This window comes from Tachysurus fulvidraco, chromosome 17, assembly GCF_022655615.1.
Source record: "Tachysurus fulvidraco isolate hzauxx_2018 chromosome 17, HZAU_PFXX_2.0, whole genome shotgun sequence".
Lineage (NCBI taxonomy): Eukaryota > Metazoa > Chordata > Actinopteri > Siluriformes > Bagridae > Tachysurus > Tachysurus fulvidraco.
The window spans coordinates 22,640,150-22,784,328 of NC_062534.1; the positions used below are offsets into that span (position 1 = coordinate 22,640,150).

A 144,179-nucleotide genomic window follows, 5' to 3' on the forward strand; every position below is an offset into this window, starting at 1 on the left:
GTTCGGATAAGCGGTAGAAAATGAATGAATGAAAGTCAGCATTCTTGAACACGATCTTTATTATCATGTTTCCTTTTTTTTTTAAACATATCAAATGAGATTACTATCTGCTGCACGTATTGAACTGGGAGAAGTAGTTCTCGTCAGGGATGTTGTCGTCCTTCTTCCTCCTGTGATGAAGACAACAGAACACAGCTCCTAAACTCACAGCACAGCACAGAACTTCCTCACTATACTCCAGTTATATCCACACACACAAATTGTTTACCAAATACAACAAAGGGCTATTTGTGATTTGATAAATGAGACTCCTGAACTCTAATGCAGGTGGTGGAGCTTTCAGACTACGTGATTTATAGGACAATAGGAACTCCTCGTCCTGACACGTTGACATTTGATGATTCACATCATAAACATTGAGCGTATTATTTACCTCGAGATAAATTGACGATTAATTACAACTTATGTCTAAAGGCAGCAGAACTATAATTTAGGATGATGAGAACTTATGCAATCACTACTTATGTCATGTAGCATTTTATGTAGATTTGTGAGACATATATGTCCAATTAAATGTACTTTGTTTGTAGAATGTAATGCTCTGAAGTGTTAAATAGCTTAAGGCGGGTGAATATTTATTTAAGCCACTGTGAACCGCTTTCAATAAAACGCTGACGATGCTTATTATTCTGTGACAAAATCCTGGTCTACAGGTGTGTGTGTGTGTGTGTGTGTGTGTGTGTGTGTGTGTGTGTGTGTGTGTGTGTGTGTGTGTGTGTGTGTGTGTTTGTGTGTGTGTGGTACAGACTGTTCTTGCTGAGCCTGGGCCAGTCGTATGTTAGTCTCATCCAGAGCCCTGCGCAGCTCCTTGTTCTTTCTCGCCTTTTGTCTCTCCTCAATCGCTGCAGCCCGAAGCGCAGCCATGTGCAGGCGGTACTCCTGTAGCTGCACTCTCTTCTGCTCCATGCGAGCACGCTGCGCGCGCGCGCGCACAAACACACACACACACACACACACACACCCCATAAATACATAACACATGACTTTCCATCAAATAATATCAGATAAAATACATGTATAAACAGGTCCTGATTAGCTTTGCTAATTTCTATTACTCTCGGTGAACCAAATCTTTTGATATTGTTTATTACTTTTTAGCCCTTTCATAAGTCGCATCATTACAGCACTTAATACATGCATTTAAAACGGAAAAAAAGTTAAATGAAAGACCACTTTTTTCAGTCCATCATAGGTCATGGCTGACTTTTTCAAATTCTTAATCACGTTAAAGAGTACGGGTACGGTAACTTAGTGGTTAGCATATTCGCCTCACACCTCCAGGGTTGTTTGCCTCACGCCTCCACCTTGTGTGTGTGGAGTTTGCATGTTCTCCCCGTGCCTCTGGGGTCTCCTCCCCCGGTCCAAAGACATGCATGGTAGGTTGATTGGCATCTCTGGAAAAATTGTCTATAGTGTGTGATTGCCTGAGTGAATGAGTGTGTGTGTGTGTGCCCTGCGATGGGTTGGCACTCCGTCCAGGGTGTATCCTGCCTCGAAACTCGATGACGCCTGAGATGCCAATGCACAGGCTCCCCGTGACCCGAGGTAGTTTGTATAAGCGGTAGAAAATGAATGAATGAACGTTAAAGAATAAGTCTTGTGTTATACCTACCGTCCATTCACTCGTTTTCCGTCTGACTACCGTAACTCATTTGTGAAGACTAATTAATCATTTAGGAATAAAAGACAGTGCTCAGGTCTGTGTGTTGAGCTCACCCTTTTCTCTGCAGCTTGCTCCCGCTGACACGTTTTGTATTCGCGGTACTGCTCCTGTGTCATGCCCTTGTAGCAGTCCCTGCGTCCTCTGGTGTATGGCTCAGGCGTCTCGTCAAGCAGATCCCCCTGCAGTTGGTTCAGGATGTCAGTTTGGTTGTTCTCTTCTTCCTGATGTCGCTCTCTTTCTCTCCGCTCTTGCGATTCCTCTGCCTGTGTGAAGATCGAAACACTGTGAAGTGAAGCTACATTCAGGAAACACCACACGTAACACGATACAATGCTAAAAGCACACAATGTTTGACAATCCGTTAATGCTTTTATTTGGGAATCAATAGGCATCATAGTCCACCAAGCTTGACCTTTTAGCTTCTAGTCTAACTCACCAGAGCTCGATTAAAGTCCTTGATGGCGATGTTGATGCCTCTCTGGTGCTCTTCGTCCATCTTCTGCAGCTCGATGGCTTTGTTATCCATCGTTAGTTTACTTTGGTCGTACTGCTGAGCTATTTAACAGAACACACCCTCAGTTAACTGAAAAGATCTTTTGTTTAGTTCATAAGAGAAGTTACCTCTTTTGAACCTATAGCAAATTTTCCTTTCCTGGAGAATCTTCTCTGTTCTACACCATGATGACCATGAGGTCATTAAGATGAACTGATATTTAGAATACAGATGTATGACAAAATGAAAAACACATCAACTTTCAATGCTAGATCCATCGTTACTCTGAGCAATTAATTCATACGCCAATTTCTACCAAAGGGAGCCAATAATTCTGGAGGTCAGAATCATTGACGGAGACACGACCGACACACAAATCAGCTGCTACCTGAAATCTGGCAAACTGTAGTTACCTTGCAGCCTTTGCAACTCCTTCGCCTGGTCCAGCTCCTGCTGCTGCTGTAAGCTCCAGTCTCTCAGCTGCTCTCGCTGTCTCTGTGTCCTGTCTCCACTGTCTAGATCCTCGCCTGCCAGTCCAGGCAAAATGCGTGCCCCTTCCTGCTTCTTCAGCACTTCGGGGTCATTCAGATCAAACTCTCGCCTGCTGCTAGGCTGCTGGAACTGCTGGCGGAAGTTCACAATGGCCTCCGCTAGTTGACGTTCCTCTTCCTTCTGCCTGCTCTCCAGGAGTAATACTATACGGTCAGTGTGTATGAGGTCGTCAGCTGGGAGGTCGGAGAGAAAAGGAAGAAATTAGCCACATCTGTAACATAGCAGTCTTGCAGATTGTGGAGTTACACCAACGTTTGCACCAACGTCTCCATGTATCTCCATATATTTTATTATTTTGTTTACTTATTTTGGGATACAGTCACAAACTGCAATGTCCCTGCCTCCTACTACAAATCTACTGTAGTGAAGCATCAAACACGAGCCTGCTAATGCCAATGCACACAGAACAAAGTGTCATGGCTTTGGCATGAGTGCCGTACAAGGAGCAAAGCTATTAGAGCGAGTAAAGTATGTGGGAAGGAAATGAAACGCTGGATTGACTACAGGCTTAAGACACCTGCAAACACACACAGATAGGTTTGTTTAGTCTACTTTATTGTCAAAGGGATGTTTCCACTTATATTCAAATCAGCAAATATTAGCCTTTACCCTATTGCATGCACACACACACACACACACACACACACACACACACACACACACACACACACACACACACACACACACACACACACACACACACACACACACAGATACTCATGGTACCGGGTCTCAAAGTGGCCTCTTTTTTGCCACAGACACCCATTATAAAATTTAGAGCTTTATAACGTGCCAAGCCGTTGATCTATCTACACCAAACATGACCAGCTTCATTAGGGTACTCTGGACAAAGGTTTAAATTGGTGCACCGACCGGCCTTTCTGTTCTTTCGCAGCCCCGCCCCAATATATGCAAAATCAAAAAACTTTCCACATTATTAACATGTGACATAGCAAAACACTCAGAACAATGAGGAGAACTTCTTCACTGGGTATTCGGGTGATGTCACTTGACATCACGTGGAGCGCCGCCCCCGAAATAAAAAATGACCACATTATGGACATGTGATGTATCAAAACACTCGGGAATAAAATACCATAAAAACATTCTTTTACTTCAGAAGGAAAGTTAAAGTAGTCCATGTGATGGATTTTTCCTCTGGGAAGACATTCATTTAACATTTATGGAAGGAGTCTCCAGTGTCAGCAGGGCCAGGAACAATCAAAGGTATAACTCAGAACAACGAGGGGAACTTCCTCACGGGTATTCGGATGACGACTCGTCACGTCACGTGAAGCCCCCCCCCCCCCCAAATTAAAAATAAAATAAATAATGACCAAAACATTGACATGTGACATATCAAAACGCTCAGCAGAATGAAGTGATGTGTATTCGGGTGACGTCACGTGCTCGTATCCGCTCGCCTCCAAAAGTATTGGCACCCTAGCACACCGGCCTTGTGGCAGTGGTGTAGTCTACGTGATACGCAGGTATACGCCGTATACCCACTAGGAAAGGCCAAGGATTTCCGTATACCCACTTAAAAAGCGTGAGGATACGTAACAATATCGTTTTTTAACGATATTGTGACAGAACTTTCATTCATAAATTCACCCTGTGGTTGCGATTGCGAATCACTAACGTTTTTGGACCATTGGGGCTTCCGTGGCCTGTGACCTGATCTGACGTCACCTACCAAGGAGGAAAATGAGTTGCTTTGGCGGTGTTTTGTGGCGAAAATCTGAAATTAACTAACTAATGTAAAAGAAGATCTGAAACGAAAGCAGACCCAAACTACACTCTGAGTGTTTTGAGAAGCCTTCGCCTAAGCTTTGTAAACTACCAGTTCATTCAGTTCATAATATTCTGCAATGAAAGAGTGTTGGTGATAAAACTGAACAAATGTTTATTGTTCACTCTTAAATGTACATTGAAAATTGACAGCTGATAAAACCTGTGGTCCCATATTCATATAACATTTAAGGCTAAATGTAGCTCTTAAAGGTATAAAGTTCACACAAAAATGAAAACTGTGTTATTTCCTCACCCTCAATTTGTTCCAAAACTGTAGACACAAAAGATGATATTTTGAAAAATGTTGGTAATCAGACAGTTGGCAGCACCCACTGACTTTCATAGTCTATATTTTTTCCTACTGTAAGTCAATGGGTGCTGCCAACTGTCTGATTACATTTAGCCTTAAATGTTATATGTATATGGGACCTGGAGCACAGGTTTTATCAGATGACTTTCTTTTGTTGCTTATAATAAATTGGAATGTTGATAACACATAAGCAGTCTTTAATAATGCTCTCAATTACATGTAGATGCATATTTTGTACATTAGTGAGTGTGGTGGTGCCTATGGGGTGTCGCCCTAGGATGGGTGCGTATGAGGCTGGGGGGGGGGGGATCACAGTATACTCACTCACTACAAAAAACTAGACTACACCACTGCCTTGTGGAATACTTGAATACTTACTCCAGTTACAAATCCAGTTAAACTTTACAAATCTAGTTAAAGTTGATGTTTTAAACTCACCATATTCCTTCAGCTCTTTGGCCAGTGATTCTTGTTGCTGTTTCTTTTCCTGCACCTGATGCTGAAGCGCTTCTTGGTCAATCTACACAACAGGAGATGACACTTTAAGATGAATATGTCAGTGTGAACTATACGGAGGAGTTAAAACATGGTTTTAACATGGACTTACTCCTATAGTCCGGACTTTGGCGTTAAAAACGCGCTCTTGTCGCTGCAGCTCTCGGTTTCTCCTCTTGTCCAAACGAACGGCCTCGATACGGTCCGATAACAACTCCACTCGGTCCATTTCGGTCAGATGTCACTTACAGGTCCTTTAACCAACTTTGTACGCAGAACTAACGGTGTTGTTTTTTTGTGATTTGTTTATCTACCGCACAGCAAGCCTTCAGCCTGGAACTAGAGATGCAAACACACGCCGTTGCTAGGAAACGCGTAGGCGCGTGCGCAATCCATCGAATTCTGAATCAAGAATTCTAGAACATTCACTTGATGTTTGGGAATCGATTCAGTATCGTGTGTGTGTGTGTCTGTGTGTGTCTGTGTGTGTGTGTGTGTGTGTGTGTGTGTGTGTGTGTGTGTGTGTGTGTGTGTGTGTGTGTGTGTGTGTGTGTGTGTGTGTGTGTGTGTGTGTGTGTGTGTGTGTGTGTGTGTGTGTGTGTGTGTGTGTGTGTGCGTGCGTGCGCCTAGTTTATGTACATACAATAATAATTGTAGTTGTAGTGTAAAAAAAAAAGTAACGCGAAAGTAAAGTTTCACACAAATATCCAGGAAATATAACATCTATCTATCTATCTATCTATCTATCTATCTATCTATCTATCTATCTATCTATCTATCTATCTATCTATCTATCTATCTATCTGCTTGTTTATTAGTTTGTTTTGTTTTATTTATTTATTCATGTAATTTGTGTATCTGTTTGTTTGTTTTTGAATTGACAAGAAAATGAGATGTTATAAAACAAAAGAGTTTAATCTCATTGGATAGTTTTTTTTTTCTTATTTGTATTCTAATAATTAACGACATTATCCAATCACTCTTGAGCTTTGCTTGTTCTAAAAATGCTATCTAATCATTTCTAGAGTAAATGATTAACGGCTAGTTAACATAATCTCTGATAGAAACAGATTTACAAACATACTTTTACTACAGAAGGAAAATTGTCCATGTGATGGATTTTTCCTCTGGGAAGACATTCATTTAACATTTATGGAAGGAGTCTCCAGTGTCAGCAGGGTCAAGTAAAGCTATAACGTTATAGAGTCTGTGCTTAAAGATTGTATTTAACATTATTTTCTATATATCTTTTTCACTTTAAGAGAAAGAAAGGAAAAAAGACAGATGCTGGTGACAGAAGAACTATTTGTTTGTTTGTTTATTTGTTTTTTGTTGCTTGAGGAACTGTTTTACAACATTAAAAGAAATTATACAAGGTAAAAAGAAAAACACGAGATGTTGCTCTTTAATAGATTATGGCATGTAATCACTGGCAAGTTCAATCCTCAGATTACATCCTTATAATTCATTAATAAACAAGACATTTATATACTTCATTAATAAACAAGACATTTCTTGTTGTAAGAACATCTGATAAATCATTCAGAAAAACCGGAAAGAAGAATTATTCATATCCTCTGTTCAGGATTCTTGTATGTTTACATCCGCACATCATGAACACTGTAAAACTGACTGTAAAAGACAAGAGAACCATCAGAAGGGTTTGATGACATGTTTTATGCTCCATCGTTGTCCTGAGCAGTTCTGAATAACAAGAGTGTGATGGTGGATTTCCAAACATCTGTTTGTCTTTCGGTTGTGCAATTCACCACCCTGCAGACAACACAACCATGATGAGCACACGGTCTGAGAAGTCTCATCACAGGATTATTACATTGCAATATGATTTACAGCACCTGCTTAAAATCCCAGTAAATGCTCATGTTCCTCATCAAGGCCTCTTTGCATTTATACAAGCCAGGGACATTCCCTGTTCCAGGATCTGCCAGACAACTGCTTTCAGTGATTTTATTTGAATTGATCTCACCAATATAAAACTCGCCACTTTTTTTGTAAGCTGCGTGCTGTGAAAGCAACAAACAAACAACAAGATCAATGCATGTACAGTATGGCAGTGATATGTATGCAGAGTGACAGATGATGAATTAGAGCAGCTGTTGTTAAAGGTTACCTGAGGTTTGTAATTGTGGCATGTATACGCTATAGGAGTATGACCCGGGACAGGACCTTGATCCAAACACATCTGTGAATCTAAATTTTGTAGCTTTAAGGAGAAAAAGTTAAGATTAAAAAGTTCTTGGGTGAATTTCAACCACTTACACGCAACGTTGTTAAGCTTTGAATCTAAGTTTGAAAAGTTTTCTTAACCCTCCTGTTATGTGCTCATTGCAGCACTGACTTTAAAATGTGAAGTCATACAACCTCAAATATTTTAATATGTCATCAATTAATCATGTTCAATTGAGAAGAACAGAGAACTCAGAGAGCATGTCATGGGAGAAGGGCAAATATATAAAAGAGCATTCACACACACACACACACACACACACACACACACACACACACACACACACACACACACACACACACACACACACACACACACACAGACACTTGACACACCATTCAAGCTCTAAATCGGGAGTCATGGGAAAAGATTATTTAAAAAAAATCATATATATATATATATATATATATATATATATATATATATATATATATATATATATATATATATATATATATTCTTATTTACTATTTCAGGTTTGTGTTAGGTTTTTAAAATTAATTAATCTATTAAATTTGAAAATGCTGATTTTTTTTAATTCATGATAGTAAAAAAGTGTGCACTGTGTAAATAAATAAAAACATTTATTATTTAAAAGATAAGATTTTACTAGTTTAAGTTTTAAGATATGTGAAATACTGAAAAGAACAAAAATGGTCCGTCATTTAATAATAATTTTATACCCAAAAGTATAAATGATATTTACTGTAATAAATTGACGATATGATGAAAAAGCTTGAACAAGGAAAGGGAAATTGTTTGTGTATTGATTGAATTGTGATTGGATTTTATGTCTGTTTTCTCTAATTATTCAACTAGTTGCTGAATCACTGAGTCAACTTAGAGGAAGACTTAAAACTTACTTGTATTACACACGTCTATGTGACATTATCTACGTTTTTTTCCATTAAAGCTGAATCCTGAGGTTGTTTAAACTGTTAAAGCTGATATTATAATATTAGAACATTTTTAGAAAGAGAATACTCACTCCTCCGTAGCCCAAAATGTCGATCCAGAGGTCTAGACTAGGATAGACGTTCTCCATGTACCACTTGAATGGTTTACATCCAAGTTTCTTTCTGAGTTTTTTTCTTTCTGAAGTGTCCCCGATATCAATGCCATGATCCTGTAAGATGTATTATAACAGTATTATGTATAATCGACAATCTGACATGCTGAAAGTTTATTTTGTACAAGTGTTTCAAATTCTTCCCAAATTGTACCACCTACCAGTGACCACCATAAAACTGAGCAACAAACTAACTGCTTAATATTTTTTACAGTTAACTTTTTTATTTATTAATTGCATAACAGGAAAATAAATATATAGAGGATTACATTATATTCAACTGTTAACACTTACATTCATCACAACATCGAAAGAAAAAAACTATATAGGCTATAACTTACCAAACGTTTCCTATACATCCTTTTTTAAAAATTATTATTTCTTATTTTCTTTTAAGACCTCAATATAACGCTTAAGTTGATTTTTAAATGGTGTAATGTTAGATTTAATATTAGTCCAGTTTTGTTTATATTATATTTCTTATACAGACAAACTTTATATTTAACTTCTTTAATTTACATTTTAGCTAAACTCCAGACTTCTTTCAGTTTGAATATATAATGTATTCCAAAAAAGTTTGCTTTAAATAATAATTATAATAGTAGTTCTAACCTCGTGTCCTCTATCCAAGCCTAACCGTCCCACAGGATATGTCGCAGGTTTATCTGTTAATGTTCTCATTCTAAAACATTTATATCCAGTTTTATCCAGTGTCCAGTTTCAAACAAACAAATGTTTACAGCTGCTGTAGCGTAAGTGAGAACAGGAACTAACCTGTTTTTTTAGTGGATATTCTGCGACATGAAATGTAACAGTAAATGGACAAAAAGTATGATGTGTCAGCCTTTAATAAATTGAACAATTGTAAATTGTTGCGGTATAAGAGAAATAAAACTTTAAATTCTAATTTTTGGTGTTCACATTTACTCTGCTTTGGTATGCCACCTATTGATTATGTGCAGATTATTATTGATATTATTATTATTATTATAGAGTATCAATGACATATATATTACCAGTAATAACTATCCCAGTGTACTCACTTTTAAGGGAAGGTTCCAGGCTATATGAACATGATATTTGTACTCATCCATCCAGATGTCAGCCACACGCAGAGCATTTCTCATCATGTACTTGCTCAGATCGGGTGCGTACGGCTTGTGAGCTCTCTCTATGTGGGCAATCTTGGAGCACGGCACGACCTTGATGCTCCCACCACACGTCCACACCTGACCAGAGGTGGCAAAAGTACACACATCCTTTACTCAAGTAGAAGTACAGATACTCATTTTTTAAAAGACTCCAGTAAAAGTAGAAGTAGTGACTACACTATTACTCAAGTTAAAGTAAAGAAGTATGGGCTCTGACATGTACTTAAGTAAAAAGTCGCCGTTACTACTACCTGTTTAATGTCATGCTGGTAACTGGACGTCATGTTTATATATATATATATATATATATATATATATATATATATATGTGTGTGTGTGTGTGTGTGTGTATGTATATGTATATAGAATTTTGGAGTGTGCTGATGGATATTTGTGTTCATCAGCCACAAGATAGCTACGAAAGGCAGGCACTGATGTAGGTGAGGTAGGGTGGAGTCAGTGTTCACATTCATCCCAAAGGTGTTCAGTAGGGATGAGATCAGGAAACAACCACATATAGCAGGAAAGGTCAGGTTAGCCAATACTTTTGGAAATATAATGTATACCACGTGTATCACCAAGGCCATATACCAAACTGTAGGGAGATTCCAGCTGTCCTTGAAAACAACTCAAAATTATTGTGATGTTTTACAAATGACAAAATTAATGTTAATTAAATTAAGCACTTCGGGTTTTTTGGGTTGACACCAGGGGCGGTTCTAGGATTTCATCTGTAGGGGGGCTTAACCCTCAGTGAGAATTTAAAACAAGAAGAGTTCTATATTATATATTATATGACAACTCTGGTAATAAGAATAGTGAAATTTATTTCACTGCTTTTGGTTGCCATCTTTCCGCCGATTAACGTTATAGATAAACGCTAACTTACTGTACTTAAGTACATTTTTCTGGTATCAGTACTTTATTCCACTATTTATTTTTCGGACAACTTTTTACTTTTACTCATTACATTTTTACACAAATATCTGTACTTTTTACTTCTTACATTTTCAAAACGGACTCGTTACTTTTAGTATTATTTCTTCTCATTGAGCGCTGTTTCCAGCCTATCATCCTATCATTGTGTGGCTTTTTCCCCATGTGACTGGTGTACTGTATTATTTACTGGCTATCAGACATAGACTAAGGATAGCGGAGCTAACAATGAGCAGCACGCCTACAAAAGGAATGGCTAATGTTAATTCAGAGGGAGTCACCGATGTTAAAATAACTAACAACGAGGACATTCCTGATCACACATGGCCATATATGAGGGAGATGTTTGTGATAATCGGCGTCAAAAAGGATTCCTGGCGAATGCGTTGTGAATTGTGTCAACCAGGGGCGGTTCTAGCCCTTTTTTAGGGTGGCTTCAGCCCCCTGTCTGTAATCTCAGCCACCCTAAAACTATAAATATAATTTTTACTTTCATAAATAAACAATAAAAAATACGTTAAAATGTCGTCGATGGGAAAGAAAATTATTTATCAGTTTGATCCAAGAGCGATTTTTTTTTACTTTGCTTTTACACACGTGCGTTGTAGTCAATGGCGAAAGTTTGATTTTGACATTGTGTGGACATAATTTATTTGACATTGGTGGGGACAACGACATGTCCCTACCAATAGCCAGGGAACACTCAATTATCCCTAGCAATAATTCGACCAAGCCTATATATTTATACATAACCACTGATATCTGTCTGTGTCTTGTGCTTTTTTACTTATTTCATTTAACATTTATCCAGGAATCATTAAATAAGATGAAAATTCTGTAAAAAAAAATAGCGCAACTTGTGGAACACAAACGGTTAACAGATTTACCTCCTGCAATGAATCCCACCTCTGTAACTCACCTCTCTAAAAGGATTGGCCTTTGCCTTTTTTGAGTCCTGCCTCTCTAACCCACGTCGCTGTTTGATTGGCTTTGTTTTTCTCGCTAATGTGTTGAGGTCGGCTGCAGCTATATTCCGTTGTATGAAGCAATATGCAACGTGATTATGCAGGATACTGGTATGTGAGTAAGAATGTATTCTTATAACAACAATTTTATGCACAAAATACGGGGAATGTTGTCCCCACCAATGTCAAATAAATTATGTCCCCACCAATGTCAAATAAATTATTTCCCCACCAATGTCAAAATCAAACTTTCGCCATTGACAGTAATGAAGTATTTTTACTCCGTTACTTCCCAAGTCTGCACCTGACCATGAACCCAGATCAGCTGTTGCTTCACAGCTGAATTATGTACATACACATACAGACATAACAACAACAACAACAACAACAACAACAACAACAACAACAACAGATCTCACTCGAATACCAAGCTCTACGTTTTCTCCACCGTAAACCTCCATCCCTGCATCCAGGCTGCCGATTTCTCCCAGAAAAGCTCTGTCTGCAGCCAGAATTCCCATTACAGAAGGAGACCTGGATAAATGAAGAACATAACAATGCTGAAATCTCCATTTTGATTGGTGCATTATTTTCTGAATTATTGCAAGAGGAACACTGACAAAACACCTGACTGCAAACTTCATGCCGTACTTTTTAGTCGTCGTGTTTTTAGTTATCGTCGCTATAGCAACGGATGACATGGCAGGACCGTTTACATACTCATCTAAAAAAATACTGTGCTGTGTGGAAAAAATGTAATTGATGTCATGCTGAAATTTGCTTTGTAAAGAGACGTTTATATAATCTTTTTTAACTGTCGGGAAAAAATATATGTTGTATTTATATCGGCGTCTCAATGCCGTTTCAATCTACTCACTTTCCAGGAGTTGAGCCATCGTTGTGTTTGTACCATTCAGGGCTGAAAAACACGTACGTACACCACAGGGCCCAGTCAAAGCCATGAGCATAAGTTTGGTACAGAACTACTTCAAGGTTGTCATAACTGACTTTGTCAAACACAGGAGAGACGATGACCGTTCTGTCCGCCTTGATCTGTGCTAGCAGCGGCTCTGCCCTGGTGACATGGAAACAAAAATAAGAACACAGGCACGTGTTAAAAACAGATGCAATATTAATGCAATAATCAAAATAATATGGGCGGATGGTCAGATTCTGACTGTGTAAAAGTCAGAACTGAATTTTTATATGCTATGCACACTTTTCTACTTTCCAACAAAATTCTCACTGCTGCAGTAGAAGACAAATGGAACATAAGCACAAATAGAATCATGGCACGATGCTGCAAATATTATTCAATCTCTCTGAGTGAAGGTAAGTGATAAAATCTTCAATAGGGCCAGATTTTTTTCGTAATCATTTTCCCCCCTTTATTTACTTATCTATCTATCTATCTATCTATCTATCTATCTATCTATCTATCTATCTATCTATCTATCTATCTATCTATCTATCTATTTATCTATCTATCTTGCTTATTTATCTATCTATTTATTCATTTATTTATTTGCTTGTTTGATTGTTTGTTTGTTTGTTTGTTCTTGAATTCACAAGCTAAGAAAATTAGATGTTATAAAACAAAAGTTAAGTGATAAAATCTTGAATGACAGATTTCTTTTCATAATCATTTTTGTAATCTACTACATTAGCTTGATTTATGGTAATTGTTATGCACCAAAAAAATGAGATGAGCTGAAGACCTAAGTACTGAATGACCAGGTATTTCCATTAATGTATTTTTCTTCCCTGATAGCATGGGCATAATCCAAGATGACAATAACAGGATACATGAGGCTCAAATTGTGAAAGACTGGCTCTGGCAGCATGAGCTGTCCTTTACACACGTGGACTAGCCACCAGACTTTATCCCCAATGAGAAAATGTGGTCCAGTGAAATATTGTGTGACATTTTTTTTGGCCATGCAGTATGCGTCGCTTGAGATACTTCACTTGAGATACTCACCACATCACATTGACCTCTATATGCATGTCCAAAATAGCCACCACATCAGCACTAGCAGCAGCCCAACCAGAGACGCGAGCTTGGGCGAGACCCATCTGACGATCGTGTCTCACTCGGAGGATTTTCAGCTGAGGATGTTGCTTCTGCGTGGTGGCAACGTAGAAATCAAGACTTTCTCCTAGGTCCTCTGTTCAAAAAGAGCATATGTATTCCTTCTCACTTAATATCCGCATGCAGTCAAAGGACATAACAGTATTGATCTTGTGTCCAATGTTTTAAACATGCTATGGTGTGGCATCACAAGAGAATAGTCAACAGTGGGGTAGTGGGATGCAATGTGGTGACACTGTAATTTTTCACTCTACAGTGGTGGTTAATATGAATCTCATATTAGAGTAGACACTCATTGCTTTAAGAATTTATAGTTTTTCATGAGTGTTTTTGTCTTTTACATAGCTTACCGGGGCAGCATAATCCAAATCAAGCCAGAAAGTTTCTGTCTTGATATCTATGGGGTCAGAATTGTTTTGTTATTCTGAATATACGAGACCGGATAAACTGGATATCAAACCAGTTTGATTTTCTTATCTTCAACGACTAAAATTCTGTGTATGTTTATCCAAAAAAAAGTAAAACAAACGTCTCACACGTAAAGCAAACAGAGTCCTGACTCAATTTATATTGCAATCAGAACTAAGAATTCAGCTGACAGTTTTTGTGTCTTGTGCCATGTGCCTTTCTATTTGTTTTGGCTTTTATCCAAAAGCCTGGGATATTTGTTCCCTAAATAAAAGAATAGAATAGAATAGAATAGAATAGAATAGAATAGAACTGGGCACAGAAGCCTTTATTATCACCACATGTATTACAGCACAGTGGAATTCTTTACTTTACGTACCCCAACTGAGGAGGTTGGGGTCAGAGTGCAGGGGCAGCTATGATACAGTTGGGGTTGGGTTTACAGCTATGATACAGTTGGGTTTCCTTTGGGGCAGTTGTTTTATTGGGAGAAACAGTGCACATCTTCTAATGCAGCAGAGACACAGACAACACTAGTATTGCTTTATAGGCTTAAAAACACATTGCACAACACATCATCATACTGGAATTTTCTGTGTTCATTTTGGCTAAATTAAAACAAAAATCTAACTTTGATTTGAGTTTGAAAAATTGGGTGAGCAAAACTCACTACTGCCAAGATTCAGCTGCATTTAATTTGTTTTATCTCAATAGTTAATCATGAATAACAAAAGTAGAATAAGAACCGATAAACAGGTTGAGTTTTCTTAACGAACCGTTGGTGCTGTGATCATCCACCAGTATGAGTTCCTTGAGCAGGTGATCAGGTGTTCGGTGGATGATACTGTGTATGGCTCTCTTGACAACAGACAGAGCCTCGTTCAGGTAGATGAGAACCACGCTGAGCGACGGAAGCTGCTCAGGATACACCTTTGTAGCACACCTGAAAAATAAAATGAACAGAAACACAAAATAATAGAACTGCATTCACGGTTATTTAGAGCAAAGGTCACATGCACACACTCGCTGTTAATATACGCAATGGGAATTTAATATAATTGTTGTGAATTCTCTTCTTTTCGGCGCAGGTCGTGCATGCGCAGCATCTCGAGCGCGGCTTCTCAGACACGGGTGCACTGAGCGTAGGCATCGGTGCACAAATTGCGCAGTGGTACTCTCAATGCATTACAGGTGATGCCATGTTAGAGCGCAGGAAAAAGTTTGTGAAGCTGTAAGTGTGCTCCACTGTTCCTCTATAATCGTAGAGATTGTTAAAGAAGACTACAGGAAGTTAAATATATATATTCTGTATTTGAACTGTTTTGATGCACCTGTTATATAGCCGGGTTAGCCGCTAGCATAGCTGCTCATTAGCATGGCTGCTCGGGCTAAACATGCTACTAGTTTCTTTCCATCAGTAAAATTTGTACAATGGTGTTCAGTAACTACTGTGATGGTTTATTATTGATTGTATCAAGCATCTGTTTCTTAATAATTCAGTGCCCTATGCAGTATGTGGTCTCAGTTATTTATTGAGAGTTAAGACTAATGCTTCTGTACAGTGTCTGTTGTACCAGTTGGCTAATGTTTGTGCTAGACATGTCATATTATGGTTATTATGTGTTAAGCAGTTGTTTCTTTATTTCATTCCTAGAAACTACTTCGCACACATGACCCTGTGTGTAATGTTATTCTTGCACAATAAATGGTTAAACTCTATCTGATGACTCAAACTCCCTGACCAGAGTTCTGCGGCGGTCAATAACACAATCACCAGTAACAGCGGGCAATCCGCAATAATAATTGTACATATTGACAAACATATTGATTTCTGGAATAGAAATTTCCTAAATTTTAAAATGTTCATTATATATATTCTTAGATTTGGTGGAATAAACTGCATAGAAATTGATTAACAGCAAACAATTCAATTCATTCATTTTCTACTGCTTATCCGAACTTCTCGGGTCACGGGGAGCCTGTGCCTATCTCAGGTGTCATCGGGCATCAAGGCAGGATACACCCTGGACGGAGTGCCAACCCATCGCAGGACACATACACACACACACACACACTACGGAGAATTTTCCAGAGATGCCAATCAACCTACCATTCATGTCTTTGGACTGGGGGAGGAAACCGGAGTATGGGGCACGGGGAGAACCTGCAAACTCCACACACACAAGGCGGAGGCGGGAATCGACCCCCAACCCTGGAGGTGTGAGGCAAACGTGCTAACCACTAAGCCACCGTGCCCCCACAATTCAATTCAGTTCAGTTCAATTCAATTCAGTTTTTTATAGCTCTTTTAACAATTCCCATTGTCTCAAAGCAGCTTTACAGAAATATAGAAACAGTAGAGAGAGAGAGAGAAAAGAAAGAAATATAATAATAATAAAAATAATAATAATAATAATTATAATAATAATAGAAGAAAAAATAAGGATAAAAATAAATAAAGTAATATATACAATTAATGTTAAACACAAGAAACAAGTCTCAAATCCAACCAATAAATAATATACAAACATCATCGTTGCAGCATTTGAACCCTTTTTACCAGTACCCTGCAGAATCAGTATAAACAAATGAATTCACTGACATAAAATCAATGAGGACGTTGTTCACTTTAAGTGCGAGATGTTTTTAAACTCTTAAATTTGAGATGTTTATTAAAAGGCACCTGGAGCATCCCAGAGAGCATCCTGTTCCGTGCCTCCTCTCCAGTGTTTCCATAGAAAGATTTAGAAGGATAAAGTGTTTACCAAACATGAGTGTGTATACATTAAATGAATCACACACATCCTGTTCATATCTATATATATATGTGTTATATACATATTATAATCATATATATTCATAACTTCCTCGTGCCTCTTTAATCATTTAATCAGAGGTCTTATGAAGAAACCATGATGCAGGTTTCTTCCAGGTTTCTGAGTGAGTAAATTGCTAATGCTGTATGTAAGGAACTGAGCAAACAGATTTGATTTGCATGTTAGAAATCAAAAGCACAAAGTTACACAAGGAGAAAACAACACACGAAAGGCTCAATGCACCAACAAAAGGGTGTTCTATTTTTACAACCAGAACAAAGGAATATGAATGTTAAATATATAAACAAGCTTAAAGTACTCAACAAATCAGCCATAGATAAGTCAAAGGGTGTGTTGTAGCGGCACGAGGAAGTGAGTAGGGCATAGTTTTATTGATTCAGTTCAGCCGTGATGTTTACCATGGCACTGAGAAGGTCAGATCAATTAAGAAAGTGCACAAAGTGTTTATAGGTTTTCAATAGAACAGATACTTATAGAATAGAATAGATACTTTAAATGCTTTCTTCAGTATAGACTTTCTTTGATTTCAGTGTAAAAAAAATTACACATACAATAACACAGGTTGAAGGATGCCAGATTAATTAACTGAAGTAGTACGTAATTAACGTACGGAGATCATCATACGAACACACACACACACACACACACACACACACACACACACACACACACACACACACACACACACACACACACACACACACACCTGAAAGTAGCTTGGCCCTGTCTTGCTTCCTGCTCTGATTAGCAGGATGGTATTGCATACACTTGACCTGAAGTATGTGCACCCCTGACAATCACACCCATATGTTGTTCTTCCCCAAACTGTTGGCACATAGTTTGAAGCACATTCATATTTGTATGGAATGTATTGGTATACTGATGTTTTCCTTCATTGCCATGATCCAGCATGGTGTTTTAAGGTTGAAGTGAAAGAACTACTGCTACATCCTTCCACATTTTATTGTTTTATTTTCTTACTTTTTTTTAATTAAAAGAAATCTAGGTCACCTGGGATCCCGGGTGTCTGGTAGCTGTCTGTTAATTGGTAGTCGGTCGCTCAGATAGACGTTGTATCCATATTTGTTAAAGCCAGCCTGCGCTTCATGCTGCTCATCATGGGAAAGATTTTGACCCCAATTTTTAAACAGTGAAGATTCTGGGAAAAGCATGGACTGATGATCCCCTCTACTTTTCTTTTCTTCTCTGTTGTTTTGCATGTCCTCCAGCACCTTCTGTATTCGATTTTGTTTTCCTTCAAAGGACATCAACCTATCATCTGCAAATTAAGAACTTAGGTAAATATAATTGGATATACATATAACTGTATACTATTGAAAGAATACTATCATATTATATCAATTCATTTGTTTGCTTTTTTGGTATTATATGGATGCTAGAGAGAATTAAGGGGCGGGTTTCATTAACTTGACAGTTTTGAGCCCATATTTTTCTATGAGATCTTATCAGCTGATATGACAGCTGTCATTAGCGATAAGAAAATAGGTCAAAGTTTTTTTAATTATGATTTTTTTAAAATTATGATTATTTATTTATTTATTCATTCATTCATTCATTCGTTCATTCATTTATTTGAAATTAGTTATTTGAGTTAGCCAATGATGTTATCTACAACACCACACACACACACACACACACACACACACACACACACACACACACACACACACACACACACACACACACACACACACACACACCCATCCACCCCAGTTTTATTGCCCTGACAAGAAATAAGAAAAAGAGAAGAATAAAGAAAATGAATTAATAAATTAATGAAATGTCAAACCATTGATCTGACATATGTATGTCTTAGTTCTAAATGATAGGAGAGAAGTACTTATAACTCACATGTTTGATCCGGGTTTTGGTTTGTGGAGATCCCTCCCGCTACACCATCTTTCATATTGTTTAACACCAGTTTATTTATTTATTTATTTATTTATTTATTTATTTATTTATTTATTTATTTATTTATTTATTTGAAATTAGTTGTTGAAATTAATAAAAGGTTATAACATTGATCTGTCATATTGTAAAGGTTTATGTGTTACTGTGCCTTTAGGAGAGTTCTGCTGATGTATGCACTTAGACAGCTGAGTGCGCATGCGCCAGACAGAGCTAGCGCGAAGTTGAATGTATTCAGACGTGTTGTTATTCTGCCTTCTTAGTTGAGCAAACCAACGTTTTTCTTTTGTTTTGTGACGGGAACCGAGTGTTTTGTTTCTCCTTCGTTTTTACTCCGTTTATATGTGTGTATGCTGGATGTGATTGCTGAAGAGGATCAAATACAAAGGCTTTTTTGGGATAACTTGCTGTGTGCCTCGAGTGTTTATTCCCTTTTTAAGTCACCTTGTTTTTCTCCGGGTCAAACCTAACACTCCGACCACGTTACAATATGTATGACTTTATTCCTAAATGTGTTAGGAGAAGAACTTAAAACTCACCCTCCCTCAGAATGAACGTTCGCCAATGATGTTATCTACAACATCACGCGCGCACACACACACACACACACACACACACACACACACACACACACACACACACACACACACACACACACACACACACACACACACACACACACCCCTGAGCGGACACGTACCCCCACATGTAGGTAAAAAAAAAAAGGAGAATTTCCGAAAATTTGGTTATGTCTTCAAGTCTTTGGAAATCCAACATCAGAACAGAACTTCTATATCTCCTTCTAAACATTAAGAGAGCATTGCATTTTTATCAGGTAAGAGATTATTATGAACTTTATTGTAAATTTATAAGTATTAGAAATTCTTATCGTTTGATATTACAATATATGAGATTTTCAATATGAAATATTTAGAAGAGTGAATTATATAACTAGTTTTAGCTGAATTTATACGTAAAGTCTGTTTTAATTACAGAACAAGACCAGCATATCTGACACGATTGTCTATGAAAACGTATCAAACAAAACGAGGTCCTCCAGGGTAATTTCATTCTGACTCTTAGATCTGTATTTTTCATTTATCATATATTACATTATAAGCTAAATGTTATATTTAATTTATTTATTTTTATTATTAATTTTAGACAGTTGTATTGAGATTATTTACGACAGCAAGTATCCCGGAATGTACATGCGAACCTAAGAACGGTGGAACATCATGGATCAGATGTTTTGTGTAAGTCCTTTAGCATTCTCTTTTCAAACAACCCTTAAGACAAAAAAACAATAGTGTAAAACAATCCTCCACACATTTTCTGAAATCTGTATTCTATTTAGATGCTGGTGCTAACGTACTGTAGTTGGCTGTGGTGTCTCTAAAATATAAGATTTATTTCTAGAAAGAAGGAAAAATTATAAAAGCAGGCTATATTTTTGTTTTTATGATTAAAACAGTCTATATTATATTATATATTTATATATATATATATATATAATGTAATATATAAATTACACATTTTAATATATATATATATTATATTATATATAATATATTATTTAAAGAAAAATAGTGTTGGTTGTTACATATATATATATATGTAACAACCAACACTATTTTTCTTTAAATAATCATACAGATTTAGCAGCTAATCCATATTTAGGATACTCACATAGTTTTTCAACAGATGGTCTTTTGTCCTGTCCTCTGTCCAGTGTGCTGCGTTGGTCTGCATTGTTGTTATATAATTCTGTAAATCTCATCATGTAATTGATTATATAAAGAGTCACGGCAGCACACATGACAATTTTATACCATATCAACTTTATCCTCATCCTTAGAGCCTTGTGAGAACGTTCAGATGCCAAACTGCTGCCTATCACTAATGTGTGTTTCTCCTCTGATTAAATGCAGGTGATTGTATAGCTCACTATTTGAAGACGGTTCACTCTGAAAGTCAAACACTTGATAAAAAAAGAAATGTAAATATGCTTATTTATTTATTTAGATACAGCCTGCTGCCTATTGATACAGTGTTGTAATAATTATGTTGACTTTGTAGAAGCCAACATTCTGTTTTCCTTTTTTTTGGTCTATTTATTTATTTATTTATTTATTTATTTATACATTTTCAACAACACAAAGTTTCTTTTCTTTTTTTCATGTTTTCCTATTTAAGCTTAGACAAAAATATATCAAGAGTAACTCCTCCTAGGGCTTTCGAGCCCCATGCACATATTCCGATATGTTGTAGACGCTGGTCTGAAGTTTGTAGCTATTACTTTTCTAAGTGATCTTGAGTACCGGTACTTCCGGTACTGGATCTCAAAATGGCCTTTTTTCCCCCATAGACTCCCATTATAAACTTTGGAGGTTTATAACTCGGCAAGCTTTCGAACTATCTACACCAAACTCGACCAGCTCCTTTAGGGTGATACTCTGAACAAAGGTTTAAATTGGTGTACCGACTGGCCTTTCGGTTGTGCTGTAGCCCTGCCCCAAATATATGCAAAATCAAAAAACCTTTTACAACATGGATATGTAACATATCAAAACACTCAGATCAATGAGGGGAACTTCCTCACGTGTATTCTGATGACGTCACGTGATGTCACGTAAAAATAAAAAATTAGCACAACATGGACATGTGACATATCAAAACACTCAGCACAATGAGGGGAACTTCCTCAAGAGTATTTGGATGATGTCACATGCTTGTCTCCACTTACCTCCAAATGTTTTTGCACCCTATCTTTCTGTCCACTTGCCTCAAACTGTAACACTAACCCTAATGTCCACTCCCCTCCAAAAAGCACCATCCTTTGCGAATACTTGCACCATCAAAGCCAACATCAAAGTTTGTTGCAACGAACTTTACAAATCTAGTTTATTCTCTTCTAGTAAGGTAGGACCCTGACCTTTGTGTACTATCTGCTTATGTCAGTTGGATCAAGAGACATCTCATACAATGTTATATTGTACAGCAATTATTGTTTATTCTGTAATATTGCTTAGAGGTGACTGTTGGCTTATTCTAAATAGTTCTCTCAGGTAGGTAATTTAGAGTAGTTTCTGTTTTACTTAAAGTGTAAATTGTAAACACAGGGCTTTAAATATATATTTTCTTTATATAGTAAATTTTTTATACAGTATATATATTTAAAATCCTTGAACATGCTTTTTATAATCTAATATTTCTCTCTTACAGAACAACCTCCAAGATCCAAATCAATCAGCACATTCAGAGACTTTGACCAATAAATATATCAATACTTCACTTGGAGGCTGTGGTGGGACCACATTGAACCCATGAAGATCGTTTTGGACTGCAATTAAATTTCAATAAAAAAATAAAATGACTTCCCTAGTTACACAGTTGCACTTTTTTGCACCATATAGCCACATGACTCACCATCATTATTACCTCACCATCTCTTCCAACGAATGCTGTATGCTGACAACAGTGCCACCTGCTGACCACAAATAGGTACTGTTTGTCCAATAAAAATGCGTATAACGGAAAGAACGTGTAAAATACGCACTAAATGGATTTATTCTGCTGGAAATTCTTGTACTTTATTAGTGGAGTAAAATGCTTTCAGTCTTCAGAAGTCCAGAGGCTTTTGACAGTCCATGAGGGGTCTTGTGTCACCCAGATGAGGATGGGTTCCCTTTTGACTCATTAAGGATCACTTTTAAATGTAAATTTTATAATTTCTATCTGGAATTTATAAATTTCCAAAATTTCTATTAAATGAATAAATGACTTCTATATGGAACATTAAATAGTTCAACCACTTGCTTCATATATATATATGGAACCCCCCCAAAAATGGTTTATAATATAGAATTATATTATAATTCTAGACATCTCTTTATAGAGTAATTTAGGGTTTTCTTCTTCTTCTTCTTCTTCTTCTTCTTCTTCTTCTTCTTCTTCTTCTTCTTATTATTATTATTATTATTATTATTATTATTATTATTATTATTATTATACATTTAGACAAGTCAATGCAGCAAATTCAAACACAGTATAAATTTATTTCAAACAAAACGATAAATTATTCATCCAAACAGGACAAACGAGTGGAGGCCTATTAGTGGATATATTTTAAATGACTAATCAGGACACTTGCTTGTTATCATACACTGGTAAAAGTGATAATTCTATTTAATAATAGCATTATCAATTTCGGCCTTCCGATAAATATACTATAGATACAGTACGTCAAACAAACCTGTCTTCACTTGCTGAATAATTGTCTTGTTGTGTGGGTTATGCTAGAACTTCATTAAGATTTAATGTTGATTTCATTTCCTGTTTTGTTTGTTGATACTCAGTTCCTACACTGTAGCAGAGGGAAAGAGTGAGAGCGAAAAATTCAATGAAGATATATACCTCGAATTAGCAAGAGAAAATAAAAATAAAAAAGTATTCTTAAACTCAGAATATGTAATAAAATAAAATCAATAAAAAAGACTATGTAATAAAATATAATATATCAAATGAAATTTTATTCGATTTGATTTGTATGTACTCAGACAATAAGAACACAGGAATAACTCCCAACAGGAAAACGGTTTTAAAAGTAGATTCATTTTAAAATGAAGTTACTATTTATCTCTAACATTTATCACTGATAGGGGGGCACAGTGACTTAGTGGTTAGCACGTTTGCCTCACACCTCCAGGGTTGGGGGTTCGATTCCCGCCTCTGCCTTATGTGTGTGGAGTTTGCATGTTCTCCCCATGCCTCGGGAGTTTCCTCTGGGTACTCCGGTTTCCTCCCCCGGTCCAAAGACATGCATGGTAGGTTGATTGGCATCTCTGTAAAATTGTCCGTAGTGTGTGTGTGTGTGTGTGAGTGAATGAGAGTGTGTGCCCTGTGATGGGTTGGCACTCCGTCCAGGGTGTATGAATGAATGAATGATTTTATCACTAATGATCAAGCCTGAGGTGATGATGGTAAGGAATAACTCCCTGAGATGACATGATAAAGGACCCTTGAGAGGAACCAAACTCAGAAGTGAACCTCATCCTCATTTGGGTGACACTGGACAAGAAATAATGTCATATAGATAAATAATAAATAAATAAATAGACCAGCATAATTGTGTAACCAAGAGCTCCTGAGAAACTAACAGGTCAGAGTCATTTCTGCGTTCGTTACAGACTTAACACTAATTCCTTTCTGTCAAAGTCTTCAAATGATCACTGATGAAGACTCGAGCACAAATTTGACCGACACAAATTCGAGTCTCCATGCGGCTTCATCCACAGCAGTCCCATGAGTCACGGGCTGTCCATGCAGGTCAAATGTCTTCAAATGAAATTCTGCCACTTTGCTCAGGTCCTAAAGCTGGTGTCAGACCTCCGGAACCATCCCGCGGCCGTGCTGATGGCAGAGGGCCATCCCATGGTGATCAGCTCCGACGACCCGGCTCTGTTCGGAGCGTCCGGTCTCTCGTACGACTTCTACAAGGCTTTCATGGGCTTAGGAGGAATGAAATCGAATTTAGCTACACTGAAAGAGCTCGTGTTAAACTCTCTAAGGTAACGGATCACTCCGCAAGATTTGTGTGCGTCACAGATCCCAAAAATCCTTCACTTTTCAATGCTGCTTCTTTTTTTAATCATCACGAGTTTTCAATTATACAACACGATCCGTGTATCTTATCCAAACCTTTTATATACAGCTGTTATATTGTTTAAATTACGTTCCAACGCTGGCTTCGATGCTTAAAACCGTAAACCGTGCGTTATAAACTCTTTAGCTTCAGATGCATCTATAAGATGATCGGAATATGATTTTAGTTTTACGTGTAGGTTTCAGATCAGTTATGAAATGGAACCTGGATGTGATGGTTCCTCTTTATCTAACAATCTTAAGTAAAATTGGAAGATGGCTGAAGTGTTTTTGTCATTAACAAACGAATCTTGCACAAATTTACATTAAAATTCATACCAAGTCATAATTAAAGTAGATGTATTCCTATTTTCTCCTTCTTTCAGAAAAGCTTCACTGTCTACACGTGAATTTCAGCCTTTTCAAATAAAACACATCCCACAGTCTTAGAACATTCTTCACACAGGATGTTTGCTGATCTGATCTTTTGTTTGGTTTGGTTTCAGGTACAGCTCCTTGCCTCCCACTGTGAAGGAAAAAGCCATTTCAGCCTTGCTAAGGAAGTGGGACAAGTTTGTCTCAGAGAGTTTGCTGTGAACCTGCAGGAGGACCTGCTGGGGAACCTGTTGGAGAACCCGCTGGTGACCATAGAGACACTTTTTATAGGCTGCATTTTTATACATGCAAGAATGAAAAAAATTTACCTGGCTGTGTGTCAGAATTGAAAGGATTGTTTTACTGGCATGATTTAAGAAAAAAAACAAAAGTCTATTAAGTCACTTATCCACTGAATGATTAGATCGCCCTCTGCTGGACACATGCATCTATTACCTTCATTCTATGGGAGGTCTTTATATCGGGTGACTTTTTGATAGCCAGATGAAAATTAACTGACAATAAGAAAGGCTATACTTTTATTTAAGAACATAAAAACATTTTTTTTGTCCATTTATAGTTACATTTAGTGTCATGGAACATTCGTGAATTGAGATCGTTTCGGTTTGAAACAGACGTTTCTTTATCTTCTCTCTATTGAAAGAGAAATAAGACAAAGAACTTACTTCTTGTGACATAAATCAATGCCAAAGGGTCAATGAAAGCACCGACACTTGAGACTCCTTACAGAAACATTTACACATCTTTTAACAGAATGTAATGCACGTAAAATTTTGGAGTTACACCAACGTTTGCACCAATGTCTCCATGTATCTCCATATATTTTATTATTTTGTTTACTTATTTTGGGATACAGTCACAAACTGCAATGTCCCTGCCTCCTACTACAAATCTACTGTAGTGAAGCATCAAACACGAGCCTGCTAGTGCCAATGCACACAGAACAAAGTTTCATGGCTTTGGCATGAGCGCCGTACAAGGAGCAAAGCTATTAGAGCGAGTAAAGTATGTGGGAAGGAAATGAAACGCTGGATTGACTACAGGCTTAAGACACCTGCAAACACACACAGATAGGTTTGTTTAGTCTACTTTATTGTCAACGGGATGTTTCCGCTTATATTCGAATCAGCAAATATTAGCCTTTACCCTATTGCACGCACACACACACACACACACACACACACACACACACACACACACACACACACACACACACACACAGATACTCACGGTACCGGGTCTCAAAGTGGCCTTTTTTTGCCACAGACACCCATTATAAAATTTAGAGGTTTATAACGTGCCAGGCCGTCGATGTATCTACACCAAACATGACCAGCTTCATTAGGGTACTCTGGACAAAGGTTTAAATTGGTGCACCGACCGGCCTTTTGGTTCTTTCGCAGCCCTGCCCCAATATATGCAAAATCAAAAAACTTTCCACATTATTAACATGTGACATAGCAAAACACTCAGAACAATGAGGAGAACTTCTTCACGGGTATTCGGGTGATGTCACGTGACGTCATGTGCAGCACCGCCCCCGAAATAAAAAATGACCACAATATGGACATGTGATGTATCAAAACACTCGGGAATAAAATACCATTAAAAACATTCTTTTACTTCAGAAGGAAAGTTAAAGTTGTCCATGTGATGGATTTTTCCTCTGGGAAGACATTCATTTAACATTTATGGAAGGAGTCTCCAGTGTCAGCAGGGCCAGGAACAATCAAAGGTAAAGCTATAACGTTAGAGGGTCTGTGCTTAAAGATTGTATTTAACATTATTTTCTATATATCTTTTTCACTTTAAGAGAAAGAAAGGAAAAAAGACAGATGCTGGTGACAGAAGAACTATTTGTTTGTTTGTTTATTTGTTTTTTGTTGCTTGAGGAACTGTTTTACAACATTAAAAGAAATTATACAAGGTAAAAAGAAAAACACGAGATGTTGCTCTTTAATAAATTATGGCATGTAATCACTGGCAAGTTCAATCCTCAGATTACATCCTTATAATTCATTAATAAACAAGACATTTATATACTTCATTAATAAACAAGACATTTCTTGTTGTAAGAACATCTGATAAATCATTCAGAAAAACCGGAAAGAAGAATTATTCATATCCTCTGTTCAGGATTCTTGTATGTGTACATCCGCACATCATGAACACTGTAAAACTGACTGTAAAAGACAAGAGAACCATCAGAAGGGTTTGATGACATGTTTTATGCTCCATCGTTGTCCTGAGCAGTTCTGAATAACAAGAGTGTGATGGTGGATTTCCAAACATCTGTTTGTCTTTCGGTTGTGCAATTCACCACCCTGCAGACAACACAACCATGATGAGCACACGGTCTGAGAAGTCTCATCACAGGATTATTACATTGCAATATGATTTACAGCACCTGCTTAAAATCCCAGTAAATGCTCATGTTCCTCGTCAAGGCCTCTTTGCATTTATACAAGCCAGGGACATTCCCTGTTCCAGGATCTGCCAGACAACTGCTTTCAGTGATTTTATTTGCATTGATCTCACCAATATAAAACTCGCCGCTTTCTTTGTAAGTTGCGTGCTGTGAAAGCAACAAACAAACAACAAGATCAATGCATGAACAGTATAGGAGTGATTTGTATGCACAGTGACAGGTGATGAATTAGAGCAGCTGTTGTTAAAGGTTACCTGAGGTGTGTAATTGTGGCATGTATACGCTATAGGAGTATGACCCGGGACTGGACCTTGATCCAAACACATCTGTGAATCTAAATTTTGTAGCTTTAAGGAGAAAAAGTTAAGATATATTTTTTGGAATAGAGAAATTAAAAAGTTCTTGGGTGAATTTCAGCCACTCACACGCAACGTTGTTAAGCTTTGAATCTAAGTTTGAAAAGTTTTCAAACTCCTGTTATGTGCTCATTGCAGCACTGACTTTAAAATGGGAATTCATACAACCTCAAAGTGAAATTCTCCCAAAAGTATAAATGATATTTACTGTAATAAATTGACGATATGATGAAAAAGCTTGAACAAGGAAAGGGAAATTGTTTGTGTATTGATTGAATTGTGATTGGATTTTATACCTGTTTTTCTCCAATTATTCAACTAGTTGCTGAATCACTGAGTCAACTTAAAACCTTAAAACTTGTATTACACATGTCTATGTGACATTATCTACGTTTTTTCCATTAAAGCTGAATCCTGAGGTTGTTTAAACTGTTAAAGCTGATATTATAATATTAGAACATTTTTAGAAAGAGAATACTCACTCCTCCGTAGCCCAAAATGTCGATCCAGAGGTCTAGACTAGGATAGACGTTCTCCATGTACCACTTGAATGGTTTACATCCAAGTTTCTTTCTGAGTTTTTTTCTTTCTGAAGTGTCCCCGATATCAATGCCATGATCCTGTACGACGTATTATAACAGTATTATGTATAATCGACAATCTGACATGCTGAAAGTTTATTTTGTACAAGTGTTTCAAATTCTTCCCAAATTGTACCACCTACCAGTGACCACCATAAAACTGATCAACAAACTAACTGCTTAATATTTTTTACAGTTAACTTTATTTATTAATTGCATAACAGGAAAATAAATATATAGAGGATTACTGTAATGAGGCGTCAGGAGACGGAGGATCCATATGCACGCTTTATTAGGAGATCGTAGTACAACAGGCGGGGGTCAGAGCCGGCAAACACAACAATGTAGAGAGCAAATAATCAGAATCGGTGAACACGAAAAAAACAGGTCGGGGCAGGCAGCAAACAATCAGAGAATCAGAAAATCAAACAGAGTCAAAACCGGAAAACAGAATAACAAACAGGAAACGCTCAGAATGACAGTAAACACTAGTCGAGACTTCGCACTGGGGAAAGGTTCAAGCTCAGCTTTTCTAGCGTGGGAAATGGGAAACAGCTGGTGGTGTAATCATGACAGGAGTGGTGGATTGTGGGGGATGTAGTCAGGAAGTTGCTAAAACTCGGGTGAAGCTTCCCTCTGTTGGCAGTCGGGAGATGTGGCAGATGTTTCATTCATAACAGAGCCCCCCCTCTGCGAGCGGCTCCCGAAGCGAGTGTGCGTGTGCCGTCGGGGCCATCCACGAGGCTGAGGGGCTGATTTGTCCGGATGGGCCTGGTGATACTCCGCGGTCAGTGAGGGGTCCAGGATGTCGCATGCCTTCACCCAGGAGCGTTCCACCGGGCCATACCCCTCCCAGTCGATCAGATATTCGAGCTGGCCGCCCCGACACCTGGCATCCAGAATGCTGCGGACCTGGTACGCCTCCTCATCACCAATCAGCAGAAGTGGTGGTGCTGGTGGGTTGGCAGCCTCCTCCTGCTCCGTTCTCGGGACCCTTGGCAGGCTTGGGCAGCGAAACATGGAACATCGGAGAGATACGGTACATGGGTGGCAGCGCCAAGCGGTATGATACGGGGTTAATCTGTTTGATGATTTTAAACGGACCCACGAACTTGGGGCTGAGCTTCCTGCATGGGAGGCGGAGCCGAATGCCACGGGTGGATAGCCACACTCACTGTCCAGGTTGGTACTCGGGATGTGGTCTACGATGTCTGTCGGTGTGGCGCTTCTGCTGTCTGATGGCCCTTTGAAGTTGGTGGTGAGCTGCACTCCAGGTCTCCTCGCTTCGCCGGAACCAGTCATCCACCGCCGGCAGATCAGATGGCTCACCGGCCCACGGGAACAGGGGCGACTGATACCCGAGGACACACTGGAAAGGCATGAGGCCGGTGGCTGGTTTGGTGAGCGAATTCTGGGCGTATTCTGCCCACATCAGGTACTTGCTCCAGTCCGCTTGGTTGTTCTGGCAGTAAGATCGTAGGAAGCGGGTAAGCTCCTGATTCAAGCGTTCTGTTTGGCCATTGGATTGTGGATGATATCCCGAGGTGAGGCTGATATTGATGTTTAAGTGCTTGAAGAACGCCATCCATAGTCGGGAGGTAAACTGGAAGGCCATAGAAACGGAATATGTAATTACAGAGGGTTTCTGCAGTCTCAAATGCTGTGGGGAGCTTGGGTAACGCTATCAGGCGGCAGGCTTTGGAGAATCAGTCCGCGGCGGTGAGGATGACAGTGCTATTGTCAGACTTGGGTAGATCAGTGACGAAATCAATGGCGATGTGTGACCAAGGTCGCTGTGGCATAGGCAGTGGCTGCAACAAACCGGCTGGGAGCTGACGCGATGCTTTCGAGGTGTTGCACACGGTACACCTCCGAACGAAATCGCTGACGTCTTCGGACAGAGAGGGCCACCAGAACTTGTTTTGAGCCAAGCGGACGGTAGCCGTGACGCCGAGGTGACCGGAACTAGGCGAGGCGTGCAGCAACTGCAGCAGGGTCGAGCGTAGATTCTCCGGCACGTAGACCTTGGTGGGGGGACAGTCAGTGGGAGGCGGAGCAAGTGCATTAGCCTGAGCAATCTGGGTCATGATGTCCCATTGAATGGGGCCGATGATCTGGGTCTCGGGGATAATGGGCTCTGCTGGTGGGCTTATGTCAGGTTCACTGTCAAGGCGGGAGAGTGAGTCGGCCTTAGTGTTTTTCGATCCGGGTCTGTACGTCACTGTAAAATGGAAGCATGTGAAGAACATGGCCCACCGTGCTTGGCGAGGGTTCATCCGTTTAGCCGAGCGTAGGTATTCAAGATTTTTGTGATCCGTGAGGACCATGAACGGATGTTGAGCGCCCTCCAGCCAATGACGCCACTCCTCGAAGGCTGCCTTCATAGCCAGTAGCTCTCGATCCCCCACATCGTAATTGCGTTCAGCGGGAGACAATCAGTACATGGCCGGAGACCCCCGTCCTTCTTCTTTACGAAGAAAAAGCCGGATGAGGCTGGCGACACCGACTGCCGGATGAATCCTTTGTTTAGCTCCTCCTCGATGTATTTGTTCATGGCTTCAGTTTCTGGCTGTGATAACGGAAAGATTCTGCCCTTGGGCGGCGTGGTATTGGGAAGCAGTTCAATGCAGCAGTCGCTGGCGCGATGAGGAGGCAGCTTGGAGGCCTTGACCTTGCTGAACGCCTCCGCGAGATCGTGATATTCGGGCGGCAGTTCGGGGGGGACTGGAGTGCTGGAACTGGCGGTTGCGGCATATAGTGGTAGAGGCACTTCGGAAGGCTGACATCGCCGTGCGCACGTCTCGTCCCAGGTGATGATTCGTGGTTCTCTCTATGAGATGACCGGGTGTGGAGACTCAGCCACAGCAGACCGAGGATCATGGAGTGATGAGGAGAAGAAATGACATAAAACTGAATTTTCTCACTATGCCAGGGGCCCACTCGTAGTTTGAGTTTTTCAGTGACGAACCTTACTCGTCCATCTCCGAGGGGTCGACCGTCGATCGCCTCCACTGCTAAAGGGGAAACGCACTCAATGAGCGGGATGGCGTTCTCTCTGACGAACTCCTCCGAAACAAAATTCCCAGCGGCCCCGGAATCAATGAGAGTCTCCAGCTTGATGCTTTTCCCCCGCACCGTCAAGTGTACGTCGAACCGGGCACAGCTCTGAGTATTAGCGACGAGAATGGTCACACTCACCAGCGTGCTCTGCTTCCTGTGCGGCATGACAGGGCAGGATGACAGCCGGTGTCCGGGGTTGCCGCAATACAGGCAAAGCTGGTGATGTATACGGTGCGCTCTCTCCTCAGCGGTGAGACGAGTGGAGGCGCAGCATCTGGGGCCAGGCTTCTCAGATGGCGGCCAGCGCATGGGTGAACACCGCGATCTGAGCAGCTGATCTATTCGAATGGACAGATTCATAAATTCTGACAGGTCTCTCCCCTCGTCACGAAATTCCAACGCATACTCGCGCTGCATCTGCCCTGAGAAATACTCAGCAGGAGCTCTTCGGCTCTCTCTCCTCCGGCGGAATGTTCAAACACGCTACGGAATTGGGTGAGGAAATGATTGAAGGAGACGAACGCCATGCCGTCCTCCTTCCACACCGCGGTAGCCCACTTTAGAGCCCTTCCGGTGAGTAGCGTGCAAACAAGGGCTATGCGGCTGCCATCCGTGGGGTAGAGAACAGGATACTGTGTCAAGAACAGCGAGCCCTGCAGCAGGAAACCTCTACACCTTGCGGGGTTCTCCTCGAATTTCTCCGGGAAGGGGAGTCGTGAACCTGTGGCTTGAGCTGCGGAGAGATTCAGCAGATCTCGAAGGGCTGAAGCGAGTTCCCTTGTGAGCCTGGTGAGGAGCTCCATTGTACTCAACGGGACAGCAGCTGGATCACTTACTGGCGAAGTCTTCTGTAATGAGGCGTCAGGAGACGGAGGATCCATATGCACGCTTTATTAGGAGATCGTAGTACAACAGGCGGGGGTCAGAGCCGGCAAACACAACAATGTAGAGAGCAAATAATCAGAATCGGTGCAAACGAAAAAAACAGGTCGGGGCAGGCAGCAAACAATCAGAGAATCAGAAAATCAAACAGAGTCAAAACCGGAAAACAGAATAACAAACAGGAAATGCTCAGAATGACAGGAAACGCTCAGAATGACAGGAAACGCTCAGAATGACAGGAAATGCTCAGAATGACAGGAAATGCTCAGAATGACAGGAAACGCTCAGAATGACAGGAAACGCTAGTCGAGACTTCGCACTGGGGAAAGGTTCAAGCTCAGCTTTTATAGCGTGGGAAATTGGAAACAGCTGGTGGTGTAATCATGACAGAAGCGGTGGATTGTGGGGGATGTAGTCAGGAAGTCGCTAAAACTCGGGTGAAGGTTCCCTCTGGTGGCGGTCGGGAGATGTGGCAGATGTTTCATTCATAACAATTACATTATATTCAATTATTAACACTTACATTCATCACAACATCAAAAGAAAAAAACTATATAGGCTATAACTTACCAAACGTTTCCTATACATCCTTTTTTAAAAATTATTATTTCTTATTTTCTTTTAAGACCTCAATATAACGCTTAAGTTGATTTTTAAAAGGTGTAATGTTAGATTTAATATTAGTCCAGTTTTGTTTGTGTATACTGTATTTCTTATACATACAAACTTTATATTTAACTTCTTTAATTTAAATTTTAGCTAAACTCCAGACTTCTTTCAGTTTGAATATATAATGAATTCCAAAAAAGTTTGCTTTAAGTAATAATTATAATAATAGCTGTTCTAACCTCGTGTCCTCTATCCAAGCCTAACCGTCCCACAGGTGATGTCACAGCTTTATCTGTTAATGTTCTCATTCTAAAACATTTATGTGTCCAGTTTCAGTGCTTTGTAATATTCAATAAGTTTTCCTCCACAGTCAAAATCATTAACACGTTACCTGTTGCTTTGTTTCTTGCTAATCTAACAAACCGCATTTTTTCCTGTGTGTGTTTTAATCTCAATAAAAAATAAAACGAACAAATGTTTACAGCTGCTGTAGCGTAAGTGAGAACAGGAACGAACCTGTTTTTTAGTGGATATTCTATGACATGAAATGTAACAGTAAATGGACAAAAAGTCATAAAATAAAATAATTTAAATTAAAAAAATTGTAAATTGTTGCGGTATAAGAGAAATAAAACTTTGAAAATATTATTATTATTATTATTATTATTATTATAGAGTATGAATGACGTATATATTACCAGTAATAACTATCCCAGTGTACTCACTTTTAAGGGAAGGTTCCAGGCTATATGAACATGATATTTGTACTCATCCATCCAGATGTCAGCCACACGCAGAGCATTTCTCATCATGTACTTGCTCAGATCGGGTGCGTACGGCTTGTGAGCTCTCTCTATGTGGGCAATCTTGGAGCACGGCACGACCTTGATGCTCCCACCACACGTCCATACCTAACCATGAACCCAGATCAGCTGTTGCTTCACAGCTGAATTATGTACATACACATACAGACATAACAACAACAACAACAACAACAACAACAAAAGATCTCACTCGAATACCAAGCTCTACGTTTTCTCCACCGTAAACCTCCATCCCTGCATCCAGGCTGCCGATTTCTCCCAGAAAAGCTCTGTCTGCAGCCAGAATTCCCATTACAGAAGGTGACCTGGATAAATGAAGAACATAACAATGCTGAAATCTCCATTTTGTTTGGTCCATTATTTTCTGAATTATTTTTGCAAGAGGAACACTGACAAAACACCGCAACTGCAAACTTCATGCCGTCGTCTTTTTAGTTATCGTCGCTATAGCAACGGATAATACACGAAGACATGGCTTGACCGTTGACCGTGATGTCGCCCTGAAATTTTCTTTGTAAAGAGACGTTTATATAACCTTTTTTAACTGTCGGGAAAAAAATATGTTATATGTTGTATTTATATCGGCGTCTCAATGCCGTTTCAATCTACTCACTTTCCAGGAGTTGAGCCATCGTGGTGTTTGTACCATTCAGGGCTGAAAAATACGTACGTACACCACAGCTTCCAGTCAAAGCCATGAGCATAAGTTTGGTACAGAACTACTTCAAGGTCGTCATAACTGACTTTGTCAAACACAGGAGAGACGACGACCGTTCTGTCCGCCTTGATCTGTGCTAGCAGCGGCTCTGCCCTGGTGACATGGAAACAAAAATAAGAACACAGGCACTTGTTAAAAACAGATGACGTTAGCTTCCGTTATCATTAATGCAATAATCGAAATAATATGGGCGGATGGTCAGATTCTGACTGTGTAAAAGTCAGAACTGAATTTTTATATACTATGCACACTTTTCTACTTTCCAACGAAATTCTCACTGCTGCAGTCGAAGAAAAATGGAAAATAAGCACAAATAGAATCATGGCACGATGCTGCAAATATTATTCAATCTCTCTGAGTGAAGGTAAGTGATAAAATCTTCAATAGGGACAGATTTCCCCCCTCTATCTATCTATCTATCTATCTATCTATCTATCTATCTATCTATCTATCTATCTATCTATCTATCTATCTATCTATCTATCTATTTATTTTGCTTATTTATCTATCTATTTATTCATTTATTTATTTGCTTGTTTGATTGTTTGTTTGTTTGTTTGTTTGTTCTTGAATTCACAAGCTAAGAAAATGATATGTTATAAAACAAATGTTAAGTGATAAAATCTTGAATAAGGACAGATTTCTTTTCATAATCATTTTTTAAATCTACTACAATAGCTTGATTTATAGTAATTGTTATGCACCAAAAAAATGAGATGAGCTGAAGACCTAAATACTGAATGACCAGGTATTTCCATTAATGTATTTTTCTTCCCTGATAGCATGGGCATAATCCAAGATGACAATAACAGGATACATGAGGCTCAAATTGTGAAAGACTGGCTCTGGCAGCATGAGCTGTCTTTTACACACGTGGACTAGCCACCAGACTTTAACCCCAATGAGAAAATGTGGTCCAGTGAAATATTGTGTGACATTTTTTTTGGCCATGCAGTATGTTTCGCTTGAGATACTTCACTTGAGATACTCACCACATCACATTGACCTCTATATGTATGTCCAAAATAGCCACCACATCAGCACTAGCAGCAGCCCAACCAGAGACGCGAGCTTGGGCGAGACCCATCTGACGATCGTGTCTCACTCGGAGGATTTTCAGCTGAGGATGTTGCTTCTGCGTGGTGGCAACGTAGAAATCAAGACTTTCTCCTAGGTCCTCTGTTCAAAAAGAGCATACGGATTCCTTCTCAATTAATATCCGCACGCAGTCAAAGGACATAACAGTATTGATCTTGTGTCCAATGTTTTAAACATATGGGGTCAGAATTATGGGGTCAGAATTGTTTCGTTATTCTGAATAAATACACTATGATCCACAAATAAATATAAAGAGTTTCACAAATATTTTTACAAATTTCACAAAAAGAAATGAAATTCCCAAATAAATAAAATGGGATTTGCAAATAAAAAAAATATTTATAAATTGTATTTATTTGCGAATTGCTTCCTGCTCATTTGTGAATCGCGTTCTGTGCATTTGTGAATCACGGCACGCATTTATGGATTGCGTTCTGTGCATTTGTGGATTTTAAACATTTCTAACGTCAAGATGTGCACAAGAATCCACAAATAGGTGGACTCCGCCAACCGTCTACTCCAGCCAATCACGTTCTGATTTACTCGCTCTTCACACTACCCCTGGACCCATTGATGATGCTGAAATCGTTTCCAAAGAAAGCAGAATTGAACTAACCCTTAGTGCTGGCTACAATCCATACAGGGTTATCAGATTGGGCTCGAATCTGCGACAAATGTTTTTTATTTGTTTTTGTTTTTTTATCGTATTTTGCAGTACATATTACACTGTGATAGTGCGAGTAAATCAGAACGTGATTGGTTTGAGGTAGACCGTGCCACGATTGGTCAGCGCCACGAGACCGTTGTCCGATTGGCTAGAGTAGACGGTGGGCGGAGTCCACCTATTTGTGGATTCTTGTGCACATCTTGACGTTAGAAATGTTTCAAATCCACAAATGCACAGAACGCAATCCACAAATGCGTGCCGTGATTCACAATTGCACAGAACGCGATTCACAAATGAGCAGGAAGCCATTCACAAATAAATACAATTAAATATATATTTATAAATATTTTTTTATTTGCAAATCCCATTTTATTTATTTGTGAATTTCATTTCTTTTTGTGAAATTTGTAACATATATTTACGGTTTGCTTATTGTACATTTGTTGATTTAAAAAATATTTGTGAAACTCTTTATATTTATTTGTGGACCATAGTATATTTATTCAGAATAACGAAACAATTCTGACCCCATAGGATGTCAAACCAGTTTGATTTTCTTATCCTCAACCACTAAAATTCTGTGTATGTTTATCCAACAAAAAGTAAAACAAACGTCTCACACGTAAAGCAAACAGAGTCCTGACTCAATTTATATCGCAATCAGAACTAAGAATTCAGCTGACAGTTTTTGTGTCTTGTGTCATGTGCCTTTCTATTTGTTTTGGCTTTTATCCAAAAGCCTTGGATATTTGTTCCCTAAATAATAGAACAGAATAGAACAGAACTGGGCATAGAAGCCTTTATTATCACCACATATACATTACAGCACAGTGGAATTCTTTACTTTACATACCCCAATTGAGGAGGTTGGGGTCAGAGTGCAGGGGCAGCTATGATACAGTTGGGGTTGGGTTTATAGTTATGATACAGTTGGGTTTCCTTTGGGGCAGTTGTTTTATTGTGAGAAACAGTGCACATCATCTAATGCAGCAGAGACACAGACAGCACTAGTATTGCTTTATAGGCTTAAAAATGCATCGCACAACACATCATCATACTGGTATTTTTTGACTTTGATTTGAGTTTGAAAAATTGGGTGAGCAAAACTCAATACTGCCAAGATTCAGCTGCATTTCATTTGTTTTATCTCAATAGTTAATCATGAATAACAAAAGTAGAATAAGAACCGATAAACAGGTTGAGTTTTCTTAACGAACCGTTGGTGCTGTGATCGTCCACCAGTATGAGTTCCTTGAGCAGGTGATCAGGTGTTCGGTGGATGATACTGTGTATGGCTCTCTTGATAACAGACAGAGCCTCGTTCAGGTAGATGAGAACCACGCTGAGCGACGGTAGCTGCTCAGGATACACCTTTGTAGCACACCTGAAAAATAAAATGAACAGAAACACAAAATAATAGAACTGCATTCACAATTATTTAGAGCAAAGGTCACATGCACACACTCGCTGTTAATATACGCATTGGGAATTTAATATAATTGTACATATTGACAAACTAGAAATTGATTAACAGCAAACAATTCAATTCATTAATTTTCTACCGCTTATCCGAACCTCTCGCGTCACGGGGAGCCTGTTCTTATCTCAGGCGTCATCGGGCATCAAGGCAGGATACACCCTGGACGGAGTGCCAACCCATCGCAGGACACACACACACACTACGGACAATTTTCCAGAGATGCCAATCAACCTAGCATTCATGTCTTTGGACCGGGGGAGGAAACCGGAGTACGGGGCACGGGGAGAACCTGCAAACTCCACACACACAAGGCGGAGGAGGGAATCGACCCCCCAACCCTGGATGTGTGAGGCGAACGTGCTAACCACTATGCCACCCCCACAATTCAATTCATTTCAATTCATTTCAATTCAGTTCAATTCAATTCAATTTTTTTGTCTCAGTTCCCATTGTCTCAAAGCAGCTTTACAGAAATATAGAAACAGAAGAGAGAAAAAAGAAAAAAAATATAATAATAATAATAATAATAGAAGAAGAAATAAGGATAAAAATAAATAAATTAATATATACAATTAATGTTAAACACAAGAAACAAGTCTCAAATGCAACCAATAAATAATATACAATCGTTGCAGCATTTGAACCCTTTCTACCCTGCAGAATCAGTATAAACAAATGAATTATTTTATGGCGCACGTCTGACATAAAATCAATGAGGGCACTGTTCACTTTAAGTGTGAGACGTTTTTAAACTCTTAAATTTGAGATGTTTATGAACAGGCACTTGTTGCCTCCCAGAGAGCATCCTGTTCCGTGCCACCTCTCCAGTGTCTCCATAGAAAGATTTAGAAGGATAAAGTGTTTACCGAACATGAGTGAGTATACACTAAATAAAACTCATGTTCAATTTTGTGTTGCAGATATGGGTTTGAATACTTAAACATTTGCACACGCTACTGTAAATGTTTGCTGCTATCTCGAGCATCCTGTTCATATCCTGTCCGCACACAAAATCTAAACATTATTTCTGATTAGACATTATATAAGACTGATTAGACATTAAAATCGGTTAACACGCTGTTTTAAGGTTGAGGGCAGAGTCGGCTGAAAACGAAATAAGTCATTTTAATGAAATTAACCCCCAAAAATCCAAATAATTTCGGATCAGTGTCAAAATACGGCATTAGGCAAACGAAAAGAACACACTGGAGAAAAGACAGAACTCACAATGTGCTCTGTCCCTGTCCCTGCTGCTGTCCATGTTATACACACACACACACACACACACACACACACACACACACACACACACACACACACACACACACATATGTATATATATATATATATATATGTATATATATACATATACATATACATATATATATATACGTATATATATATATATATATATATATATATACGTATATATATATATATACATATACATATACATATATATATATATATATATATATACGTATATATATATACATATATATATATACGTATATATATATATATATATATATACGTATATATATATATATATATATGTGTGTGTGTGTGTGTGTGTGTGTGTGTGTGTGTGTGTGTGTGTGTGTGTGTGTGTGTGTGTAACCAGATGGTAATTTAGGACCTTTATTTCTATGATTCTCATTTCTTTGTAAATTACAGAAAAGAAAAAGAAAACGGGTCCCTTTAAGTGCGTGCGTTTGACGTCATCGCCTACGCGAGCGCGGTGCACGAGAAAGCACAAGGGAAAAGTTTGGCATGTGCTGCTGTACATGTGTGTTATGTTCCGTTTATCGCGTTTTTTGCGCTGGATTGCGTGTCTTATGCAATACGTGCCGATTTCGGTGAGTGAAGATCATCTTACAAAGAGGTTTCATTAACGTACCGTTTCATTAAAGACGGAGGATTCCTGGAGGGAAATCCCTGGGTAAAAGCGGTTTTATGAAGAGGAGTGTCGCCGAAGTCCTGTGAGAGCGCATTAGAGACTTTCAAGAGTCTTTGAGAACGGTGACCTCATATTAAAGGGACATTCGGACATCTATCCTTTGCAAAGCTGTGTAAAGATTTGTAAGGACTGAGTTTTCACAATGTCAGAACCAGATGATACTTCTTGTGGAATTGACTGGTCAGCACAAATTAAAGAACTGCAAAGCAAACATGATGAAACTATGGCAGCAATTACTGCACTAAATCAGAGAGCTGTTGTGTATGTCCCGAGAGAGAGACACACAGCGTTATTCTGCGGTGACATAGAAAAAGATGGAAGGTCAATGATTTTATAGAGGAAATGGAGAGGGTGCTGCGTGCTAGGCACCAGTCTGACCAAGATCAGTGTGATTTTGTTATCTCTCTGTTAAGAGGCACAGCTCTGGAGGAAGTGCGCTTGCGTGGTACTTATGATGACCAGGTTACAGATCTTTTTGAATACCTTCGAGAAGCATTTAGAGACAGACGTAGCACACCACAGCTCTTACACAGTTTTTTCAGTCGTAAACAGTTGGAGGGTGAAAATCTAAGAGTCTTTTCGCATGCCTTGGCTCAAGCCATTAGCTTGGTTACAAAATGTTCCCCTGATGCTGTTGCAGAAGAGAGGAAGGTGCTAAGGGAAAGTTCGTAGAGGAGGTTCTGGATGCCTATCTGAGGAGAGAGCTTTGCAAGTTTGCAAGAGTACAATGATAGATGTTCGAGAGGAGGCACAACTGTGGTCCTTAGAAGAGCCTCCAGCAGGTTTGAAGACCAGTAAATCTCGGTGTAGTGCTATTGTGGCACAGTGTTCAGCACTTAGGGTACCAGAAACTAAGGGTGTCACTCTTGAACATGTCCTAGAGGTTGTAGCTGAGCAAGGTAAAGCAATTAGTGAATTGACCCAAGCGGTAAAGAACCTGGCTGTGCAAAGCATTAACACCAGAGTAGAAACCTATAGGCCTAAAGTACCCCCAAAATTTACAGATGATGGACAACCAATATGTTTCCCTTGTCAGATTGCTGGGCATGTAGCAAAGAACTGCCCTCAGAAACGAATTGTTAGAGCAGCTAAGCAAATGCCCGCTGAAATTCAGGGAAACGGGAACCCCCGGTTGTTGTGAGTCGGGCAATTAGGGGGCGACATACAGACTCAAAAGACTTGCCAGCGTCCTGTGATAAGTGGTTGCAACATGTCCGATGGTTGAGCTTGTGATTGGCGGTGTCAATACACAGGCCTTACTGGACACAGGTAAGCACCATTTCTGAGCAGTTCTTTCGAGACTATTTATGTGGTAAAGATGATGACATGCTTTCTATGGCTGGTCTGTTAAAGCTTACAGCTGCTAACGGGCTTGACATACCCTACCTCAGATATATAGAGCTGGAGGTGGAGGCAATGGGTATTAAGATGATTGATTGTGGCTTTTTAGTGGTGAAAAATATTTCTAGCCCAGGGACTACTGTACCTTGTATTGTAGGTATGAACATTATTCATCAGTGTAAACAGCTGGTCCAAGCTGAATTTGACACCACTTTAGGGGGAAAGTTGGATTCTGACTGGAGACATGTTTTCCAGCAAGCACAGACTTGTGTTGTAGATAGAAAATCTGTTCTAAGGGTAGCTGGAAAATGGCCAGAACGAACATCTGCTGAGTCCGTGGTGACAATCACAGCCACAGGGTTCAACAGAGGTGATGGCGGCCCTAGGTTGCTGGAACCCCTCAGCACACCGCTGCCAGGTGACTTGGTAGTCGTACCCACACTTGTTGACCTAAACAGCCCTGGTATACCAATTAAAATCGTGAATCTTTCTCAGGAGTATGTGTGGCTGTCACCTAGGACCCAGCTGGGTATCCTGTCAAAGATAGATTGTGTAGACAGTGCGCAGCAGTGTCAGGTAAAATTTCAACGAATCTCAGCTGACATTGAACAAGTGACTCTGAATGTAAAAGATGAGCATAGTAGGAACAGAGTGTAGGCAGTCTTGGAAAAGATTGATGTGGGAGGCAATGAGTATGAGCAAGTTCAGTTCAGGTCGTTGTTAACCAAGTACATTGATATATTTGTGGAAGATGATGAAGACCTTGGTTATACGGACAGGGTCAAACACGAGATTCATGTAACTGATGAGTAGCCTGTTACACAGCCCTACCGTCGTATCCCGCCTAATCAGTACCGTGAAGTAAAAGAACACATCTCACAGCTGGTAAGGAAGGGTGCTATACAAGAGAGTAATAGCACTTATGCGTCGCCAATCGTACTGGTGCGTGAGGCAGACGGTAGCATCAGGCTATGTGTAGATTACCGCAAACTAAATCGGAAAACCAAGAGAGATGCGTTTCCTCTCCCGCGGATCGATGAAAGCTTTGATGCTTTGCGGGGAGCATGCTATTTCTCCACAATCGATCTAGCAAGTGGTTATCATCAGGTGGCAATGGCGGAAGGGGACAGGCATAAGACTGCCTTTTCAACCCCTTTTGGCCTATATGAATATTCACGTATGCCGTTTGGAGTCTGCAATGGACCCGCAACCTTCCAGAGGCTTATGCAAGCCACAATGAATGACCTAGTATTTCAGATTTTGCTAGTGTACCTGGATGATATCTTGGTGTATTCTTCCACTTTCCAGGAGCATATGACTAGGCTGGAGACTGTGCTCAGGAGATTGCAAGAGACGGGACTTAAAGTAAAGTTGGAGAAGTGCCATTTTCTTCAGTCAAGTGTTGTGTTCTTAGGGCATCAAATATCCAGGGAGGGCATAGGCACAGACCCTCAGAAAGTGGCAGTCGTTAGACAGTGGCAGGTTCCCTCCACTCTCAAGGAACTGAGATCATTCCTTGGTTTCTGTAGTTTATTATAGGTGATTTATTCAGGGCTTTTCTAAAATAGCTGGTCCCCTACACGATGTGGTGAATGCATGTTTGAACCAGGGAAGTCCTAGCAAAGCTAATGCCTTGTTGAGAAGCTTGTGGACTGAAGAATGTCAAACTGCATTTGACGGCCTTAAAGATAAGCAGACTTTACGAAACCTTTCATTGTAGAGACGGATGCAAGCAGGAATGGGTTAGGCGCTGTTTTGTATCAGCTACAGGGGGTGTAAAACGTGTGATTGGGGGCCGTTACTGAGAAGTTTCACGGTTATCTGTTGGGGTCATGGTTTACGGTAATCAATGACAATAATCCTTTGTGTCACTTGGAAACTGCCCGCTTGGGGGGCGATTGAGCAAAGGTGGATTTCCCAATTATCTGTCTTTGACTTTGATGTACAGTACCATCCGGGGCATCAGAATACAGCTGCTGACTCACTCTCTAGGCAGACTTTTGCAGGGGAGCCTGAGCCTGTATTGGAGGATGCACAATATGATGAATGTGTAGCCATTTGTCGTAAGATCAACCGTGGTACAGACCTGGACTTGGCACTTGTTACCGCGGGGTTGTGTAGTTGTAAAGTGCGGCAAATCCGGGCTCTGCAGTCCAATGCTGAGAGGTGTAATGACCTGAATCAGGAGAATACGCCTACCTTTCCGGGCTATTCAGTTGAGGAGTTGTGTAGTTTTCAACAGCAGGATCCAGTGCTCAGTGTATTTAAGCAGTCTGGGATCAAAAGAAGAGACCCAATGGTAAGACACTGAAAACTCTACCGAAACCAGTTAGGTTACTGCTGAGATACTGGGACAGTATCAAGGAGCGTAGGGGTCTACTATATTGGGTTAGTGAGGAAACCAGGCATGGAGAATGTTATCAGTTCCTTTTACCTTCCAGTTTAAAGAAGTCAGTCCTAGAATCTGTACACGATTCTATGGGCCATCAAGGTATTGAGCGTACCTTGCTGTTGTTGAGGCACAGATGTTTTTGGATAGGGATGCATAAGGATGTGGAGGCGTGGATCAAAAATTGCCAACTCGATGACTAAGTTACCACAGCCAAAGGTTCAGCCTCCTATGAAAGCGTTCCTGGCTTCTAGGCCACTGGAGGTAATTGCTGTTGACTTCACTATGTTAGAACCTGCGTCAGATGGTAGAGAGAACATTCTCATTGTTACAGACATCTTTACAAAGTTCACACAGGCATTTCCGACCCGAGACCAGAAAGCAGACACAACAGCTAAGGTGCTGCTCCGAGAGTGGTTTATGAAATACGGCGTACCTGAGAGTCTGCATTCAGATCAAGGTCGTAACTTTGAGAGTGAAGTGGTGGCTGAGCTCTTTAAACTCTACGGGGTGAAAAAGAGCCGCACCACTCCATACCACCCTAACGGAAACGCGCAGTGTGAGCGGTTCAACAGGACGCTCCACGACCTGCTTTGCACTTTGCCCACTGAAAAGAAGCGCCGATGGCCAGAATACTTACCCGAACTTGTTTATGCATATAATGCAACACCGCATGCGACGACTGGGTATTCTCCATATTATCTACTGTTTGGGGTAGAGCCTTACTTGCCAGTAGATGCCCTGTTAGGACAGGAACAGATTTCTGACAAGCATGATTGGTTGGTGGTTCATCAGAGTCGTCTGAATGATGCACATGCACGAGTTAGGGAATATGCTGAACAGAAGGTGGCAGAACGCATTGCCTTGCAGAAAGACAGAGTATTTTGCCCAGAGATTAAAGTTGGAGAGTTGGTGTACCTGAGAAACAGACCGTTAGGTCACCATAAAATCCAAGATGTTTGGAGTCCAACAGTGTATCGGGTAGTCGAGGTTGTTAACAGCACCTACACAGTGGAGCCATTAGAGGGTGGGCCTACCAAGAGAATTAACAGGGTGGACATTCAGCGTTGTGTAAGTTTGCCTACTCCTGCACCCAGGAGACTGAGGAAGGGTACAGGGGAAAGGTCTAAGCCTGTTGGAGAAGTTGGTTCTGAGGAGTTGAATGAGGGTGTATTTGTGATGATGGAGAAGTCTCCTACAGATACTGTGCAGGCTATAGTTTCTGAGTCTGTTGGTGCATCAGATATGGACTACAGTGCTAGGATGGAACCTAGTATAGAGATGGTAAATTCAGACCCTGGTAGTGCTGTCCTCGCATCCACTGAGTCAATGGAGGCTGAAGACATTCCAGTGGCAGCTGCTAGAGCATCAACCCTGCCGGTTGCTGCACCACGCAGACGTAGTATGAGGCCTAATGCTGGACAGCATTCCAATTTGTATCATGAACCTAGGTCTGTCAGTGGTACTTTAACTCCTGCAGCAGTTTCACAGATATTGGCTGAGTTGAGTTCTGTTTTGTTTCGTGAAGCTGTTGTGACGGCGGCACGGGCACCACCGCAAACACACCGAGGAAAAACCGCTCTTTGCCCACTGCAGCGGCAACCCGGAAGCGAGAGAGCGGAACAGGCGGTGGTTCAGCACCTTGGCCAGCGGCGCTAACCGCAAGCTCCAAATCTTCAGCACCATGGCCAGCACCGCGGCAAGTGAGAGCGGGGCGGAGCGGCAGGAAAACACGGACCAATCAGGAGCGCCGCTGGAGCATTCACCCTCCAGGAGGAAAGCACAACAGGAAGCAAGGCTCAGCGGCTGGAGAAGGAAAGGGGGGGTGTGGCCTAATCGAGACTAATGCTTGTCATTTTGTTTTAATCTCTTTCTACAGAGACATCCAGCTGACTCAGGACTCCCTACCGCCGACTGCGCCTGCACAACATTCCTGGAGAGATCTGCTCCGCCGCTACCCCGCCGCCCTCCTCCTGTTGTCTAGACAGAGAGCCTGGACCCTGGCCCAGCGACCCCAGGGAACTATTTTTGCTTTCACTGCCTTCCTAATTTTCCATTATGCTTCCAGTGTTGGACAAATTAAACTCACTCTTCTGCTAAAACCCTGATCCAGTCTTTCTGCCTCTTCTTCCGTGTCCTGTCTCTCTAAGAGCCCTACACTGTTAAAGAAGTTACGAATATTCTGAGCGTAACTGAGTAATCGAGGACGATTACCCTGGTGCAGAGGAGAATGTAACCAGATGGTAATTAAGGACCTTTATTTCTATGATTCTCATTTCTTTGTAAATTACAAAAAAGAAAATGGGTCCATTTAAGTGCGTGCGTGTGACGACATCGCCTGCGCGAGCGCCGTGCACATCGGACAGGAGAAAGCACGAGGGAAAAGTTTGGCATGTGCTGCTGTACATGTGTGTTATGTTCCCTTTATCGGGTTTTTTGCACTGGATTGCGTGTCTTGTGCAATACGTGCCGATTTCGGTGAGTGAAGATCATCTTACAAAGAGGTTTCATTAAAGTTATTTGGCCGTGTGTATCCGTGTGCGGATGCCTATGTGGACCGGTGCAGCAAATTAGCACGAAGCTAACTCCCCTGGTGTACCTGGGGCCTGTTGTTCTGGAAAGATCTGCTTGTGTGTTTCAAAATACTGCCACTATCGTATTACTTTGGGTATTACTTTGGATATTACTTTTATATTACTTCTGTGATTACTTTTTGTTATTACTTTTATGGGTTTTGGTTATTGATTTTATTTGTTTATTGGTAAATACATTAAGATTGATCACAGGTAGTTTGTATATCACGATTTGAACCGATAAAAAGCTGTTAATTTGGATAGTGAATTTTATTTCTGTTTTTTTTTTTTCAATTCTCAGTCTCAAACACACTTTCAGGGAAAAGAACCCCATTGTTTTTTGTTGGTCCTGTGCATCATCTTCAGCGGCTGTTACGTCCCGTATTGTTCTCTCTCTCTCTCTTTCCTCCTTTATTCACTGTCCCGCCTTGCAGGTCCTGTGATTGGACGATTCAGCCGCCAGTCATCATTCCATGAACCACTCCAGGAACCAATCCGGTGTTGTTGGCCAGGTATAAAGACCCGGATGTGACACGAGTGCGAGAGAGGGGCGTTGACTTACCTGGTTGTTTGCTCACCTGCGTTTGCTTATCTGTTTTGCCTTGGTTTATTTCTAATTCTGTGTTTAGTTATTGTGTGTTAAGTGGTTCGCTTTGTGAACTGTTCTATATAGTTATCGAGGTCTATGCTGTGACTCGACTTTCACTTTAACGGTGCCTATTCCATTCCTTCTCCGATACATAGTGATTGGGACCAGGTTAGTTTGTCACGTGACTTACATTTCATCACGCAGAGCGAAACTGTTTAGACACACTAGGTTATGAGCGGATGCCAATCCTTGTACTTCTGTTATTAGGCAGCGTAGTTAGTGGCGTTCTACGCTGAAGATGTTGCTTTCCTGTTTTCTTTTGTTAGTTAAGTATTCGTACCTGAGATTTAGCTGATGTGTTTTGTTTTATTGAGTTTTTTTCTTTAGCACCGCTCTTGTCCCTCACTTTGTTATTGTTATCTTTTTGTGTTTGTATATAGTTTGTAAATACACACGCTCAACCAGACTCAGCTTCGGTCTCTGCCTGTTTACTTGAACACACACCACAATTTACCAATTGAACGGAGGCTTTCTTAGGACCGCGTTTTTTTAAAAGTTTTTTTTTTTTTAATAACTAAGTTTTTTCACGTGTTACGTCCGCATATCCTCTAAACCCATAGCTGGACGTAACATAATTGGGGGCTCGTCCTAAACAGCCAATACGGTCGCCTTTGTTGGGGTTGAGGTGTGTGTTTCTGTTTTCGGGCAGAAATTTTGGGTGAATGTTAGGTCGAGCAATTTCTTCTTGTTTAACCTGCAGATTTTGTTGATAGTCTCTCCTTGGAGGTGATTGATAAATGCAGGAAGGATGAGTTGTTACTAATAGCTGATCACTTCCACATTGTGATTCCGAAGCAAACTTTAAAGAAGGATATAAAAGCTGAATTGATTGACTGCTTGGTTAGTTCAGGCGTTTTGGGTTTGCCTGATGTAGACGGAGGGGCGGATCTTGCTGGCGAGGAGCAAGCTGATGGGAAGGTTGGTGAAGGTGAGGGTGAGTTGGTCACAGCTGAGGCTGGGGATAAGGTCGGGGCAACTCTTCCACCTTTTGAGCCTTTTTCACCAAGCACTCCCAGGTCAACGGGGGACGCACAGTTGAAGGTGCGGATTGCACGGCTCCGGATGGAGGCTCAGGAGAGAGCACAAATCCGCCAGGCAGATTTAAATCTGCGTCTGCAGGTGCGCAAACTCGAAATTGAAGCCGATAAGGAAGTAAAGCTTCGACAGTTGGACATTGTACAGTACTGCAAGACTTGTCATGTTTGCCAGTATGCCGGGAAACCGAATCAGGTGATTCCACCAGCCCCATTAATCCCGATTCCTGTCATAGGTGAACCATTTGAGCATGTTATAGTAGATCGTGTTGGTCCTTTACCAAAGACCAAATCTGGTAACCACTTTCTATTGACGATTATGTGTGTAGCTACTAGATACCCAGAAGCAATTCCGCTCCGTAAAATTACGTCTAGAGCAGTGATTAAGGCTTTAACAAAGTTTTTTACCACCTTTGGTTTGCCGAGGGTTGTCCAGACGGATCAGGGGACTAATTTTTTATCCAAATTGTGTGCTCAGGTTTTTAAATCACTCCATATCACACACCATATATCCAGTGCTTATCACCCAGAGAGTCAGGGGTCATTGGAAAGATTCCATCAAACCTTGAAAGCGATGCTTAGATGATACTGCATTGAGACAGGGTCTGAGTGGGACGAAGGCGTTCCCTTGTTGTTGTTTGCAATCCGTGAAACTCTGCAGGAGTCCCTCAAATTCAGCCCCTCAGACCTGGTCTTTGGCCATACGGTGAGAGGACCATTGAAAGCTCTAAAAGAGAGAATGTTAGGCAGGGAGGACTCTAATGACATGGAGCTCACCATGTCTTTTAGTACAAAAGTCGGATGGTACCGTACGCTTTTGTACAGACTACCGTCGAGTCAATGCCGTAACTGTACCTGATTGTTTCCCAATGCCAAGGATCGATGACTGTGTCGACAGTGTTGGTTCAGCCAAATTTGTGAGTAAGCTAGATTTACTCGAAGGATATGGGCAAGTTCCATTAACCCCCAGAGCGACTGAAATCTCAGCCTTTGTAACTCCAGATTGTTTTCTCCAATACAAGGTTATGGCGTTTGGTCTGCGGAATGCTGCAGCCACTTTTCAGAGGATGGTTAATTTGGTTCTTGCCGATGTTCCAAACTGTAATGCTCACCTTGATGACATAGTGATTTATTCACAAAGTTGGTTCGAACATGTATCCCTACTAGAAACTGTGCTTAAGCGTTTGCAGAAAGCTTCATTGACTTTGAACCTCTCTAAATGTGAGATTGGTAAGGCTACGGTGACTTACCTAGGTAAGCAGGTGGGGTATGGTCAGGTTCGCCCGGTGATGGCTAAGGTTTCATCTATAAACGACTTTCCAGTACCTAAGACCCGACGAGAGTTGCGTCGATTTTTGGGCATGGCCGGTTACTATCGGTGCTTTTGTCGAAACTTCTCCTCTGTTGCTGCACCGTTAACTACGTTACTTAGTCCTTCAGAACCATTCATTTGGTCATCTGAATGCCAAACAGCCTTTGATAAAATTAAAGTATTGCTGTGTAGTGAGCCTGTTCTGACCGAAAATTTCCTTTTGCCATTTTAGCTGGACGTAACAGCGGCCATGTATATATATTTTATAATCATATATATTCATAACTTCCTCGTGCCTCTTTATTCATTTAATCAGAGGTCTTATGATGAAACCATGATGCAGGTTTCTTCCAGTTTTCTGAGTGAGTAAATTAGGAGCTAATGCTGTATGTAAGGAACTGATTTGCATGTTACAAATCAAAAGCACAAAGTTATACAAGGAGAAAACAATGCATAAAAGGCTCAATGCACCAACAAAAGGGTGTTTTACTTTTACAACCAGAACAATGGAATATGAGTGTTAAATATATAAACAAGCTTAAAGTACTCAAGAAATCAGCCAGAGATAAGTCAAAGGGTGTGTCGTAACGGCATGAGGAAGTGTGTAGGGCGTAGTTTTATTGATTCAGTTCAGCCGTGATGTTTACCATGGTACTGGGAAGGTCAGATCAGTTAAGAAAGTGCACAAAGTGTTTACAGGTTTTCAATAGAACATAAATACTTTAAATGCTTTCTTCAGTATAGAATTTCTTTGATTTCAGTGTAAAAAAAATACACATACAATAACACTCTGAAGGATGCCAGATTAATTAACTGAAGTAGTACATAATTAACGTACAGAGCTCATTATACGAGCACGCGCACACATGCGCACACACACACACACACACACACACGAAAGTAGATTGGCCCTGTCTTGCTTTCTGCTCTGATTAGCAGGATGGTATTGCATACACTTGACCTGAAGTACTGTATGTGCACCCCTGACAATCACACCCATATATTGTTCTTCCTCGAACTGTTGCCACATAGTTTGAAGACCATTCATATTTGTATGGAATATATTGGTATACTGATGTTTTCCTTCATTGCCATGATCCAGCATGGTGTTTTAAGGTTGGAGTGGAAGAACTACTGCTATATCCTTCCACATTTTATTGTTTTATTTTCTTACTTTATTTAATTAAAAGAAATCTAGGTCACCTGGGATCCCGGGTGTCTGGTAGCTGTCTGTTAATTGGTAGTCGGTCGCTCAGATAGACGTTGTATCCATATTTTTTAAAGCCAGCCTGCGCTTCACGCTGCTCATCATGCGAAAGATTTTGACCCCATTTTTTAAACAGTGAAGATTCTGGGAAAAGCATGGACTGATGATCCCCTCTACTTTTCTTTTCTTCTCTGTTGTTTTGCATGTCCTCCAGCACCTTCTGCATTTGATTTTGTTTTACTTCAAAGGACATCAACATATCATCTGCAAATTAAGAACTTAGGTAAACGAAAATAGGATATAAATATAATTGTATACTGTTGAAAGAATACTTTCATATTATATCAATTCATTTGTTTGCTTTTTTGGTATTATATGGATGCTATGATTAGGTTAGCTTGCTCGAGAACAAACAAAGGCTTAGCATTTAATAACATGCTTAAAACCTTTAACATTTGCTGTATGGTAACTTATTTTACTGCATGTAACATTAATTATTTATGTTTCCTAACAAGCAAGCTAACAAGTTTTAAAACAACAATGAACATTATTAGTCATATAGGCCACGATTGACATCAATAGCCACCTGATAATATCAGATACGACAGTTCAGTTTTTGGGTTTACGATATTCCAGAAACTAGAAAGAAAATGTTCTCTGGATCAGAATCTACTATAAAGCTAAGACACATAATTCCTTAAAAGAATGTTTGTATGATGCTCTGAGAACTTTTGCTTTAAATAATGAATCAGAAAGATCGTTCAAGGTGGATGAAAAACACACATTGTGAAGGTTTTACTATAAAAAAAGGTAATTTTTTGGTATAATTAGGTAATTTAGGGTACATTTTTTAGAGACCCTTCTGAGATTTGATGTCCTGCCTACACGACTTTGTAATCAAAAGCATATTTCTTTTGCAGTAAGGTTTTCTCTCGGAGCTCAATAAGAATCAGTTGAACCACACTTTCTGTTACGTTTATATTTTGTATGTTCATTTCAATAAAAAAGAAAGATAGACAAAAATGCATTTTATTAATTTTAAAAAATGAAAATATCCGTCATGTGTGCAAATGTATCTAGTATTTCCTGTAATAATATTAAAATAAAAAACAATATAAATATAAAATCATTAAATCTAAAATAAGATTTATTTCTAGAAAGGAAAAATTATAAAAGCAGGCTATATTTTTGTTTTTATGATAAAAAAACAGTCTATGTTATATATATATATATATATATATATATATATATATATATATATATATATATATATATATAAAAATAACCAACCAACACTATTTTTCTTTAAATAATCATACAGATTTAGCAGCTAATCCATATTTAGGATACTCACATAGTTTTTCAACAGATGGTCTTTTGTCCTGTCCTCTGTCCAGTGCGCTGCGTTGGTCTGCATTGTTGTTATATAATTCTGTAAATCTCATCATGTAATTGATTATATAAAGAGTCACGGCAGCACACATGACAATTTTATACCATATCAACTTTATCCTCATCCTTAGAGCCTTGTGAGAACGTTCAGATGCCAACCTGCTGCCTATCACTAATGTGTGTTTCTCCTCTGATTAAATGCAGGTGATTGTATAGCTCACTGTTTGAACACGGTTCACTCTGAAAGTCAAACAGCTTCTCTCATCAAATGATATAAAGGTGTGAATCCATGTGACAGACAACTTGATAAAAAAAAGAAATGTAAAGATATTTACATTATTTACAAATGTACATATATTTACAAATGTAAAAATATTTTTATTTATTTAGATATAGCCTGCTGTCCATTGATACATTGTTGTAATAATTATGTTGACTTAGTAGAAGCCAACATTGTTTTCCTATTTAAGCTTAGACAAAAATATCTCAAGAGTAACTCCTCCTAGGGCTTTCGAGCCACATGAACCAAATTCGGATATGTTGTAGACCCTGGTCTGAGGTTTGTTGCTATTACTTTTCTAAGCGATCTGAGTACCAGTACTGGATCTCAAAATGGCTTTTTTCCCCCGTAGACTCCCATTATAAATTTTGGAGGTTTATAACTCAGCAAGCTTTCGAACTATCTACACCAAACTCGACCAGCTCCTTTAGGGTGATACTCTGAACAAAGTTTTAAATTGGTGTACCGACTGGCCTTTCGGTTGTGCTGTAGCCCTGCCCCAAATATATGCAAAATCAAAAACCTTTTACAACATGGACGTGTGACATATCAAAACACTCAGATCAATGAGGGGAACCTCCTCACGTGTATTCTGATGACGTCACGTGATGTCACGTGAAAATCAAAAATTAGCACGACATGTGACATATCAAAACACTCAGCACAATGAGGGGAACTTCCTCAAGAGTATTCACATGCTTTGATGCTACCTCCAAATGTTTTGGCACCCTATCTTTCTGTCCACTTGCCTCCAAAAGTAACACTAACCCTAATGTCCACTCCCCTCCAAAAAGCACCGTCCTTTGCGAATACTTGCACCATCAAAGCCAACATCAAAGTTTGTTGTGACGAACTTTACAAATCTAGTTTATTCTCTTCTAGTAAGGTAGGACCCTGACCTTTGTGTACTATCTGCTTATGTCAGTTGGATCAAGAGTCATCTCATACAATGTTATATTGTATAGCAATTATTGTTGATTCTGTAATATTGCTTAGAGGTGACTGTTGGCTTATTCTAAATAGTTCTCTCAGGTAGGTAATTTAGAGTAGTTTCTGTTTTACTTAAAGTGTAAATTGTAAACACAGGGCTTTAAATATATATTTTCTTTGTATAGTAAATTTTTTATACAGTATATATATTTAAAATCCTTGAACATGCTTTTTATAATTTAATATTTCTCTCTTACAGAACAACCTCCAAGATCCAAATCAATCAGCACATTCAGAGACTTTGACCAATAAATATATCAATACTTCACTTGGAGGCTGTGGTGGGACCACATTGAAACCATGAAGATCGTTTTGGACTGCAATTAAATTTCAATAAAAAAATAAAATGACTTCCCTAGTTTCACAGTTGCATTTTTTTGCACCATATAGCCACATGACTCACCATCATTATTACCTCACCATCTCTTCCAACGAATGCTGTATGCTGACAACGGTGCCACCTGCTGACCACAAATAGGTACTGTTTGTCCAATAAAAATGCGTATAACGGAAAGAACGTGTAAAATACGCACTAAATGGATTTATTCTGCTGGAAATTCTTGTACTTTATTAGTGGAGTAAAATGCTTTCAGTCTTCAGAAGTCCAAAGGCTTTTGACAGTCTATGAGGGGTCTTGTGTCACCCAGATGAGGATGGGTTCCCTTTTGACTCATTAAGGATCACTTTTAAATGTAAATTTTATCATTTCTATCTGGAATTTATAAATTTCCAAAATTTCTATTAAATGAATAAATGACTTCTATATGGAACATTAATTGGTTCAACCACTTGCTTCATATATATGGAACCCCCCAAAAAATGGTTTATAATATAGAATTATATTATAATTCTAGACATCTCTTTATAGAGTAATTTAGGGTTTTCTTCTTCCTCTTCTTCTTCTTCTTCTTCTTCTTCTTCTTATTATTATTATTATTATTATTATTATTATTATTATTATTATTATTATTATTATTATACATTTAGACAAGACAATGCAGCAAATTCAAACACAGTATAAATTTATTTCAAACAAAACGATAACTTATTCATACAAACAGGACAAAAGAGTGGAGGCCTATTAGTGGATATATTTAAATGACTAATCAGGACACTTGCTTGTTATCATCCACTGATAAAAGTGATAAATCTATTTAATAATAGCACTATCAATTTCGGCCTTCCGATAAATATACTATAGATACAGTACGTCAAACAAACCTGTCTTCAGTTGCTGAATAATTGTCTTGTTGTGTGGGTTATGCTAGAACTTCATTAAGATTTAATGTTGATTTCATTTCCTGTTTTGTTTGTTGATACTCAGTTCCTACACTGTAGCAGAGGGAAAGAGTGAGAGCGAAAAATTCAATGAAGATATATACCTCGAATTAGCAAGAGAAAATAAAAATAAAAAAGTATTCTTAAACTCAGAATATGTAATAAAATAAAATCAATAAAAAAGACTATGTAATAAAATATAATATATCAAATGAAATTTGATTCGATTTGATTTGTATGTACTCAGACAATAAGAACACAGGAATAACTCCCAACAGGAAAACGGTTTTAAAAGTAGATTCATTTTAAAATGAAGTTACTATTTATCTCTAACATTTATCACTGATAGGGGGGCAAGGTGGCTTAGTGGTTAGCACGTTTGCCTCACACCTCCAGGGTTGGGGGTTCGATTCCCGCCTCTGCCTTGTGTGTGTGGAGTTTGCATGTTCTCCCCGTGCCTCGGGGGTTTCCTCTGGGTACTCCGGTTTCCTCCCCCGGTCCAAAGACATGCATGGTAGGTTGATTGGCATCTCTGGAAAATTGTCCGTAGTGTGTGTGCGTGTGTGTGCGTGTGCGTGTGCGTGTGTGTGTGTGTGTGTGTGTGTGTGTGTGTGTGTGTGTGTGTGTGTGTGTGCGCGCGAATGAGAGTGTGTGTGCGAATGAGAGTGTGTGCCCTGTGATGGGTTGGCACTCCGTCCAGGGTGTATCCTGCCTCGATGCCCGATGACGCCTGAGATAGGCACAGGCTCCCCGTGACCCGAGAAGTTCGGATAAGCGGTAGAAAATGAATGAATGAATGAATGAATGATTTTATCACTAATGATCAAGCCTGAGGTGATGATGGTAAGGAATAACTCCCTGAGATGACATGATAAAGGACCCTTGAGAGGAACCAAACTCAGAAGTGAACCTCATCCTCATTTGGGTGACACTGGACAAGAAATAATATCATATAGATAAATAATAAATAAATAAATAGTCCAGCATAATTGTGTAACCAAGAGCTCCTGAGAAACTAACAGGTCAGAGTCATTTCTGAGTTTGTTACAGACTTAACACTAATTCCTTTCTGTCAAAGTCTTCAAATGATCACTGATGAAGACTCGAGCACAAATTTAACCGACACAAATTCGAGTCTCTATGCGGCTTCATCCACAGCAGTCCCATGAGTCATGGGCTGTCCATGCAGGTCAAATGTCTTCAAATGAAATTCTGCCACTTTGACTTTCCTGCTCAGGTCCTAAAGCTGGTGTCAGACCTCCGGAACCATCCCGCGGCCGTGCTGATGGCAGAGGGCCATCCCATGGTGATCAGCTCCGACGACCCGGCTCTGTTCGGAGCGTCCGGTCTCTCGTACGACTTCTACAAGGCTTTCATGGGCTTAGGAGGAATGAAATCGAATTTAGCTACACTGAAAGAGCTCGTGTTAAACTCTCTAAGGTAACGGATCACTCCGCAAGATCTGTTTGCGTCACAGATCCCAAAAATCCTTCACTTTTCAGGGCTGCTTCTTTTTTTTAATCATCACGAGTTTTCAATTATACAACACGATCCGTGAATCTTATCCAAACCTTTTATATACAGCTGTTATATTGTTTAAATTACGTTCCAACGCTGGCTTCGATGCTTAAAACCGTAAACCGTGCGTTATAAACTCTTTAGCTTCAGATGCATCTATAAGATGATCGGAATATGATTTTAGTTTTACGTGTAGGTTTTAGATCAGTTATGAAATGGAACCTGGATGTGATGGTTCCTCTTTATCTAACAGGCTTAAGTAAAATTGGAAGATGGCTGAAGTGTTTTTGTCATTAACAAACGAATCTTGCACAAATTTACATTAAAATTCATACCAAGTCATAATTAAAGTAGATGTATTCCTATTTTATGCTTCCTTCAGAAAAGCTTCACTGTCTACATGTGAATTTCAGCCTTTTCAAATAAAACACATCCCACAGTCTTAGAACATTCTTCACACAGGATATTTGCTGATCTGATCTTTTGCATGGTTTGGTTTCAGGTACAGCTCCTTGCCTCCCACTGTGAAGGAAAAGGCCATTTCAGCCTTGCTAAGGAAGTGGGACAAGTTTGTCTCAGAGAGTTTGCTGTGAACCTGCAGGAGGACCTGCTGGGGAACCTGTTGGAGAACCTGCTGGTGACCATAGAGACACTTTTTATAGGCTGCATTTTTATACACGCAAGAATGAAAAAATTTTACCTGACTGTGTGTCAGAATTGAAAGGAATGTTTTACTGGCATGATTTAAGAAAAAAAACAAAAGTCTATTAAGTCACTTATCTTCTGAATGATTAGATCGCCCTCTGCTGGACACATGCATCTATTACCTTCATGCTATGGGAGGTCTTTATATCGGGTGACTTTTTGATAGCCAGATGAAAACTAACTGACAATAAGAAAGGCTATACTTTTATTTAAGAACATAAAAACATTTTTTTTTGTCCATTTAGTGTCATGGAACATTCGTGAATTGAGATCGTTTCGGTTTGAAACAGACGTTTCTTTATCTTCTCTCTATTGAAAGAGAAATAAGACAAAGAACTTACTTCTTGTGACATAAATCAATGCCAAAGGGTCAATGAAAGCACCGACACTTGAGACTCCTTACAGAAACATTTACACATCTTTTAACAGAATGTAATGCACTTAAAACAACAAAAAAATCCATTCGTAAGGATAAAATGATATCAACGTCTGCTGCACAAATCCATGTCATTTAACTGTTGCTATAGAAACCATGATATAGCAATATAGCGATAGTTTTAAAGCTGCACCACTGTCAGAGCTGCTGATCAACACCTTCTGACCAATCAGAATCAAGCATTCATCAGATGTATATTTGTATAGATGTACAGCTCACTATATGTGTGTGTGTGTGTGTGTGTGTGTGTGTGTGTGTGTGTGTGTGTGTGTGTGTGTGTGTGTGTGTTGCTTTTAATTAGTCATAACAGGTGAGAAATGTGTCATGCCCTTGTAGCAGTCCCTGCGTCCTCTGGTGTATGGCTCAGGCATCTCGTCAAGCAGATCCCCCTGCAGTTGGTTCAGGATGTCAGTTTGGTTGTTCTCTTCTTCCTGACGTCGCTCTCTTTCTCTCCGCTCTTGCGATTCCTCTGCCTGTGTGAAGATCGAAACACTGTGAAGTGAAGCTACATTCAGGAAACACCACACGTAACACGATACAATGCTAAAAGCACACAATGTTGGACAATCTGTTAATGCTTTTATTTGGGAATCAATAGGCATCATAGTCCACCAAGCTTGACCTTTTAGCTTCTAGTCTAACTCACCAGAGCTCAATTAAAGTCCTTGATGGCGATGTTGATGCCTCTCTGGTGCTCTTCGTCCATCTTCTGCAGCTCGATGGCTTTGTTATCCATCGTTAGTTTACTTTGGTCGTACTGCTGAGCTATTTAACCAGGAACACACCCTCAGTTAACTGAAAATTCTTTTGTTTAGTTCATTTGCTAAGAGAAGTTACCTCTTTTGAACCTATAGCAAATTTTCCTTTCCTGGAGAATCTTCTCTGTTCTACACCATGATGACCATGAGGTCATTAAGATGAACTGATATTTAGAATACAGATGTATGACAAAATGAAAAACGCATCAACTTTCAATGCGAGATCCGTCGTTACTCTGAGCAATTAATTCATACGCCAATTTCTACCAAAGGGAGCCAATAATTCTGGAGGTCAGAATCATTGACGGAGACACGACCGACACACAAATCAGCTGCTACCTGAAATCTGGCAAACTGTAGTTACCTTGCAGCCTTTGCAACTCCTTCGCCTGGTCCAGCTCCTGCTGCTGCTGTAAGCTCCAGTCTCTCAGCTGCTCTCGCTGTCTCTGTGTCCTGTCTCCACTGTCTAGATCCTCGCCTGCCAGCCCAGGCAAAATGCTCGCCCCTTCCTGCTTCTTCAGCACTTCGGGGTCATTCAGATCAAACTCTCGCCTGCTGCTAGGTTGCTGGAACTGCTGGCGGAAGTTCACAATGGCCTCCGCTAGTTGACGTTCCTCTTCCTTCTGCCTGCTATCCAGTAGTAATACTATACGGTCAGTGTGTATGAGGTCGTCAGCTGGGAGGTCGGAGAGAAAAGGAAGAAATTAGCCACATCTGTAACATAGCAGTCTTGCAGATTGTGGAGTTACATCAACCTTTGCACCAACTTCTCCATGTATCTCCTGTATATATCTTCTCCATATATTTTATTATTTTGTTTACTTATTTTGGGATACAGTCACAAACTGCAATGTCCCTGCCTCCTACTACAAATCTACTGCAGTGAAGCATCAAACACGAGCCTGCTAGTGCCAATGCACACAGAACAAAGTTTCATGGCTTTGGCATGAGTGCCGTACAAGGAGCAAAGCTATTAGAGCGAGTAAAGTATGTGGGAAGGAAATGAAACGCTGGATTGACTACAGGCTTAAGACACCTGCAAACACACACAGATAGGTTTGTTTAGTTCTATGTAAACCAAACATGACCAGCTTCATTAAGGTACTCTGGACAAAGGTTTAAATTGGTGCACCGACCGGCCTTTCTGTTCTTTTACAGCCCCGCCCCGCCCCAATATATGCAAAATCAAAAAACTTTCCACATTATTAACATGTGACATAGCAAAACACTCAGAACAATGAGAATTTCTTCACGGGTATTCAGATGATGTCGCGTGACGTCACGTGCTGCGCCGCCCCCGAAATAAAAAATGACCACAATATGGACATGTGATGTATCAAAACACTCGGGAATAAAATACCATAAAAACATTCTTTTACTTCAGAAGGAAAGTTAAAGTTGTCCATGTGATAGATTTTTCCTCTGGGAAGACATTCATTTAACATTTATGGAAGGAGTCTCCAGTGTCAGCAGGGTCAGGAACAATCAAAGGTAAAGCTATAACGTTAGAGGGTCCGTGCTTAAAGACTGTATTTAACATTATTTTAAACATCTTTTTCACTTTAAGAGAAAGAGAAGGAAAAAAGATGCTGGTGATGGAAGAACTATTTGTTTGTTTGTTTTTGTTTGTTGCTTGAAAATGACCAAATAAAAAATGACCACAAAATGGACATGTGACATATCAAAACACTCAAAACAATGAGAACTTCCTCATGGGTATTCGGATGACGTGTCCTGACGTGACATGCAGCCCCGCCCCAGAAATAAAAAATTAACACAAAATGGACATGTGACATATCAAAACACTCAGAACAACGAGGGGAACTTCCTCATGGGTATTCGGATGACGACTCGTGACGTCACGTGCAGCGCCCCCCCAAAACAAACAAACAAACAAACAAACAAACAAATAAATAAATAATGACCAAAACATTGACATGTGACACATCAAAACGCTCAGTAGAATGAAGTGATGTGTATTCGTGTGACGTCACATGCTCGTATCCACTCACCTCCAAAAGTATTGGCACCCTAGCACACCGGCCTTGTGGAACACTTACTCCAACAAGCCTTTACAAATCCAGTTAAACTTTACAAATCTAGTTAAAGTTGATTTTTTTTAAACTCACCATATTCCTTCAGCTCTTTGGCCAGTGATTAATGTGCTTGCTAAAGCACATTCTTATTCTCTTGCATACTTATTATTATTAATGTGCTTGCTAAAGCACATTCTTATTCTCTTGCATACTTATTATTAATGTGCTTGCAAAGCACATTATTATTCTCTTGCATACTTATTATTATTATTATTATTATTATTATTATTATTATTATTATTATTATTATTATTATTATTATTATTCTGCATCTTCTTCCGGACACTTTTTCGGCGCGTAACTTGTCCCACAGCTTTTGTCCTAGACCCATAAATGAGGTGTCAAATCAACCGGCTCATTAAGGAGAGGTGTGCTATCTATTTTGTAAGCGATCAGAATTCCAGAATTCCCAGTATGGAAGTTCAAAGGGTTGTTTTTTCCCCATAGACTTGAATGGGGAATCTCTCTGTAGATGTGCTAACATCCAAAAGAGGGCAGCAGACACCAGTGAATCTGTCAACGTTGGAAGAAAAAGGACGGAAGTACATTTTTCGGTCAGAAACGCGTTTTGGATTAAAGCGTTTTGGATTAAAAGGCTTACATATTCCAGTTCCATAGACTCTTGGGGATTTTTTTTACAAGCATTTGTTTTGGAAAATATTACCCCAGTGAAGAAAGGTAAGCGCCGCCTATTTCCGGTGACTATCAACTTGGATTAAATTAGTGTGATGGCTATAAATCATATTTATGTTTTGTGTGTGGGCTTAATAAAATCCAGAGAGTCTAAGCTTTCAAACAATATAACATTTAACCGTGTATTTAATGTTTAAAACGAGTTGGTGGCGTGCCTTGGACAGCACGGCGGTCACATATGTTGTTGTTTCTGCCATTTGTATAACGTTTTGTTGTGTAGTTTTTATAATTTTTTATTTCACTTTAAACTAATGTCCTTTAAAGAGCAGCAATGGCTCTCTTAAGGATCTCTGCCTACATGACTTACCCAACAAAAAGTGGTACAGCTCCCACATACTTTGACACACAGGGGTGACCCTGGTCTCATTTGAAAGAAGAGATTCTCTAATTTTTGTGAGAGAGATTCTCTAATTGATTCTAGGCCTTACTGGCACAAAGTTACAGGGGCTAGAATGGAAGGTTTTCATTTCCGCCTGGGTTGTTTACCTGATAAACTGATTAATCTTATTAGGGACAAAACAACAACTGAGAGACATAGCCACATGTCTTGGCTTTCACCAAAAAAAATTTCAAGTCAAAAGACCCAAAAATGGATTTTATATGAATATTTTTCTACGGCCATGGTCGTCGGGTGCAGCGTTTTTGTGTACTTGTTTACTATATAACTTTGAAATAAAAGGCTGCAGGCTCAGTCTGAAAGGCCTGTAAAACAAGCATAGGCTCTCTCTCTATCACTCTGGTGTGAAAACAGGCCTGTAACTTGACACCCTGAGCTGTGAGAGGGACAAAAGGTCAGGGATTACGCAAGAATTCTTCTGCGCATCCAGTTCACGCAGACACAGGCAAAGAACATACGGCATGGCGCATACCGTTGGAATCGTCTGCTTATTGGCTAAACGGCTGTATAGGTCCCAGCCCATTTCATTGCTATTGGAAGGAGTAATTGTCAGTCAAAGGCGGGTTCCCAAAAAATGAGGTCATGCCATCATTGGCTTCTCAGCCGTCTATCTCTGCCATACAAGCACCGATTGGCTCAAATGAGGGCTTATTTGATTCGTTAGGACCTGGGCTATAAATATGACGTAGAAATATGACGTAATTGAATATCCCAATTAGAAATTAGAGCGGCAAAACGAGATGATGGCGCACTTCTGTTTCCAGTTTTCAGAACACTAACGGAATATTTGCGTTTTGGATTAAAAGGCTTACAGATTTCAATGCCTTGGACCTGTGTGGATTTTTGTGGGTTATTTGTGTTGGAATATATTACCCCAGTGAAGAAAGAGACGCGTCTAAAGGTAAGGGAAAAACCGGTCTAGCGCCACCTAGGTCAGTTTTGTCCAAAATCTTTTTCTAATTGTATGAAGGCTGTGAATCATATTGTGCTTTGTGTGTGGGCTTAAAAAAATATTGAGAGTATAAACTTTAATGTGTAAATACGTTTTTTCGTGTTTTTGGAGGATTTGATGCTTTAAAGTTGAATTGAAGCTTCTTTCTGGGTCATCCCCTAGTGGTGACTTTGACTTCGCGACCCGAGCCACCCATTAATTAAAATTAAGCGCATTCTTTCTTTGTCTCCTCACATTACATAATTATTTTTTATACATATGACACTTATATCACAAAGAATGATAAGAATGACTTTAATATAATAAAGCGTGGATTGTTAGACGCGCCATTCTTCACATTAGTGATTTAATACATAAAACCGCAAAGGCGTTCTCGTGTTCCTGGATGGCTTAGTGGATAACGAATCCGTTTAGCATGCAGTGATTCGGGGTTCGAATCCACCCTTGGACAGTTTTTTTTTTCTAAAACTTGATAATAAAGGTTCATTAGTTGACATTAGTTACCACATTACTTAACATGAACTAATAATGAGCTGCACTTCTACAGCATCTATTCATTTTGTTCATGTTAATTTCAACAGTTACTAATACATTCTTAACACCGTGTTAACATTACTTAATATACTGTGAACTAACATGAACAAAGAATAAACTTTATTTTAACAAAGATTACTAAATACAATAATTTATTACTCATGGTCAGTAAATGTTATTTAATACATTACATTTGAACTAATGATCCTTATTGTAACGTGATTATATTTTTTCCCAGTAAAATCACTGATTGATGCTTTAGGTCAAGATCTTCATGGCGCTTGTTTCAGGAAAAGATAAATGGATTTTCAGGTGTGCGCTTTTGTTGCAGGTGAGAAACTAGTCTGCAAATATAACCATAGTAACTGTGCAGCCATACCCTAGCAACCATGTAGTGCACCTTACGAACCATATTGCAATATAAAGAAGCCATATCTCAGTTACACAACATAAAACACTCAGCACGATGAGGGGAACTGACGTCACGTGTAGCGCCGCCCCCAAAATAAGCGAAATCAAAAATTTAGCATAACATGGACATGTCATATATCAAAACACTCAGCACGATGAAGGGAACTGACGTCACGTGCAAGCACATTCACATTTTCTTTAGGAAATGTACCGTTCTAGTTCTTGTTGCTGTTTCTTTTCCTGTGTTGCTGTTTCTTTTCCTGCACCTGATGCTGAAGCGCTTCTTGATCAGTCTACACAACAGGAGATGACACTTTAAGATGAATATGTCAGTGTGAGCTTAACGGAGGAATTAAAACATGGCTTTAACATGGACTTACTCCTATAGTCCGGACCTTGGCGTTAAAAACGCGCTTTTGTCGCTGCAGCTCTCGGTTTCTCCTCTTGTCCAAACGAACGGCCTCGATACGGTCCGATAACAACTCCACTCGGTCCATTTCGGTCAGATGTCACTTACAGGTCCTTTAACCAACTTTGTACGCAGAACTAACGGTGTTGTTTTTTTTGTGATTTGTTTATCTACCGCACAGCAAGCCTTCAGCCTGGAACTAGAGATGCAAACACACGCCGTTGCTAGGAAACGCGTAGGCGCGTGCGCAATCCATCGAAATCTGAATCAAGAATTCTAGAACATTCACTTGATGTTTGGGAATCGATTCAGTATCGTGTGTGTGTGTGTGTGTGTGTGTGTGTGTGTGTGCGCGCGTGCTTAGTTTATGTACATACAATAATAATTGTAGTTGTAGTGTAAAAAAAAAAAAAGAGTGAAGTTTCACACAAATATCCGGGAAATATAACATTTATTTATATATTTGTTTGTTTGTTTGTTTATTTATTTTGTTTTTTCGTTTGTTTGTTTTTGAATTGACAAGAAAATGAGATGTTATAAAACAAAAGAGTTTAATCTCATTGGATAGTTTTTTTTTCTTATTTGTATTCTAATAATTAATGACTGATTAATTATCCAATCACTCTTGAGCTTTGCTTGTTCTAACACTTCTATCTAATCATTTCTAGAGTAAATGATTAACGGCTGGTTCACATAATCTCTGATAGAAACAGATTTACAAACATACTTTTACTACAGAAGGAAAATTGTCCATGTGATGGATTTTTCCTCTGGGAAGACATTCATTTAACATTTATGGAAGGAGTCTCCAGTGTCAGCAGGGTCAAGAACAATCAAAGGTAAAGCTATAATGTTAGAGGGTCTGTGCTTAAATGTATTTAACATTATTTTCTATATATCTTTTTCATTTAAGAGAAAGAAAGGAAAAAAGACAGATGCTGGTGACAGAAGAACTATTTGTTTGTTTTTTTATTTGTTTTTTGTTGCTTGAGGAACTGTTTTACAACATTAAAAGAAATTATACAAGGTAAAAAGAAAAACACGAGATGTTGCTCTTTAATAGATTATGGCATGTAATCACTGGCAAGTCAACTCCTCAGATTACATCCTTATAATTCATTAATAAACAAGACATTTATATACTTCATTAATAAACAAGACATTTCTTGTTGTAAGAACATCTGATAAATCATTCAGAAAAACCAGAAAGAAGAATTATTCATATCCTCTGTTCAGGATTCTTGTATGTTTACATCCGCACATCATGAACACTGTAAAACTGACTGTAAAAGACAAGAGAACCATCAGAAGGGTTTGATGACATGTTTTATGCTCCATCGTTGTCCTGAGCAGTTCTGAATAACAAGAGTGTGATGGTGGATTTCCAAACATCTGTTTGTCTTTCGGTTGTGCAATTCACCACCCTGCAGACAACACAACCATGATGAGCACACGGTCTGAAAAGTCTCATCACAGGATTATTACATTGCAATATGATTTACAGCACCTGCTTAAAATCCCAGTAAATGCTCATGTTCCTCATCAAGGCCTCTTTGCATTTATACAAGCCAGGGACATTCCCTGTTCCAGGATCTGCCAGACAACTGCTTTCAGTGATTTTATTTGATTTGATCTCACCAATATAAAACTCGCCGCTTTTTTTGTAAGCTGCGTGCTGTGAAAGCAACAAACAAACAACAACATCAATGCATGAACAGTATGGCAGTGATATGTATGCAGAGTGACAGATGATGAATTAGAGCAGCTGTTGTTAAAGGTTACCTGAGGTGTGTAATAGTGGCATGTATACGCTATAGGAGTATGACCCGGGACAGGACCTTGATCCAAACACATCTGTGAATCTAAATTTTGTAGCTTTAAGGAGAAAAAGTTAAGATTAAGAGAAATTAAAAAGTTCTTGGGTGAATTTCAACCACTCACACGCAACGTTGTTAAGCTTTGAATCTAAGTTTGAAAAGTTTTCTTAACCCTCCTGTTCTGTGCTCATTGCAGCACTGACTTTAAAATGTGAAGTCATACAACCTCAAATATTTGAATATGTCAACAATTAATCATGTTCAATTGAGAAGAACAGAGAACTCAGAGAGCATGTCATGGGAAAAGGGCAAATATATATAAAAGAGCATTCACACTCACACACACACACACACACACACACACACACACACACACACAGACGCTTGACACATCATTCAAGCTCTAATTCGGGAGTCATGGGAAAAGATTATTTAAAAAAATCCTATATATATATATATATTCTTATTTACTATTTCAGGTTTGTGTTAGGTTTTTTAAATTTTTAATCTATTAAATTTGAAAATGCTGATTTTTTTATTCATGGTAGTAAAAAAGTGTGCACTGTGTAAATAAATAAAAACATTTATTATTTAAAAGATAAGATTTTACTAGTTTAAGTTTTAAGATATGTGAAATACTGAAAAGAACAAAAATGGTCCGTCATTTAATAGTGAAATCCTCCCAAAAGTATAAATGATATTTACTGTAATAAATTGACGATATGATGAAAAAGCTTGAACAAGGAAAGGGAAATTGTTTGTGTATTGATTGAATTGTGATTGGATTTTATGTCTGTTTTTCTCTAATTATTCAACTAGTTGCTGAATCACTGAGTCAACTTAGAGGAAGACTTAAAACTTACTTGTATTACACACGTCTATGTGACATTATCTACGTTTTTTCCATTAAAGCTGAATCCTGAGGTTGTTTAAACTGTTAAAGCTGATATTATAATATTGGAACATTTTTAGAAAGAGAATACTCACTCCTCCGTAGCCCAAAATGTCGATCCAGAGGTCTAGACTAGGATAGATGTTCTCCATGTACCACTTGAACGGTTTACATCCAAGTTTCTTTCTGAGTTTTTTTCTTTCTGAAGTGTCCCCGATATCAATGCCATGATCCTGTAAGATGTATTATAACAGTATTATGTATAATCGACAATCTGACATGCTGAAAGTTTATTTTGTACAAGTGTTTCAAATTCTTCCCAAATTGTACCACCTACCAGTGACCACCATAAAAATGAGCAACAAACTAACTGCTTAATATTTTTTACAGTTAACTTTTTTATTTATTAATTGCATAACAGGAAAATAAATATATAGAGGATTACATTATATTCAACTATTAACACTTACATTCATCACAACATCGAAAGAAAAAAACTATATAGGCTATAACTTACCAAACGTTTCCTATACATCCTTTTTTAAAAATTATTATTTCTTATTTTCTTTTAAGACCTCAATATAACGCTTAAGTTGATTTTTAAATGGTGTAATGTTAGATTTAATATTAATCCAGTTTTGTTTATATTGTATTTCTTATACATACAAACTTTATATTTATCTTCTTTAATTTACATTTTAGCTAAACTCCAGACTTCTTTCAGTTTGAATATATAATGAATTCCAAAAAAGTTTGCTTTAAATAATAATTATAATAATAGTTCTAACCTCGTGTCCTCTATCCAAGTCTAACCGTCCCACAGGTTATGTCACAGCTTTATCTGTTAATGTTCTCATTCTAAAACATTTATGTGTCCAGTTTCAAACAAACAAATGTTTACAGCTGCTGTAGCATAAGTGAGAACAGCAACTAACCTGTTTTTTTTAGTGGATATTCTGCGACATGAAATGTAACAGTAAATGGACAAAAAGTATGATGTGTCAGCCTTTAATAAATTGAACAATTGTAAATCGTTGCGGTATAAGAGAAATAAAACTTTAAATTCTAATTTTTGGTGTTCACATTTACTCTGCTTTGGTATGCCACCTATTGATTATGTGCAGATTATTATTGATATTATTATTATTATTATAGAGTATCAATGACATATATATTACCAGTAATATCCCAAACTATCCCAGTGTACTCACTTTTAAGGGAAGGTTCCAGGCTATATGAACATGATATTTGTACTCATCCATCCAGATGTCAGCCACACGCAGAGCATTTCTCATCATGTACTTGCTCAGATCGGGTGCGTACGGCTTGTGAGCTCTCTCTATGTGGGCGATCTTGGAGCACGGCACGACCTTGATGCTCCCACCACACGTCCACACCTGACCAGAGGTGGCAAAAGTACACACATACTCATTTTTTAAAAGACTCCAGTAAAAGTAGAAGTAGTGACTACACTCTTACTCAAGTTAAAGTAAAGAAGTATGGACTTTGACATGTACTTAAGTAAAAAGTCGCCGCTACTACTACCTGTTTAGTGTCATGCTGGTAACTGGACGTCATGTTTATATATATATATATATATATATATATGTATGTGTGTGTGTGTGTGTGTATGTATATAGAATTTTGGAGTGTGCTGATGGATATTTGTGTTCATCAGCCACAAGATAGTTACGAAAGGCAGGCACTGATGTAGGTGAGGTAGGGTGGAGTCAGCGTTCACATTCATCCCAAAGGTGTTCAGTAGGGATGAGATCAGGAAACAACCACATATAGCAGGAAAGGTCAGGTTACCCACCCAATACTTTTGGAAATATAATGTATACCAAGTGTATCACCAAGGCCATATACCAAACTGTAGGGAGATTCCAGCTCTGTCCTTGAAAACAACTCAAAATTATTGTGATGTTTTACAAATGACAAAATTAATGTTAATTAAATTAAGCACTTCGTGTTTTTTGGGTTGACACCAGGGGCAGTTCTAGGATTTCATCTGTAGGGGGGCTTAACCCTCAGTGAGAATTTAAAACAAGAAGAGTTCTATATTATATATTATATGACAACTCTGGTAATAAGAATAGTGAAATTTCACTGCTTTTGGTTGCCGTCTTTCCGCCGATTAACGTTATAGATAAACGCTAACTTACTGTACTTAAGTACATTTTTCTGGTATCAGTACTTTACTCCACTATTTATTTTTCGGACAACTTTTTACTTTTACTCATTACATTTTTACACAAATATCTGTACTTTTTACTTCTTACATTTTCAAAACGGACTCGTTACTTTTAGTATTATTTCTTCTCATTGAGCGCTGTTTCCAGCCTATCATCCTATCATTGTGTGGCTTTTTCCCCATGTGACTGGTGTACTGTATTATTTACTGGCTATCAGACATAGACTAAGGATAGCGGAGCTAACAATGAGCAGCACGCCTACAAAAGGAATGGCTAATGTTAATTCAGAGGGAGTCACCGATGTTAAAATAACTAACAACGAGGACATTCCTGAACACACATGGCCATATATGAGGGAGATGTTTGTGATAATCGGCGTCAAAAAGGATTCCTGGCGAATGTGTTGTGAATTGTGTCAACCAGGGGTGGTTCTAGCCCTTTTTTTAGGGTGGCTTCAGCCCCCTGTCTGTAATCTCAGCCACCCTAAAACTATAAATATAATTTTTACTTTCATAAATAAACAATAAAAAATATGTTAAAATGCAGGACATGTCGTCGATGGGAAAGAAAATTATTTATCAGTTTGATCCAAGAGCGATTTTTTTTTTTTTTACTTTGCTTTTACACACGTGTGTTGTCAATGGCGAAAGTTTGATTTTGACATTGGTGGGGGCATAATTTATTTGACATTGGTGGGGGTATAATTTATTTGACATTGGTGGGGGCATAATTTATTTGACATTGGTGGGGAAATAATTTATTTGACATTGGTGGGGACATAATTTATTTGACATTGGTGGGGACATAATTTATTTGACATTGGTGGGGACATTATTTGACATTGGTGGGGACAACATTCCCCGTATTTTGTGCATAAAACCAATGGCGTCGATTTGGGTAGGGACAGTAGGGACATGTCCCTACCAATAGCCAGGGAACACTCAATTATCCCTAGCAATAATTCGACCAAGCCTATATATTTATACATAACCAGTGATATCTGTCTGTGTCTTGTGCTTTTTTACTTTCATTTAACATTTATCCAGGAATCATTAAATAAGATGAAAATTCTGTAAAAAAAAAAATAGCGCAACTTGTGGAACACAAACGGTTAACAGATTTACCCCCTGCAATGAATCCCACCTCTGTAACTCACCTCTCTAAAAGGATTGGCCTTTGCCTTTTTTGAGTCCTGCCTCTCTAACAAACGTCGCTGTTTGATTGGCTTTGTTTTTCTCGCTAATGTGTTGAGGTCGGCTGCAGCTATATTCTGTTGTAAGAAGCAATATGCAACGTGATTATGCAGGATACCGGTATGTGAGTAAGAATGTATTCTTATAACAACAATTTTATGCACAAAATACGGGGAATGTTGTCCCCACCAATGTCAAATAAATTATGTCCCCACAAATGTCAAATAAATTATTTCCCCACCAATGTCAAAATCAGACTTTCGCCATTGACAGTAATGAAGTATTTTTACTCCGTTACTTCCCAAGTCTGCACCTGACCATGAACCCAGATCAGCTGTTGCTTCACAGCTGAATTATGTACATACACATACAGACATAACAACAACAACAACAACAGATCTCACTCGAATACCAAGCTCTACGTTTTCTCCACCGTAAACCTCCATCCCTGCATCCAGGCTGCCGATCTCTCCCAGAAAAGCTCTGTCTGCAGCCAGAATTCCCATTACAGAAGGAGACCTGGATAAATGAAGAACATAACAATGCTGAAATCTCCATTTTGATTGGTGCATTATTTTCTGAATTATTGCAAGAGGAACACTGACAAAACACAGCAACTGCAAACTTTTTAGTCGTCTTTTTAGTTATTGTCGCTATAGCAACGGATAATATATGAAGACATGGCAGGACCGTTTACATACTCGCCTAAAAAAATACTGTGCTGTGTGGAAAAAAATGTAATTGATGTCATGCTGAAATTTGCTTTGTAAAGAGACGTTTATATAACCTTTTTTAACTGTCGGGAAAAAATATATGTTGTATTTATATCGGCGTCTCAATGCCGTTTCAATCTACTCACTTTCCAGGAGTTGAGTCATCGTTGTGTTTGTACCATTCAGGGCTGAAAAACATGTACGTACACCACAGGGCCCAGTCAAAGCCATGAGCATAAGGTTGGTACAGAACTACTTCAAGGTTGTCATAACTGACTTTGTCAAACACAGGAGAGACGATGACCGTTCTGTCCGCCTTGATCTGTGCTAGCAGCGGCTCTGCCCTGGTGACATGGAAACAAAAATAAGAACACAGGCATGTGTTAAAAACAGATGCAATATTAATGCAATAATCAAAATAATATGGGCGGATGGTCAGATTCTGACTGTGTAAAAGTCAGAACTGAATTTTTATATGCTATGCACACTTTTCTACTTTCCAACGAAATTCTCACTGCAGCAGTTCATTTATTTATTTATTTGCTTGTTTGATTGTTTGTTTGTTCTTGAATTCACAAGCTAAGAAAATTAGATGTTATAAAACAAAAGTTAAGTGATAAAATCTTGAATGACAGATTTCTTTTCATAATCATTTTTGTAATCTACTACATTAGCTTGATTTATGGTAATTGTTATGCACCAAAAAATGAGATGAGCTGAAGACCTAAATACTGAATGACCAGGTATTTCCATAAATGTATTTTTCTTCCCTGGTAGCATGGGCATAATCCAAGATGACAATAACAGGATACATGAGGCTCAAATTGTGAAAGACTGGCTCTGGCAGCATGAGCTGTCTTTTACACACGTGGACTAGCCACCAGACTTTATCCCCAATGAGAAAAGGTGGTCCAGTGAAATATTGTGTGACATTTTTTTGGCCATGCAGTATGCGTCGCTTGAGATACTTCACTTGAGATACTCACCACATCACATTGACCTCTATATGTATGTCCAAAATAGCCACCACATCAGCACTAGCAGCAGCCCAACCAGAGACGCGAGCTTGGGCGAGACCCATCTGACGATCGTGTCTCACTCGGAGGATTTTCAGCTGAGGATGTTGCTTCTGCGTGGTGGCAACGTAGAAATCAAGACTTTCTCCTAGGTCCTCTGTTCAAAAAGAGCATACGTATTCCTTCTCACTTAATATCCGCATGCAGTCAAATGACATAACAGTATTGATCTTGTGTCCAATGTTTTAAACATGCTATGGTGTGGCATCACAAGAGAATAGTCAACAGTGGGGTAGTGGGATGCAATGTGGTGACACTGTAATGTCTCGCTCTACAGTGGTGGTTAATATGAATCTCATATTACAGTAGACACTCAGTGCCTTAAGAATTTATAGTTTTTCGTGAGTGTTTTTGTCTTTTACATAGCTTACCGGGGCAGCATAATCCAAATCAAGCCAGAAAGTTTCTGTCTTGATATCTATTGGGTCAGAATTGTTTTGTTATTCTGAATATACGAGACCAGATAAACTGGATATCAAACCAGTTTGATTTTCTTATCTTCAACGACTAAAATTCTGTGTATGTTTATCCAACAAAAAGTAAAACAAACGTCTCACACGTAAAGCAAACAGAGTCCTGACTCAATTTATATCGCAATCAGAACTAAGAATTCAGCTGACAGTTTTTGTGTCTTGTGCCATGTGCCTTTCTATTTGTTTTGGCTTTTATCCAAAAGCCTGGGATATTTGTTCCCTAAATAATAGAATAGAATAGAATAGAATAGAATAGAACTGGGCACAGAAGCCTTTATTATCACCACATGTATTACAGCACAGTGGAATTCTTTACTTTACGTACCCCAACTGAGGAGGTTGGGGTCAGAGTGCAGGGGCAGCTATGATACAGTTGGGGTTGGGTTTATAGCTATGATACAGTTGGGTTTCCTTTGGGGCAGTTGTTTTATTGGGAGAAACAGTGCACATCTTCTAATGCAGCAGAGACATAGACAGCACTAGTATTGCTTTATAGGCTTAAAAACACATTGCACAACACATCATCATACTGGAATTTTCTGTGTTCATTTTGGCTAAATTAAAACAAAAATCTAACTTTGATTTGAGTTTGAAAAATTGGGTGAGCAAAACTCACTACTGCCAAGATTCAGCTGCATTTAATTTGTTTTATCTCAATAGTTAATCATGAATAACAAAAGTAGAATAAGAACCGATAAACAGGTTGAGTTTTCTTAACGAACCGTTGGTGCTGTGATCATCCACCAGTATGAGTTCCTTGAGCAGGTGATCAGGTGTTCGGTGGATGATACTGTGTATGGCTCTCTTGACAACAGACAGAGCCTCGTTCAGGTAGATGAGAACCACGCTGAGCGACGGAAGCTGCTCAGGATACACCTTTGTAGCACACCTGAAAAATAAAATGAACAGAAACACAAAATAATAGAACTGCATTCATGGTTATTTAGAGCAAAGGTCACATGCACACACTCGCTGTTAATATACGCAATGGGAATTTAATATAATTGTTGTGAATTCTCTTCTTTTCTGCGCGGCATCTCGAGCGCGGCTTCTCAGACACGGGCGCACTGAGCGTAGGCATCGACGCACAAATTACCCAGTCGAGGCGCAGTGGTACTCTCAATGCATTACAGGTGATGCCATGTTAGAGCGCAGAAAAAAGTTTGTGAAGCTGTAAGTGTGCTCCACTGTTCCTCTATAATCGTAGAGATTGTTAAAGAAGACTACAGGAAGAATATATCTAAATATATATATTCTGTATTTGAACTGTTTTGATGCACCTGTTATATAGCCGGGTTAGCCGCTAGCATAGCTGCTCATTAGTATGGCTGCTCGGGCTAAACATGCTACTAGTTTCTTTCCATCAGTAAAATTTGTACAATGGTGTTCAGTAACTACTGTGATGGTTTATTATTGATTGTATCAAGCATCTGTTTCTTAATAATTCAGTGCCCTATGCAGTATGTGGTCTCAGTTATTTATTGAGAGTTAAGACTAATGCTTCTGTACGGTGTCTGTTGTACCAGTTGGCTAATGTTTGTGCTAGACATGTCATATTATGGTTATTATGTGTTAAGCAGTTGTTTCTTTATTTCATTCCTAGAAACTACTTCGCACACATGACCCTGTGTGTAATGTTATTCTTGCGCAATAAATAAATCTGATGACTCAAACTCCCTGACCAGAGTTCTGCGGCGGTCAATAACACAATCACCAGTAACAGCGGGCAATCCGCAATAAATGGTCCTTCGAGCCAGATTAATTGAATACCGCAGTGATGTCATCAGAGGAGCAAGCAGCCTTGGTCTCTCATGCTGAAGCACTAAATAGGCCCTCCAGGCAGCGCTGCACACCCAAGCATCTTGAGGATTATCTTATGGACTGTAGCCACCGACGGGGCAGTTCCTCACAGCCTGCATTAGATGCGTCTGAGGATCAGCAAGGAGCTGCAGCAGCAGTGTGCATGGCTAGTCAAATGCAAACATATTTCAGAAAGGATGGGCATCCAAATACAGGCCCTACAGATTCAATGTCGATGAGTTCTCTGAGGGAATTACTTAAGTCTATGTCTGATAAGGAAAGGGATGAGGTCGCTGACATGGCTGCGCTGCAGAGACAGCATCGTTTCTGAGGAAAGAAGGTGATGTCACCTACCTGATCACCTCCAGAAATGTCACTATGCTCGCCCTTATCATCAAGGCATTCTTCTCTCCCACATTCACCACACAGTGAGCTGCATGCCAACCAAAATGCTTGTGCCACCCCAGTAGGGGCCAGAAAGCCCATGGTGGAGGACTCAAATCCTGACTTTGTACCTATACAGCCAGCCTGCACATTCCCCAGATATACACCGGTTTCATCAGGTAGTCTGCATTCTCTTTGGCCTGAACAGCAGCATGCTACTGTAGGAAGGACCGTACCGTTAATGCGTTCCGAGCTGCAGGATGTTTCTGGAGGTTGTTTTCAGCACCAAGTGCAGCAACCACTACAGGCTCCAATGCCAGCCTTTCAGACCCTCAACGTGCCTTACGTTCATTCACCAGCTGCACTCTCTTTACAAGGGCATGCCACAGTTCCAGTCCTGGCCACCCCTTGCATACAGCCTTTCAGCCAGACTCCGAAGCATCCATGATATTTGATGCCTCATCGCCCTTTGCATGCTGCACCCCAGCCAAAGATTCCAGACTTCGTTAACGACAGTGAGAAGGAGTTTGCTAACCTCAAACTAGCACTTGAGAACCTCCTTGAACCTTATGCAGAGCTGGACGAGAAGTATAAGCACCACATTTTGCTTGAATATCTCAAACTACCTGAAGCCCAGATGATTGGCCAATCCTGTCACCATCATCCGTATCCCTATTCAGCAGCTATGCAGGCTCTCCAACTGCAATACGGCCAGCCCCATCAGTTGGCACAAAGTGAGATCGCAGCAATCCTTACAGCACCAGAGGTGAAACCAAATGATGCAAATAGCTTTCAGGGTTTCGCGCTTCGTGTCCACCTCTTAGTGAGTATGCTGTTGTCATTGGAGGGTCCTAGAGGCATGGAGCTAAACTGCTGCTCACATGTGGATCGTCTGCTTAGTAAGCTGCCCAAGTTCTTAAGAGATGGCTTCATAGAGTACCTCCAGCTCCAAGGAAAGCTCAACTCCCCTAGCATAAATCCGTATAACCTACAAGACTTTGTGGGATGGCTTCAAGTCAAGGCCCAACAACAAAGACTCTCTAGTAAGTTAGTACAACGCTATCAGTATGAGAGATCTGTAAGCACTAAGGAGAAGAGTGGAGCAAAACATAAAGGCCAGAGTACAGCCTTGTATCATGGTGCAGCATCCCCGGAGGCCAAAGCCTCTTCCATTCCACAGGTACTACGTAAAGGGGCCACACCCAGGGTCAACTTCCTTTTCTGTGGTAGCAGAGAGCACTACATCACTCGATGCAGCAGTATTAAAGAGCAGTCAGGGGCGGACCTTAGTAAGTGGATTTCAGATGGCAAGCGATGCTGGAGATGTGCTCATTTACACAAGCCTGAGGCTTGCAACCTAAAGAAGCCCTGCAGTGACGGGATTCACCTCCAGGTACTTCATGGTGTGGCTCAAAGTCACACAACCAATACATCGTCAGTCACCTCTGAGAGCCGTGTCTACCTCTTACCTTCTATTTCATCAGGCAGAGTGCTTTTGAAAGTAGTACCAGTGCTGCTGCACCACAAATCAAAGACGATGGAGACTTATGCCATATTGGATGATGGAGCACAGCGCACCATGATTCTACCCACTGCTGTCCAGCAGCTTCAGCTGCATGGCGAACACGAGACTCTAGCCCTTCGCACTGTACGACCAGATACAACTTACCTTAGTGGCTCTAGAGTGACCTTTGAAATCTCTCCAAGAGGTAACCCAGAGAAACGATATAAGGTGTTGGGAGCATTCACAGCTTCTGGTCTCGATCTAGTGGAACAGTCATACCCGGTACAGACACTCCAGAGGAAGTATGCACATTTAAGAGGGGTCCCTCTACAGCCTTTTCGCAAGGTCCGTCCATCGGTGCTCATAGGTTCAGACCAAGTTCATCTCATCACTGCCAAAGCACCTGTTCGCCAAGGTACCAAAGGGGGACCAGTAGCCATTCGTACAGCTCTTGGTTGGGCTCTCCAGGGAGCAGAAATGGGTATCACAGACCATGCACAAGTTCAGCAGTGTTTCTTCACCTCTACTACACACCCAGATGATCTCCTCTACAGGAATGTGGAAAGATTGTGGCAGCTGGATGTGCTGCCATTCCGCAATGAGAAACTGGTTGTCCGTTCTAGGCAAGACAAGGAGGCAATGCAGCTGCTGGAGTCCCGAACTCAGCGAGTCACGGTAGATGGAGTACAACGTTATGCCACCCCTCTTCTATGGAAAGTGGGTGCACCGAAACCTGAAGGGTCTATGCACTTCGTGCTTGCAAATCTGAGAAGTCCTACCTGGTCCCACCCTTGGACCATCACTGTTAGGAGTACTTCTAAGGTTCAGACAACATCCGGTTGCAGTGAGTTCAGACATTAAAGGCATGTTTCATCAGGTCCATCTACTGCCTACAGATAGACCCTTTCTACGTTTCATTTGGAGAGACCTGCAAAGTGAAAACACTCCAGACATATATGAATGGCATGTTCTTCCATTCGGCACAACGAGCAGTCCATGCTGTGCGATCTTTGCACTGCAGCATCATGCATACAATTCCGAAGCCAAATATCCAGGTTTGCAACAGATAGTGCATCAAAGCTTTTACGTGGATAATTGCATGACCAGCTTCCCAACGGCCTCCACGGAAAAGCAGGCGGTGAATCAGTTATGCAGCATGTTAGCAGAGGGAGAATTCGACCTCAGACAGTGGGCCAGCAGTCATCCGGCAGTGGTCGCTCATCTTCCATCTGAAGCACGGTCTTCTGCCACAGAGCAGTGGTTGTTGCAAACCCACAATGACCCGCTGGAGCCTGCATTAGGCCTCAGGTGGAACTGTGCAGGTGATACTCTCGGCTACCATTATCGGCCTATTGATCACAAAGCACTGACCATGAGAGCCGCCTATCAGGTGCTGGGATCCCAGTATGATCCACTGGGGATTATCCTACCATTTACCACCAGAGCAAAGGTAATCATTCAGCAGTTATGGGCTAAAAAGAAAGATTGGGACGATCCAGACCTACCGCCAAACCTTCGGACCGCTTGGACTAACTGGGAGAGTGAACTCGTACATATCAGTAAGGTATCTATTCCTCACTGCTACTCACCGGCATCCCTAGCATCAGTGGTGCAGCCCAGTTCTCTCCATGTGTTCTGTGATGCTTCAGAAAGGGCATACGGGGCAGTGGCATATTTGGTGGTTAACCTGGAAGCTGACATCCATGTCTCCTTTATAATGGCCAGATCTCGAGTTGCTCCTAAGAGGCAGCAGTCCATACCACGCTTGGAGCTTTGTGCTGCTTTAGCTGGGGCTCAACTAGCCAAAGTGGTGAGGGAGGAGCTGACAATCTCCATCGGCCAGACAATCTTATGGACAGACTCGATGACTGTCTTGGAGTGGATCCAATCAGACTCCTGCCGGTATAAGGTGTTTGTGGGGACACGAGTCTCAGAGATACAGGAGCTAACAGACCACAGGTCATGGAGATACAGGATACAGGTCACACAGGATAACCCAGCAGATGACATAACAAGGGGTAAAACTCTCCAAGAACTGTCAGAACCCAGTCGATGGAGCCGAGGCCCTCCATTTCTGAAGCAGGACCCAGTACACTGGCTTAAGAGACCAGAAGTCACCCCTTCTAAAGTGGTGTCTGAACTGAAAGGCTAATCTTGTTTCTCAATAATGACTGTTGATGCTAACTCTAGTCTCCCAGATGCAACCCAATTCAGAACCTGGCAGGAACTGCTGAAGGCAACTCAACAGACCTGTCAGGGGCCGGCCACATCCAGTGATGTACCTATGACTAGCAGGGAAGCTGAAGTTTTTCTGCTGAGATCATGCCAAGCTCAGAGCTTTCCAGAAGAAGTAGCAGCTTTGGAAGCCCAGAAACCCGTTCCCAGGCACAGTCGTTTGGTAAAACTTGCACCTGAGTGGGACTCACTAACCAAGCTGATCAGGGTTGGGGGGAGACTACGGAGGCTGGCCGACTCAGAACCGGAACAAATTCACCCCATTGTGCTGGACCCTAAACAAACAATCACAAAGCTCCTTATTAAAGACTTTGATGAGCGGCTATTACATTCAGGTGCCGAGAGAGTCTTTGACGAGATACGAAGACAGTATTGGATTTTTAAGGGACGTCAGGCAATCAAGCATCATCAGCTTACCTGTCTGGCCTGCCAGCGATGGAGAGCCCAACCGAAGGTCCAACAAATGGCTGATCTGCCACCAGAACGCCTCCGACTGCTCTGTCCACCATTTTACTCAACAGGAATGGACTGCCTCGGCCCATACCTGACTAAGATAGGAAGGCGAAATGAGAAGTGCTGGGGCCTTATCTTTAAATGTCTCACAACAAGGGCAGTTCACATTGAGCTCCTGAATGCACTAGATGTGGATGCCTTCCTTCTTGCACTCCGTAGATTCATAGCCAGGAGGGGTCGTCCAAAGGAGATCCGTTCGGACTGTGGCACCAACTTCCGTGGAGCAGAACGAGAATTGCGGGAAGCCTTTTACAGTATGGAGCCAGAACTCCAGAACCGCCTTGCAGACTACCAAATCAGCTTCAGGTTCAACCCACCAGGTGCTCCACATTTTGGTGGCGTATGGGAATGGGAGGTCCGCTCTGTGAAGAGTGCTCTTCAGGTAGCCGTAGGTGGTCAAGCAGTGACCAAGGATGTTTTGTCCACAGTGCTAGTGGAAGTGGAAGGGATTCTCAATTCAAAATCATTAGGATATGCCTCCGCCGACGTAGCTGACATTGACCTAGTCACACCTAACCTTCTCCTTATGGGGCGGCGGGATGCATCACTTCCTCAAGTGGCTTATGCCCCAGGAGAAATGGGGCGGGGGAGGTGGCGTCATTGTCAGAACATTGTTGACCAATTCTGGATAAGTTTCACCAGAAACTACCTTCCAACTCTTCAAACTCGACAGAAGTGTATATATATATGTTATATACATATTATAATCATATATATTCAGAACTTCCTCGTGCCTCTTTAATCATTTAATCAGAGGTCTTATGATGAAACCATGATGCAGGTTTCTTCCAGGTTTCTGAGTGAGTAAATTGCTAATGCTGTATGTAAGGAACTGAGCAAACAGATTTGATTTGCATGTTAGAAATCAAAAGCACAAAGTTATACAAGGAGAAAACAAAGCACGAAAGGCTCAATGCATCAACAAAAGGGTGTTCTATTTTTACAACCAGAACAAAGGAATATGAGTGTTAAATATATAAACAAGCTTAAAGTACTCAAGAAATCAGCCGGAGATAAGTCAAAGGGTGTGTCGTAGCGGCACGAGGAAGTGAGTAGGGCATAGTTTTATTGATTCAGTTCAGCCGTGATGTTTACCATGGCACTGAGAAGGTCAGATCAATTAAGAAAGTGCACAAAGTGTTTATAGGTTTTCAATAGAACATAAATACTTTAAATGATTTCTTCAGTATAGACTTTCTTTGATTTCAGTGTAAAAGGTTGAAGGATGCCAGATTAATTAACTGAAGTAGTACGTAATTAACGTACGGAGATCATCATACGAACACACACACACACACACACACACACAAACACACACCTGAAAGTAGCTTGGCCCTGTCTTGCTTCCTGCTCTGATTAGCAGGATGGTATTGCATACACTTGACCTGAAGTATGTGCACCCCTGACAATCACACCCATATGTTGTTCTTCCCCAAACTGTTGGCACATAGTTTGAAGCACATTCATATTTGTATGGAATGTATTGGTATACTGATGTTTTCCTTCATTGCCATGATCCAGCATGGTGTTTTAAGGTTGGAGTGAAAGAACTACTGCTATATCCTTCCACATTTTATGGTTTTATTTTCTTACTTTTTTTAATTAAAAGAAATCTAGGTCACCTGGGATCCCGGGTGTCTGGTAGCTGTCTGTTAATTGGTAGTCGGTCGCTCAGATAGACGTTGTATCCATATTTGTTAAAGCCAGCCTGCGCTTCATGCTGCTCATCATGGGAAAGATTTTGACCCCATTTTTTAAACAGTGAAGATTCTGGGAAAAGCATGGACTGATGATCCCCTCTACTTTTCTTTTCTTCTCTGTTGTTTTGCATGTCCTCCAGCACCTTCTGTATTCGATTTTGTTTTCCTTCAAAGGACATCAACCTATCATCTGCAAATTAAGAACTTAGGTAAATATAATTGGATATAAATATAACTGTATACTATTGAATACTATCATATTATATCAATTCATTTGTTTGCTTTTTTGGTATTATATGGATGCTAGAGAGAATTAAGGGGCGGGTTTCATTAACTTGACAGTTTTGAGCCCATATTTTTCTATGAGATCTCATCAGCTGATATGACAGCTGTCATTAGCGATAAGAAAATAGGTCAAAGTTTTTTTTAAATTATGATTTTTTTTATGATTTTTATTTATTTATTCATTCATTAATTCATTCATTCATTTATTTATTTGAAATTAGTTGTTGAAATTAATAAAAGGTTATAACATTGATCTGTCATATGTATGACTTTATTCCTAAATGTGTTAGGAGAAGAACTTAAAACTCACCCTCCCTCAGACTGAACGTTAGCCAATGATGTTATCTACAACATCACACACACACACACACACACACACACACACACACACACACACACACACACACACACACACACACACATCCACCCCAGATTTATTGCCCTGACAAGAAATAAGAAAAAGAGAAGAATAAAGAAAATGAATTAAGAAATGAATGAAATGTCAAACCATTGATCTGACATATGTATGTCTTAGTTCTAAATGATAGAAGTACTTAAAAGTCACATGTTTGATCCGGGTTTTGGTTTGTGGAGATCCCTCCCGCTACACCATCTTTCATATTGTTTAACACCAGTTTGTTTATTTATTTATTTATTTGAAATTAGTTGTTGAAATTAATAAAAGGTTATAACATTGATCTGTCATATTGTAACGGCCACTTTAATATTGTAAATGTTTGTGTTACTGTGCCTTTAGGAGAGTTCTGCTGATGTATGCACTTAGACAGCTGAGTGCGCATGCGCCAGACAGAGCTAGCGCGAAGTTGCCTTCTTAGTTGAGCAAACCAACGTTTTTCTTTTGTTTTGTGACGAGAACCGAGTGTTTTGTTTCTCCTTCGTTTTTACTCCGTTTATATGTGTGTATGCTGGATGTGATTGCTGAAGAGGATCAAATACAAAGGCTTTTTTGGGATAACTTGCTGTGTGCCTCGAGTGTTTATTCCCTTTTTAAGTCACCTTGTTTTTCTCCGGGTCAAACCTAACACTCCGACCACGTTACAATATGTATGACTTTATTCCTAAATGTGTTAGGAGAAGAACTTAAAACTCACCCTCCCTCAGAATGAACTTTCGCCAATGATGTTATCTACAACATCACGCACACACACACACACACACACACACACACACACCCCTGAGCGGACACGTACCCCCACATGTAGGTAAAAAAAAAAGAGAATTTCCGAAAATTTGGTTATGTCTTCAAGTCTTTGGAAATCCAACATCAGAACAGAACTTCTATATCTCCTTCTAAACATTAAGAGAGCATTGCATTTTTATCAGGTAAGAGATTATTATGAACTTTATTGTAAATTTATAAGTATTAGAAATTCTTATCGTTTAATATTACAATATATGAGATTTTCAATATGAAATATTTAGAAGAGTGAATTATATAACTAGTTTTAGCTGAATTTATACGTAAAGTCTGTTTTAATTACAGAACAAGACCAGCATATGTGACACGATTGTCTATGAAAACGTATCAAACAAAACGAGGTACTCCAGGGTAATTTCATTCTGACTCTTAGATCTGTATTTTTCATTTATCATATATTACATTATAAGCTAAATGTTATATTTAATTTATTTTTTTAATTATTAATTTTAGACAGTTGTATTGAGATTATTTACGACAGCAAGTATCCCGGAATGTACATGCGAACCTAAGAACGGTGGAACATCATGGATCAGATGTTTTGTGTAAGTCCTTTAGCATTCTCTTTTCAAACAACCCTTAAGACAAAAAAACAATAGTGTAAAACAATCCTCCACACATTTTCTGAAATCTGTATTCTATTTAGATGCTGGTGCTAACGTACTGTAGTTGGCTGTGGTGTCTTCGAAGGAGAAGAAAATATAAGAAAAAATTTGAATTTCTAATGATGTTGGATTTCCAAAGCCTTGAAGACATAACCAAATTTTCGGAAATTCTCTTTTTTTTTTTTTACCTACATGTGGGGGTACGTGTCCGCTCAGGGGTATGTGTGTATGTGTGTGTGTGTGTGTGTGTGTGTGTGTGATGTTGTAGATAACATCATTGGCTAACGTTCAGTCTGAGGGAGGGTGAGTTTTATGTTCTTCTCCTAACACATTTAGGAATAAAGTCATACATATGACCGATCAATGTTATAACCTTTTATTAATTTCAACAACTAATTTCAAATAAATAAATGAATGAATGAATGAATGAATAAATAAATAAAAATCATAATAAAAAAAAATCAGAATTAAAATAAACTTTGACCTATTTTCTTATCGCTAATGACAGCTGTCATATCAGCTGATAAGATCTCATAGAAAAATATGGGCTCAAAACTGTCAAGTTAATGAAACCCGCCCCTTAATTCTCTCTGATGCTATTATTAGGTTAGCTTGCTTGAGAACAAACAAAGGCTTAGCATTTAATAACATGCTTAAAACATTTAACATTTGCTGTATGGTAACTTATTTTACTGCATGTAACATTACTTATTTATGTTTCCCAACAAGCAAGCTAACAATTTTTAAAACAACAATGAAGATTATTAGTCATATAGGCCACGATTGACATCAATAGCCACCTGATAATATCAGATACGACAGTTCAGTTTTTGGGTTTATGATATTCCAGAAACTAAAAAGAAAATGTTCTCTGGAACAGAATAGGTTTTACTATAAAAAAGGTATTTTTTTGGTATAATTAGGCAATTTAGGGTAGATTTTTTGGAGATCCTTCTGAGATTTGATGTCCTGCCTACACGACTTTGTAATCAAAAGCATATTTCTTTTGCAGAAAGGTTTTATGTCGGAGCTCAATAAGAATCAGTTGAACCACACTTTCTGTAACGTTTATATTTTGTATGTTCACTTCAATAAAAAAAAAAAAGAGAGACAAAAATGCATTTTAATAAATTTAAAAAAATGAAAATATCAGTCATATGTGCAAATGTATCTAGTATTTCCTGTAATAATATTAAAATAAAAAACAATATAATATAAAATCATTAAATCTAAAATATAATAATTTCTAGAAAGAAGGAAAAATTATAAAAGCAGGCTATATTTTTGTTTTTATGATTAAAACAGTCTGATATATATATATATATACAAACACGTGTGTATATATATATATATATATATATATATATATATATATATATATATATATATATATATATATATATATAATTTAATATATAAATTACACATTTTAATATATATATTATATAATATATTATTTAAAGAAAAATAGTGTTGGTTGTTACATATATATACATATATATATGTAACAACCAACATTATTTTTCTTTAAATAATCATACAGATTTAGCAGCTAATCCATATTTAGGATACTCACATAGTTTTTCAACAGATGGTCTTTTGTCCTGTCCTCTATCCAGTGCGCTGCGTTGGTCTGCATTGTTGTTATATAATTCTGTAAATCTCATCATGTAATTGATTATATAAAGAGTCACGGCAGCACACATGACAATTTTATACCATATCAACTTTATCCTCATCCTTAGAGCCTTGTGAGAACGTTTAGATGCCAAACTGCTGCCTATCACTAATGGGTGTTTCTCCTCTGATTAAATGCAGGTGATTGTATAGCTCACTATTTGAAGACGGTTCACTCTGAAAGTCAAACACTTGATAAAAAAAAAAATGTAAATATGCTTATTTATTTATTTAGATACAGCCTGCTGCCTATTGATACAGTGTTGTAATAATTATGTTGACTTTGTAGAAGCCAACATTCTGTTTTCCTTTTTTTTTTTTTTATTTATTTACCTATTTATTTACTTACTTATTTATTTATTTATTTATTTATTTATTTATTTATACATTTTCAACAACACAAGGTTTCTTTTCTTTTCTTTTTTTCATGTTTCCTATTTAAGCTTAGACAAAAATATATCAAGAGTAAATCCTCCTAGGGCTTTCGAGCCACATGCACCAAATTCGGATATGTTGTAGACGCTGGTCTGAAGTTTGTAGCTATTACTTTTCTAAGCGATCTTGAGTACCGGTACTTCCGGTACTGGATCTCAAATTGGCCTTTTTGTTCCCCATAGACTCCCATTATAAACTTTGGAGGTTTATAACTCGGCAAGCTTTCGAACTATCTACACCAAACTCGACCAGCTCCTTTAGGGTGATACTCTGAACAAAGGTTTAAATTGGTGTACCGACTGGCCTTTCGGTTGTGCTGTAGCCCTGCCCTAAATATATGCAAAATCAAAAAACCTTTTACAACATGGATATGTAACATATCAAAACACTCAGATAAATGAGGGGAACTTCCTCACGTCTATTCTGATGACGTCACGTGATGTCACGTAAAAATAAAAAATTAGCACAACATGGACATGTGACATATCAAAACACTCAGCACAATGAGGGGAACTTCCTCAAGAGTATTTGGATGATGTCACATGCTTGTCTCAACTTACCTCCAAATGTTTTTGCACCCTATCTTTCTGTCCACTTGCCTCCAACAGTGACACTAACCCTAATGTCCACTCCCCTCCAAAAAGCACCATCCTTTGCGAATACTTGCATCATCAAAGCCAACATCAAAGTTTGTTGCAACGAACTTTACAAATCTAGTTTATTCTCTTCTAGTAAGGTAGGATCCTGACCTTTGTGTACTATCTGCTTAACTCAGTTGGATCTAGAGACATCTCATACAATGTTATATTGTATAGCAATTATTGTTGATTCTGTAATATTGCTTAGAGGTGACTGTTGGCTTATTCTAAATAGTTCTCTCAGGTTGGTAATTTAGAGTAGTTTCTGTTTTACTTAAAGTGTAAATTGTAAACACAGGGCTTTAAATATATATTTTCTTTATATAGTAAATTTTTTATACAGTATATATATTTAAAATCCTTGAACATGCTTTTTATAATCTAATATTTCTCTCTTACAGAACAAGATCCAAATCAATCAGCACATTCAGAGACTTTGACCAATAAATATATCAATACTTCACTTGGAGGCTGTGGTGGGACCACATTGAAACCATGAAGATCGTTTTGGACTGCAATTAAATTTCAATAAAAAAATAAAATGACTTCCCTAGTTACACAGTTGCACTTTTTTTGCACCATATAGCCACATGACTCACCATCATTACCTCACCATCTCTTCCAACGAATGCTGTATGCTGACAACAGTGCCACCTGCTGACCACAAATAGGTACTGTTTGTCAAATAAAAATGCGTATAACGGAAAGATTATTCTGCTGGAAATTTTTGTACTTTATTAGTGGAGTAAAATGCTTTCAGTCTTCAGAAGTCCAGAGGCTTTTGACAGTCCATGAGGGGTCTTGTGTCACCCAGATGAGGATGGGTTCCCTTTTGACTCATTAAGGATCACTTTTAAATGTAAATTTTATTATTTCTATCTGGAATTTATAAATTTCCAAAATTTCTATTAAATGAATAAATGACTTCTTCTTCTATATGGAACATTAAATGGTTAAACCACTTGCTTCATATATATGGACCCCCCCCCCCCCCCAAAATGGTTTATAATATAGAATTATATTATAATTCTAGACATCTCTTTATAGAGTAATTTAGGGTTTTCTTCTTCTTCTTCTTCTTCTTCTTCTTCTTCTTATTATTATTATTATTATTATTATTATTATTATTATATATATATTTAGACAAGACAATGCAGCAAATTCAAACACAGTATAAATTTATTTCAAACAAAACGATAAATTATTCATCCAAACAGGACAAAAGAGTGGAGGCCTATTAGTGGATATAAATGACTAATCAGGACACTTGCTTGTTATCATCCACTGGTAAAAGTGTTAAATCTATTTAATAATAGCATTATCAATTTCGGCCTTCCGATAAATATACTATAGATACAATAGGTCAAACAAACCTGTCTTCACTTGCTGAATAATTGTCTTGATGTGTGGGTTAGGCTAGAACTTAATTCATTAAGCTTTTAATGTTGATTTCATTTCCTGAAGATATGAAGATAGATACCTCAAATTATAAAGAGAAAATAAAAATAAAAAAGTATTCTTAAACTCAGAATATTTAATAAAATAAAATCAATAAAAAAGACTATGTAATAAAATATAATATATCAAATAAAATTTGATTCGATTTGATTTGTATGTACTCAGACAATACGAACACAGGAATAACTCCAAACAGGAAAACGATTTTGTAATGGTGTACTGGTGAACAGCCCGCTCTTGATCTATTCACTTTTGGAAGTCACACAATTCCAGTCCACTAGTTGTGTCACCTCGTTCTTGTTTCTCAATAAAGTCGAGCTCATAGAAGTTCAGTTTTTGGATGTGCAGTGATTTGATTGATTGGTTGATTAGACTTTTCTTAGTCACCTTTTTTAGTGCAAGTGAGGAAACTGTTGATATGCCTAATTTGTTTCCACAGTCACTCTGGGATTACATTGCAATCAATAACCTCACTCATTAGCTATTTTTTTTAGCCATACGCATGTTTCAGTTGCCTAGCAACAGTGCACTAATGACTTCTTAGTTTGCATTTCCAGTAGGAAATTTCCATCTCGGCGTGCCCTTGCTTTACATCTACAAGCCAACCGTTACTCCATTACTCTTCACTGAGAAATCTCAGCCATGGTCAACGTTCGATTGGTCTCATTCCCATTGGTTGTTATTTTATCAAAATCGCTGTCATAAGGAAGTTTAAAATTCTTTAAGGACATGTTGTATTTTCCAAGTTTGCGCACTGCACTCCTGAATGATGAGTTGGTACCACGAATCTTCTCCTTGAGCAATCTCAATACATCTGTTGGTTTGTTTGTTTCTTATTGCATGACCCTGTGGGTAAAGATTATATCATTATACATCATTTTAAAACAACAAATATAATAACAGTTTTGATACTTAACTGATTTCCTGGCTTGAAAAGATTCCACAACAGGGTGGTGCGATACTAAATAATTACGCTGATAAAACATAGATAGTCTTGGAGACTCCTTCCATCACTATTACATAACTTACAGAAAACCTTGTCTGCAAACTGTACCAGAATGTACATGTTACTATGGAAACATCTTTGATTTATGTAAAGCTGCTCAGCTGTTAATCAGTGTTGTAATGTAACGGAGTACAAATACTTCGTTACTGTACTTAAGTAGAAATCTGTACTTTACTTCGCTATTTAAATTTATGTCAACTTTCACTTTTACTCCACTACATTTCCTAGATAAAATGTATACTTTTACTCCGTTATATTTCCACTAAGCATCTTCGTTACTCGTTACTACAAAATAAAATCAGAAGAAATGTGTACGACTGCAATAAGGGAGGTTTAGCGAATCACTGCTCCTTGATTGCATTACGCTCCGCACGCTCTACAGAGAAGCACAGACACGCGCAGGCGTTTATCTATAACGTTAATCGGCGGAAAGCCTCAAAGACGGCAACCAAAAGCAGTGAAATGTCACTATTCTTATTGCCAGAGTTGTAGCACAAACAAAATATTAATGCAAACAATCCATTCAATACTAAATAAAAATAACATTTATTGATTTGGTCTTTGTCTTGTGAATATTTATTTTATTAATGACTGCATTCATTGGACACACTGTTTGTAGAGAATGTGCATACACATGAACTGATCTGATTCAAGACCGGCATCATTACATCATGCATAAAATTTTGGTGTCCACTTTTGCTATTTAATAATACCATAACTTTTGGTTTACTATGTAGTCATATAATATTTAATATATAACTCTTCTTGTTTTAAATTCTCACTGAGGGCTAAAACCCCTAAAGATGAAACCCTAGAGCCGCTCCTGCTCTTATGCCTAACGAAAATCACTGAAATTTTACTTTTTACTTTTACTTCAAATACGTAAGTACAGTAAATATCAGAAAATTACTTTTGATACTTAAGTACAGTAAATATCAGATACTTTAAGACTTTTACTTGAGTAATATTCTAAAAGGTGACTTTCACTTCTACCAAAGTCTTTTTCTAGTACGATACTTTTACTCAAGTATTGCTTTCTAGTACTTTATACAACACTGCTGTTAATGAAAATGTATCCACAGCTTCTGATCAATAAGATTTAAGGCTAATTACCTGTTTAAAGTCCCAGAGCATGTGGAATCCTTTCTCCTTGGCCATTTTACAGTCATGCAGTGCAGGTTTGTTTCCCTCACCAGGATCCACGAGGCAGCGATTATTATTGTACTTGTGAGATTTGATACCTCCGATGTAGAGTTCCCCGGTGCTCTTATAGTAACAGAGCTGAATACACAACAAATTCATTAGCACAAGATGAACAGTGATAGTCCAGTGTGGGTACAGGGTTTTATTCCAATTGAGCAAGAGACATAGCTCATAGTCCACCTGTTTAATCAGATGAGCTTGGATTTCGATAGACTCTGCTGTGGCTTCTGCTTGGTGGGAATGAAAACTTGCACCTACACTGACAGACCTTCTCTGGATAAGAATGGACACCAGTTTATAAGGTCCTTTTTAATAGGGTTTATATTAGGCCCTGACACACCATGATGACTTATATATCATGTAATATAGACTTATATTGTTGTTAAGGTGTTGGATTCCTGAAAGGAAGGATGTGAGATCAAATCCCAGCACCACCAAGCTGCCACTGTTGGGCCTTTGAACAAGGTCCTTAACCCTCAGGTGTATAAATGTAATAAATGTGAGTCGCTCTAGATAAGGACATCTGAGATAAAAGCTTTAAATATAAATGCTGAGCTGGAGGATCTCCCCAAGACCATCAAATCCATGCATACACACAATTTTTAAATCAAGCACAAAAGCAATGCATATTTCTAGTTCCTAGTTTGTTAGTATAAAATCCATTCAACATCTATTGACTTATGATCATCTTGTACACCAAGAAATAACAACCAGTTTTAAGTGCTATTAAAATGGTAGCCAGCTAATGGTGGCTCCATGGACAAAACATGGGCCTTGTGTCATTTTGTTCCTAATGTGAATAACAACCCCAGATATCGGAACTACAGAGTCATTGGCTGTCTTCAAACAATGACCAAAACAAGACCCAACTGCTCCAGAGCTACTTAAACATCGACCTTTATGCCAAGTTACAATTTCATTGATTTGTAGAGTGCTTTTAACAATGGACATTGTGTCATAGCAGCTATACAGATGTATATTTATCTCTAACATTTATCACTAATGATCAAGCGTGAGGTGACAGTGCCAAGGAAAAACTCCATGAGAAGATATGATGAAGAAAACTTGAGAGGAACCAGACTCCGAAAGGAACCTCAACCTCATTTGGGTGACACTGGACAGGAAATAATGTCAATGTAAATAATGTCCTTTATTTTATCCATTAGTGGATTTGTGTAACCAAGAGCTCGTGAATAATTAAATGGTAAGCGTCATGTCTGAGTTCATTGCAGACTTAACACCAATTGCGAAGTATTCAAATGTTCACTGATGAATACCCGAGCACAAAGCTGACCGACACAATGCTAGTTCAAGTGAAAGTGACGTGACATGCGGCTAAGTACGGTGACCCATACTTAGAATTTGTTCTCTGCATTTAACCCATCCAAAGTGCACACACACAGCAGTGAACACACACAGACCGTGAACACACACCCGGAGCAGTGGGCAGCCATTTATGCTGCGGCACCCGGGGAGTTCGGTGAGTTGCTCAAGGGCACCTCAGTCGTGGCTGGCCCGAGACTTGAACCCACAACCTTAGGGTTACGAGACAGATTCTCTAACCATTAGGCCACGACTTCCTTCAAAGACGGTGTGATAAGCTCAAAGTGATGAATTCCATTCGTCTGTGTGCACAACCTTAGACATGACATTATTATGACTTTCTAGGGTGGAGCACTTTTTTATCCAGAGGCTACAGGCTACCATCCCGTCACCTGCCCAGTTAATTCAAATGCAGCATATTTCGGAAAACTTGACAAGATCTTTAGTTGACTTTGGTTGACCTTGGCTAGTCCTTTAAAGTTAGCTTGGTGTGTCAAAGCCTTTGAGAGGATTTTTTTCAGTAGCGACAGTAAATACATACCTGAGGGCTATAGAAATGACACTGATAAAGGACAGGAACACTGCCAGGAACAGGACCCTGATCAATGCAGTGTTTTTCCAGGAGGCCACTCTGTATCTGTCAAAGGCACGCAAATTTCAAATTCAAACTGTTGTGTAATTCATTTCTTTATCTTTAACTTTTTTTTCTATAAAAGGAAATCAAGGTTGTTTACCACGCCATAGCCGAGTAGATCATCCAAGGGGTCTAACTCAGGATACACGTTCTCCAGGTACCAGCTAAAGGGTTTACATTTCAACTGGTTTCTCAGCTTCTTTCTTTCAGTCACATCTCCGATATCAATACCATGATCCTGAATGAGAAGAGATTGAAGCACTTTTATATTTCACTCTCAAGGATCACATTAGGGAGTGTGTTGGTAGTGCTGGTGTTCGGGTTAGGACCAGAATCAGACGACTCAGATGGAAAAACCTTTGAGGTTTCAGGTGTGACATCATACTATATGATGTATCTTACAAATATTTAGAAAGAAATAAGAAAAGAGAAAATTACAAATCTGTAGAAGTGTATAGAAAAATGGAAGGCAGCAAACACTTGAACAAATGAAGTACTAACATCTTATCACATATCACATCTTGTGCCTTATCTGACTATTTCATTTTTTTTATTCTGGTTTAAGGTAAATCCGAAATTATTTCTGGTGCTTTCAGAAGTCAAATATGTGTTTGAATCACGATCATGAAAATCATAGAGCTGTCACAATATTTTTTGTCAATCAGGGTTTGGTTCTTAAAAATATCCAATTTTCAACCCCTTCAAAGCCTCATAAAATCCATTATGATGCTTTGCTTTACGTTTGATCAGAAACCTTTGTTTTGTTTTTCAACCCCTGTAACAATCCCGGTACTGACTGTCCTACTTTGTTCACCTGTTCAGTGTCAAAGTCCAGGATTAGTTTACACTGTAAACATATAATGTACAGAAATGTCTTTTCAGCACAACAGCAATTTACAGTAAACAACTGCATATAGGCTGCTATTGTTGCCTTGATTGACAGATGACCACAACTTCACCTTGATGCCTCAAGTCAGTCACGTAAATTTACCCATTTATCAGGGAAACTGATTTACCGATTTATTCATATCTGGAAAATACAATAAAATTGACATTAAACAACCAAATATTTAGAGTAAAGTACTGCAGTATCTTACACACTATAAAAAAATAAGTAAAAAGTGATTCACGGTTGATGCAGGATGCAACTGGGCTGAATTTTAAGGATCTTGCTCAAAGACCCAACAATGCCAACGGTGCCAGGATTTGAACACCACACCTAGCATCTCCCCAACTAGCTAAACTAGCTTGCATTGATTCATTTGACTGATCCTTCCACTGAATTAACTCACACTAATAAGTTGCACTGAACCAGGGTGAGTTGCTTGATGTAGTTTCACTGGCTCAGTGGTTAAACCTTTGAGTTTATATTTATGCCATTTGGCAGATGCCCTTATCCAAAGCATCTTACATTTTATATACCTGAGCAATGGTGGGTTAAGGGTCTTACGCAGGTGCAGAGAGGTGACAGCTTGTTGGACATGGCAAGGCAAGGCAAGGCAAGGCAAGGCAAGTTTATTTGTATAGCACATTTCATACACAGAGGTCATTCAAAGTGCTTTACATAGAAATTAGAAAACAGTTTCTAAAAGAGAAAAAAACTATATGAAAAATAAGAAACACACGATAAAATCATAACAAAAACAAATAACAATTAAGAAAATAAATGTGATTTTAATAAAAACAGTTTAAAATATGTTAAAAAGAATAAAACTGGAGTAAAAGTGATTTGGATAAAAAGTGCAGTCGGTGTGAAGCAGCACAGCACTCATTCAGTAAATGCAGAGTTAAACGGATGTGTTTTTAATCTTGATTTAAAAGTGTCTACTGTTGAAGCACATCTGATCTCTTCTGGAAGCTGATTCCAGCTATAGGTGGACTAACTGACCTGATCCTAATGATCTGAGTAGTCTGCTTGGTTTATATTCAATTAGCATATCTGTAATGTATTTCGGTTCTAAGCCATGAAGTGATTTATAAACCAGTAACAATACTTTAAAATCTATTCTAAATGTAACTGGAAGCCAGTGTAAGGACCTGAGGACTGGAGTGATGTGCTCAGATTTTTTGGTTCTGGTCAGAATTCTGGCAGCAGCGTTCTGTATGAGCTGCAGCTGTCTAATGGTCTTTTTGGGGATCCCAGTAAGGAGTGCACTGCAATAATCCACCCTGCTGGTGATGAAAGCATGAACAAGTTTCTCTAAGTCCTGTCTTGAGACAAAACATCTAATTCTGGCTATATTTCCTTAGATGGTAGTAAGCTGATTTGCTTATCGCTTTCACATGACTACTGAAATTAAGGTCAGACTCTAAAATTACACAGAGTCAAGGTGTGTGTTAACCTTGAGAGTTTCATCTTTATTTCCGAATACAATGACTTTGGTTTTGTCTTTGTTTAACTGGAGGAAGTTTTGACGCATCCAACTGTTAATTTCATCAATGTACTTACATAGAGAGTCAGTGTCAAAGGCAGCACTAAGACCTAGTAGCACCAGCACTGATATTTTACCTGAATCAGAGTTTAAGCGAATATCATTTATTATCTTTATGAGCACTGTCTCTGTGCTATGATGCTGGCGGAAACCAGATTGAAAATTGTCCAGATAGCCAATTGAGTTTAAGAATTTGTTCAGCTGATTGAAAACAACCTTTTCAATGATCTTGCCTATAAAAGGAAGATTTGAGACTGGTCTGTAGTTGCTAAGTATGGTTTTGTCTAGGTTACTCTTTTTTAGGAGAGGCTTAACAACTGCCGTTTTTAGGGACTCTGGAAAAGTGAGGCCGTATTGATTGCCATTCTGATATTACTGATTTTCTCAGAGAAAAAGGTTGCAAACTCATTGCATTTGTTGTCAGAGAGCATTTCACTAGGAACTTGATTTGGGGGATTTGTTAGTGTCTCTACAGTAGCAAAAAGAGTGCGAGTGTTGTTTATGTTGTTGTTTATAATGTTTGAGAAGAAGATCTGTCTAGCTGTGCCTAGTTCTACATTGAAAGCACGAAGACTGTCCTTATAGATGCTATAATGTACTTCAAGTTTTGTTTTCCACCACATATGTTCAGCTTTTCTGCATGTTCTTTTAATTGCTCTGTACCGCTGTTGTGTTTCTTCAAGGTGTTTTACGTCTGCCAGTGATCATCCTGATCTTTACTGGAGCTATACCATCAATAACATCTTTAACTTTTAAGTTAAAATTTTCAAGGAGAACATCAACAGGGTCTGCTGATATGTTTGGCAACATTGATATAGCATTCATAAATACCTCACTGGTGTCTTCATTTATGAACCTTTTTTTAGATCTAGCATCAGTGGCAGGACAGATCAATAAATCAGAGTAAACACAGAAAAGGTCAGATAGCGCTTCATCCTTGATAACAGTGGATGGAATGTTTAGACCCTTGCTGATGAGCAGATCACGAGTGTGTCCCCTATTGTGTGTAGGACCTTGCACGTGCTGGGTCACATCAAAAGTGTTTAAAACATTTAACAGTTCAATTGCAGGATTGTTTTCTGCATTGTCTATATGAATGTTGAAATCTCCAGCAATAACAAGATAATCAAATTCAGAGGAGATTGTTGATAAAAGTTCTGTGAATTCATCAACAAAGGTTGGGGTGTATTTGGGAGGCCTATAAATAATTGTAAACAGCATGCGTGGTGTACCTTTTAGAGCAATACACAAATATTCAAAAGACTGGTAATCACCAAGTAATACTTGCTTGCATTGAAAGGCAATCTTTGAATAAAGCAGCTATTCCTCCACCTCTTCTAACAGCTCTACAGACACTTATAAAAGTAAAGTGGGGTGGGGCTGATTCATTGTGGACTGTAGCGCTGCATGCTGTCATCTAACCAGGTTTCATTTAGAAACATTAAGTCCAGGTTGTTAGTGGTGATAAGATCATTAACTAAAAATGATTTGTTCTTTAATGAACGGATGTTCAGAAGTGCTAATTTAACAGTAACTGGTTTTGGCCCTGTATCCATCTCAGAATGACGTCTTAAAGGCAGTAGATTAGATAGAGTTGTCGTGCTGCTGGAGAGGGCCTTCGTTTTTCTATCACATATCAGGACAGAGATAGGGAAAGCTAAAGGGACATTGGGCTCCCGCTTGTTCTGAAAACATTTCTGATTGTTACTGCTGTCATAGCGCGGACCCAACACATATCAGTTACCAGTGCTGTTTGCAGATGAGAGCTGGTGTGATCCCTGATGTTGAGGCAGAGGTCGGAGTGCCCTCTCAGATGGAGGGGGAGGGCAGGTTGGGCCCGGAGGCTTTGGTGGTTGTGGAGCCCGCCGTTTCTTGGTTGGTATTTGGGGATTCGCAGCAATAGAGTGGGAAAGCTTAGTTCCAGCAGATACCAGTTTCTCCATTTTCTCTGAAAAGCACAGAAGTGGTGATGTTGAAGAGAGGGAGAGAGAGTGTGATGACATCAGCTGTGATTCTGGTGTTCCTGGAGGCTTGGATGTGCTATCTTGTTTTTCCTGGTTGTTATCCACAGAAACGTCCTTGGGTGTTGATTCACCATCCAGCTGCAGTGAGTTCTGTGGGCAGGGCTCAGCCTGAGCTGTGTCTGTGAACAGTAATTGTTGTGGCTGCGGAGTTTTATCCTTGTCAACTGAATGTCCATCCAGGTGTTGGTATGAAATCCTGTGGTAATTTACTGTAGGCCATTCAGGAGTGGACTGGCACACTCAGCTGATGAATGATGAAGGAAGAAAAAGATATTGTCTTTAAACAACCTAGCACCTAGTTTGTTTGGGTGGATACCATCTCTGTTAAAAAGTTGCCTTTGACTCCAGAAGATATTAAAATTGTCAATGTAATTCAGTCCTCTCATGGTGCAGGTTTTTTGCAGCCATGAATTTAAACTTAGTAGAACAACAAATAAATAAAGGACCAAGTAAAACAAATTTGTTCCTCTGGCTGGGAGAGGTCTACTGATGAATGCTTGAACTTTCAGTCTTGCAAGTGTTTAAAAAAGTTCATTGAAATCCCTCTTGAGGAGCTCAGACTGCTCTTTCCAAATATCATTCTTTCCCACATGTATGACAATCCGACTGAGAGACTTATGTTTCATCAGAATGTTGCAAAGTTCCTTGTTAACATCAGAAACCGTTGCCCGAGGAAAACAGTATGTACGGGTAGCCTTGCTTCCAATGTTTCTGATAATAGAGTCACCCACTATCAGCGTGCTTGGCTTGGCTGCTGTCTGAGTGGAGTGCCGCTGCCTGTATGATATTGAGCGTCTGTTAGCTCCGTTAGCTACTGGCTGATGAGATCTGTGTCCATTTACATTTGGGGATTCTTCGCCCAAACTCACTAGTGCTTCATATCTATTTTCAAGCCGCACGGGGGGTGGGGGAATACCAATATTAGCTACTCGAGTTGGACCCATATCTGGGGTAGATGATGCTAATGCAGCACCTTTGTTTCTCGCACCCTGTTTATGCCATCGGTTTGTGTCCTCAATTACTTTAAGTTTCTCTGAGCTCACTATTTCCCCTTTTCCACCGAGGCAGTTCGAGTGCTGGTTCAGAGCCAGAGCCTAATTTAGAACCAGTACTTTCTGTTTCGACCGCCAAAGCACTGGCTCCGAACCAGGAAAAGTGGTTCTTAAGTAGCACCAAAACGTTTCTGGTCTAGACTTAAGAAGACTTGCATCAGGAGCTGGGGGCGGGGCTACTGTTAGCGCATTTGATAATGTACCTTAAGTATACTAATGTTTAATACACTTTTACTTTACCGCGATATGATACATTATCAGCACACATGATAGTAGGTAGCTACATGCTAAGGCTAAATTTTTTTCTGTGTTAACGCTAAAATAATGTAATGTACTTTATCGATTACAACCTCCGTTTATACAGATTACATGGAGCTGCACATACACGTTTTATTCGCCGCGTTTGGATGCCAATGTAGGTTCGCAAAGCCATGAGCATTAACAATAAAGCAACATCCGCCATTGTTGATGTATTTGTGTTTGCCGCTGCTGCACTAACATTGCTGGGACACGTGACACGTATACAGTGACGTCACACTTAGCGCTGTGATGGCTCTCTAGCCGGTGGAAAGGCAAACCGGTTCTTAGAAGGTTTGCCAGTGGAACCAACTTTGAACCAGCACTAGTGCTAGCTCTGAACCAGCACCCGGTTCTTTCCGGTGGAAAAGAGGCATATGACCTGTTTAGAAGCATTAGGTTCACAGGACTCACCAGCTTTATGTTGAGAGGGACCACGATGAAGCTCTGATGTATGTTCTGGCAGGGTCAGCAGCACCACAAGTAACTTTGTTTCGAGAACTGCAATCTTTTGTAGAAGTCTGTGGCAGTTTGAGCAGCAGGTGGATTGAGATCCAAAAGAAGGCATTTTCTCTTCTGTTTGAGTGTGGGCAGCTGTGTTGTCCTGATTTAGGATTGTAAACTGCCGGCAATAGCAGACTGGTAGGCCGCTATGACAAATTCCCCAATTTGTTGAATATTCCAAATGTCAATATAGTTCCAGGAATTTGTAGTTTTAGTGTGAGTGCCCAATTGTTTAGTTAGAGCACTGTGCTGAACTGCTGGTAGTTAAATCAAAAGATAAAAGTGAAAAAGCAAAAGCGCAAAGCACAGAGCGCAAGTAAAAGCGTCCGAACAGTAGCGAACAGTAGCGAAGCTCACTACCTTCCAATCAGTTGTCCAACCCCTTAACCACTAAGCTACATAAACCCAAGACTGCTATATTACCGTAGATGAGCAAGAAGTATCCTTCATCAATTCTTAGATACTTTGATTTAAAAAAGCAACAATCAAACAAGCAAATGTTCTGGATTATGTGTTGTTTTATAATATGTAAGATATTACAGTACTTTACTGGTAACCCTGTTGTCAGTATATTACTGTAAAATATACAGCTGGTTTTTTTTTTAAGCCTTGGTTTCCTGCTCCTGTTTTTGACTTCTCGTCATGAATTATCCCTCACATTTTGGCAGTCATTTTCTGATTCTCTCTAACAAAGCTATAGCTGAGTTCATGCCCTCTCATATATCTTTCATTCACTAATGACACCTTTAACACCAAAGCCGCACTTGAGAAAAGAATTCAACTCGATACATTCCCAACATAATGTTTTTTTCAGCAACCAAATAGACCGAGTAGATACTCAACCAACCTTCAGAGGAATATTCCAGCTTATAATAACGTTTCTTTTATATTCATCCATCCAGATTTCAGCCACCCTGAGTGCGTTCCTTCGCATGGGCTCACCCAGATCTCTTGCGTAAGGCTTGTGTGCTCTCTCTATATGAGCAATCTTTGAGCAAGGGATGATTTCGATGCTTCCTCCACACAGCCAAACCTTGTTTATAAAACAAAAAAAAGACAGAACAATACTTTAAGTATGTTTCAATGGCTACAGTAGCAAACCTTTACTACTTACAACTTACTCGTATTCCGAGCTCGACGTTCTCGCCTCCGTAGATTTCCATTCCTTCATCCAATCCTCCGATTTCTCCCAAGAAGTTTCGATCAACCACAAGGATTCCCATGATAGAAGGACTCCTGCCAATAGGAAACATGTACACACAGCATCTGAGTGACATCTGCCTCTCATCAGACTCTCCACTGGTGTCCCGCAGGGCTCAGTACTTGGTCCTCTTCTTTTCTCCCTGTATACTCACTCTCTTGGTGAAGTTATTTCCTCACATGGGTTCTCTTACCACTGCTATGCTGATGACACACAACTTATTTCCCACTCTTATTTCCCACTCTTTCCCACTCTCAGATGCCACAGCTTCTGATCAGATCTCAGCATGTCTGGCAGAAATTTCATCATGGATGAATGCTCATCAGTTAAAGCTCAATCCTAGCAAAACTGAACTGCAGTTCATCCCAGGTGATTCATCCCCAGCTCATGATCTTGCTATATCCTTTCACAACGATCTGATCTCCCCTTCAGTCACAGCTCATAACCTTGGTGTAACCATGGACAATCAACTGTCCTTTTCCTCTCATGTTGCTAATGTGACTCACTCATGTCGGTTTCTTCTCTACAACATTAGAAGAATTTGGTCATTTTTGTCCACACAGACTGCTCAGGTACTTGTTCAGTCTCTTGTCATTTCTAGACTGGATTACTGCAATGCACTGCTGGCAGGTCTACCTATGAACGCAATCCGTCCTCTGCAAATGATCCAAAATGCATCTGCCCGGCTTGTTTTCAAGCTGCCAAAGTTCTCGCATACCACCCCGCTGCTGCGATCCCTCCACTGGCTTCCGGTAGCTGCACGCATCAGATTCAAAACACTGATGCTGGCCTACAAAGCCAAAAATGGACCAGCTCCCTCTTACCTCAAAGCCCTCATCATGCCTCGCACTGCACCCCGCAACCTCCCATCTACAGCACTGCTCGACTGGTTCCACCATCTCTCAGGGTAAGAGGCAAGTATACTACAAGACTCTTCTCTGTTCTGGCACCAAGGTGGTGGAATGAACTTACCCTAGAGCAGGAGGTGTCAAACTCAAATTCACAGTGGGCCAAAATATAAAACTGAGATAAAGTCACAGGCAAAACTGAATATTTATTGAGAAATTAATTGCAATTAACTGATATGAAATGTTCAACCTTTTTCATATGGAAACAAACTTTAGTTTTGCTTAAACACAGGATTTGGAACAACCAGAGCTTGATATTACAAACACATAAGAAATTAAATTTGAAATAAAAGATACATCAGTAGTGTTCATTTAGCAAACTTTGACCATACACTTTTTGACAGTCTCCCTCATTAAAGGGCAGATTTTGCAATCTATGCTGCCACAATAACGCTAGACTTTACAGCAGCTTCACTTTTTGATTTTGCTTTCATGAACATAGTCTGCCGGGAAACCAGACTTTTTTTTCATCTCCTCCGCCTTCTGGAGCTTCTGCTTTACGTCCAGGTCCTTATTCTTCTCATAATGTTTCGTTTCATAGTGTCTTCTTATGTTATATTCTTTTGTTACAGACATGTTAGCTCCGTTAGCACACAAGACAAACAGGTCTGTCCTTTATATTCATGAACAGATAATCTGCCTCCCACCTGTCTTGAAAGCTCCTATTGTCCATCTTTCGTTTGTCCATTTTTGTGGAGGGTGGAATTAACTTGCCCGATGTGACTGTAACATGGTTGTTAACGACTGTCAACAGAGAATGAGGGGCGCTTGCTGTTCGTGACTACGCGTCAATACAGTGGCAAGGCATTCTGGGATGCCAAATGCTGTAAATGTAAATGTAAATTTGTAGTATTAGCGGAGCATGCGGCTAGCCAGCTGTAATGCACATTTGATATGATCTCGCGGGCCAAATATAATTACACCGCGGGCCAAATTCGGCCCGTGGGCCAGAGTTTGACACCCCTGCCCTAGAGGTCCGGACAGCTGAGTCATTGGCTATTTTCAAGCGGAGGCTTGAAGACCTACTTATTCAGGAAAGACTTCAAATAGCACTTTTTCCTTATCTATTGCATTAAAAAAAACACAACAACAACAATTTTTGGCCTTTGGGAAAAAAGTTAACAAATAAAATATTGTAATCATTGGCAAATTGCTGCGGTGTAAGAGGAATAAAACCACATGATGGTGTGCTGTTATAAGAAAATAATCCCCAACTTCACTTGTTCATTATTGTCCTATATTATTGCAATTTGTATGGAATGAAATAGGTGTCACTCACTTCCCAGGGGCAGACGGATCATTAAGGGAATACCAGTCTGGCCTGAAGGACTCGTACATGCACCACATCTGCCAGTCGAAGGCATGAGCGGATGGAGAGTACAAAGTCACTTCAAGCGTGTCGAATTCCACCCGGTCAAACACCGGAGACAGCAACACCGTTCGATCTGCTTTGATTCTGGCCAGCAGCGGTTCTGCCCTGAAACAGAAGGGAACTTAAATGAATCAATTTACTTCCTTCGTGACCTTTTATACTACAATTATATAGTAGATTGATTGTTCTAAATAAAACATGACTCTGTATGTTTATTATTACACAGGGAGTGACAACCGAGCCCTGATATGATATTTACGAAATATATTTAAGGCAAATACATCACAAATACATTACATCACTCAGTTCACAGAGAGAAAAGTGTTTTCATTCAAAATTGTGAATAAAAATATGGCATGTTGCACTTTAATATAATCTCTGGCATGTGGTAAAAGAGGAATAAAACACTTCAGGACATAGTGTTAAAGGAAAACAATCAACCTCAAGGGGCAAGACAGTGCAACTGCTTCATAGCTCATGTCATATCTGATTATTTTCCCATAACCTTACAGCCTCAAGTGGTTTAAAAAGTGGTTTAATCCATGGTGATGAAAATAATTATTCAGAGGAATTCGTGTAAAGTTTTTACCATTGCTTATGCACCTCAATGTGGGCATCCAGAATGGCCACTACGTCGCCGACGGCTGCTTTCCATCCTGAAATACGAGCTTGTGCCAGACCTAGTCTCTGTTTATGGCTCACTTTCTTAAGTAATCCAGGCCTTTGTTGATGAACCTGGTCAATAAATTTGCTGAGATTTTCCTTCAGATCATCTACAAGGATTTTAAAAACAGACAGCACCCTGTCAAGATCATTAGGACTCGTTAGTACAATGCTATTCCGCTTGCAATTCGAAATCACAGTGAAGCCAGCGACTACTTCTCAAACAATCTCCCCCGTTTACTTGGATTTACTGGATTTCCATGAGTCTATGAAAGTATGTATGTCTAATAGTATTGACTATGTATGAGCATATTGCACATTTGCACATTCTCACACTTGCATATTTTCATTTGTATGTAAATTGTTTCATAATTTCACCTGTATGTAAATTGTTTCTGCAATTTATGGAGCACTCTCCCAAGATTTTCACTCACCAAGGCACATGTGCTGTGGTGATGTGACAATAAAAGTGACTTGACTTGACTTGACTTGATCAGTGTTGAAACTGTTGTGAATTTAACACACTTTGAAAAAAAGACATTTGGGTATGAAAAGTGTACTGAGATATAAAATATCTCCAACACATGATATCTAGAGTGTTTATATTTACACCTGAGACAGAACATTACAGCAACTTATAACTTTGTAACTGCACTGTCTTTTGTCATGCACTGTCTTGTTTGTCTTGTAATGCACTGTTTGCATCAGGTTGCACAGTTGCACTTTATGTGGCTAAGACTACTTACTAAGTCCTTAGCCCTGTCTTTGTTTTATGTAGCACCCTGATCCTGGAGAAACACTGTCTCATTTCACTGTGTACTGCTACAGCTATATATGGTTAAAATGACAATAAAAGCTTCTTGACTTGACTTGACTTGACTTGACTTCATTACAGCAAACAGTTCAAGTTTGCATCCCTGAATTCACATAATCGAATTTGTTTCTTTAACATCAGACGACTGATCACAGATTATAGTGACTGAAAATATGGCAGTTTCATTTTGTCCTAATTAAAGTAAAAGAGATTTCAACTGTTTATTTTCACAAGCGGTGAGCCGTCAGAGTTCAGGCTCAGCAGAAATTAAGCAGCTACATTTCCAGCATTTAACATTTTGCCCTTATCCATAGCGACTTCCATTTTTATTTCATTCTTTATACAACTGAGCAATTAAGGGGTTAAGGGCTTTGCTCAGGAGCCCAGCAGTGGCAGCCTGGTGGACATGTGATTCAAACTCACAACCTTCTGAATGGCAGTCCGACATCTTAACGCCTAGGCTACAACATCCCCACCACAGGAAATGTTAAAGATATTTTAGCTTTTCACAGAGCTGATGAAGAGTATAAACGTAAGTAAAAATTGGGATTTTTTTTATACACTGTATGTTTTACATTTTGTGAATTGTTTCTTTGCTATAAGGTAAAAAGCTGGGTGAACATCCTTTAAGTGCCATTGCATCGATCAGATTTGTGCCTGGGTCTTCAACAGTGAACATTTGAAGGCTTCAACAGGAAGGAATTAGTGTTAAGTCTGTAATGACCTCAGAAATGACGCTGACCTGTTAGTTCCTATGGAGCTCTTGGTTGCTAAATTCCACTGGACTATACAGTAAACTGTTATAGAAAGGAGATTATTTACATTGACATCATTCCCTGTCCGTTGTCACCCAAACGAGGATGAGGTTCACTTCTGAGAGTCTGGTTTCTCTCAAGGTTTCTTCCTCATATCATCTCAGAGAGTTTTTCCTCACCACCGTCACCTCAGGCTTGTTCGTTATAAATAAATGTTGGAGATAGATAGTAACTTCATTTAAAACTTTACAATTTGTCTATGTTTATACACTTCTTACAAATAAATTGAATAGAAAATTGAATTGTATTGGATTCCATATTTTTTACCAGGGGTTGTAAATGTAAGAAACGCTGACACCTAAACTTGACCAAAGAGAGAAAACTAAAGCGACGAGGACGAGGATGTTATTATTAAAGTGATAAGGAACATTTGTATTAATGCTAATAATGAATTTTTTTGCACGCCACTGTTCGTGCACAAACCGTTAGTGCTGTAATCGTCCACCAGTATGATTTCCTTGAGCAGGTGAGCAGGTGTTCTCTCAATAATGCTGTGTATGGCTCTCTTGATAACAGAAAGTGCCTCATTCAAGTAGATGAGAACCACGCTGAGGGACGGGAGCTGCTCCGGATACACCTTTGTCGAACACCTATCAGAAATGTGATGGTTAGCAGGTTTGTTGAGTTTTTAATTCATTCAATCAGCATTTAATTGTTAAGTGTTAAAATTGGACCCTACAAATCTCCAACGCAACTGTACACTGTAAGACAGAGTGAAATGCTTGTTCAATTATCTGTCACATAAGAATAAAATAGAATGAAAAGAAAAGAATTTTCTTTCTAATTCTAATGAACTAATTAGAAAACTGTATGTTTTTGGGGCAGGTGAGAGGAAACAGGAGAACCCAGAGGAACCCCATACAGACAACAGGAGAAACTCCAGAGACTGTATCCCGAGCTCAGGATGGGACATGATCCTACTCCGGTCCTGTAAGGCAGCAACACTGTACCACTCTGTACTGTTCCACTAAACACTCTTACACTCTTTTAATTGCACAAATGTAGAATAAAGTGGATCTTTTAGTTAAGAACCATTTACTGAATTTTTTTTTATAGAATGAAAAATGCTTGTCTGTGGCATCAGAGCGAATACTCTGATTTGGTTCTTCATGACACCTTTACGTTTATGGCATTTGGCAGACATCCTTATCCAGAGCGACTTACACTTTATCTAATTTTTTTATACAACTGAGAGTTAAGGGCCTTGCTCAGGGGCCCCAAAAGTGGCAGCTTGGTAGGGATTCAAACTGGCAACCTTCCCACTTTCGCATGGTGATCCAACACCGTAACCACAAGGCTACCGCATCTCCCAAAGCGTATCAGAATGTACAACATTTACAGCATTTGACAGACGTTCTTATCCAGAGCGACCTACATTTTTATCTCATTTCATTCAGTTGAGGATTGAGGACCTTAAACACTAAGCTCCCACATCCACCTTTATTTTTAAGAGCGTATGCTTAACTCAGGTCAGTGCATTTCAGACTATAGTAAATTGGCCCTAGATACAAACATGTGTGTGTGTGTGTGTGTGTGTGTGTGTGTGTGTGTGTGTGTGTGTGTGTGTGTGTGTGTGTGTGTGTGTGTGTGTGTGTGTGTGTGTGTGTGTGTGGTTCCTTTGACTGGCATGAATTCTCCCACCTTGCACCCAAGTTTGAAGTTCTCACCGAAAATTAATGAATGAAATACACGTCCATTTTGTCCTTTTGCACGTGTGCCATTTCTTGTGCTTACCCTTACTTTTTAGGGCACGCTTCATGTTAATTAGATTTAAATCAAATCAAATCAAATTTTATTTGTCACATACACATACATACAGGGTACGATATGCAGTGAAATGCTTTATGCAACTGTCCGGTATAAGAATAAAAAATATTTTTAAAAAAGTATAAAAAAGCAAAAAATAAAATTAGAATAAAATAATAAGAAAGTATAAACTATATAAAAATATGAAATATACGGAGAATATGAAGAAATAATGTATATACATATACATAAATATACATATATACTGGATATAAATGTGTATGGTTTTTAAAGATTGTCTTTAAAGGTGCAGTATGGTGTGTAAATAGTGTATAAAGTGGCACTGTGCTATGCAAGTCCAGAGTTAAAATGTCCTTAGAATGTCCAGGTGAAGTATGGTGTGTAAATAGTGTATGGAGTGTGTAAAGTGTATAAAGTGGCACTTGAAGGAGGTTGTGTTAAGCAGTTCTAATGGAATGACCTTGGACTAGCTCTGCAGACAGACACACACAGGGTGACAATAAAAAACGAAAGCATTTAAATAAATTACTTAAAACCTATAATGTGCTATTCTTATATTTTCATTTATAAGTATAAAAGATTTGTTCATCGCACCGCTCTTCAGAATCTCAGTCTAATATTTTCAGCTCTAAATATCACGCCTGTACATTTAGAACATCTACAGACTCCTCCCACTGCTCATTAATATGCATTAGTTAGCCCATGTAATTAAAATTCACAGTATGACACAGTATGGAGTGAAATGCAAATAATAAATTGTTAATAAAAATAGTTACTAGAAAAATAAAAATAGAATTATCTATACAAGCAAAAGGAAAACATATATTCGAAAATATAAAAAAAATGTCTGAATATGGATTGGTGGCAGTACATTAGTACATAAAGCGCATATGTGTGCAGATTGTGTGCATTTGAAAATTATAAAAAATAAATCAGTTAAGTAGCTTGCTGTAACTTGTATCAGTAAATCAGCTCTATATTATACTATATATGTATATATTTGTATATTTTTATGAACTCTTTGTCTCTGGCATCATGGAACTTCAGTATTCTGGTAAAAAGGGTTAAGTTGGCTTCTTTCTGGTATTTAATGTTGTTAATATAAATTAAGAACACATTCTTTGGTCCTAAAGATATATAATATAACGAGTTCATGTCACAAGCTGTGTAGCTACCAGTGTAATGTGGCAAAAATATAAATATAAGCATGATGGATGATTCACCTGGAGTCTCGGGTGTCTGGTAGCGTCCTGTTCAGAGGAAGCCTGTCACTGAGAAACACATTGTAGCCATAAAGCTGAAATAAGTGCTCGGCTTGCCTCTGTTCCTCCTCGGATAGATCCTCACCCCACTTGCTGAACAGCTCAGAGTTTGGGAACAACTTCTTGAACACTCGCTTCTTCTTTTTCTTCTCCTCCTCCACTCCCAGATGCTTTTCCCCTGATTGCGAGCTTTTCTGAATTCCCAGCTCCAACGATTTAGCTGAGGAAAACAGCACAGGAAGCTTTGCTTAATTGTAGCTTTACCAAGAAAATGAGTAAAATCAGTCTAAAAGATGTTGTACTGATATAACCAACCCCAGTCTCCCCTAAACATCACAGAACATCTTGCTCACACCTACAATGCTTTTTAAAGAGTTCTTGGTTTCCAAGAAATAAGGGTTCCATACATTCTCTACAATATTCTATAATACACCATTTAAAACAATTCAATAACATTTTATTTGTATAGCAGTTTTAACAATGTACATCATCTCAAATCAGCTTTACAGAATATAAGAGATATAGCACAAAAGGTTCAAGATTAATATTAGACTTATATTTAAATGTGTTTGTATTTATCCCTAACGAACAAACCTAAGGTGACTGTAGTGAGGAAGAACTTCCTTAGATGGAAGAGGAAGAAACCTTGAGAGGAACCTGACAAGGTCACTCTGAAAGTATAACCCTGTTGCCTAAAGCTGGAACGTGGCATATGAATTTAAACAAAGGTTCCATTATAAAATTACCATTAAGTCCTTCCATTATGTCCTTATTCCATTAGTATCATGTAGATACTAGTTCAAATGAAATTTTGTATTTTGTTTTTTCTGTGCTAATAATAATTCTGTGCTAATAATAATTCAACCCTGTTACTCACTGAAGGGTAGAGCACAGCTATTTTAAACAGGAAAAAAAATTGTTGTATGAGATGAGGTCACATTTCTGAAAAATGAATGTTTTTGTAGATCATCTTTTTTTTCTCCCCCAAAAAATTATTTATAACAGAACTGATTTTCTTAACCCTGTTGGTGGTGCTATTGTGCTTTTTTGTTTTGTTTTGTTTTAACCAAGTCATTTAATAAACATAATTTTTTTCTGATGTGGGTCCCAAAAATAAAACTTCGGCTTGATGGTTTTTAAAGATAGGAGGGGTTTAGCCTTCTTTATTTACACCAGCAACTCCTGCACAGAGGGACTGATCATTTTGAGAAGCGGCACAGGACAGGAACCTGCACAGGAACCATGTCAGAGGGAAAGCAGTCATCTAAGGAGATCTCAGAGCTTAGGATGGACATGTTGTTATGTGAGGGAATCAACTTAATTTAATTAAATTAGCAGAAAATTAGCAGACACCCTTATCCAGAGTGACTTTTTAGTTCAACTTATGCAACTGAGGGTTAAGGGCCTTGCTCAGGGGCACATTAGTGGCAGCTTGGGGGACCTGGGATTTGAACTCATGACCTTCCGATTATTAGTCCAACACCTTAACCACTAGTCTACCACATCCCACAAATACCTAAAGCTAAACAGTAGATTACATTTTACAGTAGATACATTTTCTCTTAAATCTCAATGGCACACTTACAGATTACATTTTTTCAGTGTGATCATCCTCATGATTTGATTAAGTTGTTGGACAGTTAGGTGCAGTATCGAAATGGTCATATATCTGATCTATTCATTTTGTAATCAGATTTCAAAATATCTGCAATGTTTCTGCTGCAAATTTTTTTTATACAACTTTACTTTGTGATATATATATATATGTAATATACATGCAAAAGAGAATTATACATAGACAATAACTAATGAAATGAGAAGTCAAATTCACTGTTTAAATCACTTTCCATGAATCACTATAATAATAATGTGCCTAATGTGTCGTAGTGATCAAACTAACAGGTGCAATTCTAATGTCTCAATCACAGCAATGTGACCTTCTGAGTCCAAGTATAAAGTACAAGCTTTTATGTAACTCGGAGATATCATGAATGAGTCTGTTTACGACTTCAATTCGTCTCCGAAAAAAACACATTATTTTTTATTTTTGTTGGTGAAGCAGTACTGAAGATTACAACACGGTAATCTGAACCTGAGAGCACGTGCGACATACTGAACGACAGGTCGGATACATGGCACACCTGGCGCACACCAACGTACCTGGCACACACTTATGTACCAGCTGGCACACTTATGTACCTGGCACAGGTACATTAAATACAGTTACAAGAAGAAAATAAACTTACTAATAATGACATGTATTCAATACTTGATTATGCACGTAATTATTCAACAACCCTCACTAAATATCCATGCGGTTACATTTCTAATGTACAAACTCACCGATTCGATCAATCTGCCGCTCGATTCCGTCCAGTTTGTCCAGGATGGTGTGTTCAGCTTCTCTCCCCAGACTGGGGAAAAGGTTTGAAGACGGATTTCTGAGGAAGATGACAAAATAATCCAGCGCGTAAATCAGGAGCGCAGAAGTGCCCAAAAGGCACGCTGCCTTCGTGACAACTCGACTCCTCATCCTTTGGGTTTTTTTTTTTTTTTTTGAAGGTGTGTCTAGAAGTACATCGTTTCAGCTCAGAGCTTCAACAGCTTAAGGGAGTGGTTTCAAGGAGAAAAGGAAACACAGGACGATTCAGCAGGCTAATGATGCATGGAAAGAAAGAAAGAAAGAAAGAAAGAAAGAAAGAAAGAAAGAAAGAAAGAAAGAAAGAAAGAACCTTCAACTAATTTTTGAAAATGTTAATGTTCAATCTCATGTTTGCATCGCGACAAATAAAATAAGTTCTTAAAATAAGTACAAACTGGACTTGTGTGAACTTTGTGCCTATTGTTATCCAATACACTCGGAGTACTTTGGATGGAAACCTCGAGAGAAGTTTCTTTTTCTATCCAAGGAGTCTTAAAAATCATAAATACATCTGACCCCAATATTATGGAGGAAATATTTCACTTAAAGAATTTACCAAATGCAAAATTACTAAGTGGTTCTCCAAGTCTGAACTCACAAGTGAACATCTCTTTTGTATAGTTTTTAATAGAACACAAGCTTTAAAAGGGCAAATTACATCACCAGAATAACAATAATAATCTGTACACTTCTTAATTTTATCTCCAAACCTGACAATTTATTTGAAATCGTTTCTATCACGTCTTAAAACATGATTCTGTGAGGATATTCAAGAAAAAAATTAAAAGGAGTCGAATATAATGAAAAAAAAAAGGAACTGTAAATTGGATGAATTTGAATATTGATCTAAATAGTGCGCAAATCTTTTCAAGCAAACATTTCTTCTTTATATCTTTCCACTGTTTAATAATTCTCAGCCTTTGTCTCAGACTTTTGGACCCCACTGTAAGGACCCTCATTAATTCAGATTGCAAGCTGCAAGTTTCTAGAGATTAGGAGGAAACCAGAGAACCCCAAGAAGACCCACGTGATCACGCAGAACTCAGGAGAGACATCAAGCCGAGCTCAGGATGGAACCCAGGACCCTCGGTGAGGTGGCAACCTTTTAGATTGTTGTGACCAAAAATGCTTGATTTTGCAGCAGTGTTTCTTTTTTCCTCCAAGTTCTTTCCGATTTTAAATTGTTTAATGTACATTTTTTTAATTAGCAAAAAACTATGTGGATAAATTGCAAGGATTTGTGTTTTATATATTTCTGATGCATGTCAAATTCTGGTACTATATTTATTCTATATATATTTATTACAAGCAGAGTGTACGAGAGGAAGTAAGTGAGCTGGAAGGACTAAAGCGCTGCTGCATCACACTTTAGCTGGATGTGAAACAAGGGATAACTGTTCTATAAAAAGAACAACATCTCAAGACATCTGTATTTACTTATTTATTTGATTTATTTATGTACAGAGATGCAGTAAAACCAGACAGCACGTGTGAAGGTGAGCAGAGATCTTCGCTCCGACTGACTGACTGCTTAATATGTGACCGTTTTAGGAGACTTGGTCTCGCTCAGCTCGGCCTCCAGGAAGCGGAAACGGCGATGACGGCGCAAGACCTCGATGGCTTTCTGCTCCACGGAGGAAGGAGTGATACCCAGGTCCTCAAAGCCGGGCAGGTCGGGGTACTTCATGTCCGTTAAATGGAACTGGAAAAAGAGCAATGTCACAATACTCAATACTGTACAAACACCTTTACTTTGGTTTTATTTAAAAGAAACCAGAAACACTAGATTTATATTGATCTTCAGTAATCATGCATTGATCGATTATTCAGCTTTAAATATTATACATAACTGTTGTGGAGTTCCTGAGATTTTATTTAGAGAATAAAGCTTGTATTTGTTTATTTATGTCAATTACAACGATTGCAGAAACATTCATATTCGTATTAATGATCTTATCTTTCGATTACAAACCAAAGAAACACACAAATTAAGACAAATAAGATTAACCGATTCGATTAGGACCAAAGTAATGGCACCCCACGAAAGAAGGCGTGTTGGCACGTTTCTGAAGTTCGCTGCGGTGGCTGAGCCGCATTACTGAAGGATTGTGAAATGTCAGCTGGACTTGACTGCTGTTTATCAGTTGAGGAAATAATCGGTGACACTTCACTTACAAATTTATACATGATTGAAAATTTTACTAAATGATCATTAAACAAGGTACGGTCAACCTGCTAGCATGGTTTTAGTAGCCGGGAAAAACAAAAAAACAAAAACAAAAACACAGAACACTACGAAACCTGCTCTAGCTAAAAGAGCTTTCATCACTGATGATCGACGACACGTTACGGCAGGGTCAGGTGCATGGAAATCGTATATAAAAAATGTCTGAATCCGGAACCTCGATTATTTACAACCGATTTGTAAAAACAAAACAAATATGAACAGCGCGTTTGGAGACAGTGGACGACTCTTTTGTGTACGTGACGTCTATGAAGACAAAAAAGTCCAGGATATTTCTTGCAGGTCTTAATAACAGAAATAATGTCTTTTTAAAATTTGGAACATAATCTGTTATTTATGTATTATAGTTTAAAATGTGATACATGGGTAAATCGCTGTTGTATAAGAGAAAGAACCCACGACTTTTGCCTGGCAGCATTCACTCTGCTTCACACCGTCCCGTTGTCCCTATAACAGTAAACTAAGGAGTTTTCCCCTTACTTTTACAATAATTTTTATTTTAGTAATGCTGATTTACCTTTGTTCTTGCTGTGATTATTACATTCGGCATTACATTTATGACTAACATTTTTTTGGCTCGTTTCATACAACTGAGCAATTGAGCGTTAAGGGCCTTGCTCAGGGGCCTTTCTCAGGGGCCCAGCAGTAGTAGGTTTGTGCACCTGTGGTTTGAACTCACGACACTTTAACCTCTCGCTGTCTACATTTCAAGCCTGATAAAGACGGTGGAAGAACACGATAAATTCCAAAAAGACTTTTGACTGCTTTAGACAAGTATAATAGTGCACTGAAATCCTTATCATATCTCAAGCTCTGATACACGTACCCGGTCCACTTTGTCACGTGTCGTCCACGGCTCGAAGGGGTTTATCTCAAAGATTCTGGCCACAAGACTAAAAAAAAAAAAAAGATTTATATTAGTATTAATACACACAAAGACACACACATGATGTAATACAGATAAGCATCTGAAAATCACTGAAAGAAAGTTAAGAACTTACTGATAGAGAGGGCGTGGCAAGGGGTATGGCATAAACGGCCTGTGGGCCACAGCGTACACGTACTCCACCAGGTCATGCAGCAGGTATCGGTTTGGACTGATAGAGGACATGGTGTTAAACACACAGTTCAAACAAGACAATGTTTAAGCAAAGAATGAGGAAAGAGTCAATATAGTAAATAAAGTAAATATAGAAAAGTCTTCTTCCCTTTCAGGTTCAGGCCATATTTAATTTAACACATTCTGAGATTCAATTCTGGAAGTTTTTTTTTTTTTTTTTCCAAAATGGCGAGTGTGAGAGCCAGAGAAAGAGAACACAAGAGGGAGTAAAAGAAAGAGAGAAAGTTTGTGTGAGTGAATGAGAGCTAGTGGGGGGTTGGGGCGTGGGGTTTCAGTGTGAAAGAGCGCGAGAGATTTTTCCACCTGGAAACCAAATGTTTGCACTGTACATACTTGTTTTATTTGAGAAGTGCACACACACACACACACACACACACACACACACACACACACACACACACACACACACACACAGAAGAAACACTCCACTAACAACTCCATAACTACTGTAAAGGTCACAGAGAGGAGACACAACGCTGCACTCTGATGTATGTGTCAGCATTAAGGATGAAGGTGTTTGCTCAGTAATATATATAATGGCGCCCGCCTCTTACCCGGCTAACGCGTATGTTTTGCCGGCTGCATCGGGATCTTTAATGGCATTAACAACAGCCTTGGCCACGTCCACCACCTACAGACAGAACAGAGGGCACATGACTGCGGTTACTGAGCAAGGAACCGGAATACATTCAGTACGGGAATGAACACAGACTAGGTTCGATCATGTCACACACACACACACCCCCTCCACACACCCTCTCTCACCATCCTCACACACCCACACAGCCTCTCCCACCATCCCCATACACACACACCCTCACCCACCATCCCCATACACACACACACACCCTCGCCCACCATCCCCATACACACACACCCTCACCCACCATCCCCATACACACACACACACCCTCGCCCACCATCCCCATACACACACACACACACCCTCGCCCACCATCCCCATACACACACACCCTCACCCACCATCCCCATACACACACCCTCACACACCATCCCCATACACACACACCCTCACACACCATCCCCATACACACACACCCTCACACACCATCCCCATACACACACACACACCCTCACACACCATCCCCATACACACACACACCCTCACACACCATCCCCATACACACACCCTCACACACACACACACCCTTTCCCTCCATTCCAATACACACACCCTTGCCCACCATTCCAACACACACCCTTTCCCACCATCCCCACCCACACACATCCTCTCCCCTCCCATCCACCCCCCCACACCCTCTAAACACCCCTCCAAACCCTCTCTCACCATCCCCACACCCCCTCTCCCCCCATATCCTTAGAACCCCCCCCCCACCCCACCCCCACACATACACACCCTCTCCCACCAAATATCTGAATGTAGTCACAGAAAACACTCACATGACAAGGCTGCTTAACTGTCTTCTTACCCATCGCTATCAGAGGCACGGCCTTGCCAAACCAACGCATGTCTACACACACACACACACACACACACACACACACACACACACACACACACAATAAGTTTGAAGTTACTGATTTTCTAGTCAGACTTTTGTTTTGTAAAAATGCAACACTACTATCACATCATGATGGGTTTCATATCAACAAAATGACATCAGAGATTAGAGTACTTACTGTTACTTACTGTTATTTCATCATAGATTTTAGATGTTATTTAATGAAGCCTATTTAATAATCCATTAATCAAACATCACCATCTAATCTGTACATATGCTGTTATAGATGTTTGTCAAGGATGAGATGGAATAATAGCCACGCACTTGCGAAGTGGTTGATAAAGCGATCTTCTCTCCCGAATAACTCGGAAGGCTTTAGGATGATGGCATCCGGGAACTCATCCCTCACGGCGGTCTCTCCGACAGCCTGTTCAACACGAGTCACAGAGTCACTTACTGCCTGTCGTTTCAACGAGCAAAAACGACGTCGCAAAAAAAGCTCTGAATCTCTGCCTCCTTGGTGTTTTTTTTTGTTGATACATTTAAAAGACAAACACTTATGAATAAATGATGTTTTGAACTGAAAGGATTTAAATGTTTACATAAAACAAACCGGACTAAAAATATACACTCAGGATAATGTTTTACTGATGCAAACAAAACTCCATATCCAAATCCATCAAAAAAATCAAGCTTACAGATACACAAGTCTCCTTGTTTGCAAATGTTTGCAGACTCAGGATCTCTCGTAGGATCCAAAAATGAAACTTATTTTTTTGTGCAAACGCTCCTGAAAACAATTTACGTATAAATATTTTTACATCGTGCCTGATGTCTTTTAAGACGCAAGTGTGGGTAAAGACCCGAGTTGTGTCCCCGGTCATATCTAGTCTGTGGGGTCTAGTGTACGACCGTTAGGTGGGTCTAATTGTCTCAAAAGAAACTGAAGTATAAGCTTTTGACCTTTCGATGGCGGATGACGTCAAACACGTGCAACTTTAAGTTTAAGTAAACTTTAAGGTTCCATTACAGGAACAATACAGAATACGCAAAATCTTTAGAATGCTGAAGAAATTAAACGTGAGCTAATTTAAAACAAGACAAAAATCCGTCTGCAATCTTGAAACGCTTTTCTCATCCAGCGCCGTCGTTGTCGAGCCCCTCTTCCACTACGCAAGCAAAGCTGCGAGTGCTGAGCGCATGAAGTATCCAACATTCCACACTTTCGCTTGAATCTATGAAGTCGATCATCTGGGAACATGTTGGAACTTTCAGCATCAACACACTATACTCACTATCTATACTACAAAACAGTGCACAAGTATAAAATTTGGGACGCGACTACAAACAAACGGCGCTAGTAAACGTTCCACGAACGTGCATCTGTTGCTGTACTATTTGCTGTACGTGTTCTCATCAGAGTGGTGAAATCGTCTACCTTATTCCTCAGGTACTTGGATGGGCTGCGGATGTCTGCGTTGAGGTGCGAGACATGGATGAACTTGGAGACTCCGGCTTTCCGGGACGCCTTTGCGATCTGCTGAGGGATGGTCACGAACACGTCCTCGTACTTGTAGTTCCTGCAGAGCGCAAAACATGACGTGGAACAGACTCTACCTCACCTCCACAAAGAGTACAGTGTATAATCATACCCGAGCCCTGCGTACCTGGTCTCCCACTCTCTTCCCACCAAGTTGATCACAACATTAGAATGAGCTATGGCTCTACTGATCGATTCCTTGTCTCTCGCATCCCATTCCTGAAATATATATATAAAAAAAGACAGTTTAGGGATGATGATTAAACAAAAAGCCGACTTTCACCGTTACGGCTTTACACAGAATCTAAAAAAAAAAAAACCCAACAAAAACGGGATTAAGTTGGCGTGAAAAGAGATGCAGCTATTTTTATACCCTGCATTGAAGCAAAACATGTTTGTGTCTATATTTTTGCCTACATCTAAGTAAGACATGCCAAAAAAATAAAAAAATCTTATTATCGTGCTCAAATTTTGTCCTCATACTCCTACAGAAAAAAGCTTGGGGATAAACTGGATCATTTACATCGGAATAATGTAGAAGTTACAGCATACGTGGTCCCCCCAGAGATATAGCACAAAAGTACCTGGACATACAAATGGGAAGTCGTGGCCTAATGGTTAGAGAGTTTGACTCCTAACCTAAGGTTGTGGGTTCGAGTCTCGGGCCGGCAATACCACAACCCCACAACCCCCACCCCCACCCCCCCCACCCACCCACACACACACCCACACCCCCAACGGCTCCGGGTGTGTGTTCACGGTGTGTGTGTTCAATGCTGTGTGTGGGTTGGGTTAAACGCAGAGAACAAATCCTGTGTATGGGGTCACCGTACTTAGCTGTACAGTACAGACCAAAAGTTTGGACACACCTTCCAAAGGTTTGGACACACCACCTTTTCAACAGGACAATGACCCCAAACACACCTCCAGGCTGTTTAAGGGCTATTTGACCATGAAGGAGAGTGATGGGGTGCTGCGCCAGATGACCCGGCCTCCACAGTCACCGGACCTCAACCCAATCGAGATGGTTTGGGGTGAGCTGGACCGCAGAGTGAAGGCAAAAGGGCCAACAAGTGCTAAGCATCTCTGGGAACTCCTTCAAGACTGTTGGAAGACCATTTCAGGTGACGACCTCTTGAAGCTCATCAAGAGAATGCAAAGAGTGTGTAAAGCAGTAATCAGAGCAAAAGGTGGCGACTTTGAAGAACCTAGAATATGACATATTTTCAGTTGTTTCACACTTTTTTGTTATGTACGTATATAATTCCACACGTGTTCATTCATAGTTTTGATGCCTTCAGTGTGATTCTACAATTTTCATAGTCATGAAAATAAAGAAAACTCTTTGAATGAGGAGGTGTGTCTAAACTTTTGGTCTGTACCATATGTCACGTCACGCCATGTCACGTCAAATAATACTATAATATATAAATTATAACAAATTAAACTGTCATTTCTTTTTAAATACTAGGTTGCAAATCTACTTCAGAGAACATTTTTTTTAAATACCCGTCAGAATAAAATCTCTGAACCTGTAGCAGCTCTTAAAAACAATTTTGAAACCATTTCTTATTAAATTTCTTTAATTAACGAATTAATTAATTAATAATGGTTTTTTTTTTTTTATAAAAATATATATCGGACAAAAATCTCTGAACCTATAGCAGCTCTTAAAAACTATTTTGGAATAATTTCATAATTCATTTCATTTAATCCATAAATTAATTTTCAGGAAAAAAAAAGGCTCTTTAATTTTCTGATTCTTTGCTGTGAAAATAAAACATGCCTGATGATGTTTACACTCTAACTGACCGAGGTTACAACCGTGTAGTGCACATTTGGCTTAACGCTAAGTGAAAGAAAGAGTACCATGAAGATGATCTGGCCGAGATCGCCCATGGGTCTGAGGTACATGAGATCGTACTGGTCGCACCGGTAAGGAATCACGATCTGAGAGCCGATCCGTCCTGAGGACACAGAGCAAAGGCCGTTAATGGAGCACGTTACATCATACGTCCAATTAAATGAAGAATTTTTCATCCTTAATCGGCTCTATTTCATCGGCATGATTACTACAGACTATTCAATTCAAGTTTATTTGTATAGCGCTTTTTACAATAGACATTGTCTCAAAGCAGCTTTACAGAACATAAACATAGAGCAGAAGGTAAACATAATTAATGATAAAGGAAATAACGAATAATAAAAGAAATAAGAATTTACAGAATAAAAATTCTAGGTTATTATTAGATATAAATAGTTCACAATGTGTATGTATTTATTCCCCTATGAGCAAGTCTGAGATGACTCAGGCAGCAGTGGCAAGGAAAAACTCCCTTAAATTGGTAATGGAAGAAACCTTGAGAGGAACCGGACTCAAGGGGGAACCCATCCTCATATGGGTGACACTGGGGGTGTGATTGTAATATACAGTCATTTAAATGTTGTATTGGTGTAAGGATCATGGACTTCGGATCTCCTTAGTATAAATTACGACTTGTGTCATCTCACTGACAAATAACACGATCACTTTAAAAAAATAAGCTTATGTTAAATTTATTATCTGTTAGTGCAGGAAATCACCATTATCTGCCCACGACTGGACACACACTCACCGAGACGACTGACAACGTATCGACCCAGGAAGCCAGTGGCACCGAAAACGGTGGCTGCAATTCCGCTGCATGAAGAGCGACCCCCTTTGCCTTTAGGGATGACGGCATGGTGGATCTGCCTGTGCTGGACTGAAACAGGCCCAGCAGCCAGCACCACAGGAGAGCAGGCACCTGTACGAGAAGGCAGACGAAAGAACGCGTTATAAACGGTAGATGACAAAACTACTTTACAGCTACAATACAGTATGTGATATCTGCTCGTCTCTAGTGCACCGTACGGCCAGCTTTAGAATAAAGAGAAGTACTCATCTTCCATTCATGTGGCAAATTAAACCAAATGCAAGCAAAATGTTATCTTTAAAATAAAAATGTCCCCAATGACTTTAGCCAAAAATCATTCCGTCTGTCTGCAGGATGACTTGAATAAGGCGACGTTATGAAGTCTTCTTTTTTTTCTGTTCTGTGTGTTCTGTGTGTGTCTATGTTAGTCGTGGGTGAGTTATTTTCTTTCAGTTCCAGGTCATTACCGCATGCCTTATTCCGCTCCTTGTTTAGGCTGACGTATGCGAGCGTATTTTCTATAATCCCTCACCACAATGCACGCCTATGCAGACTACTGCAATCGCTACGTCTCGTCTCTTAAATTATTGCATGTATGAGTTAATGACTCTCTTATACGACGTAAATAAATACACTTGCAGTTGGACATATAGATGAAAGCCTTCCCAGAAGAGTGGAGGATCTAATAACAGCAAAGCGGGAACAAATCTGGAGCGAGATTCTTAAACAGGGTTATTAATAGTGTGGGACTTTTGTACTAACGTAAGACGAAGGGTGCCAATAGATTTGGATTTAAGCATGTCCAAGAAATATTTGGAAATCTTTCTTGGTAATAAAAACGGTAAGGAAATACAATTTAAAATCTCCCAATACTCTCACCAACTGTATTTACGAGAACAAGTTGAGATACCTGACACAGGGCTCTCAAGTGTAATGCATTGATCTTTTTTTTTTAAACTCATTTAAGTCTTTTCTTACGCTCTCCTGCCACACATTGTATTTCTCACACAGAAAAATTTTATGACTATTTATCATATATTTAATAAGCCGCAGCGCCCAAAATGTCTGTCCACACCGCTGTCTCTATGGAACCGGGCAGGAATCAAGCGCATCTCCCCTGGAGTTCTTAGACGAGCCTGGCACTTATCAGCCAATCAAAAAAAGAGGCTACACAATAGCCAATCAGAAAATAGCACTATTGTATATGGGTAAGATTTAACGCAACAACCAATGAAAGAAAAAAAAAAGAAGCAGATCCTGGAATTGTTCACCATCATCCTCGTTCACCCACAGAGAAAACCACTGGAGCTGCGAGCATCACCTCCTGGAGTCATGATCTCCTGTTTTAATGTTACAACAAATTCACAACTTGTTTGACACAAACAATGACATTGTGACTGCTGGTAGAGACGTTTCCCAGATAATCAGCATCAGTTTTTCATGAGTGTCTGTAACTGTAACAGTTTTACAGCCTGTTCACTGACCAGTGGTTCTCAAACTGAGGGCCCTGAGATGGTGCCAGGGGGCCCCGGTTCACTGACAACACCTGCTCAGAAAAAGTAGTCTAGTGCCAGTGGTTCTCAAACTGGGGGCCCTGAGATGGTGCCAGGGGGCCCCGGTTCACCTACAACATCTGCTCAGAACAAGTAGTCTAGTGCTAGTAGTTCTTAAACTGGGGGCCCTGAGATGGTGCCAGGGGGCCCCGGTGTACTGACAACACCTGCTCAGTACAAGTAGTCTGGGCCAGTGGTTCTCAAACTGGGAGCCCTGAGATGGTGCCAGGGGGCCCCGGTTCACTGACAACACCTGCTCAGAACAAGTAGTCTAGGCCAGTGGTTCTCAAACTGGGAGCCCTGAGATGGTGCCCCGGTTTTATGACATTTTATAAAATAATGAATTAATCATAAATTAAATCTCAGGAAAAATAAGGCTACTAACCACCAGCACTACATAGTATAATTTAATACGTTTTGTTTTAATAGGTCTCTTGCCTGTAACAGCTAAATCTACTAACAACAGCGCAAATAACCTTTATAGTAACACCTGTAAGCTAATCAGCTAGCAGCTTTTTGTCATTAAGATGTTTAAAGAAAATGAATTTGATATAAAAGCTGATTTTAGACTGTGGCTAACAGCAGCTAGCTCCAGCGGGGTCATGCTAACAGCTACAGAGGACAACAAAAGTTTATCTGCAATAAATACTCACCTCAACCTTATCCCCATTTACTGCTTTCTAAAGTAACAGCGTCTAATCCTACAGTTTCATTATAACACATTATATTTGATTAAATACTTACTGGAAAGCCTGGGAAGGACACTCACAGGACGGCTAACCAGAACGACAGCCGCCATGTTTCCGACCCGTCAACCAAACCTGCGCTGTTATTGCTACCCATATTCAGACTAAACCCGCCTTCGTCTCTACTATTCGTCAATACTGATTGACATCCAGCTCTGTGATTGGCTGAACTTTTACGTATCGGCGTTGAAGACGTCTGTATATCCAATCGTATCGTGCGTGGCAAGACTTATTGAAATGGGTGGGAAAAAAAACTTGTCAAAACGGGATACGGCAGGCGCAGGAGGACAAAATTAAGTGGCTAAACGTAGCTGTTATTAAGCAAAATACCAATGCATTCAATTTAATTCAATTCCAATTTATTTCTACAGCGCTTTTTATTATTGACATCGTCTCAATGCAGTTTTACAGAACATAAACATAGAACAAAAGGTTATTACAAAGATTAATAGAATACAAAATTAAACATTAATATTAGATATATTTAAATGGGTTTGTATTTATCCCCAATGAGTAAGCAAAGGGAAACCTCATCCTCATCTGGGTGACACTGGAGGGTGTGATTATAAATATACAGTCTGATAAGGTTGTATTGATGAGGAGATTGTTGTCCTCAAAGACCACATGGAGTTGACATCTCCTCTTTAGTATAGCAGAGTCTAACTGGAGCTGGTAGGTCACTAGATGTCTCAGGATCCTGATGAAGTTGGCCTCATATCAGCTCTACTGCCTTTAGTAGACGTAGATATTCTGGGAATTACCAGAAGTCCTGAGTTTTGTTATCTCAGAGAGCGCGAAGGATTGTAACGTGTTAGAAGACTAGTTAGATACATGGGAGCTAAACCATTAAGAGTCTCATATGTAAGCAGCAGTTTGTAATCAATTCTAAACTTAACAGGTAGCCAATGTAGAGATGATAAAATTTGGGTTATATGATCATAATAAATGAATTAACTACTAATTTAATTATTTCAGCAAATTTAAAATAGTGGTCATCTGTTTTAAAATTATTTTGCCCCAGTGGATGGATGAGATTACCAAATATTACTGAAAGAATTTTTTTAAATGTAGATTTGATTTTGAAAAAGGAGACTTTGTGTAATTAAGTATGTGTTTGTTTGTCAACTTAAAACTCTAAAAAAAAAAATATAGTCTTTGGATGTTAAATGTTTACTTCACTTTGAAATCTTTCTGGAGGAAAACTTTTACAGAAAACTTTGGTTGGAAAATAATTTCTTTATTAATTAGCTAAGAAAGTATCATCCTACATCTACTGACTTTATGGGAAATTCCTCTGCAACATTGTTCTGAACATAAACATGACATCAGGAAACAAAGTATTCAGGGATCTAGTGATCTGATATTTGAATGTGCGCTATTTTTTGTGCACATTTGAGCGCTACAGCTACAATTACAAGCTGCTTACATTTGTACATGAAGTTGAGTGAGAGATTATTTGCTGGGGTTTTTTTTTCAGAAAATAAGACGTAATAATTTACTGAATTCAGTAATAAATTACTGAATCAGAGAGGGGGGACATGGTGGCTTAGTGGTTAGCACGTTCGCCTCAGACCTCCAGGGTTGGGGGTTTGATTCCCGCCTCCACCTTGTGTGTGTGGAGTTTGCATGTTCTCCCCGTGCCTCGGGGGTTTCCTCCGGGTACTCCGGTTTCCTCCCCCGGTCCAAAGACATGCATGGTAGGTTGATTGGCATCTCTGGAAAATTGTCTGTAGTGTGTGTGTGAATGAGAGTGTGTGTGTGTGCCCAGCGATGGGTTGGCACTCCGTCCAGGGTGTATCCTGCCTTGATGCCCGATGACGCCTGAGATAGGCACAGGCTCCCCGTGACCCGAGGTAGTTCGGATAAGTGGTAGAGAATGAATGAATTTTCAGTGAAGGCATCAATGCTCTCATTTTGTTTAGGTGCATTTTTTAAGGTAGTGAATTCACATTCCAGAACACTTGAAGGATTTTGAGAGAGAGAGAGAGAGAGAGAGAGAGAGAGAGAGAGAGAGAGAGAGAGAGAGAGAGAGAGAGAGAGAGTGAGTGAGTGAGTGAGAGAGAGAGAGAGAGAGAGAGAGAGAGAGAGAGAGAGAGAGAGCTCTTAAAACAACTGAATCCCTAACCAGTGCCATGACTAGTGAAGTATAGGGACCTACTGGGACACACATTGGGCATCAGTGGAAATAAACAGTGCTACAAACTGATGTGTTAGAGACACAGATTACAGATTATTTATCAAGACACCGAATTTAACTGAACTATATCTAACTCTTACAATCGACAATATCAGCATCATTGCTATGTCTATTGCTATTAATGCCTGTACTACATGTGTGATTAGAGAGCAGCTTATCTATTTTCCTGCAAAATAATGAGTTTTGTCAGAAAGGTAAATATTATCCCTCTGGGTGGAGTGCAGGCTTTTCTGAATCGAAAAATCCTAACACGGTTTCAATTGTTTGTGTAGGATTTATACATCCGGGTAATTTTAAATATAGTACAGTTTTATCTGATCCTCCTACACAAAGCTTCACTTGCTATGACAACTAGGATTGGGGGGAAAAATCTGTTGCTGCTCTTCAAATAATATTGCTCTAATAAGGCCTTTGGTTACTCCCTGTTCACGGTTGCCACAGTGAATCATCCATCAGCATATTTTCATAACATACAGTACAGACCAAAAGTTTGGACACACCTTCCAAAAGTTTGGACACACCACCTTTTCAACAGGACAATGTCCCCAAACACACCTCCAGGCTGTGTAAGGGCTATTTGACCATGAAGGAGAGTGATGGGGTGCTGCAGCAGATGACCTGGCCTCCACAGTCACCGGACCTGAACCCGATCGAGAAGGTTTGGGGTGAGCTGGACCGCAGAGTGAAGGCAAAAGGGCCAACAAGTGCTAAGCATCTCTGGGAACTCCTTCAAGACTGTTGGAAGACCATTTCAGGTGACGACCTCTTGAAGCTCATCAAGAGAATGCCAAGAGTGTGCAAAGCAGTAATCAGAGCAAAAGATGGCTACTTTGAAGAACCTAGAATATGACATATTTTCAGTCGTTTCACACTTTTTTGTTATGTATGTATATAATTCCACACGTGTTAATTCATAGTTTTGATGCCTTCAGTGTGAATCTACAATTTTCATAGTCTCGAAAATAAAGAAAACTCTTTGAATGAGAAGGTGTGTCCAAACTTTTGGTCTGTACTGTATATTCCACATATATCAAACAAGTGTTTATTCTTTATATGGCATGTGATGGGTCCATCTAAACAGTTTATTCAAAAATATATCATTTCTGCATTCAGTGTGCTTGTTGGTGCTGTAAAGTAAAATAAGAATAGATTACAGATACAAAGATATCTAATAATAACATGACAATATAAATGTCTTAAATTCAACTACGGACAACAAACGACTCGTGCAATCTAAAAATAGATCACTATAAAATGTTTATTCACATCATAAAAATAAGACAACTATATTTCACAAATGACACCAGGTCGTATTTGCAGAGCAAAGAGTGTGGCTGAGAAAAGAAAGGTAAGAGCTGATAAAGCATCAATAGTAGTAAAGCTTCAGTAAAGCTAATATTTGCATGAGAGTCTTGCAGACTTCTTATTTAAATACAATACCGATATGAAACACACAGTCACTAATTGGCAGTGTTTGACTTTAAGTAAAGCAACAGTGTAATACAGACATACACGTTTAGACGTCGGTCTGGTTTACTGTATATACAATAAGTTCAACAAAGAGAAATAAAAATTGAAATGCTGTAAAATCTTTCATTTCCTCCATAATAATTGAACAGGACATAAACAAGTAAAACCTTGTCTAATTACTGTATATATATGTGTGTGTGTATATATATATATATATATATATATATATATATATATATATATATATATATATATATATATATCTCAATCGATGGCATACACGTCTAGTGCATGGCAAAGAAAAATATATAAGTATTGTATATATATAAAAAAAAAGAATCCCTACACAGATATATTAGTAATGAAATACTTTAGTGCTAATACTTGGAGTTCAAGTGCTTTTCGTTACCGTCATCTTTCATGAAATTGTAGTGATTAGCATTACATTTATTACCTCATTACTTCGATACATCCATCATCATCGTCATCATCATCATCATCATCATTCAGTGATGGACAAATCATTATGTTAGCCCTACATTTTCAGACTAACCTAATTTAAACACAATGTATGACAAGCTAGTTAGCAAACCCCTTTCTTGACGTGTTCTCTCTTTTGCTCAGGTTTCATAAAACATTCTTACAAGTTAATTGTAAACTAAACTATATGGCCAAACGTTGTAGCTATAGATGCATCACCATGTCATTTGGTGTTATCATCAACTCCATTCCAATCTTCTGGGAAGGGTTCCTCTAGATGTTGGATCAAGGCTGTGTGGATTTTTTGGGGATTTCCTTCAGCTACTGTACAAGAGTGTTAGTGAGATCAGACACTGATGTAAGGTGTTCAGTGGGGTCGATTCAGAGTCACTGCTCTGTGTAGGACACTCAAGTTCTTCCACTCCATCCTTAACCTCAACACCATGTCTTCATGAAGCTCAGGGGCTTTGTGCACAGTGGCATTGTCACACTGGAGCAGTGTTTGTGACTCTTAATTCCGGTGAAAGGAAAATTTAATGCTACAGCATACTTAGTGGTAACAGTTTGAGGAAGGATTACATATAGTGCTACAAACCTTTGGCCATGTAGTGTAAATAATTAATTAGCCAAAATAATTCCTAGCGATGAGTAGAAAGCATCCTTGATTGATATGTTTAGTGCTGAGTGTGATGAGTTGAAAACAACCAATGAAAACGTCTAACGTTTAAACATACATATGCATTCAAAGTGCATAGAGTGAAATAAGCAGCTAACCCGCTCACGCTCCCAACTTGCGGCAATTTGGCAAGCCTGAGATTCTTTTGAGCCCTAGGCCAATTTCTTATACGATATTTAAAGAGAGCTAAATTACAAGTGGATGGAGGAAACATTTTTACCATGTTACTGTTACAAATCTGTATGTGCAGTAAAAGGTACAGTAAAAAGATTTCTCATTAACTATAACATCCTCTGTACACGTTTCTGAAAAATAACCTACACCTATTTATAAAGCCTACAAGATCTATAGCGCATACTGTATGTAAAGAATACTGCATTTTGCCTGTCTTTACCTCAAAAAAATAACGCTTTAAATCACTGCTTGAAACATCTGTATGGTCAAGCCAATTCCACAAAATTCACTCGAGCCTGTCACCCGTTCGCGCTCATGAAATATTTCTGAATTTCCTGAAGATCACAGGAAGAAGAAAAACATGTTCTCCCATTGAATGATGTGGCCACTTAAAAACGGACAGCTCTTATATCCAAAATAGAGACTGAAATGAAAGTACTAAAAAAGAAAGAACAAAATGAACAGAACGGTATTAATTATGTACATTCTCTGTTTAAGTTCCATGCTAAAAAATACAACAACCCCGTTACTCTCGGGCAAAAGGAACCCAGGATTAATGGCACCCCAATCATGAAATGAAGCCAAATTTAAAATAATAATAATAATAATAATAATAATAATAATAATAATAATAATAATAATAATAATAATGGTCTGCTAATTTAGAAGGCTTTTTCACTTGAAAGTCAAGAGAACGGATCGAAAGGTAATGTGAAAGCGGGAAGCGCAACGAGGAACAGAACCTGAGACTACCTGTAAAAGGTGGTGTGAGTTCGGTTCGGTTTTGTTCCGATGATGAATGATTAGTTTTAAGAACACGTGTAGCATGAGTGGCAAAGGGAACAAGAGATTGGAGGTGCCTTAGTGTGTTACTGCGCATAATATTATAGCACTGAAATAATAATAATAATAATAATAATAATAATAATAATAATAATAATAATAATAATAATAATAATAATAATAAAAATAATAATAAAAATGTGGTGATTGGATCAAGTCAATGCGCGTTTGTGAACAATCACGCTTGCCTAGTGTGAAAACCACTAAACAGAATCAGGTGTTTTTTATAGGTACTAAATAACTAAATAACCATGCTTATGTTAATAGCTCTCATTAACCCTCATCATAGCACCCTAACCTCAAAACCTAAAATAAAATGAGAACAAAATATAAACTGTTAAAGCATGCAGAAAATATTGTATATTATAGTCCCTTTGGTATTCAGCTTTAAGTAGTATGAACAATATCCGTGTAAAAAAAAAGTCATTTAAGTACATGGATGCGTAAATATCAGAACCACAGAGACAATCAGACATGATCGCATGATGCCGTGTAGTCCAGAAGGATGTGATGCTTTTGAAAGTGGAAACCGAAGGAGTTACATGACGGATTAGTCTTTAGTGCTGACTGATGATATAAAGCTAAAAGAAATGTGTTTTCTTTATAACAGTTGGTAATGAAAAGGTGCTAACGCTGACAGGATGCAGCTTTGATTTTTAATCATCCTTTTCCAGAAAGGCGTTTTCTGTTTCCGTAGGTACTTCACCAGATCAGTGCAGAGTCTCTCTGACTCACAACCGTATACATCAGATGTATATTAGAGACCTAGATAACCGAGTAAAAGATGAAACATACACCTATTCCTAATTTCCCCTGAAAATTCAGTGTCATATCAGGTATTCCTGCTACGAAACCATATTTAAGTGTCATGTCAGGGTTTAAACATTTCACTGCTTTAACACTTCACTCCATGTATTTTATTGCAGGCCTTATTAAAGTCTGCTAGCTAGAAATTAGCTGGCTACATTCACTCTCTGAGTCATTCACTCATTCATTCATTTTCTACCGCTTATCCGAACTTCTCGGGTCACGGGGAGCCTGTGCCTATCTCAGGCGTCATCGGGCATCAAGGCAGGATACACCCTGGACGGAGTGCCAACCCATCACAGGGCACACACACACACTCTCATTCACTCACACACTCACACACTACAGACAATTTCCCAGAGATGCCAATCAACCTACCATGCATGTCATTGGACCGTGGGAGGAAACCGGAGTACCCGGAGGAAACCCCCGAGGCACAGGGAGAACATGCAAACTCCACACACAAGGCGGAGGCGTGAATCGAACCCCCAACCCAGGAGGTGTGAGGCGAACATGCTAACCACTAAGCCACCGTGTCCCCCCTCTCTGATTCAGTAACGTCATATTTAAAAAAAATCACTGTTGTGTTTAAAAGTGTATAAAAACCATGAGGATCATAATTTACCTCAAATACCCTTTGAGACTTTAAGCAACACTACAATGAATCTTACCAGTACTTTCCATTCAACGCTATTTCTTAGCATGCTATATTTTAGTCTGTGGAAAAAACTTTTCTTTTTCTTATTATTACATTTTTAACTCTTACTACATTATTTATAATACCCTAATATTATTATCACCAGGTTTGTATATTTTTTAATGTCTTTTCCTGTCACTTAGCGAGCTAGTTATTGCTCTGATTGTTAGCTTTCAAACAGCTAATTTTGTTAACTTGCTGGCAAACGGTAACCTTCTATTTCGATTTTTTTTGCTTTCATTTAGTTTGACATATTTGGATCTTTCCATTACAATCTTACTCTCGCTCAGCTGGGAAGGTTTGTTGTATAAATGCCGCTATTACTTTTGATTTAAAACCCAGGGGAAATAAATACAAATCTATACAAGTTTGTATTTCGCTTACTGTTAGCTATCTAGGTCTCTAATATGTATTTCTGTGCTCTGAAGATACACCTTCTGACTCAGTGTCACTGCTCTTTATATTACTGAACAAACGTCTGCATGATCGGAAAAAACACTGAAGTTAAATGATGGTTGGTAGAGTGTGAGGCTCCGGATCCTCTGAGTCTGTGCTTGACGCCGATTGAGACTGATGTTGGATGGCGATTTCGACAGAGTGCTCACCGCTGTCTGATTTCCTCTCTGAGCTGACCTGTGGATTGCTGTCTGTCTTGCTGTCTTGGCAGTCTTTGCTGTTCTTCCCGACTCCCTCATTGGTTTCCTCCTCCGCAGACGCGCCGATCGGTCTCAGGCGCTCTGCTGTCTCTCTTTTCCCTCCTTTGGCTGAGTTTTCTCTCCTCAGTCTGTCCTCTGAGCTCGACTTATCTGCTGTGGTGTGCGTGTGTGGGGGGAGAAATCATACTGTACATCGTGGAACTGAGATAAAACATGAAAAAAAACGTGTTCTGTTAATCAGCTAGAAACATGCTGCATTCTAGGTTTTGTCTGTCTAGGAAAATTCAACATAAATGAATATAAAATATGGTTAGGTGTTCAGTAAGGATGTATTTATTTAGCATGTATATGGAAGGAGTCTCTCAAGTGATTACAGAGAATGACTGTTTCCATAACATTAAGTGAAAGTGATGTGACGTGATGTGACGTACGGTGACCCATACTCAGAATTCGTTCTCTGCATTTAACCCATCCAAAGTGCACACACACAGCAGTGAACATACACACTCCGTGAACACACACCCGGAGCAGTGGGCAGCCATTTATGCTGAAGCGCCCGAGGAGCAGTTAGGGGGGATTTGGTGCCTTGCCCAAGGGCACCTCAGTCATGGTCAAATGACTCATTTCCAACCTTCGGGTTACGAGTCAGGCTTTCTAACCATTAGGCCACGACTTCCCCTAAACAGTAACTACAAATGGATAAAAAGTATGTTAGCTTCTTTTGCTTCTTTTAGTGTTGGCAAGTTGCTGTGGTACAGTATATACAGTCACTGATTATTTTCATATAATGTACTGTAACAACATGCCACCAAATGTGTTTATTCCTTACTTAGTAGACTCCTATACAGTAATGACAACGTGCAATGTTGAAATTTACCAGTCCTGTTTGAGCTTGTCCTGCGGAAGCTGTGCTCAACGTTAGCATCACTTTCTCCAGATTTCCTGATTGGTCGCGTTTTAGGGCGGAGCTTGTTAAGCCGTCCCTCATGGATCCACTCGTGCTGCATGCCCTCATCCGGAGTCATGCGCTTCACAGGGTCCCACCTGCAACATACAGAAACATAGACACATAAACAAAAATGACTGCTGTCACTTTAACTTGTGTGCTAGAACGGTACTGAATATAAGAATCTGAAATTATGCTTCGCAATGGCCTTTAAATTGATGAATTTCTAGTGTTTATATGTGCTTAGGCAATTTTACTATACTTCAGTAGGTTTGTGCGTATAGGGTTCAACAACCATGATTCTTTACCAAGATGTCAATCAAACATCCTCATTAGAATACCATGCCACAACCATCTGGGCAGTTTTCAGTCCTCTTAGGAGTTTGAGGCAGATTTATCAAATCACGTTTAATCTAGGAATCTAGATTATGTCTTAAATATTATATATAAAACATGTTTAAATTTTATTATTATTATTATTATTATTATTATTATTATTATTATTATTATTATTAATAATAATAATAATAATAATAATAATAATAATAATAATAATATTATTATTATTATTATTATTAATAATAATAATAATAATAATAATAATAATAATAATAATAATAATAATAGGGGGCACGGTGGCTTAGTGGTTTGCATGTTTGCCTCACACCTCCAGGGTTGGGGGATCGATTCCCACCTCCGCCTTGTGTGTGTGGAGTTTGCATGTTCTCCCCGTGCCTCAGGGTTTCCTCCGGGTACTCCGGTTTCCTCCCCCGGTCCAAAGACATGCATGGTAGGTTGATTGGCATCTCTAAATTGTCCGTAGTGTGTGAGTGAATGAGAGTGTGTGTGCCCTGTGATGGGTTGGCACTCCATCCAGGGTGTATCCTGACTCGATGCCCGATGACGCCTGAGATAGGCACAGACTCCCCGTGACCCGAGTAGTTCGGATAAGCGAAAATATTATTATTTTTTAAAAAACTATTTTTTTTAAGAGTTCAAAGAGCTAGCGCTATATTCCTGAAATAAACCAAAACGATTAAATTATGTAATATTATAATATGTAAGACAATTTAAAAACAACAACAACAAATAATAATAATTTACGAAAATATAGAGAATTTAAACCACTTTGGGCAAAAAGTGTCCAAAAACAACATTACTTTTAGAGATTACAGTTTTTAATTCATTTGTTTTGTTACGTATTTATTTATTTATTTATTTTTAGTAAAGACTGGGAAGCTAGATACGTTTACATTAATTTACTATAATGTTCACAAGTGATTTGGAGTTGCTTGACCTTACATTTTCCCCAAATGTACAGTAGCTGCTTACATTTTCCCAAATTATATTTTAAATGAGCCTTGAATTGACATGAATGGGTTATAATAACTATCATTAACTCAAACTTTAGTAAGTCCCACTCAAACTATACCAATAATCTGTATACATATTGTACGCTCTGTTCTTTGTAACATTAAAAGTCATGCGATATCCGAGGTACGTACTCGAGGCAGCGCCTGATAAAGTCTAAAAACAGAGGATCGCTGGTCTTTAGTACACTGGAAAGATCCTTGGAGTTGGGTCTGCGTTTTTTCCCCTTGCTGTTCGTGACATTTCGTGGATTTCCTTTTGAATCTGCACAAAGAATCAACAGAAGGAATAAGCGTTTATACGTTAGACAATGACGATTCTTGAATCCTGAGTCAGGTTCCAGGATCGTCGTTTACAAGAATCAGTGGAAAAACTTACCAAAAAATAACCTTTTTCTAGATGCAGTCTGCACAAAGTCGTTTGGAGGCAAACCCATCACCTAGCGGAAATATAAACCAGATAACTACAAATTCATGTGGTAGCTCAGTAGTTAAGGTGTTGGGCTACAGATCGGAAGGTCATGGGTTCGAACCACTGCTGGGCCCCTGAGCAAGGCCCTTAAACCTCAGTTGTAAGTCACTCTGGATAAGGGTGTCTGCTAAATGCCGTAAATTCATCATAAAATTATACACAGATTAACGACAATACATTTCTAATATTGTGGGCATGGAAGCCTTAGTTATCAAAGCCTCATACAGCACAGTGGTATTCTTTTCTTTAAAATTCCCAACTAAAGAGGTTGGGGTTGGAGCGCAGAGGCAGCTATGATACAGCGCCCTGGAGCAGGGAGGCTTAAGGGCCTTGCTCAAGGGCCCAATTGTGCAAGCTTGGCAGTGCTGGGGCTTAAACGCAGATCCTCCATCAACATCCCAGAGCCTTAACGACGTGAGCCACCACTTCCATAAAACACAACATAAAAAAAAAAACTTTGATGAACGTCTGACCTCCATAATGCAGGCGATCTGCTCGACTTCGCTCTCCCCGGGGAAAAGCGGGTATCCCGTGTAAAGCTCGGCCAGGATGCAGCCTAGGCTCCACATGTCGATGGCCATGCTGTACGGGTGACCCAGGATCACCTCCGGAGAGCGGTAGAAACGGCTTTGGATATAAGTGTATACTGTCGGGAGAATCACAGCAACATGGCGGTTAACATCTCTGCTTAAGTGTGTGATAATATGAGATTAGAGATGGCTGTTCTAAGAGTTTCTGACCTCTCTGTTGCTCGTAACAGCTCGATCCAAAATCAACCACCTTGATATTTCCCTGTCCTCGCTGGGAGAGCAAAATGTTCTCCTAAAAGGTAGAATGAGATACAGATATATGAGTTCCAATAGTCCTTGGTTTAGTATTAATGTTATGCATGTTTCTCGACAGTTAAATGAAATGTTAGTTTAATGAAATGAAAAATCGGACACTAAAAAAAAAAGCAGAAATCTTCCGTAATTGTACTTCTTATTAAATATTATAAATAACACGTACTGTATGCTATTATTATCGTTTATACTTATTATTAATTAACACAATTATATTAGAGTTTATAAATATTTTTATTCCATTGTCAGATCGTTTTGCATAAAATCTAAAGTTATTTAAAATCATAAAAAGTAATTCATTTATTTAAAGTATTATTTAAAGGATTTATTTCCAGAAGGAAGCAAAATGATCTACTAATGGAATGTGAAATTATTTATCGTTTTTAACATGTTTCTGATTATTTATACTATTACAAATAGCATTATTGTTTAAACGTTCATACAGACTATGTAAGGTAGCCTTTGCACCTCAACTATGAAAAGTAAAACATGTTATGGTAGCCTAGTGGGTAAGGTGTTGGGCTACCAATCGGAAGGTTGTGAGTTCGATTCCTACGTCCACCAGGTTCCCACTGCTGGGCCCCTGAGCAAGGCCCTTAACCCTCAGTTGTATAAAAATGAGATGAAAAAAATGTAAGTCGCTCTGGATAAGGGCGTCTGCTAAAAGCTGTAAATGTTAACACACTTATTTTGGGAAAAAAATAACATCGAAAATGAGTCATTATTAAAAGTCCTGATGTTGTTTAAAGCTTGAACGTGGAGGAGAGTGCTCACCGGTTTGAGGTCGCAGTGGATGATCTTCTCTCTGCGCAGCATCTGCAGGCACTTGAGCAAAGATTGTGCGAAGCGTCGGATCAGAGCCAGACTGAAGCCCTGGAAGTTGTTCTTTTTGATCAGTTCATACAGGTTTGCGCTGTGTGGAAACAAAGCAGAGAAACAGGGGGCATTTATTTTTTCTTCTGCCATGGTTTGTCTGCAGGTGTCCTCTTACACTGAAGCCTTACTGCAAATCAATAATGCAGCTCTTCTGGCAGATTACCTTTAACCTCTTGTGAAACATTTCTGTCCTGGTAGGCGTGGTCTCTTCCTGGATGACCCCGCCCCTTTCCACAGGTCTCATTGATCTCATTGAATGGTTTGATAGATATTCCAGTGATACACAGTGGCCTTCACACTCACCAGCTCTTAATCTAAACTCTTATTATTTTGGATTTTCTGTCTGTCAAAAGATCTGTCACTATCATCAGGGACAATTTGGACATTTTATTATATTTGGCGGATGTGGTAGCCTAGTTGATAAGGTGTTGGGCTACTGATTGGTAGAAGGTTGTGAGTTTGAATCCCAGGTTCACCAAGCTGCTGCTGCTGGACCCCTGTCTAATGTGTAATTTAATGTCTATAGGATTTAAAAAAAAAATAGAATTAAGAAATAAAGTTCAAAACTGTCAACAACAACAATAATAATAATTATTATTATTACAGTCTGAATTATAGTTCTATCAAATGAAAATATAAAATCATTTCTATGGCATATTTTAGGATTTTATGAAACAGTATATTTGAGTAGCATAAGCCCGTAAACAGATGAGTCAAGAGTCTAACCCCATGACCAGCTTCTGTCATGACCTCTTTCCACCTCTAGAGGGTAGCACAGAGTCACATCAATTCAAACTGCAGCTCACAAACCAAACTTTCCAGACACAGGGCCAACTCTAATGAAGCATATGGTGCATATTTGACAGATAAACATGAAATCCCTCTAAATGCTGTGTTAACTGTTAAGCATTAGTTGTGAGTCCTTAGAGAGCGATGCTCGAAAAGTTATCTTTGGCAATAAGGAAGACCACAACAGCAGCTGTGAACAGCACCAACTCTGGCCCAGAGTAACCGGAGCCTTCACACCATGAGCGGACGAGAAAGAGATAGCACGTAATCAAGGCATTAAGTAAAGACACTGGTGACAGTAACCTGAGCCGGGACAGCAAACGTCTCGCTCATGAAGGTCAAGACACCCGAAGCTGGAGCTGTTCCTTACAAGGCGCTAATCGATCACTTTATCACAGAGGCTGTCACAGGAAAGGAAACCTGACAGATTCTTGTTAACATTTTGTCTTAATTTCATGTGCTCGTACTGTATATCGATATATAGATGCCATTTCTCCCTTTTATGAGACGGGAAAAAAAACCTCCTCTCAGACACTCAGTAATTGACTCCCACTTTGTCTGCATCATGGCCTTCTAAATTGCCTGAAAAGGATAATGGCTTGCATAACTCCATTACCGTTTTGCTCATATTGACTTGGCATTCATATAAAGGGGGGGAAAAAACGCTTCAGGTCAGTAAAATCTTTCTAGTGATGCAATGCTCACCCTAAGAGCTCGAAGGAGATGCAGAGGTGGTTGCGGAAATAAAAATACTCCTTCATGTGGATGACATTGTGGCAGTTGTCTCGGTCTCTCCGCCGCAGTGCGTCCAAAATCTTCAGTTCGACCAGAGCCTGTTGGTGGAATCTAGAAAAGAATCAGCAAAATAACTAATATAATATAATATAATATAATATAATATAATATAATATAATATAATATAATATAATATAATATAATATAATATAATATAATATAGAGGGGCTATGGGTATAATAACACTAAATATGTATTTAAATGTATATTTTTATTTTTATTTTTATCTTAATTCATTATTGAACCTAATAAATTGCTATACATACATTTATACATGCATCCTTTCTACGAAGTTTTTAAAAAATACCCCTTTTAGTCTCGCAACATTCTCTCAACCCTGTTACTCAAATGAAAACATTTGAATATTGCCCAAACAGAAAGAACAGGAACACGGAAAAAGAACAGAATGAACTCTCATCCTTTCTTCTTTATTTTCACTGATGTGGGATATTGAATAATGTCTTTAACGGATTTGAAAGGGTTACTAGATACAATCTCTGTATTTGCTAATTCTATATTTTTAGATTTTTCTTTTAAGCTTGTTTGGATTTTAAGATCAAATCCAGTCAGCAACGGGGGCACGGTGGCTAAGTGGTTAGCACGTTCGCCTCACACCTCCAGGGTTGGGGGTTCGATTCCCGCCTCCGCCTTGTGTGTGTGTGTGTGGAGTTTGCATGTTCTCCCCGTGCCTCGGGGGTTTCCTCCCCCGGTCCAAAGACATGCATGGTAGGTTGATGGTAGGCTTCTCTGGGAAATTGTCTGTAGTGTGTGAGTGAATGAGAGTGTGTGTGCCCTGCAATGGGTTGGCATTCTAGGGTGTATCCTGCCTTGATGCCCAATGATGCTTGAGATAGGCACAGGCTCCCCGTGACCCGAGAAGTTCAGATAAGCGGTAGAAAATGAATGAATGAATGAATCCAGTCAGCAAAGAAAAATAAAATTTTATATGTATATAGTATATGGGCTTTTCCTTTTTATGGTATTTTGGTGTATTTTTGGTGCTGAAACCGGTAAAGAACTGCAGTAGTAAAAAGAGGCGGGGTTAGAGTGAACGTACGATGAAATTTTATGGATTTTTTCCATAAACTTTCTGAACTCTAGACTTTACTGCTAGGACCCTGATGTCTCACTGATACTCCACTACCTGTAATCACAATGCCGTTCTGCTCCTCCCCGTACACTCGGCCACATCTTTTCCACCAATTATAATTATGTATAAGTGTACATTCATTGCTTACCCTAGTTTACCTCTATTTATGTACGATATCTGTACATACACTGTAAATTTCTTGGTTATTGTTGTACATCCAGTGTCCATAATGCACACATTTGCACAGTATGAATAATTAAGACATATTGTGCTGTATATACAACCAGCACTTATTCTTACTTACACATACTATTCTCATGCAACTATGACCTGCCATACCTTTATTTATTGCTGTTACTTTATTGCTGTTTACTATTATTATTATTATTATTATTATTATTATTGTTTCTTCTAGTTGAACATCTGGAAGATGCTAAATGGCATTTCATTGCTATGTGCCTGTATATGCAATGACAAAGATCTATCTATCTATCTATCTATCTATCTATCTATCTATAAAAATGATATTTCATCAAGTCAGTGAATTAATTCGCTGTTAATCCAGCAATACCATATTCCATTCCATCCTATGTTTCTTCCTATTAAGTCTGCAGTTATGTATTCAGATGCAGTCGGGTGATGATGAGGCAGCCACTAAGCTCTCGTTTTGTCTGCTGCATTATTGAAAGGCAGTAAGCCTAATGTCATCTCCATCAATTCAAGAGGGCGTGATGCCGGTTGAAAAGCCTTCAAAGAAAGGTAAACCGATATGGCTGGGTGTCTGTTAACACCTCTCAGCATGTCATGGTGACCTGTGGCTTAGTCACATGCTCAGACAATTCATATCTGTAGAAGAAGAATAAGGAATCTTCTGAACAAAACAAAACATTCCTTCAGTTTTCTGAAAACACATGAATTTTAACAAAGCAAAGATTCAGTTAAAACATTGCAGAACTTCTTATATAGATACGTCGCTGCAACGTTACAAAAACAACGTCGGATGGACGGAATAACAGATGTTACTGTCAGCATTGCAATGTTTTAGAATGTTGCAAAATCTTTTACTACATAAATACATAACATTCTGAAAGCATTTGTGTAACAGTTTAACATATAAATGTCACAATAGCCCTGTACAAACCTCTACATGAACAAGTTTGGACGAAAATGACAAAACAACCTTTCAGTAAACTCATGACATTTTCAGTAACTTTCCTGTCCATGTTAGCTGGGATACACAGTTGCTCTAAAAAAAATAATAAATAACATTGCTGCAATGTTCTGAAGAGGTCTGCTGTTAAAATGTCCATAGCTTTAGCCACAGTTCTCAGATCAAGTTTTGACTCGTCGTAAAATATTAGCTAATTATATTGAATTTTTTTTTAGCTGTTTGGAGGTCCTGTTAACTCAAAACTAATTTTATAATATCATTGTTCTGGCAGTTTTATATGCCACACCCATGTTTATACCATTTTGTGCTCAACAATGCAGGAGCATTCACTTCTGGAAAAGTAAAGGGAATACCCACATTATCTATATTTCAGGGAAAATACCAGTAAATGTCACGGTGAGGCAAAGGCGAGTGAGGATCCAGATGCAGTTCGAGCGTTTAATGAACAAAAAAACAGGTAAACAGACAGGCAGGCAAAACAAGGCAGCGCACAGAGCTAACAGGAAACAGGAACATACTGTAGACAACGACTAGCACCAGGGGAGTGAACAAACAGTTTATATATACCAGACAGGAACCAATCACAAAGCAGAGACAATGAGTAACTAAGACAACAAACGAGAGGGAATGAATGAGTTCAATGAGTGTCCATGGCAACAAACGAGTGGGCGGAGCAAACAATTAACAGCAGGGCAAGACACAGACAGACTCATTACCGTAAAAGACACTGTTTTCAAAACATCTGGCAACATTATTTTTAGAGCCATGTACTGACAACCATAACTTTTAAATAGTGTTTTGTTGTTCTTCATAATTTATAAAACTGAAGGAGAAATGTATCTATTTATTTAATTACCTTTTCTTGTTGCGAATGATCTTGATGGCCACCATCTCATTGGTCTTATGATCCAGACATTTAAGGACCTGCCCAAAAGATCCCTTCCCAATCACCTCCAGGACTTCATAGCGGTAGGCGATATGGTCGTGAAGGACCTGCATACATACAGTATCATATATGGAAGGAGAGTCATGTCTCAGCTATAGAAAGCCAAAGCACAGCTATTTTCGTGTACATCTGTCAGGAAGACTATAGGCCCTATTTTTGTGGTCACATTGCAAAAGCAAAAATAAGATCTAAGATCTTAGATCTTGGTGTTGAGACAGAGCAGTGGGTAGTGTTGCTGGGTTGCCAGGTTTGATCCTGAGCTCGGGTTACTGTCTGTGTGGGGTTTCTGTGCATGTGCGGTGTTCATGTCCTCATTTTCTTTGGTTTCCACCCACCTCCCAAAACATTTCAGTATCCAAATTAGCTAAACTAAATTACCCAAGGCGTGAATGGTGCCCTGAGATGGGCATTCCATCCGGGGTGTATTCCCGTATCACCCTGTATCCATTCATAGTATAGACTCTGGATCTACTAAGAGAAGTTGGATCCCAATGAGTACTTTATCAACAGATTAGAAGATATATAATCAAAACAAGTTTCAATGTTGGTCGTGGAAATCCCCAGCTGGCTGATACAGCACTTAAGATGCACGTCTGAATGACTTTGTATGGTGTAGAATTAGGATTTTCCTTCACTAGAACCAAGAGGCTCAAACCCTGACCACATGTACTGAACCAGTGCTGCAGCTGAAGTCTGTGGAAACATATCTTGCCAAGGACTCGAGTGTCCTGCACAGAGCCCTGACCCCAACCCCACTGAACACCATTAGGATGAACTAAAACACCAACTGCATGTCAGTTCTTCTTTCTTGACATTAGTGTCCGGTTTCATTAACGCTCTTCAGACTGCATGAGCACAATTCTTGAGAACTGTGCTCTGAAATCGAGTGGAACTCCATCTTAAGCGAGCAGAAGCTGTTATGGAAGCAAACAGTGGACCAAATGTACGTTAATGGACTTGGTTGTAAAATGTTATGTTTGACCATCTCATATCAGTGAGACAGTCGGGTGTCCAAATACATTTGGCCATACAATGTACAACTTTTGTCATAAATATATTTAAAAGACCTTCACTTGATACTATTCATTTTGTATAATAAATTTCAGTATACTGAATCGTATTTTTGAAGCTACAGTTCTTAAAATAAAGCAGGCATCTATATTTAGCTAGTAGTTGGGTAAAAAAAATATTTACTTTGAGGAGTGATATAAATATATATATATAGATCTACAAAACTGGGGTGTAATAAATGTCACAGGACTTTTACAGCTTTGACGTCAGAAAAATTGGATCTGTGCTATTAGGACGGGCTTGAGAGGCAGCAGTGTTTAAACCGACGTTCATGTTAAGACCTCCTTAGCAATGTGCAGTGTTATGCCTACTTTTAGTTACACACAAAGTTGTGCCAAATGCACTGATATCCAAAAGTCCAAGAAAGTCTCGATCAGTCTTGTAATAAGTTTGTTACTCTTTTATTAATCAGAGCGACACCGACCGATCACGAATGTCTATAAACTGATGTACAACAAACATGTAGATGTTAAGAGCATGTGCTTTTCTTAAGATAGTTCTGTTGCCCTGTGACATGAGCTAGAATCAATCGATCCTCGGCTAGTAGCTGACATGTTATACAGTAGACAAGAGCTAGTTAGTGGCAGGGAAATGGCAGATATCCAAATTGGTGAAAGTGGAGAAAATAACTTTTTCAAGATTCTAGTCATGAAGCCTTGCAGTTCCATGTGGCTTCTTTTTTTCTGGCATACAGTATGTCTGTAAACGTACTGTAGATTTTTGCCAGTAAAGAACTATTAAATTTACTGTAAATTTCCTACTGCGATATCCTATAATGCGTAAAATAACACACATGATTTGAAAACATCTCACTTTACTCACGCTATTTACATATAAAAAAGAAAACACATTTAAAATGATAGAATTATAATATAAAAATATAATACATTAAAAATATATATATAATACATAAAAACATGTTTTTTTGAAAAGGTCCGATCGGGAAGCTTCAAACTACAGTATGTCACCCACAACACTCAACACTGAAAGATTAGTGTTCAATGTTCTTACAGCTAAAACAGATTGGTAGAATGTTATAGGAACGTTTAGAGGTGTACTAATGTACTAACGCTCAGAAAAGTTTCCAAAAAAGTAAAAATCTAAATAAATTAACATTCTGATTAACTTAATCTAAGAAGGTTAGGGTGTCATTTTACAAAAAAAAAATCAATGTTCATGTAATAAAAGAAAACATTGCATGCTATAATCGAATTAAAGATCTTGAAGTATTTCACATTACTAGACTGTTAGGGAAATTAGATTAGATTAGATTAGATTAGATTAGATTAGATTAGATTCAACTTTATTGCCATTGTGCAAGGTACATGTACAGAAATATCTGCATTTAAAATGTTGCAGCACACAATCCAGTACTTTTGATTCTTTTGCTGATGCAGGATACAACCAAGCTGATGGAGATGTGGTAGCCTAGTTTTTAAGGTACATTTGTACGTTTATGGCATTTGGCATACACCCTTATCCAGAACCCTTATCCAGACTTACATTAATTTCATTTATACAACTGAGCAATTGGGGGGGCACAGTGGCTTAGTGGTTAGCACGTTTGCTTCACACCTCCAGGGTTGGGGGTTCGATTCCTGCCACCGCCTTGTGTATGTGGAGTTTGCATGTTCTCCCCGTGCCTCTGGGTTTTCCTCCGGGTACTCCGGTTTCCTCCCCCGGTCCAAAGACATGCATGGTAGGTTGATTGGCATCTCTGGAAAATTGTCCGGAGTGCGTGAGTGAATGAGAGTGTGTGTGCCCTGCGATGGGTTGGCACTCCGTCCAGGGTGTATCCTGCCTCGATGCCCGATGACGCCTGAGATAGACACAGGCTCCCCGTGACCCAAGAAGTTCGGATAAGCGGTAGAAAATAAATGAATGAATGAACTGAGCATTTGAGGGTTAAGGGCCTTGCTCAAGGGTGCAGAATTGGCAGCTTAGTATTCCAGGGATTGAAGCTCACCAATCAATCATGCTTAAACCAGTCAGCTAGCACTTAAAGTGTTGGACTACCAATCAAAAGGTAGTGAGTTTGAATCCCAGGTCCACCGAACTGCTGCTGCTGGGCCCCAGAGCAAGGCCCTCGGTTGTATAAAAGGAGATAAAATGTTGCTCTGGATAAGGGCAAGTGCAAAATGCCATAAATGATGGTTTCATGGTAATTACACACCTTGACCTGTAACTCGCAGCCTTGACCACTCAGCTTCAGTGGAGTGGATTCAGTGGTCGATGTGGCTGAATCAACAGACATTAGTTGTGGTGGCTCAGTGGTTAAGTATTTTGAGTATTTACAGAACTGCCCTAGTTGAGGCATTTGGCAAGATAATTAATCTTTATCTCAGGTCTATTCTGCATCTTAGATAAGAAACCATACTGGATTGTCTATTACCGGTCTCCATACAGGTTGTGGTCTTGTCACAACATCCCGTTGTATAGAACAGTGGGATTATGATGTATAAAACCGAGACAGAAGCCTATGCCTTTCTTATAATCGTCCCATTTCTTATTTCCAGTGTGAGACTAACCTACTGATGAATTCTATTTCACTGTCTGGATTAGTGCTCTGATGGACAAACATATGCTGTATGAACTGATCCAATCTTTTCAATAATGCATAAGGCACATGGTGAAAGTCTGTGGTTGAGACAGAGCATTCATGGAGGACAGTTCATGTAAAGGTCTGGCAGGATATTAGTACTGTAAGTCTTATAATGCAATAATAATAATGCAATTTTGCCGTTTCTCTCCTCAGGTACAGTTCAAGGTCAGTGTGTCAGACTGTACACAGTGTTTCGGATCAGAGGTTGACAGATTCTTTACTTAAATATAAGTGCACTTTTACATCTAAATAAGTCCTTTGCTATGCACTGAGTACTGTACAGCTTCAAGTTACTTAATCGGAGTATATTCTAAGCCCAACAAGAAAGATTCACAAAAGAAAAGACACCTTAATCATATACTGGTTTTAGTTGGTAAATTAGTGTCTCTTTCAGTTAAGAATTAAAGAACAAATTCTTTCGCTAATGCTAAATATCAACCATGTTAAAAGCTAATTGTCACAATGGAAAGCATATGTAGGAGCAGATACAGTACGTAGATTACCGTGATGGGGTTTTAGGTCTCATTATAACTGTCATATCTGATAAAGCTTCGAATCGTTTCGGAATTTAGATCGACTCCTTGAAGCTGTCCGGTGCTTAAAAGACATCCTGGATAAATCATGCATTTATGAGAGAATGATGAAGATAATGTACTCTCAGTACAGGAAAGTACATTGCAATTGATTTCCTCCACTCTGTATTATGCGCCAGGGAAAAGCTTTCACGCAGTCAAATATTTTGACATCTTGAATTATATATCCAGCAGGATTTTCTGAATCTTTCATGTGTAGCTCAACAGCACATCCCAAACCTTTCGGAGGTCGGGGGGCAGAGTGCAGGGTCAGCCATGATACAGCACCCCTGGAGCAGAGAGGGATGAGGGTTTTGCTCAGGGGCACAACAGTGGCAGTTTGGCGGTGCTGGGGCTTGAACCTCAGTTAACAACCCAGAGCCTCAAGCATTGAGGGAACATATACAGTAAAATAGAAGGAACGATGAGGAATCCCTTTGATTATAAGCATCATTCGGTCTAGTCTCTAGTCAACTGACCTCTTTCTGCTCTTACATCACTTCTGAACTAATAGATTCATGTTAGCTGAATTTCTCAACAAGAAAACAAGCCAGTAACGGTGTCAATTGTTCTGGGGTATGTAACCAAACCTTTATAAAAGCAACTTCTAACAAAAATATTTTTTCTGCAAGAATTCCTGCACAATTCGTGGGTGAGAAGTTTAACTATTAATTGCTTCAGTTAAGAAAAAAATTAAAGCTTCAGCATTTACAAAGAATAAATATCTGATCGATATCGTTATCAGTTGAAACTTGAGGTTCTGGTATTAGCATCGGTATCAGAAATGAAAAGAAGTCATAATTCTATCTCTATTAATGCAATTTCTTCAAAAAGTCTATGCAATATTAAAAAAATATAAACATTTTGATGCAATTTTGTCCAGTTTTGGCAGAATTCATCAACAGTGACATGGACGTGGGTTTTCCCAGACCACCACACATACAGTAAATAGTAGAAGTAAATAGTAGAAGTCCCGACCCTGTTTACCTTCAGGTAGCTGCCATGCTCATCATCATAGCCTGAATTCTGTGCAGATCCCTGGCAGCCCTGGATCTTCTTGGTGTCTAAGCCCAGATACCAGATCTCAGTGTAGTCCATAATCTCCTCCTGCTCGAACTCTGTGAGCTGGCTCTGAAAGTGCTTCAGCGCAGCTGTTCACCAGGAGGAAATGAGAGATGATGTCAGTTTAGCTGAATCTTTTAGCTGGATTATTGTTACAACTACTCAGACAAACAAATCGAGCCGGTCGTTAACATTAATTCGTTCGAACGAAAGTTAGAATTAATTGTTTGTTTTTTATTCTAAGGCTCGAATTTCACTCAAACTAAGAAAATTCTGTTAATATGATACAAAATATCTTGAATCCTTTATCAAGTTGTATCTAGAGATCCGTGAGTGGAACAATCAGAATACGTAAATACGTAAATACATACGATGCTTAAATATTTGCAGTACATCTATCGTTTGTTTAATATTTACCTTCCTTGGAATTTTTTTTTAATACACTACCTGCAAAAAGTTTGAAACGAAGCAACTGGCTGTTCCAGTTCAGTTGAGTTTATTTAATAATTTACTTCCTCCTACAGGTCACATAGCTTAACTAATGATCAAGCAACTTTCAGGAAGCCTTTACTGTTACAGAAGTGACAAATTGTTGTCTTTTTTGTTATTGTTGAATTTTATTTACTGTTCTAGCAACAGTTTCTTTATTACCACAATTAAGATAGAAATAAGGATTTACATCATCGTGAGCTGAAGAATTAGATCCCAATAAGGTAAAAAAAAAAAAAAACCCACCTTCATTAAATCCTATTAATATCACAATGCTGTTCTAATATACAATGGTGTTTCTATAGCAACGGCGCATTCACAAGGACTTTCTAATTGGCAGAATAGACAGTGTTATTTAACAAGGACACACATACAGTATAAAAGTTTCTCAGTTTTTTTTTATTATTATTTTTAATCTAAAGATGTGTTTATGCACCATTCCTAGAAGGAGTCTCCAGTGTCAGTGTTTTGGGGTAAAGCTCCGCCTTCAAGTTTTAGAGTGGTATTACTAGACAAGAGACCACACTTATTTCATTAAGCCACATTAAGATGTCACAAGACTTCTACAGTAAATACACCATAACGCTTCTGACCTGTTGGTGACATGGGCAGCCGTTGTCCCTCATAAGTCCTGATCTTCTCAAATTTGTTGATGATGCTTCTGGTAAGAGACTCTGAGATGTTGTCCACAGAGGAACCAAAACGTGGTGGGAACTGTGGCCGTGGCCTCTCTCGCTCCTCCTGAACATTTGTAAAATTCACACTTGTGACAAAAGATGTGCCAAAACTCTAAACAAACACACGATTCATTAATATGCAAATGAAAAATTGAATTATTTTTATTTTCTGTTGCAGATGGATATGTCCTGTTATGCCTAGATGTTTAATTTCTCATTTCAGGCATATCTGTCTGAAAAAGTCTGAAAATCAACACTAGTATCGGTTCCTGCCTAAATTCTAACAACTTGGTGCCATGACCCGGATGGCACAGTATCACCTCTATAGTGCTAGTACTTAAAAGCCAAGAGAAAGGATCCAGTGAAATTTCACTGCTCCACAGTCTGTGTCTAATAACAGTGTTTTCACTTGTTATAACATTAAAACACACAGTAAAATTATGTGAATGAAATATAACATAAGTTAAGTCTAATAAGTCTGATCGCCAGTATTTGTTTACTTTTTATTGTTATTTTGTCATTTAATCAATTTTCTACATATTCCATCTCTCCTAGGTCATATCATGAAAATGAGGCAAAGAAAGCAAAAAAACTTGTTAAGGTAAACAACGCAGTCTAAACTAACTGCAAAAAAACCTCAAAAAAACATTAGCAGAAATAAACACCGGCAAAGTGATCAGTTTCATGTTAAAGTTTTCTTTTTTCTCTTGAAGTTTTAATCAAAAGCCATTTGAATAAATTTATTTGTGCTACTTTCATCCTTCATATGCTTTCATCATGCCTTTCCATCTAGAAAATAAACAATAGCTGTTGAGTTGGTGCACTAGATTCCTGTTCAAACCATCAGAGGACTCCTCCTGAACAACACACAGGACTAGAACTTGGACATTTCTACACAATATATTAACGTATATATTCCACTAAAATTGTTCTGCCACTGATCCATTGTAATATTTTGCCTTTTCTTACTCTACTGGTAGTTTTATTTTTATTGAAACTCTGTTTGTATTCTATTTTTTATTCTATTTTTATGACATGCCCAAAAGTCATTTTGCTACCTACTGTGACACTGTGTATTGTTGTGTATGGTACAAATACCAATGGTGTCTCTCTCCCTTTCTCTCTCTCTCTGTCTCTCTCTTTGCCTCTGTCTCTCTCTCTGCCTCTGTCTCTCTCTCTCTCGCTCTGCCTCTGTCTCTCTCTCTCTGTGCCTCTGTCTCTCTCTGTCTCTGTCTCACCTGACTCTGCTGGACGTTCTGCACCAGTTGTTTGACGATGTTGGGTAAAGTGCCATCGGATTGGTGGAGGAGTTTTCCATTAGTCACCACCACCTGTTTAACTGGTGGGTCGAGTTGAGGTAGAGTCCCGGTTCCTGTGCCACACTTCTATAAGACACGTCATACATAGATGTTAGCATCATAGAACAGAAACTGTGCTGGTCAGAGGACTATAGACTCAGGGTCTGGTAGTAATATGA

At 39.2% G+C, this 144,179-nt stretch overlaps 9 protein-coding genes, 3 long non-coding RNA genes and 1 pseudogene across 14 annotated transcripts in view; 5 read left to right on the plus strand and 8 right to left on the minus strand.

The window, feature by feature from the left end:
• Positions 1-41: 41 nt before the first annotated feature.
• On the minus strand, positions 42-5,765 carry LOC113635759 (RIB43A-like with coiled-coils protein 2). Its single transcript, XM_027135391.2, has 7 exons — positions 5,480-5,765; positions 5,311-5,392; positions 2,630-2,941; positions 2,160-2,278; positions 1,777-1,986; positions 809-975; positions 42-170 (listed from the first exon to the last, which is right to left on the minus strand). The coding sequence occupies exons 1-7, from the start codon at positions 5,594-5,596 to the stop codon at positions 104-106; spliced, it is 1,074 nt and encodes a 357-aa protein (XP_026991192.2). The 5' UTR covers positions 5,597-5,765; the 3' UTR covers positions 42-103.
• Positions 5,766-6,670: 905 nt separating this feature from the next.
• LOC113635758 (probable polypeptide N-acetylgalactosaminyltransferase 8) lies at positions 6,671-18,365 on the minus strand. Its single transcript, XM_047802238.1, has 10 exons — positions 18,085-18,365; positions 15,013-15,179; positions 13,718-13,904; positions 12,614-12,811; positions 12,156-12,270; positions 9,728-9,913; positions 8,604-8,741; positions 7,499-7,591; positions 7,224-7,391; positions 6,671-7,140 (listed from the first exon to the last, which is right to left on the minus strand). Exons 1-10 carry the CDS (start codon positions 18,339-18,341, stop codon positions 7,021-7,023), a joined length of 1,629 nt encoding a protein of 542 aa, XP_047658194.1. The 5' UTR covers positions 18,342-18,365; the 3' UTR covers positions 6,671-7,020.
• Positions 18,366-19,147: 782 nt separating this feature from the next.
• LOC113635764 lies at positions 19,148-22,704 on the plus strand. Its single transcript, XR_003438902.2, has 5 exons — positions 19,148-19,837; positions 19,998-20,063; positions 20,167-20,258; positions 20,934-21,001; positions 22,228-22,704. It is a non-coding gene; the product is annotated as an uncharacterized LOC113635764 (long non-coding RNA).
• Positions 22,705-24,121: 1,417 nt separating this feature from the next.
• Positions 24,122-26,778, plus strand: LOC113635762 (adenosine deaminase 2-A-like). Its single transcript, XM_027135394.2, has 2 exons — positions 24,122-24,572; positions 25,152-26,778. The coding sequence occupies exons 1-2, from the start codon at positions 24,307-24,309 to the stop codon at positions 25,240-25,242; spliced, it is 357 nt and encodes a 118-aa protein (XP_026991195.1). The 5' UTR covers positions 24,122-24,306; the 3' UTR covers positions 25,243-26,778.
• Positions 26,779-26,979: 201 nt separating this feature from the next.
• On the minus strand, positions 26,980-50,468 carry LOC113635756 (probable polypeptide N-acetylgalactosaminyltransferase 8). Its single transcript, XM_027135384.2, has 10 exons — positions 50,206-50,468; positions 37,482-37,648; positions 35,492-35,678; positions 34,395-34,592; positions 33,972-34,086; positions 33,683-33,868; positions 28,308-28,445; positions 27,724-27,816; positions 27,449-27,616; positions 26,980-27,365 (listed from the first exon to the last, which is right to left on the minus strand). Exons 1-10 carry the CDS (start codon positions 50,466-50,468, stop codon positions 27,246-27,248), a joined length of 1,635 nt encoding a protein of 544 aa, XP_026991185.2. The 3' UTR covers positions 26,980-27,245.
• LOC125139177 lies at positions 50,357-53,222 on the plus strand. Its single transcript, XR_007138274.1, has 2 exons — positions 50,357-50,492; positions 53,071-53,222. It is a non-coding gene; the product is annotated as an uncharacterized LOC125139177 (long non-coding RNA).
• A 2,092-nt stretch (positions 53,223-55,314) lies between these two features.
• On the plus strand, positions 55,315-56,407 carry LOC113635761 (adenosine deaminase 2-A-like). Its single transcript, XM_027135393.2, has 2 exons — positions 55,315-55,589; positions 56,170-56,407. The coding sequence occupies exons 1-2, from the start codon at positions 55,315-55,317 to the stop codon at positions 56,258-56,260; spliced, it is 366 nt and encodes a 121-aa protein (XP_026991194.2). The 3' UTR covers positions 56,261-56,407.
• A 157-nt stretch (positions 56,408-56,564) lies between these two features.
• LOC113635760 lies at positions 56,565-63,383 on the minus strand (annotated as a pseudogene).
• A 629-nt stretch (positions 63,384-64,012) lies between these two features.
• LOC113635763 (probable polypeptide N-acetylgalactosaminyltransferase 8) lies at positions 64,013-83,344 on the minus strand. Its single transcript, XM_047802236.1, has 11 exons — positions 83,239-83,344; positions 79,476-79,743; positions 72,140-72,306; positions 70,855-71,041; positions 70,015-70,212; positions 69,560-69,674; positions 66,979-67,164; positions 65,863-66,000; positions 64,841-64,933; positions 64,566-64,733; positions 64,013-64,482 (listed from the first exon to the last, which is right to left on the minus strand). Exons 1-11 carry the CDS (start codon positions 83,330-83,332, stop codon positions 64,363-64,365), a joined length of 1,734 nt encoding a protein of 577 aa, XP_047658192.1. The 5' UTR covers positions 83,333-83,344; the 3' UTR covers positions 64,013-64,362.
• On the plus strand, positions 80,411-103,648 carry LOC113635765. The gene is made up of 8 exons (XR_007138270.1): positions 80,411-81,182; positions 81,343-81,408; positions 81,511-81,602; positions 81,704-81,862; positions 83,481-83,548; positions 84,814-85,083; positions 102,635-102,733; positions 102,944-103,648. It is a non-coding gene; the product is annotated as an uncharacterized LOC113635765 (long non-coding RNA).
• On the minus strand, positions 85,574-107,725 carry LOC113636000 (probable polypeptide N-acetylgalactosaminyltransferase 8). The gene is made up of 11 exons (XM_047802233.1): positions 107,491-107,725; positions 105,109-105,367; positions 102,542-102,708; positions 100,416-100,599; positions 99,734-99,931; positions 97,467-97,581; positions 97,193-97,378; positions 90,137-90,274; positions 89,944-90,039; positions 87,990-88,157; positions 85,574-86,716 (listed from the first exon to the last, which is right to left on the minus strand). The coding sequence occupies exons 1-11, from the start codon at positions 107,678-107,680 to the stop codon at positions 86,582-86,584; spliced, it is 1,836 nt and encodes a 611-aa protein (XP_047658189.1). The 5' UTR covers positions 107,681-107,725; the 3' UTR covers positions 85,574-86,581.
• A 1,272-nt stretch (positions 107,726-108,997) lies between these two features.
• Positions 108,998-119,061, minus strand: ndufa9a (NADH:ubiquinone oxidoreductase subunit A9a). Its single transcript, XM_027135850.2, has 11 exons — positions 118,931-119,061; positions 116,574-116,744; positions 115,828-115,925; positions 114,086-114,177; positions 113,857-113,998; positions 112,743-112,845; positions 112,357-112,427; positions 111,489-111,565; positions 110,816-110,911; positions 110,641-110,707; positions 108,998-109,271 (listed from the first exon to the last, which is right to left on the minus strand). Exons 1-11 carry the CDS (start codon positions 118,983-118,985, stop codon positions 109,101-109,103), a joined length of 1,143 nt encoding a protein of 380 aa, XP_026991651.1. The 5' UTR covers positions 118,986-119,061; the 3' UTR covers positions 108,998-109,100.
• A 6,995-nt stretch (positions 119,062-126,056) lies between these two features.
• The window catches only part of dyrk4 (dual-specificity tyrosine-(Y)-phosphorylation regulated kinase 4), a 32,061-nt gene continuing 13,938 nt past the window's right edge, over positions 126,057-144,179 (minus strand). For all 3 annotated transcript variants that reach the window (XM_047802229.1, XM_047802230.1, XM_027135340.2), the window contains exons 3-14: positions 143,941-144,087; positions 142,619-142,766; positions 141,462-141,625; positions 136,140-136,276; positions 132,933-133,073; positions 131,337-131,475; positions 130,461-130,542; positions 130,194-130,366; positions 129,628-129,688; positions 129,384-129,513; positions 127,810-127,976; positions 126,057-127,085 (exon numbers count right to left, since the gene is read on the minus strand). In XM_047802229.1, coding sequence (XP_047658185.1) covers positions 126,781-127,085; positions 127,810-127,976; positions 129,384-129,513; positions 129,628-129,688; positions 130,194-130,366; positions 130,461-130,542; positions 131,337-131,475; positions 132,933-133,073; positions 136,140-136,276; positions 141,462-141,625; positions 142,619-142,766; positions 143,941-144,087 — 1,794 coding nt within the window. In that variant the 3' untranslated portion in view covers positions 126,057-126,780. The remainder of the gene's footprint in view (positions 127,086-127,809; positions 127,977-129,383; positions 129,514-129,627; positions 129,689-130,193; positions 130,367-130,460; positions 130,543-131,336; positions 131,476-132,932; positions 133,074-136,139; positions 136,277-141,461; positions 141,626-142,618; positions 142,767-143,940; positions 144,088-144,179) is intronic.

Excerpts from the sequence above, each read along its gene's own strand:
- LOC113635761 (XM_027135393.2), top strand. The coding sequence starts at position 55,315 with ATGAGTCATGGGCTGTCCATGCAGGTCAAATGTCTTCAAATGAAATTC. Across the intron at positions 55,590-56,169 it reads CTCGTGTTAAACTCTCTAAG|GTACAGCTCCTTGCCTCCCA; the intron begins GTAACGGATCAC and ends GTTTGGTTTCAG.
- ndufa9a (XM_027135850.2), bottom strand. The coding sequence starts at position 118,985 with ATGGCGGCTGTCGTTCTGGTTAGCCGTCCTGTGAGTGTCCTTCCCAGG. Across the intron at positions 116,745-118,930 it reads TGTCCTTCCCAGGCTTTCCA|GTGCCTGCTCTCCTGTGGTG; the intron begins GTAAGTATTTAA and ends CTTCTCGTACAG. Across the intron at positions 110,912-111,488 it reads AAAACATACGCGTTAGCCGG|TCCAAACCGATACCTGCTGC; the intron begins GTAAGAGGCGGG and ends GTCCTCTATCAG.
- LOC113635756 (XM_027135384.2), bottom strand. The coding sequence starts at position 50,468 with ATGTTGATGTCCTTTGAAGTAAAACAAAATCAAATGCAGAAGGTGCTG. Across the intron at positions 27,617-27,723 it reads GCCACAATTACACACCTCAG|CACGCAACTTACAAAGAAAG; the intron begins GTAACCTTTAAC and ends TTGCTTTCACAG. Across the intron at positions 27,366-27,448 it reads TTTACTGGGATTTTAAGCAG|GGTGGTGAATTGCACAACCG; the intron begins GTGCTGTAAATC and ends TGTTGTCTGCAG.
- LOC113635758 (XM_047802238.1), bottom strand. The coding sequence starts at position 18,341 with ATGTCCTTTGAAGGAAAACAAAATCGAATACAGAAGGTGCTGGAGGAC. Across the intron at positions 12,812-13,717 it reads ATAGAGGTCAATGTGATGTG|GGCAGAGCCGCTGCTAGCAC; the intron begins GTGAGTATCTCA and ends CCATGTCACCAG. Across the intron at positions 9,914-12,155 it reads ACGTAGAGCTTGGTATTCGA|GTGTGGACGTGTGGTGGGAG; the intron begins GTGAGATCTGTT and ends ACCTCTGGTCAG.
- LOC113635759 (XM_027135391.2), bottom strand. The coding sequence starts at position 5,596 with ATGGACCGAGTGGAGTTGTTATCGGACCGTATCGAGGCCGTTCGTTTG. Across the intron at positions 2,279-2,629 it reads GGAGTTGCAAAGGCTGCAAG|CTCAGCAGTACGACCAAAGT; the intron begins GTAACTACAGTT and ends TCTGTTAAATAG. Across the intron at positions 976-1,776 it reads AGCAAGCTGCAGAGAAAAGG|CGTGCTCGCATGGAGCAGAA; the intron begins GTGAGCTCAACA and ends GCGCGCGCGCAG.
- LOC113636000 (XM_047802233.1), bottom strand. The coding sequence starts at position 107,680 with ATGAGGAGTCGAGTTGTCACGAAGGCAGCGTGCCTTTTGGGCACTTCT. Across the intron at positions 90,040-90,136 it reads ATCTACTCGGCTATGGCGTG|ATACAGAGTGGCCTCCTGGA; the intron begins GTAAACAACCTT and ends TGCCTTTGACAG. Across the intron at positions 86,717-87,989 it reads TGCTCTGGGACTTTAAACAG|GGTCATGCAATAAGAAACAA; the intron begins GTAATTAGCCTT and ends CTTTACCCACAG.
- LOC113635763 (XM_047802236.1), bottom strand. The coding sequence starts at position 83,332 with ATGATGAGATTTACAGAATTATATAACAACAATGCAGACCAACGCAGC. Across the intron at positions 67,165-69,559 it reads ACGTAGAGCTTGGTATTCGA|GTGTGGACGTGTGGTGGGAG; the intron begins GTGAGATCTGTT and ends ACCTCTGGTCAG. Across the intron at positions 64,483-64,565 it reads TTTACTGGGATTTTAAGCAG|GGTGGTGAATTGCACAACCG; the intron begins GTGCTGTAAATC and ends TGTTGTCTGCAG.
- LOC113635762 (XM_027135394.2), top strand. The coding sequence starts at position 24,307 with ATGAGTCACGGGCTGTCCATGCAGGTCAAATGTCTTCAAATGAAATTC. Across the intron at positions 24,573-25,151 it reads CTCGTGTTAAACTCTCTAAG|GTACAGCTCCTTGCCTCCCA; the intron begins GTAACGGATCAC and ends GTTTGGTTTCAG.